General features: G+C 36.0%; 3 protein-coding genes, 1 long non-coding RNA gene and 1 other non-coding gene across 6 annotated transcripts; 3 read left to right on the top strand and 2 right to left on the bottom strand.

Moving 5' to 3' along the window:
• Window positions 1-13,501: 13,501 nt before the first annotated feature.
• On the top strand, window positions 13,502-14,669 carry LOC121726047 (PGC-1 and ERR-induced regulator in muscle protein 1-like). Of its 2 annotated transcripts, XM_042113273.1 has the most exons (3): window positions 13,502-13,633; window positions 13,815-14,354; window positions 14,424-14,669. In XM_042113273.1, the coding sequence occupies exons 1-3, from the start codon at window positions 13,579-13,581 to the stop codon at window positions 14,633-14,635; spliced, it is 807 nt and encodes a 268-aa protein (XP_041969207.1). In that variant the 5' UTR covers window positions 13,502-13,578; the 3' UTR covers window positions 14,636-14,669. The 2 variants fall into 2 exon arrangements, with proteins under 2 accessions (XP_041969207.1, XP_041969201.1); XM_042113267.1 differs by having other exon boundaries at window positions 13,815-14,669.
• Window positions 14,670-94,323: 79,654 nt separating this feature from the next.
• Trnan-guu lies at window positions 94,324-94,397 on the bottom strand. Its single transcript has one exon. It is a non-coding gene; the product is annotated as a tRNA-Asn (tRNA).
• A 4,948-nt stretch (window positions 94,398-99,345) lies between these two features.
• Window positions 99,346-122,375, top strand: LOC121730794. Its single transcript, XR_006036151.1, has 3 exons — window positions 99,346-99,356; window positions 110,459-110,466; window positions 122,275-122,375. It is a non-coding gene; the product is annotated as an uncharacterized LOC121730794 (long non-coding RNA).
• LOC121730786 lies at window positions 121,180-122,785 on the bottom strand. Its single transcript, XM_042119990.1, has 3 exons — window positions 122,642-122,785; window positions 121,688-121,866; window positions 121,180-121,513 (listed from the first exon to the last, which is right to left on the bottom strand). The coding sequence occupies exons 1-3, from the start codon at window positions 122,758-122,760 to the stop codon at window positions 121,200-121,202; spliced, it is 612 nt and encodes a 203-aa protein (XP_041975924.1). The 5' UTR covers window positions 122,761-122,785; the 3' UTR covers window positions 121,180-121,199.
• Window positions 122,786-128,879: 6,094 nt separating this feature from the next.
• Window positions 128,880-130,405, top strand: LOC121730745. The gene has a single exon (XM_042119897.1). The coding sequence runs from the start codon at window positions 129,068-129,070 to the stop codon at window positions 130,166-130,168; it is 1,101 nt and encodes a 366-aa protein (XP_041975831.1). The 5' UTR covers window positions 128,880-129,067; the 3' UTR covers window positions 130,169-130,405.
• The last annotated feature ends 13,774 nt before the right edge of the window (window positions 130,406-144,179 follow it).

Genomic DNA, 144,179 nt, shown 5'->3' with positions numbered 1-144,179 from the left:
GTTCGCGCGTTGGCCAACGTCTAAATACCTACGGCCAACGCGCGAACGCCCGTTCTACACATTGGGCCAACGCGTCTGCAGACGCGTTGGCCAACGCGTTCGCCTATGTCGAGAGCCGCCATTATACCTATAACAAATATCTTCGTGCTAGCTATAGCGCGATGTAGCCGCCAAGTAGCGGCATCTGTTATCAAAATAAAGGAATTAACCTTAATATAATAAAATTAGCGGTATAGATTGAAATGCAACCTAGTTGCCTAGTGAATAAAGTTGCATTTCATTAAAATTTACTTAATTAACGTAGTGACTTAGAGCAAAATTATATCTATTACCGTTATAATAAAGTTTAATTTTACTTGAATTTTTGTTGGCGTGGCGCGGCTTGTGATATAACGCGCCGTGAGAAGGGGTGGCTCGTGCTCGCCTGTGGCTCGTGCTCGCTCGTAATAGCTGACTCGGCGCGGCGCGGCTTGTGATATCACACGCCGTGAGAAGCCAGCCTTAGCGAGCATATCGGCTAGGGTTGAGAATCGGACAATATCTACTTTTTTATATTGATAAGTGCATTTGTTGAATAAATAATAGTAAATTATTACAACTCGAGACTGACGGCGACCATTGTTTGTGCGACGGGATAGCGATGGACGTTGCCATGGTGACATACTAACGAGTATTTACCTCAATGATATTCTATGTTACTTTTTAGAAACTCATTGATTTACCTAGTCACTTCCATAAAATAATATGGGCGAAAATCGAAATACTTTGTACGCCAAATTGCCGGGACAGCTAGTTTGAATGTATAATTGTCACTGCGAAAGAAGATAATATTATATCGGTCACCAAATTCTGCTGTAGCTTACTTACTACATTAAAAAAGCGACAAAAAATTCTCGTGTCACAGTGTTTGTGCGCGAACTCCTCCAAAACGGCTGAACCGATTTTAATGAAATTTTATATGTAATACATTCGTTAGGCCTGAGAATAGGTTTTTATCTACTTTTTATATTGATACTAGAAATAATTTATATGGCTAAACAACGTTTAAGGGTCAGCTAGTATAACGGTAATTAATGTTTATATTTTCCTAGTTCCTACATCTAAAATACAGACTACATAAAATCGAGAGACAAGAGACTTTTAAAACACTCAACGTATGAGATATAAAGTATACTAATCTAATATTGTTATCGTACTCTCTAAAGTTCCTTACATTCTGAGATGCCGATATTTCAGCCTCTAGTCGGTATGTTTATCGGTAAACTTGTTAGTTTGTGCATAGCAAATCATTGTATATCTTTGCATAAAAGAAGAAACATTTTATCAATGCATAATTTTATTTTACTTTTATAATTTATTCATTTACAACAATACTTAATTGTATACCAATATAATACTAATACGTCTAGCTGTCCCTGCAAACGTTGCTTTGCCATAATATAAATCAAGTATTTCGCCCATATTATTTTATTGAATTGACTAAATAAGTATGTTACCATGACAACGTCCATCGCTATCCCGTCACACAAACAATGGTCGCCGTCGGACTCGTGTTGTAATAATTTACTATTATTTATTCAACAAATGCACTTATCAATATAAAAAGTACCCAGTAGCCGATTCTCAGACCCACTGAATATGCATATAAAATTTGGTTAAAATCAGTAAAGACGCTTCGGAGGAGTACGCTGACTAAAATTGTGCCACGAGAATTTTATATATATGAAGAATATTAGCATTGGTAGAGCAGCATGCACTTTGTGTTATGAACGAAAATAAATAAAATTAAAGATATTATCACAATTTAAAAAAAATGATCAGAGCTAACTTACCTCGTAAAAACATCATAAAATATAATAATGTGTTTCTCTTTTATCATTTCTCTAAGGCGCAAAGAAATGTTTTTGTTGTGCGGAGTTTCCTACCGTGCGCGGTGCGACTCTGCTCTACCATACAATATCTCCGTTCTTACCGAATATTTTCACTATCCTGATTCTAAAATATAGCCACTAGCGGTAGACACAAATGCGATGAACACATTTTTCTGACTGGGAATTTAATGAAACCAACTGAAAGTGGAGTTTCATGTAAACATCGCTGTCGGAGCCCCGCGGCGATCGTTCTGGATTAACGGCGAAAGAGACGGATAAAGTTAGAGAGAGAGGCCCCCTTAACGAGAGCTGAATAGCGCCGAACGTGTCCAAATGCTTTAGGCTTAGGATCAGTGATACTGTGTGGAAGCCAGCGCAAAAAAAATTACTCCGCCGTAATGGAAACTTCGATTGGTACTTTTTACACGTGTAAAAAGTAAAACGAAGCTCCGAGCTACGAATACACAGCGCAGTATCGTTTTTGAATGTGGGAAAATTACTTATTCTGGTTATGTATGTGGCTACTATGCAGCTATGGGATATGAGAGTATACCGCATTTTTTAATATTTCTGTCTTACGACTACTTGCGCCAGAAATAATAATATAAAGGATCTTATTTGAAAACGTAACTATAACAGCTTAATAATAGCTCCCACACCAGTTTCGGTGACGGTGGCCGGTTTCATTGAAACCAGGCCAGCTACGCAGGAGTAATTTTATAGTGTCCAAGTGTGTGCGCAGTATACAAGGGCACTCTCTATTCCTTTACCCTCATAACCCAGTGGGACGGACGGCCGACACGACTGGCGAGAGATCAGGCGCAGGACCGACTATTTACATGCCCATCCGACGCATGGATCATCTTACTTGTCGAACAATCAGGTGATCAGCCTGCAGTGTCGTAACCAAAATATAACATGTTTCCAACGCGGGAATCGAACCCACGACCTCCGAGTCAAGAGCCGCGCTCTATACCACTAGACCACGGAGGCGTTAATATAAGTATAACAGCTTAACGAATATTAACGACACCGAAAATCTCATTATAGAAGAATAATGTTTTCAAACGCGGATTTTCAACATTTTTCATCCATAAACTCGTCCGATACAACTGTATTTTTTTTAAGTGAGGTCACAGGCCAGCTTCAACCAGCGAAGTACGCTCAATCGAACTCACCTGGACAAAGTGGGCATACAAATGACAGACCCCATTCAGCTTCTCAATGAAGCACTGCTTTAACAGTTGGCGATCCTCACTCCCTCAGAACTTCGTCCCCAAATGAAATAAGTTTAATAAAATATGACCACCCATTGTGACTTTGTCAACATTTCAATGAGGCGCTCATAACCGTCACCGGTAATGACATGAAAATAATGAGAGGGCAATTTCGCCCGTAAATTGTAGATTTGGGTTGATTATTGAAATTAAAGTCACCTATGTATGAATGGCGACTGTAATTACTATTTACATTATAATTTAAATTTATTTTACACTGGAATTGTTAAGAGTAATTTGTTCGTGGAATTTTAAACGCGATGATTTAATTTTCATTATTTATCGTGTTCCTATGAACTGAATAATTAATGTTTGTTTTGTTAATTAAATATTTTATTTGACTCTCGATTGAATATCTCAGATTCGTTAAAGTTACTCCGTCATTGGACTGCGGACTGCGGAGTGCAGACAGTGTGTGAGTTTCGCGCAAAACGCTGTGCAGCGCGGTGCAGTTGGATTCCAATTGCATAAATTCCAACTGTTGGAATTCATGCAATGGTCTTCTTTTCTTGTATAATTAGTTAACTAGCTGTTTGACCGAGCTTTGCTCGGTATCCGATGACAATGACAATTTCTAGAAATGATTCCTAGCTAGATCGATTTATCGCCCCCGAAACCCCCTATATACTAAATTTCGTGAAAATCGTTGGAGCCGACCAATATGACCTGATGCTGACCGCTGAAATGATTTTGACAGTGTCGAGAGAAATATTGTGTACAATATACAAGTTTAAAGCATTAGTCTATATCGATTTATAATATATCTTTATAATATAGCTCTTTTAATAAACCAAATATTAAAAAACAACTGTAAAGAGTTAAGCTTACTAACAATATTAATACTCGATCGCATTCTCAGAATTGTTTATTGGTCTTTGGTAATCTGAATTCTCATTCCTAGAAAGTTACTTTGTAAAATTTCCTACTCACTAGCAATTTCAGGAAGTAATTCGTTATTCGCGTTACCGTTTCGCTAAGGGTTTTAATAGATTTATTTTTGTGTTCCATGTAGTAGGTATATTCTATTAAGTGATTGTACCTATAGCAAAATAAAAATATTTTAGTGATTAGCTTTTAAATTGGGTATTACAAAATTAATAATGTTTTAATTTTAAGAAGTAAATTAGTAATATGAAACAATACATTGGTATTTTAATAAACGTAACATCGACATAAACTATTGAGTTTTGGACGATCATCACGCGTTAATCATTGGTTTGACTTTTCACGAGAACTCTTTTTTGCAGTTTGACAAAAAAAAAAACTATGTGCTTAAATCAAAGAAGGAAGTTTAAAGCCGCATTAAAATACTGCTAGTAAAAGCGGTTGCTTATGATTTCAGTGTAGACTACTGGTCAAGTCTAGAGTCCGGTTGAAAGGCGTATTGTGATCAATAATGTCGGCTGGAGAGAGCTAATCCAAATTGGCTTAAGTTATTCATTGGGTTTCTCAGCGAACGATTAGTTCTCGACTGATCATGTTTAAAGAAGGTTCACACAAAGGCCTATATAAATCGGAAACTTGCGGGCTAGTACAACTATTAAGACCTGGAGGCAGGGTTGCCACTTGCCAGGCGTCCGACTCAGGCATGCTTTTCCAATGTGTGTCCGGCCAAAAGTAAATAAAGTCAGGTATGAGTAGAGCTGTGAATCTTAAATTTTATATGTAAATCCTACCAATTTAGCACAGGTTTTACACCTAATAGATGTTAAATTTTATCTATTAGATGTTTAACATAGAAATCTCCTTTATTTATTTGAAAGGGCTTATTTGAACGCACTAATCTCAGGAACTACTAGTTCGATTTGAAAAATTCTTTCGGTGAGATAGCTCATTTATTGAAGAAGACTATTATAGGTTATATTAATTTTATCCCGCTTCGCATTCGCATTCTGTCAAGTTTTCCCCTCATTGATAAAGTTATAATTCTAGAAATAAAGTTGTTTAAATAGTAAATAAATATTATTTCATAGCTGCATTCTCTGAGGTGAGTACTCCCCCCACCATCCCCCATCACTGCTACTCACTACGACGTAGATATTAATATATACGTATCACGTGACATGCAGCCCCTTTTGCAGCGTTGGTCCATGATGGACAAATCTCGGCGCTAACAAACCATCAGCATATTCGTGTGATGTCCATGATCGACGTCGCAGATCGATTTTATCGACAGACAGCTGCATCAATCATGGTTATTCATCAAGGCCCAAAGGTGCCTATTTGGCTACTAGAAACTGCTGCTAAACGCCTCCGTGGTCCAGTGGTTTAGAGCGCGGCTCTTGACTCGGAGGTCGTGGATTCGATTCCCGCGTTGGAAACATTTTATTTCCAAGTTAGGTTAGGACAATCTAGGCTAATCATCTGATTGTCTGATAAGTAAGATGATCCATGCGTCGGATGGGCATGTAAAAAGTCGGTCCTGTGCCTGATCTCTCGCCAGTCGTGACGGTCTTAGTAATAATCTTAGCCCAGTGGGACGCCGCTGGGTTATGAGAGTAAAAAGGAATAGAGGGTGCTCTTGTGTACTGCGCACACACTTGGGCACTATAAAATTACTCTACATGACTGGCCCGGTTTCAATCTTGGCCCAGTGTTTCTTGTACGTACCTTTATAAAATGCACTATCTTCATTTATTTGATACAGAGATGACGTGATCTGGAAATAATGAACATCTTGTTAATATAGTTTAATTTTATATTCAAACATTGTATTATTTGGCTATTAATAGTTTTATGTTAGCTGAGCTATAATGCCACAATAGACATAACTACCAATAGTTCGACTGCAAAGAAACGGACAGGTTTCAGTATCTGTTAAATTCGTCGGGTTTCACTAGGATTATGAACGGAATGTGCCTAGCGCTGGCTGATATAAGTAATTTATTTTTAAATATTTAAAATAAAGATTTCAAAATTGGATTCTATCAATTTTAATCGCATGTGCCAAAACACAAACAACAATACGACCACGGAGGAAGAAGTCCATCGAATATGTTATATTTTTAAATTCGTAGGTAACAAGTTAACAACCCTAGCGACGATTTTCGTCATAATACGTCAAATTAAAAAATTTCAACATCAGTTCTAAGTCGACATACTCTATAATTCTGTCTACTCTGATAATGCTATGATAGTTAGGAAATGCTAGAGTCTGGAAAAGTGGAGTTTAGCTGAGTTAATGGAATAAAATAGTCAGTATCTGACAATTTTGATAATTTGTTAACATTTAATGCAATTATTGCAAAGCTGACAGTACATAATTGCTTTAATTCAGCCATCATTGCAGGTTGCAACAGGACGAAATAACATGAAGTTTCATACCGGTATTGATTACAGAGGTCGAGTCGGTGCAGGCGTGTCAAATTATGAATGAAGTTAAAATCAGCGTAATGGCCAGCCCTGTAGGTCAGTGCGGTTGTTACACTTACACCTATAGACTATAGTCTAAGAGCCTGTGACTGTTTATTTTATCAAAATATTTTATTACAAGCTTAAAGTTTAAATGCTATTTATTGTTTCAGATTTTGGATTATCCAATTATTGTTTCAAAATATATCGTTAGCTTCCGAGTCTTATGAAAATAAAACTCTAATTGCTGCTTATTATTTCTAAATAAGAAAAATGCATTGGTAACGTGAAATTCGTCGATGAGTCTTCAGTTTGCGAGCTCTTGCACTCCAGATTATAATTTAAACGTATCGTATATCATGCCTTAAATTCATCTCGACTGGTAATTTACGATTGCTAAATACTACCGATTATATTGAGACACTAACTTTAATTGCGGTGACATTTTATAGTCGATTAAAAAGTTGAAAAAATGTCATTGAGTAACATGAGTGATATGGTGAATGAAAGTAATTTTCGTTTTATAATTGGATATGCGAGCTGACCTTTTCGCAAAATCATATTTCATTGATTTAATAAATCTTAAACTGCAGAGTTTGATGGGCAATAAATTCATTGGGAGTAGAAATAAGGACTCCTTGACTTAACTGACTTCATACAAAACTGCTAACATTCTAAAAGTAAATAAGACAGTAGAAACTAATTTTAAAACATAATCAAAAATTCATTAAAAACTAATTCAATTCACAACAACATTCTAAATCGTATATAGTCCAATTATAGCATCCCACAATTGGTCCAAATTTCCCGGTAATATCGGAGTGATAAATTATAACCAGCTAGGTGCTGAAATTTAGGTATAGACCGAGTGAAGTCCTAACTCTAGCGGCCGAACAATGGGAACTTTACCAACTAATAAGCGAGTCTCGATTCGGCATTAGCTGTTGTTAGTTAGTATTATAATTTGTGGTATCAACTTGTACTACTAAATCTTAAGTCGTGCTTAAACACGATAAGAATAAATCGTATTTACAATAAGTAAAGACGAAGCTGATCTGACAGTTCCTCTGCATTCTGTAGTTATACAAAATCACAAATAATATATTAGTCTAAATCGAAAGCAAAAATTTTAAAGTTCGTTGACACCACATCCTGTCTAATTTAGATTCGATTTAAAATATGAAGACATAAAAACGAATTACAAATAAAATTCCTTTACACCTCGTTACATAAAACTAGATTTAAATCAAAACACAAACCAATCAGATTATGCAATTAAAAAGTCTATTTATTCAGAGGAGGCGCGTGCAGTCGAAACGAAATATTCTAATCGAACGATTCAATGAGATTAAAAATCAATTATCTCCCGCGGGCTCCGCGCCTAGCGCCCCACGGTGAAGTATATTGGAACAACATTGGTAATGCAAGCGGAATTAATTGTCTTTGTATAATATGCTTATCGTGTGCACTGTATTGTCTCCCTCTATCGATTATTATTATCGGCTATATGTGGCTTTTCCAAACCGCTTTTAATAGCGTCTTTAGTCTTGTTTTGGTTTCGAATGAGAAAATGTTTTTACTGAAAAAATAAAAAGGATAAGAAATAGTCTTTTATTTTTCTTTTGGTTTAAAGGAAAAGCGTATGACCTGTTTGAGATTACTTACTACTTGGAGGTTTACTTTATTTTGTACAATAAACATCGGTCGTACGTCTATTTCAGTATGTTTCATGCAAAAGTTTAGTAAACTACCTTGGTGAACGCAAACATCTATAGAGGAAATGTTTTGTTGCTTCACAGTATTGGTACTGTGGTGGGTAAAATAGGCCTTAATCAAAAATTCTACTAGCCTATCTGTCCAATTATGAATTTCCTAGCAGCTCCCCCATAGTTAATGAATTTCGGTAATAATGTTTCAAGCCGTAATATGTTCTATTCCCAATTTAATGGTAACCACAATCGAGCTCTGTTAGTTATTAATATGGGATGCGCTGCAGTTAATGAATCGTTAATCGGTGGAGCAGGTCTATTGATCCCTAAACACTAAACACATCTAGGCTCTGCAGTGTTAGTCTTGATGTAGCGATATACGAGAAGAAGTACTATCAGAGACGAGCACGGCTGTGTTGTGGATTTACGTAATTCGCAGTCGTGTTATGTCGAATATACCACGACTTAGAACAAGTATTACACGAACAACGTTGACTTTGCGTATAATAACCCAACAAAATAACGAAGGTTCTACCAATAAAGCAATTCCTTTGAAAGGTTAGTTTTAAACAAAACTTCTAACTGTTCTTTATTCTCTACTTCCTTGTAACTTAAGCAAATATATGTAGAGTTACAATAAAAACATATTATATTATACTTCTTAGCAATTCACGCATAAGATATTCAACATAAAAGTAAGACATCGAAAAAAACGTTTTATGTTCGGAGTGAGTGATCTCGCGGGAAGGATCGTGACGCACTTAATACTGTGTACCTATTCTACATTTAACTCAGTTTACTGTAAAGTTAGTTGAAATATAAGATGATTGGTGGCAAAGTGGGATGTTCCCAACGAGCGAGGTGGTATATTATGCTCTGCCAGTCTAAGTTGTATTCGGTCAGAGATCTCTGAAAACTTCGATATTGCGATTCAAGATTTTACGCTGGTTGATCCGCAAAGACTTACAAGTTTAATACATGCGTGAGGTTGTTGATATTCGGTGATGACAATTCAATTCGATCTAAGCCTTTTAACATTTGTCCAAGTAATAAATAATAATATACACTTTTCATGCACTTGGACACATGAATTTCCACCAAGAAGTTACGGTACATTCAATATCCTATATTTTAACATTTGTATTAAATATAAAATATAAATCCTAAAACCATTGTGTTACTGTAACGTATGTTAATCTGTATAATATACTGAACGTGTATATTATATTTTTTAGTTGTAAGGGTGAATAGTTATACGTTGAGCTCAGAAAAGTCGTGTTATTTACACAGTTTAATATAATGAAAGTCCGTCGCATCGAGTTAATTCAGTTCGTTTAAATTGTTAGCTGCAGGAGAGCTATTTAAAGCCTATTAATTTGAAACAATTTTGATCAGCCATGACCAGTTTCTTTGTTGCTTTATACAGGATATAAAAAAACTAAGTGATTACTTTAGTATGTGTAGTTTAGTAGGTGTGTATATGTTCCTTGTAGAGAGTTTACTGTGAAAGTAGCAGCGCTGAAAGACTAATTTATTTTTTCACTTTTGTACAGGGAAACTTGTGACGCTGGGTCGCTTGCCTATACAAAAGTGAAAAAAGTACTTTCAGCGCTGCGAAGTACTTTCACAGTGAACTCTCTAGGAACACGTATACACCCTAAAGTATTATCACTTAAAATAAAATAAATAAAATAAAAAATGTTTTATTTCTTAGTAGATTTTAAGAAAATACTTTCAGAATGTTAATATTAGCTACAGTGCCTACCACCGGTTCGGTGGTAGGCACCGTAGCTAATATTAACATTCTGAAAGTATTTTCTTAAAATACTTAGTTTTGTTACACTCTGTATATTGAGAAATGAATACACGATAAATATAACAGCTGGCATAAATATTATTATCTTTACGAATCAAACATTTGTAGCTTAACTCTTAACATAGCAAGAAAAAAAGAGATTTTTCTTTCTTTGAAGAGACAAAGAAAGAAATCAATATATTATACTAAAACGGCAATTAATGTACCAATGTAGCTTATTGAGAAAGTGAAATCAGTATCAAAACCACAATTTAAATACAGTAATTCGGCTGTAACTCACTCTCAGAGAAATCAGACAAGTTTTAAGTCGAATGCTTATTAGGTTATTGCAAATGTATGAACTTACGGTTAGTTTTTTGAAACGGGACCATACCAGGTAATTTGAGATAGTTCGTAGCCGTACGCGACATGATACAGTACGGTTGTGCTCCTTAAAGTGATTCTAAAGCATACATATACGCATACGAATAAAAGCGCGTTTCTATGTTTTAGCTCCGTGGTCCCTCGATTGGAGCGGTCTAATAAGAAGGTGGTGTACTGTGTACATTTGTATTGTGTAAAAACGTTGGAACCACCTCTGCGCTAATTGTCTGTAAACGCCGCTAACCCAATTGGAAAATAATATCCGTGCCCGCGCCGGCAGCTCGGAATATTGTCTGCTCGCTGAGGAAATCTATTTGGCCAGACTAAATTCATCGTTTAATGAACAAATGAGTATGAGGCAGCCTCAATAAACAGTTTATTTACAATGTTCGATCCTACATGACAAAAGATGCTTACCTATAATTTAATTAATAACAATTTTCTTTTGTTAATATTTTATTCGATCTGTACAAAGGGGGCTCAAGTGCAACATGCGTACTTTAACAGATGCTTACAAAGATGTAGGTACCTAGATAAGTTGTTAAATCCATACCTATCAATAATCAATACTAATATTATAAATGCGAAAGTGTGTCTGTCTGGCTGTTACCTTTTCACGCTCAAACCGCTAAACCAATTTTGTTGAGGTATGGTCTATGGATATACTATGGAGTCCCGGGAAGAACGTAGAAAACTTTTTATCCTGAAAAATGTACGTTTCCCGCGATATGCGAATTTTGGCGCAACGGAGTTCCCACTTGATAATAAAACTTGCTGATCATTACTAAATGTTGTTGTATATTTTTATAACCTTTTTTTAGTTAGTAGGTTACAATATAACATGCGGGATTGTAACATGCGGGTAGTAGATAAAAATACAGGAAATGTTTTTCTGAATTTACGTTAAATATCGATTACCTACTTCCTAAGGTACCCATTTCAATTTCTGATGTAAATTGACAACGTTAGGTAATCCTCAGAAGTGGCCTAGTTCAGAATCATCCCGCTATTTCATTGGGAGATGAAAAGTATTTGTTATCATTTTTGTTTTAAAATATTACTCAGTATGATGGTCGTAAGGTCTCGGAGGCACACAACAACATTACAAGAATCAAAGTTAGCATCCCTTTACAAATAAAAAAACATTGTAACATGACGCCATCTTAGCGAGAGACCACAAAACCACATTGTAGTCATCGTAAAGGGAAAATAAATTTCAGCGTCGGCCCATGCATGACATAAGAACGCTTTTAATGGTATAATAACTCGTGGCCCCTTAGCTACATTGTAACGAATCGTCGTTAAAGTCGTCTGATAACATTGTTCGCAACTTTAATGTTAGTGTTGAAAAGTAATTTGTTATTAACACCCTTTTAAAATAGGGCTTCCGTCTTTAAATTGTCATTTTAATTATTCTAATCTAACTTTATGACATACTCGTATTCGTATTTGTCGCTATAAGGGAGATCCATACTAAGTAATATTAATTTAGAGATGTGCCGACTAGTCGGTAAAGCCGACTATCCGGCCACTTTTGTAGTCGACGGCTAGTCGGCGAATAGTCGGCAAAATCCGCCGACTATCCGGCTTTTTTTATATTACTATTATTGAAATTATATTTAAAAAAACCTTGATAACGTTGAAATTGTTTCTGAAATTACTGGCTGGCAAAGAATTATCTATTACCTAATTGGAAAAAACTAAGATATTAAATGAAAATTGTATCTCAAATATCAAACATAACAACATTATAATATCTTCTTCAATGAACATTTAGAACGAAAATCTACTCTTATTTAAAATATTTAAAAAGACTCCGATTTTGTATTAACAATTAAGTAAAAATTAAAGCAAGAGGTAAAAATATAACCTGAAAACCATCAACTGTATCATGATGTGAACATAACCAAAACATGATCCGATACGTTCGCAGGCTGCGTATGCGACTTACCCCCGAATCAGCAGTAAACGAAGCGTTACGAAAACATCCAAAACCATGATTGGTTTGGCCGACTAGTCGGCCGATTAGTCGGCTTCTTTGCAACCGACTAATCGGCTAGTCGGCTAGTCGGCCATAGTCATGATCGGCACATCTCTAAATATTATAAATACGAAAGTGGTGTGTCTCCAAACCGCTCAACGATTTTGCTGAAATTCGGTATGGAAATACTACCAGTCCCGGGAAGGGACATAGGATACATTTTATTTTGGCGCAACCGGGTTGCAGGCATCATCTAGATTCTAGTACTTTACTTATATAGAATTGATATCGCATTTTACAATAATTAATACAAATTATTTATTTCCAAAAAATCTAAGTTATAATATTTTATCGTACGTCACATATTTTCGACCAGGCTTTCGCATAGTCTGGATTCTCTAAGCAATAACAAAGCTAGCCTGCCTTTGATTCAGCACAGACTGATTAGTCACAGTTAGCTGAAGCAAGCCTACGATTTACATACGCATAACTGAGAGATCTCACACCTTTGTGCCAGGCGCCGTAGCGATGCATACGAGTATATCTCAGAAATATAGTAAAATCCTTTACTTTGGCCTAAAATTAAAGCTACATCATCTTATTCTAGGGGTCAAATCACCTTGAAATTTCTTACTGTAAAGAATTGGTTTAACAGAAATGTATTTTTGGCATTCGCAATATGTTGCAAAATTGCAAACGTTAACCATTGCAATGTGACGAGGCGTTGCGAAGCTATACATTTTTAAATACATTTTCCATTTATTCCTTTAAAACTAAACTTTATTTACTGCATAAAATGATACACATTGAATTGACAGACTGCCCGCAGTGTCATGTTGCCTCATTCAATTTTGAATGACTTTACATACATACATACATGCACTCTATAACCCTTCTGACGCAGTCAAGTAAAAAGCAATTTAGTTAAATTATATATTGTTCAAATTATCATCACACGCTATTATAAGGCTAAAGGCTGTAAAATGATTTATAGCTTAAAAATTAAAATTGTATTTTACCATTATAATCAAGCAAATATAAATAGCAAATATTCATTAATATGGTGCCATAAATAGAAACATAAAATCTGTTTATGAGTTTGCAATTATAAATATTATTGTTATCTTAATTAATTTGCATGTATTAAAGTGCAATTAATTTTCATTCATTCGTTTTGATTATATGGTTTTCAGTTCATTTTGCGTCGACAATGTTTCTGGCAATGTTTTTGGCTCTATGTTTTTTCATCGTTCGAAGCAAAGCAGGTAATTAATTAAAAGAATAAGATAAATAAAAATAAGTAAATGCTTACCTCGGTAGCTTCCTATTACTAAAATAATTTAACTAAAAATAATATTTAATTATAATAACATATTGATAGCAGCAACGTAAAAACGTTTTTATTTACTTACTACCTATTTTAGTAAGAAATTATTTTTTGTTTAGTACCCCCAGAAGAATGTTTTGCTAACTTCAGATGGGATGATTGTGGACAAACACCCGAGCCAGTTATTTATTACTGGAAACCTGGGTCCAGGTGTGAAGTAGGTACGTGGCGCGGATGTCTACCAAACCCAAACATGTTCAAAAACGAGGACGAATGTACAAAAACATGCATATTTGATAATATTATCTATAAACGCTTCGATGATGTGACCGGTTTCGAAGAGACATTGCCATTCAATGTCACGGTGGCTGCTGACGAAACGTCGCCATCCAATGTCACAATGGTTCCCGATTATTCCACGACAGTGACGGTTGATGGTGAAACGTTGGTTCCCAACGTTGATAACGAGACTTCTAAGGACAGTAAAGGTGCAAAGTCAAACGATACTACGATTCCCGATAGTAAATTGCCTTCCAACGGAAGTTTACTTTCCAACGAGACAAACACACCAGCTTCAAACGATGCGTTCAAGCCTGATGATCCCGCAGGTTCCAACAAAACACCTGCTGAGGAGAATGAACCTGATGAACAAGAGAAAGATAACAATAAGCCTGACGAAACACCTGCTCAGGCACCGCAAGACGAGTCAGCTAATGAACAAGAGAAAGATAACAATAAGCCTGACGAAACACCTGCTCAGGCACCGCAAGACGAGGCACCTAACGAACAAGAGAAAAATAACAATAAGCCTGACGAAACACCTGCTCAGGCACCGCAGGACGAGGCATTTAATGAACAAGAAAAAGATGATGATAAGCCTGATGAAGAAGAGAAACCAGTAGGGCGTAGTCGATTAGCTAGCTTTTTAAAGGGAAAGTAAATTTTGTGAATTAAAATCTACTTACTCATATTTTTTTTTGTATGATATTATAATTTTTATTTTATACAAAGTTCATTTAATTGTAAAGTCAATGGAATGTAGGTACTCGTTAGTCGTTATACTTTTATAGGCCTTACAAGTTTCCCGGTTCAAAAGCGCGAGCAACGCCATAGGGTTACACTAGGAAAGTAATAAATTCGCAATAAATATTGTGCATTGTGTTCGAGATAGATTAATTTAGCCGTTCGACGCTATCGCACGCAGCAGTGCAAGATTTATGTATAAAGCGTATACGGCCATATTGAAAAATATATAAGGTGGGATAGCCGCTACGAAATTGGCCGCAGGATAGCGTGCGTGACGTACAATTTAACCGTGAGTTATTTATCTATGGTTCCCGTAACCATGCAAGCATTTGGAAAACAGAGTAGTCCTTGCAAGTGCGCCACAGGCATTTGCACTTTTAGAATGTCTTTGTACCTTTAGTAGTTTATGTGAAAGTAATATATTTTGCCATTTACATTCGTATTCTTTATAAGAATGCGCCATCACTTATTCCAACAACAAATATTATGTCTGCTCAGCACGGAAAGAAGAAAATTTATGACTAATCGAATACGGCAGAACGCGTAAAATCTTTTCGCCGCAAATCCCGATTCCCGACTCTATTATTTCGAATTCAACTCCTCACGGAGAGTATTGCTGACACGCTATTCTTCACTTTCGGCGCGTCCCTTTGATATATCGTTATTGTGTCATATTATGCTGGCTTCTAGTTTACATCGATCCCTTAATATCAGAATATACTTTGGCCCCGGCGCTGGGAATTACGACTTCGCAGAGGTCAAAGTAAAATGGCATTCTTGTTAGCTGTATATGGAATTGAAGACATATTTCACGCGGCGAGAACTCCAGGGAACGCGCGAGATGCGCTCAGTGGATATATAAACTTGTTAGTTTATAACATTGTCTTGATCAGGGAAGGTATGCGATAAAACTGTAGAGGAAATATCTTTACGCGTATCCTTTTTTATCTAGTTTTGCTTACGACTTTTTTACATTTTATTTTATCATGGAAATAGATATTTTAACATGTAAAACGATGCTTGTTTATTGAACAGGTGGCTAAATAAACAAGCATTGTTTTACATTTTACAGGTTCCTTTATACATACTATAATATGACTTATTTGTTTTGAAATAATTATAATTGCCCGATGAAATAAAAAAAGGATTCGTTAATTATATTGTATAAGTATTATGAATCGCTTCGCGTAAATTGAAAATTTATTTAATCGAACACATTGCAATATGAAATAGTTAACACTGTGATGATCGGTATGAAACAACAACAGAATGTAAATCGGTGTCCGGAAATTTCTCAAAGCATTTGGAATTTCTGGTCTAGTTTTATACTATCACAAGGAAGTTACCGATAGTTAGAGTATAATTAAACCTACTGCAGGTGCTTTGTTTGATAAATTTGCGGGAGAGTTTCAGCTCTACTTTGCTCAGTGTTAGGAGAGGCTCCGAGTGTCTCCAATCAGTAAACACCAAGATAATTCATTTATTTTCGCCGAAACTGAGGTTGTATCTAAATAATCTGGTGGCACGCGAGTGGCCCCGCCAAGATGAGCCAATTTATATTATTTTTAAATTAGATAAAACCCGCAACTCCGTTGCCTCTAACTTAGATTTAATGGTAGTAATATTGTATCTGAGCAAGTTTATTGGTGTCTCATTATCTAGTTTTTGCGACACAAGCTGTGCTTAGTGCAAAGGTAGCTGCAAACTGTTATCTTATAAAAATCCTAGTCTTAAGTAAATTGTAATATAGAATCGGTATATTATGTGTAAAAAAGTTTTGGCAATAAACATATTATATTATATATTTTTGGGACTCAAAGTATCTTCATATCAAATTTCAACAAAATCGGTTTAGCGGCGTGAAAAGGTAACAGACAGACAGAAACAATTACGCAAATATCATCAGTTTGCTTTGTTACACCCTGTATAAAAAACAGATTTGAGAACCTAATCTTCTGAGGTTAGATACCCCTAGTTTTTATTATTCGTAGGATTCCACCCAGGACTCCACACAGTTAGGTTAGCAAGTTAACTTTTTAGCTAACCCATCAATTCCATTAAGAATTATTCGCAAACATTATGGTTCCGCATACAAAAGATTTCAACGATTTGGGTGTCAAAGATGTTGTCAATTAAAAATAATGTAGTATTAAACAAATTGATTCATAGCTAGTTAGCGGCCCTACGTAATTTTGTCGCGTTATGCTTAACCCATCCAACAGATAAACAGATAACAACATAATTAACGTAATCCGACCAAATGACGTAGGTGGGTCAACTGCCTATTATTCAATTTCTTCGATGGTACATTAACCCATCAAGCCCCATAAGCTCACCGGTGAGCGAGACACAATAGAATAACAATAGATATCCAAGAATCCACGATCGAAGGATTAATAAAATGTAAATTGTAGCACTGTCGTGACTTAGGAAGTGCTGGTCAATTAAAAGTAATACACCCCAATTAGACGTCAGTAATAGTTGTACTGCAACGTGAGATAAGACGCATCTCTATCTTAATGCTATGCTGCGGTTTCGTCAGCCGACGTCGCGTCAGAGATACACATCAGTCAAACGATTCACCAATTACCCCATATTGCAGTGTTTCGACGTAATCATTTCGTAATGATTTTGATGTTTGTGTTGTGAATCAGGCAAAGTATAGCGTCGCCACACCATGGTGATGATGATGAAAAGTGACATAAGACAAAATCACCCAATTTTAGCGTCCAAAATCAGCAAAAATTAGCACCCAGAGTTATCCCCTTAATAATATTATTGGTATTCCTATATAGCACCATCAAGCATAAAATATTTGAGTAACTAATATTATTATAATGATTAAGTACTACCGATGATTGAGTTGCCCTTCAGATTTTATTTAATAAAAAATATAACCTATGTTCTTACGTTTACCTATATTTTGCGTTGAAAGAAAATTATGTAGCAAAAGTCTAAGAAAAAAAAAAAGAAAAAATTCTCAGAAATCCGAAAAACGTTTATAACAGTTTCCAACCCTTCCGAGTCAAAAGCTGCCGTTATCACTTGTCAAGGACAATTTGCTTTAATAAATAAACCCCCTTTAATTCACAGGTGTATTAAGCTACCCTACTCTATTAATTTTGTCAGCACCTAACATAGGTAGTTCCAGTGTAAATAATCCGGAATCACACATCCAAGTTCGCTCAGACTTTGTTAGGTAAATAGGATGACACTCATGTGTGTTGGCGTGTTTGCGCTCACGAGCGTTCACGAACATTTGTGTCAGAACAATCCGGTAGACATTATTGGGCGTTCGAATTGAATTTCTTGTTTTGGGTCGTTTGTCTCCTGTTTGCCGTCAAGCTTTTGTCCTATATCGATGGAAATGTACCCGGTGACTGGGTAGATAATGCTTAATACGACTACATATCGCCGCTTTAAACTATTTGAAGTAGCGTCTAAATTGCTGTCTATAGTGTTACGAAGTTATAGAATGTGTCTTTAAGCTAGATTTTAGTGTTCCAATTATCCTATCAAATAGGGATGTTGACAAAGTCAAAGATTAGCAGATTTTTTGAATAAATTAAAGAACGGTAAAAAATAAGCACTTGCAAAATTTCAGCTTTATCACTTATGTATTTTTTGTTATGCACCTTCAAAATTGGATAGTAGAGTATTTTTTTTAAAACAAACTTCTTAATATTTGTACTTATACCATTTAATAACTTGTGTAAATTAAAGCAACTTTTGTTATGAATCCACTTACATAAATGCAATAATTAATATAGGGATCGAACAAACTTCTCCCGCGATGTCTACATTAAACTACTCTACGGTGACGTCATAATCGAGTAGCAATTTGTATGGAGCATTTCGGGCAGGTCTATTTTATGAGATTTTTGAATTGTTCTATCTTGGAAAGTTTTTTAGCTAACACAGTAATTATTTCACCGATGTTTCTATTTCGGAAAGGTCCTTTAATAACATCAAGAAAAAAATAGTTATCATGCCTATTTGCCCTGATCTGACATCTACCATTTTGGAACATTCAATAATTCTCCCAGTCGACGAGCAGCATCGAAAGTGTTAACATTAACCAAGCACGACGTTTGTGTCATTAAATGAACATTTGAACAGTAAATAACGACGCGACTGTACCAGATCAGATATGAGCATGGGCGGTACAGTCAGAAACAATTAATTACACTAAACAAATTAATTCAGTCGAGATATCTACAGTCCAATCTACATCTCGGCCGGGAAACAGCGTTTGTTACATTTTAATTAAGTTTTAATAAAGAAAATAATTAATTAACCCGTAACCCGTCTACAGCCATGGACCGTATTGGATAACACCCGGCCCGCTGGGCGATTCCAACCCTTATTCCCTGAATATTAAAAACCATCATGAACACTTACTAAGATTTGTTTATTTGTTAAGGAGTTTTGTTTTGTATTCCAATATCGATTTCATTATTTACTGTAGCTCGAATGATATTTGATATCGCTTAATGATTAATTTGTGTTTTACCATTGACATTATACTTTTATGGATATTGTAAATTGAGATTAATCAATCAAGCATAAAATTAATTTGTTGATAAATTAAAAAAATGAAAAGTCTAGTATCTTCATCTAATAAATTTATACAAATGAAGTAACTAATTCGACATTCTAAATAGAGCATTATTGACTTGAAAAGTATTTACAGTAAAAGCGTACCAGTCTATTCAACTTAAGCATTGTAAAAGAATATCGCACTAAAAGCATCTATTGTTGGTGTAAAGTGTAAACTGTGACGCTAATATGGACCAGTTCGATGGCATATAGAAAGCTCTTAAAGATGCCACTGTAGCCAATCTCTTCTGGCAAACAGTCCCTTGTTTACCGGCTTACATGTGTTCGGAGCTTTTAAGAGATACAATATCCAACGAGAACGTAAAACTGTTGGTTTAATGCAGCATTTAATGCTTTTTCGAGCTTGCGAGCTTCCGTTTTCCTTGACCGTTATTTTAATGAAGACGAAAAATTCGTTTACACTTTTCCTTAAATAATGACCGGTTTACATTATTTCAGTCCAGTGATCGAATCCAGCACCCGTTTACATTATTATAGCCGTAATCTGTTTACGTGGTAGAGCAATGCTTCGGCACGAATGGGCCGGCTCGACCGGAGAAATACCATGGGCTCACAGAAAACGGACGTGAAACAAGCGCTTGCGCTGTGTTTCGCCGAGTGAGTGAGTTTACCGGAGGCCCAATCCCCTACCCTATTCCCTTCCCTACCCTTCCCTATTTCCTTCCTTACCCTGCCCTATTCCCTCTTAAAAGGCCGGCTTCTCACCTGCAGCTCTTCTGATGTTGCGAGTGTCCATGGACAACGGTAGTTGCTTTCCATCAGGTGACCCGTTTGATTATTTGCCCCCTTATTTCATTTAAAAAAAACCGGCGCTGGATTCTATCACTGTATTGAAATAAACACGCTATAAATGTCACTGGTCTGTTTACTGATGACTTTTGTTATTTTTATTTGGGCCCTCTTGTTCCCCCTTCCGAAAGGAAGAAACAATTTTGCATTATTTTAGTTTTTTTACATTTTGACATTTTTTAACTGATGATTATTAGGAGTTACCCTTTTTCAAAGGGTACCTCTGTCCTCTAGTAAATATGTTTGAAGGATGAAGGTCTTCAAATTCTTGTGGACAAGAGAAGTCGGTAGGGTTTGAGCTATAGGATTGAAATAACAGGTACACTACGACACTGCAATTATTACTAACAAGTGGCATACTGAAGGATATGAGTGATAACCCCAAAGTTGGTAAAGATGTAAAAACTTGTAAGTTTCCAGCTATCGGAAGTATCGACGTACTTAAAAAACTTTGATAGCGTGATTCAGGATTGTGGAGCTAATTGCGGGGCTAAAATGGTCGCTTTGGAGAATCATAATATGATTCTTTTTTTTTTAATTGCAAAATGCAAGTCTGCTTGCAATTCATGTCTAGTAATTCGTACTAATTTGAAATTTGTCAGTTTGACAGTTTTGACAATTCATTTGCTGAATTGATTGAGAGGAATTGCCAAAATATGTCGACCATTTTAGCCCCGCTGGTCCGTTAAGATAATCTCCACTGTCACCACTGTGATGGTTGCTTGGTTTCGAAACTACAATAATTAGATACGACGCCATAAAATTAATATTATTTTCGATATTGATTTCAATGATAGACATTAACCACCCTACATAGACCTTTATACATTACAAAGTATGTATAGATGTATGTTATGAGGTGTAATAACACTAATAATAAATGTAGAAACACTAATAATCCACCCACTGGTACTGCTAGTATGAGACTTGGCAACTAGGTTATTTACATTGTATTGAATCATTGTTTGTATTGTATTGAAAAATTGTCCTATAACTTTTGGTGGAAATTCTTGTTTCTAAGTAATAAAAATACACTTTTCATGCACTTTAGTTTACTTTTAATAAATTAGATTCTTTACGCTTTCTATACGATAGTGCGTATGAACCCTGTTGTAGTAGCTCTTGGCAAACTTCAGCATGAATGAGTTGTAAAGTTAATATAGACTATAGAGATACTTTGCGTCCCTGGAAAGGACATAGGATACATTTTATCCTGGGAAAATGTACGGTTCCCGCGCGATTAAGTGATTTTGGCGCAACTGGGTTGTGGGCGTGATGCTATAATGTCGAAAGGGGTAAATCTTATCTGTTCTCGACAGTGCCTTCTTTGTTTGTTACAAAAATCTATGTTAAGATCCCTCTTAACATAGATTTTTGTAACAAACAACCCCAAAAATCAAACATCGTCCTTCTCTCTTCATACTCACGCCCGTCTTTCATATGCCAGGTGAAAAAGAACGACGCGGATTCATCGCCAAATTAGTTTTTTCTCAATAACTCGATAAATATACAACATTTCAAAAATCCGCTAGGTCGATCTCCCAATGATAGAATTTTATACAATGTGTTAAAATATTAACTTAGTTCAATGCACGGTTATGGCAATAAATGAAAAATTCGTAAAAATTAGATGCATCTTTGTGATTTTTTTTCTATCGAGACAATTTTAAGATATCGTGTGTTTGCTCAGATCGAATTCTCGGAAATATAATGCAGTATCTCATTTTAGAAAATGTAACAATTTGGGGCTTATTTTCAAGTATAAAAATAAATTATAAAATGGACACTTTAGGGTTAGTCGCCCCCTTAAATGACGAGTCTGTAATACTCCACTGCTGAATTTTAAATCCTGTACTTTAATTAATAATATTAGCTCTGGAAAGGCGGCTCTCAGTAAATTTGATTTGCTGATTCCGTTTACATTTTGATTCTCATGATTTGCTCGATCATAATTGAAGGTAGTTTAAAAAATAGAACAAATACTTGAAGACCTGGCTTAAGCATAAATGAAGAGGAAACGTCGCCGTCTTTTGTCAATTTTGTAAATTGTCGTCTATGATTTCAGAGAATTATTTCTTTTCGTTTACTAAAGGAGTGAGCACACTGAGACGGGCCGTGCCGGGGCTCATCGCAAAGATTCGCCTCCATACAATTTGTATGGAAGCGGATGCGCGTATCGCACACTGTGTCGGGGCGCAGCGGATTTCCGCTTCCATACAAATTGTATGGAGGCGGATTTTTGCGATGAGCCCCGGCACGGCCCGTCTCAGCGTGCTCTCTCCTTAAAGGGGTTTCATAACATTTGAGATTTTACAGGTAACTCCGTAACGTAACAGTAAGATTTAATGATTATTTATTATTTAACTGCAGTTAGGATGTTTACATAAAATTCATACACTATCTGTCAAACTTAACTTGTCCATTAAATTGAAATGTAAGTAACCGTTACACGCATAATTCCTATCTCAAATACATCAATTTTCGACTTGTACAGTCAATTTTATTCTTTAATTTATATTTTATGGTCGATGTAAAAGTATCCAACTATTCATCTGTATATTAATACGAACATAATGGAGGTAAATAGGCGTAAAACAATCCCAAAACGAACGCGACGTCCCGAATACCGAAGGCGTTAAGATGAGAGATAGCGTATGAGTTGTACGGTCTGTATGAGATATCGTATTTCATCTTGACTCTACCACAATATAATTGCAGTAGCTCGTCTTCATACTAGACCAAATTCGGCGTATGCAAACATGCGTGATTTTTGGATACGGCAACTTCTTTTTGTTCCAATTTCCAACGCAAGAGGCAATGAACGCGCGCCGCGGTGCTCAGTGTCAACCAATAGCTATGTCCACACTATGCGCTTTCATCTTTAATTTTCGTCATCTTCATTCATTCAACTTTCGTTTTGGCGCATTCAATAATTGAAGAAGTCAACGAACGCAACGTCAACATTGAAATTTTTGTTTTTTGGATACGGTCAGAGGGCATGCGTCGCGGGCATGCCTCACGTTCGCTGTTGACTGCGCTATAACGCATGCCCATAACAACGGGGTAAGTTTTCGAATTAGTTTAATGGGAATTATTGTACCCCACAATTAGTAGTACAGTGCAGTATCACAATAAACACTTAAAATATCTTGTTTCAGTGCTGCACGGGTTTTTTTTAGTTTTCAGGAACACAAAAGTTAGTCAACTGTATGATGTTTATATTGTGTCTCCACCGAGATCGTGAGGTGAGCTCGTCGTATTTGTTAGCTCGTAACTTTAACAGCCACTTAATGTCAACTACTAGTCGGGAGGAGGCAACTTTTAATTCGGATTTGAAGCACATAATAATATAAAGGGGGTGACAGACACGCGAGTAAGAACGTGGACTTATGGCTCGACGATCTTAATCGCCTGTGTGTCAGGCGTCAGCAAAGAGCCGCGAGCCGCGAGCCTGGGGGTATGGTAATCCAGTGTGAGCGATTCTCGTGTGTCACCGATGCGAGCTGAGTAAGATCGCGAACTTAAAACCTGCGTACCTTAGGCCCGTATAAATAGTCAGTACTTAAGATGCGACCCGGTCTCAAGACGCGGTTAGGCTTTATGATTGGTCCAAATTTTGACAGCCAACCAATCACAGAGCCTGAACCGAGTCTTGAGACCGAGATGCATCTTGAGTACTGACTATTGATACGGGCCTAAGGGCCTTAAGTTCGTACGTCTGTCAGGCACTTCAGATTTTAATAGTTTAATAAATATTTTCAATAAGGAGATCTTAATAATAATGAGACACTAACTATTACAAGAGAATTATAAGCTTATTTACATAGATAAGATACGTTGCATAGTTTTTTTTTTACAATTTGTGCCCGGTATAAAGACTTCTAACAAATAAAGCTCATAAAGCTTTATTTGTCAGAAGTCTTTGTATCAAATTACTGTATCCGCAGAAGGTAGGTATAACTTCCCACAAAAACCTAATAAGCCAGGCATAATAACTCTCACATAACAAGTATAAGTGAAGAGGAAAAACTTAAATTAAACGAGCACATCCACATATTGTATTTATGTCCCAAATGAAATAAGTTTTGTTCATAATTAAATTGCGAATGTCGAGTTAGATAATACGATATCCTTGTCAGAACCATAACGGAAGATAAACCCAACAATTCACCAACTTAGCCAAATACATGCAAGTTGGGCTTTCAAAGGCAGATCTAGTCTTGGGACCTACGGCGCCCGTCGATTCAAACTTTAGCTTCGCAGATTGGGCGGGTGGTGCGCCACGAACGTGTACTACAGCGGAAAATGTTTTGATTTTAATTAGATTATAACTTAAGGGTCAATTCAGATCGCATTGCGACGCGTAGATGCATTTCTAAATTTATATGGATTTGCCAGATTCGCAAGACATCTCACGCAATTGAATCTGTCAAATCCATACAAATTAATGCCGCGCTGCGCCTCTCCTCGCCTCGTTGCGTTGCGGTCTGAATTGACCCTTAGGTCCGCGCCAAACCGGAATGGCAGCGCCGAGGCGAGCGCGATTTCTCAAGCGGTACTATATTGTATTACAATAATGAAGATAAAGTTTAAAATCATATGACACTGAAAGTGCTCGCCTCGCCGCTGCCATTCCGGTGTGGCGCGGCTAGAGTATTCGATCCCGGGATCCCGGGAGCGATGTCAGATGGACAGACGGAGAGATACCGAAGTCTCAGTATTAGGGTCTCGTTCTTACCATTTAGGTACAGAACCCTAAAAATAACAGTGTATTGATGAGTCTTAGTCAATGTAGATCTTCGATTTTTTTTCACCAATATAATCCCGGGTTCCCGGGATATGCTTTAGATAATCCCGGGATTAGAAAAATCGAATCGAATCCCCTAGGCGCGGCCCTTAGGGTCAATTCAGACCGCAACCGCCACGCGAGACGTCTTGCAAATCTGTCAAATCCATATAAATCAAGAAATACATCTACGCGTGTATATAATATACTCTTTTTAACAAAGCTGCTATTTTTTCAATTGTAGTAGCAGTCAAGTTACATTCAACAGTATATCGAATATCGTTCTACAAAGTCAAAGTTTCGAAGCTGAATAAAATATATTCACTTTCGATAGATGGAAAGATACTCTATATCTAAAATTCGTCTGTATTATATGGCACAACTCAATAAAAAAGTTAGTCAAAACTGCAGCATTGCAGACGTTCAAAGGCTTTCTTAAGCTAACAGTATAATTGTAAAGGCGACGCGGAGCGCTCCGGCAACAATCCGGACACAAACTCCGCCAGTTCCCTAACTATCCCAGAGTTGGGAGCGTCGAATGCGTTTGTGCTGTTTATACTGAGACATCTTTATATCCTTAGCATAGACAAACAAATAATTTACAGTTTATTATCATCTAATTTTGCCCGCAGCTCCCCTCGGGTGTGTACAGAATCCGAATGAAACGGCATATTTTTCCAGCGACAAATAGCAGCCTATGGCCCAATTTCACCAACGACTGCTAAAATTAATGCTGGAATTAGTGTCACGTTATCTCTTTCGTTTTACATATATAAATGAAAGAGAAGACATGACATTTTAACAAGCTGTTAACACTAACAGGCGTTGGTGAAATTGGGACTGTCTTTTAACCCGCTGATGACTACTTTCAGAGAATCAAGTTGTTATTTTATGCAATAATCTGGGGGCACGGGAGTGCCCCCGCCAAGATGAGCCAGGCGAAGCGCGCGAGGGTTTCGTCGTATTTTTAGACCCTCGTAACTTTGGTTTGAATAATGCCAGACAGTTGAAATTTTTAAGATATAATGACATGGGTATAGTTATTAAATGAGCAAAGTTTAAATAGCGTAGCTATTATACTTTAGATTTTATAGGTGTCCAAAAATCCACAATTTAGTCACTGACTCACCGATCATCAAAACTGTTAGGGTACTTCCTGAAGTCTTAGAAAGCTGAAATTTGGTTTGTAGCATAATATTAGTACTAAAACAAGAAAAAAATTATCAAACCCAACTTAACCTATATCCGTACCGTTATAGAGCAAAATTAGGCAAACTTTTGTGTTTTTTGTATGGGAGCCCCTCTTAATTTTTTTATTTTAATTTAATATTATTATTAAATATTAAAGTAGACATATAACTAAGGACTTTGAGAAAAAATCAAGTACCTACCTGTTGCCAATATTGATATAGAGCAAAAAAGGCCAAAAAAATCACGTTTGTTGTATGGGAGCCCCCCTTAAATATTAAATTTATTTTGTTTTTAGTATTTGTTGTTACAGTGGCAACACATATACATAATCTATGAAAATTTCAACTCTCTAGCTACTACCGTTCTTGAGTTACAGCCTGGAGACAGACAGATAGACAGACAGATGGACAGACGGAAAGACAACGAAGTCTTAGTATTAGGGTCCTGCGGGGCTAAAATGGTCGCTTTGGAGAATCATATATTGAATCATAATATGAATTATATGATTCTCCAAAGCGACCATTTTAGCCCCGTTGTTTATACCCTTTGGGTAAATAAGTACGTAGGTTCAAAGAGTAGTCGTAGTCTTAGCATTTCTTTGCAAATATTATTTCATTAATTAATTATACTAATAATAATTAGACTATCAATCTATTACAAGTTTACTTGAGCTTCAAACAGATTGATTAGGAATTTTCTAAGGATAATTTGAATATATTTTTTTAAACAATATCCGTTTACGGTTAGTTAAAAACAAAAACATTATTCTCAAAGTTAAACGGCTACACCAAACATCTTCGCGTCATCGATAGTGCGATGTAGGCATAGTAAAAGGAGGATGTAGGTGCCCAACAGTGACATCTCTTGTCGATTAGAATGCATTACAACTATATGAAACCAAAGATATGAAACGGTTCGTGCAAGCTATATCACGATGTAGACGACCAGCAGCGACATCTATTATTATCAAAAGGAAAAAATAGCAAAAAAATCACGTTTGTTGTATGAGAGCCCCCCGAAATATTAAATTTATTTTGTTTTTAGTATTTATTGCTATAGCGGCAACAGAAGTACATAATCGATGAAAATTTCAACTCTCTAGCTTCTACCGTTCTTGAGATACATCCTAGAGACAGATAGACAGACGGACAGACGGACAGCGGACAGACATCGAAGTCTCAGTAATAGGGTCCCGTTTTTACCCCTTGGGTACGGAAACTTAAAAATAAGATGAAAGTTAATCCTACTTATCCTACTAATAAGTCCTACTAATATTATAAAGGCGAAAGTTTGTTTGGATGTATGGATGTTTGTTACTCTTTCACGCAAAAACTACCGAACGGATTTTAATGAAACTTTACAATAACATAGCTTATACATCAGAATAACACATAGGCTACAATTTTAACCGACTTTCAAAATGGGGGAGGTGTTATGTTCGTTATTTTATGTTCAACGATTACTCCGCCGTGTGTAAACCGATTTTCAAAATTTTCTTTTGATATATAGGGTATCATCCCAATTTGGTATTATATTCACAAAAGTAGTGATCTGATGAAGAATCCATAAGTAATCGAGGGAACTCCTCAAAATGTATAGGGAAACATGTGGTGACTTCGGTTTCGTGAAAAGTATTCTTAGCATATGCTACCAAAACGCAAGATTTTGCACCGAGGTATACCTGGTATACCGTGGTTCGGAAGGTGCTGAGAGAACTCCTGGTTCTTTATAGATACAAGTTTGGGAGTTTCGACATTGTTTTAGGAACGGAAAGCATATGCTACTATGCAAATTATATTCATCATCATCATCATCATCATCACTACCATATTACACCATGCATCGTCCCATGGTTATGACTATTATGAGCCTATAATGACCCTGTTATTGGTACTTTAAATAGTATTTTAGATCGAGATTCGAGTTTGTCAAGCGATAATTAAAAAAAATCTATACCTACCTAATATTATAAACCAGAAGAGTATGTTTGCTTGAACGCGTTAATCTCAGGAACTTCAGGTCCGATTTAAAAACTTATGTCTGTGTTAGATAGTTCATTTATCGAGTAAGACTATAGGCTATATATTATTACGCTAAGACTAATATGACCGAAAAAACTCTGGAAAATGTGGGAAAAAACGGGGAAATATTAGGAATTACGAACTACTGGAGCAATTTTTATGGCAATATTTGGCACAGATATAGAGACCAAGTGAAGCGAATAGGGACATAAGCTATTTTTTATGGGAAAATGTACGGTTTCCGTAAAATTCCTAATTTACGCGGGCGAAGCCGCGCGTGACTACTAGTTCTGTGGTATAAAAGTTGACCAATCGTGTTAAGCTATGGGTAATTCAAAGACAAAGACATGATGAATACTGACAATGAACTTTAATTTCTTAGCTTTTGTCATTGCTGAGAAAAATCGATATCGCTACAGGAAAATTATCAAGGCGTCGCCCTAACAGTCCTTCGAGACAATTATTTGCTACTTAGTACTGTGTTAAAAGTTTATCTGATCTTAGGGGCACGGGATTACTATTTTTCTTACATTATAAATTACTTTACTTTAGATTTGTCAGTTTGACAGTTTTGACAATTCATTTGCTGAATTGATTGAGAGGAATTGCTAAATGTGACCATTTTAGCCCCCTGCAACTTACAAAAAGAAATGAAATCCCACCAAAAACATTTTCATGTAAAAATGTTGCCAAGATGAGAACATTTATAGTTTGTCGTGTCAAAAAGTAGTGAGATCTCATGTAGAGCCAAGTTTTTAACCTTACATACTCAGTCCTAAATCTAAAAACCTTAATTTTACACTAAAGCGCGCGCTTTAGTGTAAAATTAAGGTTTTTAGATTTAGGACTGATCACTGAGTATGTAAGGTTAGAAACTTGGCTCTACATGAGATCTCATTACTTTTTGACACGACAAACTATAAATGTTCTCATCTTGGCAACATTTTTGCATGAAAATGTTTTTGGTGGGATGATTAATTCTCTATTTCTCTTTGAATAAAGTCGTTGCTGCGATTCTTTGTATCACGATAGATGTTCAGTAAAAGTAAAAATTAACTTTTTTTTTCTGAACATAACCATATTTTCTTTTTAGAAGCTACTTAAAAATTCAAGTTAATTTCAGCTCATGTCACATTAAATATCACTAATAATTCAAATACAAAAATCCCACTCTCAAATATTCCATTAATTCCCAACTAAATCCAATGCAATGCATACCTCGGAAAATTAATTATTCATTTTTCTTTTCATGAATCTTAATTACATTTACAGATGGGTTTTTTCGTTTTTTCCTGCTATTCTTTCCTGCCCCATGGAGGTGGATACGGGTAATTTTTATCGGTTATTTTAGAGAACAATGGCCGGCCGCGGCGAGGTAATAGCAGGTTCGCCGAGACTGCTAAATAGTTATCTTAAGCCCGGAACCCCGACCAAGTGTTAAGAGCAGGGCTGAAATAATAAAAGTTCATACTATGTTAATTTAATATTTTTACAGAATCTACGCCTTACCGTAACCTTAATTATATGTAACCGACTTAAAAAATTGGAGGAGGTTCTATGTTCCGCTGTGAATTTTTTTGCAATTTTTATTTTCTATCATTTAGTATCATTGATACGTTTAACAAAACTAAATTTGATGATTTGTGAAGGAGAATTTATTTTGTAGCGTGTCAGGACAAGCAAAAAGAAATTGTTCACCATTCTAAATTGACAGCCCTATTAAGCACGAATAAAAGCGTATAATCCATAACAAAAATGAAACCTCTGTGCTATCTGTTCATAAATTGTACCTCCCGGTAATTGTTGCGCGCCTCTGGCCCGGCTACTTCCCGCTCCCATTGTTGGCGAGCCCCGTCTTACTATCAGGGGTCACGATGCGCTCATTGAATATTTACGAACAAACGAACATTACTTATCGATTGTGGTCGATTCAACTATTAAGCAATTATTCGGTATTAAAGGTTTAATAACCATTGTATGCTTTATATGGCTGCTTGATAATAATATAACGGTTTTGATGATGTTTGGTTTGATAAATGAATACCATTTTTGTCGTATATGCTTCTGACCAAAAGTGCGCTATGCAGATGGTCATAGTTTGCCGGGCACCATTCTTTGTCAAATAATAGAGTCGATATGTACAAAATAGTACCCCTGGCCAAGAGTTGGTGTCTAAACACAGGAGCCGAAAAAATGCGGCCGAAGTTCGGCATGGTTACGCCTGCAATGCGCTACGCATGCGATTTAATGCGACGTAATTTTGGCCTGGTGTGTCATCACTCATCAAGTCATCAGTAATTTAAAATACATTGCAGGTGCAATCGTGCCAAACTTCAGCCGCATATTTTCGGCCTAGTGAGTTTAGACACTATAAGAGCGAGCGAGTTCCGTTAAGACTTGCGGTGCAGTGCTGCGCCGCGCACCGTCGGCGCATGTCAACGTTTTGTATCGTGATTTGTGACGCAAAACAAAACAGTACTCCATAGGTTGTTTATCTAAATACGTGGGAGAGCCATGCTTCGGCACGAATGAGCCGGCTCGACCGGAGAAATACCACGTTCTCACAGAAAACCGGCGTGAAACAGCGCTTGCGCTGTGTTTCGCCGAGTGAGTGAGTTTACCGGAGGCCCAATCCCCTACCCTATTCCCTTCCCTACCCTCCCCTATTCCCTTCCCTTCTCTACCCTCCCCTATTCCCTTGCCTTCTCTACCCTCCCCTTTTCCCTTCCCTTTCCTTCCTTACCCTCCCCTATTACCCTGTTCCCTCTTAAAAGGCCGGCAACGCACTTGCAGCTCTTCTGATGCTGCGAGTGTCCATGGGCGACGGAAGTTGCTGCGACGGAAGTTGCTTTCCATCAGGTGACCCGTTTGCTCGTTTGCCCCCTTTATTTCATTAAAAAAAAAAATCTTACGACATCTAGGCAACAGCCTAACAGGTGTTTGATAGCAGATATTGTGCAATATCTGTCTTAAAATTATGCAAGGCAGCCTGCCGTTGCCTGCCAGCCTGCCCGTGCAGTGTCTTCGCTCTGAAGCCGTCTATACTCGACTGCGTCCTTAACCAAACCTAATATTGCCTCACGATTCGCTATTTCCTGCTGTCGGAGTGCTTATTTCGACAGTATACCGATGACTTTCCACTGCACAAAATTGAGTTGTTTCGATTGTCTCGTTGGAAAACTTAATTTTGAAAAGATTTGAACAAATCCCCTAACTGCGCGACGTAAATGAAGTTAAACTTCTGAAATAGTGTTTGATATTTCTGTTCTGGTATCAAGTTAAAATATCAAATTACGTTTGCTCTATTTATTTATGTGTTCAAATTACGAAGCTGGGGAATTTTGGGGAGAATATTTCTGTTTATGCTGGAGATTACTAATTATTATACATGTGGTATGAAAATATAGCGTCTGCAAAATGCGTGGTGCTGTGGTATGAATAAATTGTCAATACCAAAATACTAATCTAAAATACGTTTATATTATTTAAGTTTGCTTTACAATTAGCTCGGGTCGAGCTATTAGAATGTAAGAAAATGATAATAATTGATTAGACATTAGTAGCCCTGCCCTAGTAGACAAGTGGCAAGCGATTATCGTAAACGCTAACAAAATGTATGCGATTTGACATAAGTCTTGGCTTCGCTAGCGAACACTAATGTCAAATCCCATACATTTTGTGATGTTGGCATTAGCGTTTACGATAATCGCTTGCCGCTTGTCTAGGCCCTCTGTTTCTTTAAGAAGCTGTTAAATTCTTAACAGCAAAGAATAGGGATACCTCATCAGCATTATACGTTCTTAAGTTTAATCCAACTTATCCAGAAGCAAGTGTAGCCAACACTTGCTTTGCTCGTAAATTCCCACACCACGAGTGCATTGTCCTTAATGCTACGTAATATAAATAATTTAGTACGCTAATGCCCTATCACATTGATAGCCAATTTAAGGGTGAAATAAACTGTTTCAGCTAACATTTCACGCTATCCAATTATCTCCTCTCCCGTTCGCTCTAATGAGAGTTGCACCACTATCATTTGTTATTCCACGTACACTGCCGCTTTCGTTACACCAGTAACATTTTATTGCTCAATAAACGAAGCGATGTGCTAAAAGTTAAGCTTATCTTCCACACCTAATGCCGTGCGCGAAATACTCATTGTATGCATATTCCGTGCGATGTTATCTTTTGCTATTACCGTAGCTATTTCAGTACCTGGAGGCTAATTCTCGTACCTGGAATGTCACTTCGATCGCAGATCAGTAAGACAGCTCGAGATTGAATTGACATTCGAAGTACATGAATCGGACCCCTGGGGGAGTGACTTCAAACTCTACAATTTTCCTGTGCGGCAACCAATGAACGCTTACCGCGGCTAGCAAAACCACGCGGTAAGCTTACAAATTCGCGTTCAGTTCAATTGTTCTCAATTTTTAATAACACTATACTATATATAACTAAAATACACCCTTTACCTCACATCACATTGATGATAAAACGCTGACTTATTTGCATAGGACATGAAAATGTGCGCAAGCGAGACAACTTAATCGGGCTATATTCGAATTACGAGAATCGGGCATCTGATCCGTTCTTCCACGCGAAAGTTGGGGTTATAGGTGCCAATAGTTTTAGGGAAGTAATTTAGATACCATGTTTAGTTTTCGATGATTTATTTGATGAGTTCGTAATGGCTGCTATTATCAGAGCTCGGTGTTGTACAATTGTAGTTTTGAGATGTATTAATTTACATCTGTTACAACTTTGAAAGTTGGTTACATTAATAATAATAAATCTTTATTTTCTCTCAACAATCTAACTTAACGGCTAATTTACAAATTATTATGCTGTATTCAAGTTAGAAAGTGAGGAGGAACTGCCTAATTCAGACACCAGGTCTGAATTAGGCAGTAGCCTATTTTGCAGTGTAACATTGTGAAGATACAAATCACTTTTAGTGATTTAATGCACTCACTTCTGTGCACGGTTTACTGGGGTCACAGGGGACCGAACTCCTGGAAGATGTAGCTAATTAGCAATTAAGACTTTTATTTCGACATAGGTATTGAGGGTATTACTATTCGTGAACCCCACAAAATCTCGTCATGTGAGCCTGGGACGGCGCCTATTCTTCATTTAAAAAACTTGAACAGGAGAAAAACAGGCATATTATCTAAGAGGTGCAGTTGTAATATTAAAATGAATTAATATGCTAACGACGAGGTGCGGCGACGACGGGCGAGACGGGCCCGACGGGATTAAGACCGGCGTCACACTTTGAATTAAATAGCTGGGGGAAATGGGTTTTCGACGATTTTTGTGATTTTACAGCGCACATTATTTCTGATTCTGAAAATATACTTAATAATTATTATGATTAAATTTTGATTTATCACATGATTGTGTCTACCATGTTCTCTCTGTCTTCCTGTTTCTTTGTCTGTTTGTTACATTTTCACGGTTATACTGAATTTTGTATAGAGATACTTTGTGTCCTGGGAAAGGATATTATAGGTTTTTTTCGAAAAACGGCTACCTGTTAGCTTACCTTTTCTGTATAGGTATATATCTAGTGGCAACATACAATTTTTACAGCGATAACACAAATTCTATGTGCTAAGCCATTTAAAATTATGTATTACAGTAATTGGGCACGAATCTCTTAAAATCTGATAGGAATATGTTGGGATGTATATCACTATAATATAGCGACGGAATTAAGGTGGCTTAGTGGCGTGTATATAGATAAAGTTAGGTGCAGATAAAATATTGTGTAGGAGGAAGGACATAGGCTCCTTTTTTCTGGGAAAATGCGCGGTTTCTGTGAAATTGTGTTTTTTGTATGCGAATTCGCGGGGATCAGACAACAGCTATTATTATAATGCATTCCTTAGTTACATTCCTAGACATGAACAATAATATACTTTGTTAATCCATTGTACCCGATCAGGTCAATATCAACTAAATATGTAATTCATTTTGTTTTCTAAAACCAATTTTCACTATTACAAACGTTGAAGTTTTAGTGTAGTTGTTCAACATTTTGTGTTAAACTCTACATATGAATAGATGATCTCGTTGAACTACAAACAATTTACCAAGTGGCTCCATTCACGGTAAAAATCAGGAAAGTTTTATGTAAACTGAATTCCGAACTCTGTCTTACGTGAATCCTTGAATTGTTCGCTATAAGGTAGCCTATTTTATCATTTTCTATTAGGCAGCTACCTAAAAACCAACAAAAAAGATATTAATAAAGTATACGAACCTTTTATGGCAGGTAACTTTGCAATGACTCAGCAGACTAAGAAAGTGTTCGAAGACCTCTGTGGCTCAGTGGTGAGCGCGTTGGTAGCTCAAGCCGGGGGTCGCGGGTTCGAGTCCCGCCAACGGAACAAAAAGTTTTCAAAGTTCCTGGGTCATGGATGTGTATTAAATATGTGTATCATATAATAAAAATCTTAAATATATGTATAGTATAAAAGTATTAAATATATTTCCGTTGTCTGGTACCTGTAACACAAGTCCTTCAGGTACTTACCACAGGGCCAGACTGACGTGGTGAAGCGTCCATAGATATTATTATATTGTTATTATAAAGTATATGGAGCACCTTCTTGTATTCCTTTGTTAGTTTACTTTCCCCAAATCATTTAATATTTTGATTTGGATTTTGAACGTTGCATTTGGCAATTGGTTTCTAAAGGATCCATAGATTGATCGTGAAGAGGTAACAAACAAACACACTAAAGCATTTAGAACATTAGCATAGGCGTACCGAGGGGGGGGCAGGGGTGGGCAGCTGCCCCGCCCTGGATCATGTTGACGTTCCTACTAAGTATATTATCTAGTACTTTTATCTATAAAAATTAAAAATTAAGAACGATTTTTTGCCATTTGTTTGCAATACAATATTTTTACAACTAAAAATCATAAATTTTTTATTCTTTATAAACACCTAGCTTATGAAAAATCTGATTTGCCGCCCCCCCCCCCCTGGCACCAGAACCTGGGTAATTTGCCCCCCCCCCTGGCCCAGAAGATGGGTACGCCCATGAACATTAGTATTACTTATTATAGATTAATCTTTCATGGATATAATATAATTATTATATCCTCAAAGGGGAAAACGGGTACGATAAAAAAGGTTAGACATTTTGTTTTACAACCTCTTTACTCGAGCACAATACACTCGGCAGTACTGTATCACAACTCCATTGTTTCTCTATTAAATTAGGGCCGTGGGCTTTTTAAGGTCGAAGTTGCTTCTTTATTTAAATTTATAAAACCTATTTCGCTTAGCAGTCGCTTAATTTATTTTCCCAGGTCGGATATAATTATAATGTGAGGTCGTGTTGCTGGGAGCTTTTTGTACTTAACTGTATCACATTATGTGTTCTCTTGAAAAATACGTGGCAAAATACACTTATTCGCTTCTGCGTAACAAGTTATAATTTAGTGTTAGTGTTATAGAGTTTACATATAAGAAACTTAATAGTATTTTATTCCTTTTAAAATATAGTTTTAGTGGTTAGGCTAAACTCTACACCTCTATAAACAGATCTAAAACATTCGTCATATATAAATTTTATCATACGGTTTGCGCCCAACTTCCAACGTAAAGGCTTCGCAGCGTCTTTTACCTTAGCAATAAACATAAAACCTACAATTGAAATAATAAACACACCTTCGGAAGCGCATTTATTTGAACAAAAGTCCATCATTTCCATAACTTACGTCTGCCGAGTGAATTTTTGCAAAACATTATGGTAATACACATCTCGTATGTATTCGAAGATATTCAGGTTACATTTACATGGTGAATGGATTTCGTGTGGTAAACATTCAGCCATTTGTACATCTTGAGCCTCGCTGAGGTGGATTTTACTGAAATTTATGGGATGGCAATGATTTGTGGACCGGTGTTTAGTGTTGGCGACTGTTAATCTCACTTTGGATTGAGCTTGTTAATGATTTCTTAGATTTGTGCGAACACAGCACTTTTGAGGAGCTCTTTTCTTATTTCCGACTTTTTGGGACCACGACCGCTCCAGTATAAAACCGTTGGTGCTCGAAACTTTGAGCTTATTGAGTCAAAGAGATTGTGTTTTATATTGGTGAGATACGACATGTTGAAGAGTCGATTTTTAAAATAGATAAGTTTCACATTTAGATATCGAGGACACTGTCTAGATTCTAGAAGATAGATTCTACTCGATACTCTTAAGAGCCATTTCATGAGTTTGAAAGAAAGAAGAAAGAAACGTTAGTTAAGCTGAAGTTTTCAACGCCTACGCTGTGTGTTGGGGTTGTGAGTGGGGTTTTATGCATATCGTATGAAACTCAATGTATTTAAGATACATTGAGTTTCATACGATACGTCTTAACACCAAACTGCACTGAAATTAGTTAAGCGTTTAAGGGGACGACTAACCCTAAATTGTCAATTTTATAATAATTCATTTTTATACTTGAAAATAAGACCCGAATTGTTTCATTTTCTAAACTTAGATACTACATTATATTTCCAAGAATCCGACCTAGCGAAAACACAATATTTTAAAATTTTCTCGATAGAAAAAAAACACAAAGATGCATCTAATTTTCACGAATTTTTCATATATTGCCATAACCGTGCTAAATTAAACTAAGTTAATATTTTAACACATTGCATAAAATTCTATCTTTGAGAAATGACTGACCTAGCGGATTTTTAAAATGTTGTATATTTATCGAGTTGTTGAGAAAAAACTAATTTGGCGATTAATCCGGGTCGTCCTTTTTCACCTGGCATATGATTTATGAAAGACGGGCGTAAATGTGAAGAGAGAAAGACGATGTTTGATTTATTGCGTTAGTCGCCCTCGGGCCAACCAAAAAGATAGATATTATAGACAAACAGACACAGTTTCACATAATGAGGGCGAGCGGAGCGAGCCCTAGTATATCCTACAATCTGAACATTTTTTGGGTACACTTTACTGACTTTACAAAAAAACTATCACGCCTATTAATTTGTGCTTTAACATAGTAATTTTAATTTATAATTATTTATAGATGTGTTATCATCATTCAGTCAAGGTGTAACGACGCGAGCCCTCACAAAGCTCGGCTTTTAGCTAGTATAATTATAATTCAGGAGTATAGATGTAGGAACTTTATTACTTATGTAAGTTCTATTACGTCCTAGAATATTACGTCTAGCCGTTCTAACGAAAGTCATATTAAGGTTAAATAGTTATAAGTAGGTCAGCTTATACCCTACGCGTCATATATCACGCGCAGCTTGCGTTCGACGAGCCCCGCTCTCCTATATTCTCGAGTAGGTGCAGTCCGTTCTGAATTATACAACTCGGAGATTTTGTGAATTAGTCCTTATGTCGTTCGCATGAAGAACTTAGCAGATGTAAAATAATTCGAGGATAGCTACTGGAGCCACGGATCTGGACGTTGAAAGCGGCAGGTATTTTCATGAAAATAACTCTACCAAAGATTGCGCAATTTTTTTTAAAGTTTAAAAAATCAACTCTGAGTTTGTCAAACTTTGTCATTATTTAATTGTTTAAATAGGCACAAACTACTGGTTCGATTACACGAAACCTTAACAGGCATTTTTTTATTTCACAATGAATAAACAAACTACTAAGGATCTCTATCCTAAGTAGTTTGTTTATTCCTGTGTATGTAAGATTGTAACAAAAGTCACTCTCTAACTGGGTAAAAGTTATTTTTTTTTATCTTGGGTTTAAAGAAATGAAACTTGGCTTAAAGTTGGAAATTAAGATGCTCTCAAACAATTCTAGGGAGTTTTTGACGCCGAGTTTCGTGGCCACACAGTAAAGTACCCGCGTCTATATCCACCTTTTATGATACTACACGCAGACCACGCTACACCTCATGTTTGTGCTATTTTTTAAGTCGGCACGTAATTTCTAAGCACGCGATTTTTGGTATCAATTTAGTTCACTTCTATGTTCTCCTTTTTCATGCGTTTTTTACACGTCTTTACATATTAGTATTATTATAAAACTAAATATATATATATATATATATATATATATATATATATATATATATATATATATATATATATATATATATATATATATATATATATATATATATATATAACTCATTAATAAGAATAATATTATGTAAAGACATTGTATAAAGTAAAGGGCAGTCGAAACTACTTTTCGTGTGCAAAGGTAATGTTTTGACAATGTTCTAGCAGGTATTTCATGAATTTTGTAGGTATGAACATACAAAATTCATGATAATATAGAAATAGACTTCACTAGTTTTTCAGAATTTGGGTTTTAAAGTCGTTGCGAGTCCAAACGCACGAAAAGATTACCATTTATGAAGTCGTCGAAATCAACTTTTTTCCAAAGCCGATTTAATGAACACACTCGACTTATGTTAACATGCAAATTGATCCGAATTCCTGAAGCGCCCTTTATATGAAATAGCCCTTCCGTTATAACTCCTGTCCCTTTGTTTTGTATTTGAAATTATTCTGTCCCTTTTAATCGACGAGTGCTAAGTGGTGTATGTTTTGGTAACGCTGTATAAACACGACGTTAAAACCGCCTGAATATTCACAAGATCGTTTGATAACGGACGTACATATTATTATAATATTATGATAATATTTTACGTTTTAAGAATTTGTTATGCTTCTGTTTACGTTATTTTATTATGTTTGTTTATTAAATAATTCTAATTCTAATTTAATGGCCTATTGCTTGGCATATGAGCGATGTAATTATGCGCGTAAATATCAACCTAACAGGAGCCATGACAGTTGTCCTAAATTAGGACTCCTAATATTTTAATGTAATGATAAGGCCCGAAACCTGTACAGCAGTTTTCCATTATAGTTGGACACTATAATTGCCATACAACAATAAGGGCCTGTTTCACCACTTTCTGATAAAGTGCCTAATAGCTATTCACAACTTTTATGACAGATTCTCCATACTTGATCTGTCAAGTTAATTGGTGGATAGCCTTATTAGGAATTGGTAAAACAGCCCCTTAATCTTGATGATGATGACAAGCAGTCTCTTCATTATCAGCAACACCAGGCAGGTTACAAGTGCCTTCCGGTCTTGATCGAAGTTAATTTACCAAAGATAGTGAGTGAGTCCAAATCCTATGAATATATTATAACGTGGCCATTAGACTCGGGAACTGGACTAATAGCCCGTTTCAATTCATCAATGTTATTATTGGCTAGATCACGCCCCCAACTCTGTTGCGCCAAAATTCGTTTATCACGGGAACCGTAAATTTTTCCGGGATGAAAAGTATCCTTTGTCCTTTTCCGGGACTCAAAGTATCTCCATACAAAATTTCAGCAAAATCAGTTCAGCGGTTTGGGCGTGAAGATGTAACAGACAGACAGACAAACTTTCGCATTTATAATATTAATAATATAATCTACACTACTATTATAAAGAGGAAAGATTTGATTTTTTGTTTCTTTGTTTGTTTGAGTCGAATAGGCTCCGAAACTACTGGACCGATTTGAAAAATTCTTTTACCATTGGAATCCTGCATTATTTCTGCTGAACATAGGCTAATTTTTATTTTGGAAAAATATAAGGTTCCGTAAGATATTTGGGATTTTCGGACGCAAGGTTTAAAAAATCAACCAGAAAAGTTACTTATTTTGCGTACGCTGCCTAAACTATAAAAGATAGGGGCATAAAATGTTCTAAGTAATTATAGATCTTTTAAATATCTACAAAAAAGTCCGCGACACACTATACCTATCTATGTTGAGTGAGGCACAATAACCATTTTTTTATTAAAAAATCTAGAATTTTTTTGGACTATATTTAAATGCGTTTATTTAAATCATGCTATTGACCCTTATAGAAATAAATTATTTCATCACTAAGTACACTTAATTTAGATAATATTTGGTCTTTGAATGATTAAAATTGGACGTTTGGTTTTAATGTTATGGCGAAATTAAAATATTACGATTTCTGCTGCACGTTGCGAATTGGGCGTCGTCAAGGCGCGATGCGCGGGTGTGCGTGCGGTAGGGGAGAGATTTAATTATCAGTGCCACAGACTCGCCCGGAGAGTCCACGTAAATATTACCTCGATCGTGGGAATCGCAGACACAATAGATTTTCAATAGTTATGCGACAGCCGGGTGCTGCTTTATTGATTTGATATAGACTATCGTGCTTCATTATTATAATCCTAATTTCAAAAAAGCTTTAAAAGTTATGACTACGAAAGTAATATTTTTAGAACTTTTTAAAATAAGTTTTGAATGACTATTATTTTTGATTGCTATTATAATTAATTAATTTCTTTAACTATAAATCTCCAATAGCGGCAGCCGGCTGCCAGCATAACAATTGAAGATCTATTGTGTCTGCGATACCCACGATGCCGATGCACGATGGAAGTATTAATGCATATTTTTTAATCCACACTATTTCTGCTGAATATAGGCTATATTTAATGGGAGAAAAAAGGGAACCGTATTAAGTGTTAATAATTGTGTGAAAAATCTACCAAAATATTCCTTCTTGCTTATCCATACTAATATTATAAATGCGAAAGTATCTCTGTCTGTCTGTCTGTCTGTCTGTCTGTCTGTCTGTCTTGCTTTCACGCCAAAACTACTGAACCGATTGCAATGAAATTTTGTATACAGTTATTCTAGAGTCTGAGAAAGGACATAGGCTACATTTTGATGTGGGAAAATATCTTATTTCCATGAAAATTTCGATGAAAATGAATTCGCATTGCGCGTGGCCAGCGCTCATCCCGGGGGTCCTGGGTTCGAGTCCCGCAGGCGGAACAAAAAGTTTTCAATGTTCCTGGGTCTTGGATGTGTATTAAAATAAAATTTCAAAAATCTTAAACATATTTTATGTATAATATTATAAAAAATCCAGAAATATATCGATGGAATGAACATTTTAGTTCTAATACGATTCAACAGATGGCGTTTTATTTTTTACTTTATTGTAACATAGAACTAATCATACTTATTAGTTAGTATGTTTTTGTTTATAGTTTTAAATACGTTAGAATATTATGTTTAATAATATTATCACTTGGTATAATAATAATCAATCTATCTTATCTTATGTAGAACTCCTACTGCATTTCTAATCCATACTATCCATACTAATATTATAAATGCGAAAGTATCTCTGTCTGTCTGTCTGTCTGTCTTGCTTTCACGCCAAAAGTACTGAACCGATTGCAATGAAATTTTGTATACAGTTATTCTAGAGTCTGAGAAAGGACATAGGCTACATTTTGATGTGGGAAAATATCTTATTTCCATGAAAATATCGATGAAAATGAATTCGCATTGCGCGTGGCCAGCGCTCATCCCGGGGGTCCTGGGTTCGAGTCCCGCAGGCGGAACAAAAAGTTTTCAATGTTCCTGGGTCTTGGATGTGTATTAAAATAAAATTTCAAAAATCTTAAACATATTTTATGTATAATACTAGCTGTTGCCCGCGACTTCGTCCGCGTGGACTTTAGTTTATAGCGCGCGGTGTCAACAAAATTTGTGTCAAATTTAAAAACTTTTTAATACCCTGGTAAGTGCTTCCGGTGTAGCGCGGCCCTTAATTAATCAAAATACCCAAAAACAGCTATGCAGTGTGCACATAATCTATACTAATATTATAAATGCGAAAGTATCTCTGTCTGTCTGTCTGTCTGTCAGTCTCGCTTTCACGCCAAACGCCAAAAGTATCTCTGTCTGTCTGTCTGTCTGTCAGTCTCGCTTTCACGCCAAACGCCAAAACTTCCGAACCGATTGTAATGAAATTTTGTATACAGATAGTCTAAAGCCTGAGAAAGGACATAGGCTACTTTTTACTGGAAAAAAGGGTTGTAAGGGGGTGAAAATGCGTAAATTTGTTCAAATTAAGTTAGTTCCAACAATTCATAATAGATGGCGCCGTGCGTCTTCTACATCGCGCTGACGCTTGCTCAAAAGTCTTTCTATAAGACGTGGTATCATCTTTTTAAGTTTCGATTTTTTTCGATTGTTATATCTATTCTACGGTATTAAATAACTCAGTACTTTATCTGCAGTGACGTAACCTTAAATCTATCAATGATAAATAGTTTATGGGTAAAGTTGTGTAATTGGAGGGCTAAATAAGCTTTAAAATTTGGCATAAAGTATAAAGTTTAATATAAAAAAATGAAATACTTATTGTGTGCACACTGCACAGCTGTATTGATTTAAGGGGTACCAGGGTTTTTTTATAAAAGCTTTTGACACCAATTTTATTGACATCGCGCGCTATAAACTGAAGTCCACGCGGACGAAGTCGCGGGCAACAGCTAGTATTATGTAAGTTATATAAATATGGTGCAAACCACGGGACTAGTCAGAAAATTTGAACTTTTGACATTTAAAACGTGGTGTGACTCGGTGCAGGCCATTTAGCCGAAACTTTTTCGTTTTCGCTTCGTCATAGAATCGCCGATCAAAATGTATGGAATTGACATAAGACGCGTCGAACGTCAACGTCATATTAACGAACGCTTATGTCAATTCCATACATTTTCATCGACAATTCTATAACGAAGCGAAAAAGAAAAGATTTTGGCTCACCTCCCTGGTCTGACCAAACAGGATGACATAAATAAGTGATATAATACTTGAGAGTGTGCAATGTGTTGTGTGTATTGTGTATATTGTGTCCCTTATTCACATTCATATTATAAATGCGGAAGTGTGTCTGCCTGTTACCTCTTCATACCCAAACCGCTGAACCGATTTTGGTGAAATTTGGTATGGAGGATACTTTGAGTCCCTGGAAAGGACATAAGATCCCGGAAAAATGTACATGTTTTTGCGGGTTCTGCAAAACGCAGTCCCGCTGCAGTCCATTTGTTTACTATATTAGTCTATATCTTCCACATATCCGGCGATTATATTACGTAGTTATGGTAGTTAAGACGAACTTAGTACCCCAGAACTAAGTCAATCTTAACTTTGTACCAGTCATAATTATTAGATTATCTAAACAGTGTTTGTAGGTCACATCTCGTGTATGTCTGGTCAAGGCTAGCGTTTCTCGAATCTAACAGTATCCCACGATTCACGAAAACAGAACAGTAGGTATAAGCTTTGCTACTAAACACAAACAGAGCACGCAGAAATAACTAAATTTTTAATTATTATTGTTGTGTTATTTGTTAATATTTCAGAAATAAATAATAATAATCATTATAATTTATACAAATTATCTATTGTTTTGTGAACAATACTTTTGTTCGTAATAAAAACACAGCTTTTATCATAATATTTTATTCAGTTCTTTTTAAAAATCGGTCTCAACTCTCAAGTGGATAAAATAAATTTTCTTTTTAAGCCGTCAGTCAAATCAACGGAATGAAATTAGCGAAGCCCTTTTGGGAACGATTCCATAATAAACCTTTTCATGAAGGTAATTTTTCTTTGTAAATATTTTTCGATAAATTTAACAAAAATCCAATCAAATTCTGTAAATTTTTAATAAGAAAGGGAAGCGATCCAGTAGGGTGAACAATGGAGTTATCAGTGCATGTTATTACATTGTTTACTTGCTTAGAACAAAATATATATTTTATAATTTCATTTTACAATTACTTAGGTGTGTACTTAAACGGTTCACGAACAAGCAACAATCTGGCTATTATCAAGAAATCGCGGCCGCCGGCGGCCGTAGAATTTTCAAGCGATACTATGTGTTACAATAATGAAGATAAAGTTTAAAATCATATGACACTGAAAGTGCTCGCCTCGCCGCTGCCGGTTTAGCGCGGCCCTTAGGCTGCGTTTCCACTGAAGCGGAGCGGAGCTTAGCAGTGCCGAATTGACCAATCACCATGCTCGAAATCTTCGCTGTCATTACGCTGGAATAGCACGATTGGTCAATTCGGGCACCGCTAAGCTCCGCTCCGCTCAGCTCCGCTTCAGTGGAAACGCAGCCTTACAGTTTCGAAGGTTTCGGTCTGTCTGTCAGCGAGTTACAATCTATTATTTTATTGACGTATGACAGTTCTATTGCGAGTGTCAGCATGACGAACGGCGACCATATTTTATTTGCGTCGTGCGTCATTTTAACGCGTCGCGTCGACCGCAGGACCGCCACGTCGCTATCAGATACACGTCCATTGCGGGCTGCGGCTCCGGCCTCGGTAAATTATTTATTGAGCATGTTAAACGCCAAAAACAGAGAAACCGAAACGCCAGCGGATATTTTAAAACTGAATATCCCAAAATTTTCTTTTCTGCCAATACCGAGAACTCGTATCAGTTTTTAGCCGCTCCAACTCATTTTTTATGCCTTTAAGTTCGTCTTCATTACAGAAACATCCAATTTAGCGACTGCAGGAAAACAAAGTTATCTAAGAAGCAAACTCGAAAAGAAAACAAACTTGTTATTAATAATTATTTTTGAATACATAACGAAAGCTCACAATATTCGAGTCTAGTTTACAGAGTCTTTGTCTTGCGAGTTGGAAGTTACTTGGCCTCTCCTTTTGTCTTAATATCTATGACATTAATTAAAGCAAGCCAGAATCTACGGAGGCGACTACTTTTAATGGCGAAGAAAATGGATAGCCGACATTAAACACTCCGGATACTCTGAAACAAAAATAATTATTTTTTTAATGCTACTTTCGGTGACTTTCTGTTTACACTGCTAAGACAAAATGTATATAAGATCTTCTTCTTTGTCTTAGATTATATATTATTGAATATTCTATGGAAATTACTAATCAACAGGCTTTAAAAATATATTTTGTAAGTCAATGTAGCACAAAAAATATTGTTTGTTCCTCTGATGATAATGATGATTTGACGAATGAGTCACAGAAAAAGCGTAAAACTGAAACATCCAAAACAATTTCTGCAGAATTGACACGACGCGGCACGATACAAAATCTTTCGCAATAAAATATTGTGCAGCAAGATTTCCATACAGCAAAATAAAACTCGATTGAATCCAAGTATGATAAAGAACAAAAAAGGGACATACAGATTATTCTGCATGAAAAATCACAGATAAATAAAATTGCGAAATGCACAACAGCGCTTGCAGTTTCCAACAAATATGGCCAATAAAATCAGATGCGGTGTTTCAGAAATTATAAGCGGGAATATTGAAAACGGCGGGATGAACGCACTGGAGTGCGGCGGACAATGGGCACAGTTGTGCAAATCCCGTGCATTCTTGTACACGCATCGTGCATGCGATGTTCGATAAACCAGCGCGATGTGCTCATCACTTTGACGGCCGCCAATAATTAATATACCGTGAGAATTAGCGGAAAACATTTAGGGGTTGTTGGCGCGCCTCTATAATTTGACGGTTTTGTATTGTTAAAGTCATTATGCTAGTTACATTTAAACATCCCTATTATTTGGGCGACATTAGGGTTCCGTACCCAAAGGGTGAAAACGGGACCCTATTCATGAGACTTCGATGTCTGTCTGTCCGTCTGTCTGTCCGTCTGTCTGTCCGCCTGTCTGTCCGTCTGTCCGTCTGTCTGTCTCCAGGCTGTATCTCAAGAACCACTATAGCTAGAGTTCTGAAATTTTCACAGATTGTGTAGGTATATCTGTTGCCGCTATAACAACAAATACTAAAAACAAAATAAAATTAATATTTTAAGGGGGCTCCCATACAACAAACTGATTTTTTTTGCTCGATATCAATAATGGCAACAAGTAGGCACTTGATATTTTCACAAATGCCTTAATTATACGAGTATGTCTACTTCAATATTTAAGAATAATATTAAAATAAAATAAAAATAAAATATTTATATTATCTGAAACCATGTTCGTGTGTGCGTGCACCCGATTCGGGTGTCTTTAAGAAGTTTACTGTATTTGTGCTGTAGCAGCCACAGACATAATATTATTTCCAGGAGCGTCACTCTGTATCTCAAGATGACGTAACAGGAACGTGTTGAGATTGAGATTAGCTCGTAGGCGGAGGGTAACCGCTACACCCACCGCGCTGCTCCGCCGCCACTCGTCAGCTTTACGGTTATCAAATTATCCGCTGGGCGCTGATATAAATATTACATACTTTATCTTAATTTTCTTGTTTATTAACAACTTATTTAAAATCCTATTTTAATATGCGGTCTTCCAACAATTATTATTGCAACAGCGTCCGTTAACCGGTTGCACTGACGATGCGATGTGATGCGATTGAGCGTTGTTTTTCAAGATAGGTGTAAATTAATTTTTCATGTATAAATTTTAAGCTGCATAGAGCGGCGTCGGGTGCAGCTATTTACTTGAATAGTAAATAAATTTTAAATTATCATGATCCTAAAAATACAGCATCACGACGTTTCAGTGTATAAAGCTAACTTAAGGGGGCGACTAACCCTAAAGTGTCGATATTATAATTCATTTTTATACTTGAAAATAAGCCCCGAATTGTTTCATTTTCTAAAATTAGATACTACATTATATTTCCGAGAATTCAATCTGAGCAAAACACGATATCTTAAAATTTTCTCGATAGAAAAAATCACAAAGATGCATCTAATTTTCACGAATTTTTCATTTATTGCCATAACCGTGCATTGAACTAAGTTAATATTTTAACACATTGTATAAAATTCTATAATTGAGAGATCGACCTAGCGGACTTTTAAAATGTTGTATATTTATCGAGTTATTGAGAAAAAACTAATTTGGCAATGAATCCGCGTCGTACCTTTTCACCTGGCATATGAAAGACGGGCGTGAGTGTGAAGAGAGGAAGAGAGGACGATGTTTGATTTTTGAGGTTAGTCGCCCTCTTAAGCAAGAAAATCTTTTACCTTATAATATATTGTAGCTTTCCATATTTTATTGATAGATAAATAACAATATTATCATTATTCACAGAATTCAATTAAACCCGTGGCCATTGTCCGATGTGATTGGATAGTTTTCCGAATTGAAACACCAAACAATCTATAACCCATTTGAAGACCGAAGCGGTCATTCCAGTTGGCACCGTCGCTGCGTAACCCAATTATGGCGCCAACACGCCGATGATTGCCCCCTTGAGGGTTATTCCCACTTTCAATACTAAAATTCTATGTTCCCGACCGAATTTTGGTCACAATACAGAGCTATTGGATTTACGTAACAGATTTTGCAACTATGATTTTGTGTACAGTAAAAAGGGGAATATCTTTCGCTAATTCCTACAAATTAATATTATGATATTTTTAACCGACAAAAATAAACCGACGAAATAATACTATAAGTATTAGAAATAAAAGTTTGGAATATGTTACTATAAAGTCACATAAACTTTTATATAAGAAGGGGCGGCTTGCTTATTGATAGTCATAAAATACTCGTCAAGTAAAGCCGACAGGGACGGTAAAATAATGGTTTATGTTATAGGGTTAGTTGGGGTAAGAGGGCACACTTTAATTTTCCTTGCGGGTAGAGTGGCTTTACAATAAAGGAGAGAAAGAAAAGTAGAAGTAGCGCCACTTATTTTTCTTTTTCTTCTTACTAATATTGCTGCAGGTCCAATGACACCATAAGGCTGCGTTTCCACCAGAGATGTGTTGCGAGTACTTGCGAGGAATGTGTTTTTGAGAACCAATCAGGCGCGGTCCGAAGGGGGGGGGGGGGGGGTCACAGGGGGTTGACCCCCCAAAATCTAAGTTCAAATTGAAAAATCTCAAAATCTTACCAAATAATAAAAGGAAATTTCTAGATAACCCCTAACCACCACTGCGTCCTTAGACCTTAGACAGCTGTCAACCCAGAAACGTCCGAGGGCGCAGATAAAAAAATATATTAGTGTAGTGATTAGTGAGTGACCCCCCCAAAATTTCAGGCTGCGACCGCGCCTGGAACCAATAGAATCGCTTCATTGGAGTGACCTCGCTAAGCGCAGTGATTCTGAATCTTAAAAACACATTCTTCGCAACACATCTCTTTTAGAAACGCAGCCTTGTGTCAGTTGGAAAGGTGCAGTGGGCAAAATGTGCCCGTAAAAAGTATAGTTCATATTATTTGGTACGGCAAATAAAAAACTAAAGATTGCCGAAAATCGATTAAGTATATAGCACCATTTGAAATTTGATAGCACTAAAATAATAATAATTATTAATAATAAACTATTATTACAGCTCCCTAAAATTGCCAAGAAAAATATTCACAAAAACTCAATACCTAACTTCAAACATTCTTTGGTTTTGGCCGAAACTTTTCTTTTGAGCAAAACTTTTACTCGTGATCGACGCCTACTTTTCATCAATTGTTTCGTTTATGCCCCTTATTGGGGTATACCCCTTCATCGTAAGAAAAAACAACTTTAAAGGGTTTTTTTAGAGTAATTAAAAATGATCTTTATTGCGTCAGTCATCATAATATTATGAGTTTCTGCTTTGTAAATAAACAATTATTTTGTGTATATTTTGCAAAACATGGATTACAATTATAATTATTATTAAAGGTGACGTGAGCGACGATAGCGAATTAAAGAAGTTTTGATTATACATAATCCGATCACATTGAGCTCAGTACCCTGATTCTATTTAAATTGATACGTGAAATTACTTGACTATATTTTTTTAAGTTTTAACCAACTTCAAAAAAAGGAGATTATTAATTCGACGCATATGTATGTAATATTTCCAGAACTGCCCAGTTTTCGTATATGTTAGTCTATATCAGCGTCTGAAGTCTGAACAAATGTGCCAAATTTCAAAAGTGTATGTATGTATGTTTTTATGTTTGTGTTCGCATATCTCCGAAACTACAAATCCGATTTCAGTGGTTCTTTTTTTGTTGTACTAGATATTGTTCAACTTAGGGAACTGCAAGTTTCATCAAAATCCGTTTAGTAGTTTTTGAGATATGGAATTTCAATTCCTCATTACGTAATTAGGTACAATTTTGAAGTCGGCTTAAATTTCTTTTTAAAATACTATTATTGGAGTATTCGGATTTAGGCCGGCCGCATACACATGTTTTCCATGTTCGATTTCCGAATTCGTATTCCGCATTCGGAAATCTGAATGCAACGAATTAGTAGAAAATACAATATTAACTGGTGCACACCTACGCTTTTTTCCGAACGGAAAACGTAGAAACGTTTCAAGAGCAAGGTGATTCGCGCGTGAAAAAAAAAACAAACGTTAAGCGTTAACGTTTGTTTTTTTCGGTCTCATTCAATTCCGAAAACGGAAAACGAATTCGGAAATCGGATACGGAAAACGTGCGTTTGCGGCCAGCCTTAACCAATGAATGGGTTAGACATTGGTTCGATTGAAACCACGATTTCCTGGGACTGGAACTAGATGAAACTACGAAAGAAGAGAGAATATATTATTGCATTAAAATAGCACAATCAGGGTACAAGCGAGCCTTTGTAATATAATATCGGAAGTTCTTATTGCAATGTCCTTTGTCTCGACTCCAAATGTATCCAATACTCGTAAACTTTGACGAACTTTTCTATAACTTTTTAGTTATTTAGCTTTAGCTCACAAAAGCTTATTAATGGGATGCTTCGGATATTCTGAGCACTTTTTCTAAGTGACTTCTCTGCGCAATCTTTTATCGTAGCTTTAAACTAAAATCCACTTTATATCCGACTACGAAAAAGAAATAAGGGCCAGGCCACAACACTGCGTTGCGGCGTCGCATCGCAAATAATACATTGCTTTTCAAAGGTTGTTTTTGCGATACGACGTCTTATTGCAGTGTTGTGGCCTGGTACTAAGGCTCTATAATATATTGCTGGTCGCAAACACAAATTTTCCGTATTCGATATACAGTGTGTAAAAAAAAGTGATTACGGTGTGTTCCTTATATAATATGCGTTCACAGTGTTTTTATGTGTGCTAATACTTTCACAGTGAACAAACTTTGTTACATCTTAATTATCATCAGTTATTACTTATTATACTTAACATAAAAAGTAACGGTAAGTGTTATTGTTGAATAGAGTTGTAAAATGTTATTTTTAAACATTTTTTAAGTTTCTTCTTATAAGAACAATCCTGCTTGCATTAAAAGATTATAACGTTATTATCAATCACGATACTAATACTATGAAGGTTATATTATTATAATATGATTACGTTTTATACCTGCTTATTACAATTATTATATTTTGTAACAGGCGGATAAATTAGAAGGTAGTAATTGAAATAATGAAAGCCTAATGATTAATGAATTTTCCGAAATCTCAAGTGTTCAGTGTTGTAATACGTACGTCGAGTCCGAAATCCAAGAATCAAGATGCTCTCAACACAACCACACTAGACATAAATACGTAATAGTCACTCAACGTCAGTTGGGCGGTTAGGCGGCGCCCGATCCGTAGGGCGGGCGGCTCCGGACTGAAGGCTATCTGGCGATTGCAATTTGCAACTGTTGCGTTGGAAAACAATGACTGTTTACACAGTTCCGTTTATCTTCCAGTAACAGTAATTTACAGTGAACTTTTGTATGAATATTAAACGGATTTTTAGAATCATTGTGCAGTTTGTATGTTTTTTATTTAACGCCCAACTAAGAACGAGGTATGTTTTAACTCATGCTAGTGTGAGACTGTGGTACCGTAGTTCGCAAAAGATTAAAACGATATTTCTTTGTAATTATAGAAACTCACGTGGTTTCTTAGAAAATATCAGCTTCACTGCTTGAATAAGGCCTTTTAAATAATATTAAAAGTCGACTTGTATTTTATGTAATTCTGTTATTAATAAAGTAACTTTAAAAGTCCGGTATGTGTAAATAACCTGGATAAATTATTGGTTGGAATATCACATGTTTTGCTTGTGACGTGCATGTTAAATTAGTGCTGTTTTTATTTTTGTTGTGTATATATGACGCAAAGCAAATATTTTTATTTTATTTCCCCAAAAAAGAAAACAGTGGTATTTCAAGCGTATTTTGTACTCTCCTATTGGCGTAATATTTTTTTCTTTTTCGCCGACCGTTGTGTACAAAGCCCTGTCGTGAAACTTTGTCAGATAAAACACTTTAAAAGTTATAAAGCTGCAGGCTTTCCGCGTGGCTAAACGTGGTATCTGTATAGTCGGCGATATTTACATTTTTTTCTTGGATTTCATTGTGTATTTTTTTGTTGTCACAATTACTACATCGCCTCATCACTGTTCATCATTTACGAGCTGGACCAAAAGTCTGCGATGGCCAGACCTTCCTTCGTTTCGTAAAGCTGCAAGTTTACCTGTTTGTGACCAATACAGAGTTAAGAACGACCAGCAACTATGGAGTTTCGGTTGCGGTTACTTTAGGAGGTATCCAGTTCTGAAGGTCTACCTGACCTTTGAGAAGGAGTAAAGTCTTAAACTTTCTTAAAGACTTTGAGGGTGTCTAGCAGTGGGAAGCAACTGTCAAAAATGTCCGGCACTGGAAAACAAGATATCTTCACTTACCGCGAAGAATATAAGCTATGAAATTGAACTTTACTCTTTACCTCCTAAATACCTCCTAAAGTAACCGTGACTGAAACTCCATAGTTGCTAGTCGTTATTTACCTCTGTAAAGGTCACAAACAGGTAAACTTTCAGCTTTACGAAACGAAGGAAGTGGAAACGCTCGCGGGCTCTTACTCTAATCATTTTGTAGTGTAAGTATTGTTTTCTAGAAAACAAACCGTTTTCGAGGGTCATTAACGATCTACTTTATATTACTTCATATCAATTTGACATCTGTGCATATTGTATAGTATCATTAGGAATAACTATTTTAATAGGTACCGCAATGAAATATACAAAATGGTCTTCTACCATAAAACTCGACATTTCTATGTGACCAACATTTGTACAAAATACATAACAGTATAAGCCGTAGTCGTTTATCATGATATCATTCATAAAACATATTTCTGAGTGTACAAAACCGCTAATGTGATTTCGCGAACTCACGACTGGGGGAACATGTGACAAAGATAATTTTTATCCTTGATGTTGGAGTCTGTATTGGGGACGACATTAGGAGCTGTAATCATATGTACTTATGTGTGACATATTGACAAGTGTACAAAGTTTGGCGTTAATAGTTTCTGGATGTTCCTCATTACGTAACTTACTTGGAACTTATTCCTAACTTCCATCCATCCATATATACTAGTATAAACACGTGTTTTTATGTGTCTGTCTATACTCTATAACATTTTCAAGCACAAACCAAATTACCGATTTCAAAAAAACTATTATAGTAATATCTAGCTACGAGTACGACTCGAAAAATCGGGTGAATAATTTATGCGTGACCAAGATGACCTACAAACCTTCAAGACGAGAATGAATTCCTTCTTAAAAGGCTGGCAAGTGGCAACGTACCGGCGACTCTTCTGATGTTGCGAGCGTCCATGGGCGACGGTAGTTGCTTTTCATTAGGTGGCCCGTTTGCGCGTTTGCTTCCCTAATTTTGTAAAAAAAAAATATCACCCAACTAATTAAGGTTTTCATTTGATTGAGTAGTTGACCTAACAGGTATTTTATTACAATATAGCAAACAAACTTCTACAAACTCTTTTATTTTAGCCTCTACATGAAAGAATCACACGTTAGAACTCAGAACCTTTCCGATTAAAGGGCTAAAACGCAATCGCGAGCAACAAAAGAACAGAAAGCTCCTTTCAGAGCTATTTCATTTCGTATATGGCAAAGAAATTGAATCTCTTTACAGTGGCTTTCCATTAGTAGGCTGTCACCGGCCAGCACTCAGGATGGAAAGAATGGAAAAGGAGCGGAGAAGTTTGAGCGCCGTCGTTCAACAGCCAATGTAAATATAAAAAGGTTTCGATTATTTACATTTATGGAGCTGGAAGTAAAATGTCGATATTATGAATGGTATATTATTAGCCAGTTCAGATGTGTGATGAATTTACTTATGTTTATAGTCAAACTTTAGTAATTGCCTACTTGTTTTTTTTTCCTAGCTCCTAGATGACCTAGAATCAATTCCTTCATTCTATTCTCTTAACTAGGCTTCGGACAAGCCTGTGCGTCAGTAACGCGGGACGCGAGTCGAGCGGGACGCGGGCGGCAGGACGGGAGTGTCTGCAACTTGGTAATTGTAAAGCTGTTCATACCTTACACAATAGACGGTGATCTTATTATATTTATAGATATTTATGCTTAGAAAATCATAATTTCTATGATTGATCAAAATCCAAGATCATACGTACGTTCGCTTGTATTGGCCCAGCGTAATGGCTTTTCCCCATACAAAATTTAATAAACAGTCACTCTTTCAGCGCTGCTATTTTCACAGGAAACTCTATATTGGGGACTCATACACACCCTAAAGTATTATCACTTAGTTTTGTTACACCCTGTAGAAACGCTTCGACCTAGCGAAGGTCGACGAGTGTCAGTTGGTCATCTGTGTTTAATAGTTGCGAAACTTCTGGATTATTTTCGCCGCCATTCATTCCACGTGCACCCGAACTTCGCAACATGTTGGAGCTACGTTACACGTATTGTACACGTTTACAATTCCTTGATATTCCTTCCAAAACTTAGTAAATGTACTAGAAATTTATTTAGCCTCAAGGCCGCATCTAGAGAGATTAATTGATTACATTTTCTGTATTTTATTCAAGAATGTTTTATTTACCCTCCAAATATTTATAAAATACGTTAAAAAATTGGAATACCTCTATAATTTTAAGAAACATTCATGTAGAGGACTAACCTGCTAGTTTTATAAGAGTTTGAACAGATATGGCTCAGATATGGAGCAGGAATTTAATATCCAACGAGTAACGAAAAGGAATCGATTTTCAATCCAGATTTCGGATGAGTAAGTAATATTCCGGTACGCTGAAATTCATTTTTCAGTCAAGGTATTTTTGTCTGCTTCTATCAAAATTGGGGAATTATATAGAATATTCAGAAGATGCATTTGGCTGGGACCTAATTCTTTAGAATCCTGTGATGGGTTTAAGTCTTTGTCTTTTTCTAGGAAGATTCCCGAGGTATTACCGAAATAAATTGTTACCCATCAGTGGTTCCGAGATAACAACAAAATTGCATCCACCCAAATCGAGTAAAATGCGAGTTTTATTCCAACGATTTCTCTGTCAAATCCATTGGAAGTTTTTCCGTAAACTATTAGCAAATAAGTTTAATCTTCTGGTAATGTATTAAATCTCTCTTATCTCGTTAATACATGCTCCATCCATCATAGTATAGACAGCAACGAAATGGCAATCGAGTTTACCCATCATTATCTTACGTAAACTATAGCAGTTAAAGGGTTACTAAAGTTACATATCTAATATTTCTACGCTGAATGTTTACCTCAATAGGAATTTAAAGTACAGACAACATTAGTATATAATATTTAACCGGCTTATCATCAGGTCTTTACCCCCGCTCATTAGCTGAATGACATGCTCTGGCTGAGTGCCCCGAGGGTTGATAACGTTCTAGGGGCTCACTAGCTAACGTTTAGTTCCCTAGTTTATTCATACTAGCTTTTGCTCGCGGCTTCTATGATGTGCGGAAAATAGAGGCACTAACGTAGGGTAGTAAGTATGATTATGTAGTATGATATAATATCTTATCGATAAGGCGTGTCCACAAATTACGTGAGGTGTTGTTTTATATTTTCTGGCCCTCCCCTCCCCCCCTGGTGAGATGTAATGAGATTTTATTCAACCTCCTCCCCCAAAATAAAATATTCCTATCAAACCAACTAAAAAGTTGTAACGTTGGGAACGAAAAATAGTTGGTCAGTTGCAGTTGGTTAGTTTAGTTGGTCAAAGTGGAAAGACAGAATCCTCAATCTCACGTGAGATTTTTCAAAATGTGGGTTTCTTACGTAAGCGCGTTGGATTGTTTGACAGTCAGTAGATGTATGACGTCAAAGTATGAATGAAATTATTTTTTTTCGAACGAATTAGCGAATGATCTTAATCGTATTACGATTACGCTTACAATTAAATCTTAAGCAATCTGGATGTAATGAACCAAAATAGTATTTTTTTTGTAACAATGAGAAAAATAATTACGTGAGATTTGCCGAGACTCCCCCCCCCCCCCCCCCCTCTCCAACGCAAGGTTACATGAGATTTGACTCGACCCCCTCCCCAGTTAAACACCTCACGTAATTTGTGGACGCCTCCTAATAGTAAACTACGCTCACATAAGCCTGGGATATGCCCAAGGCACCTGCCATATCTATCTGTCATTTACTTAAGACTGTCCTTATCTGGGCTCCGGCTGTTGTAGTGCTGTAACTGAGGCTGGTTTACAGCACTAAGCTATGCTACTAACGGTAAGCAGTTGAAACAGTAGGGTGAATATTATGACTAGTGACTGGACAGTACTAGTCATTGGACAGAGCACAAAACACTATATTTATTAAGATTGCTTTAAAAACTACGTGTTTTTCTTTAAAATCAGGCGTTCTTTTACTTTAAAAACAAGCAGTTTTTAAAGCAACATTAATAAATATGGTGTTTTTGTGCTTTGTCCAATGACTGGTACTGTCCAATCTACTAGTCATTTACTCTACATCAAGTAAAAATATAATAGGTGCAGTTTCAGTGTAATGAATCTACAAAATGGTAATTTCATAAAATGTTAAACCAAACGCATAGTGATTGGTAACAGCTGCAGAAATTAGTCGTTTAATAATTTTAGTTTGCCGTAGAGATTAAAGCCCGCAGTGGAACGAAATTATAGTACTTAATGTTAGATTCAAATAGCAGAAACCTGGTACAGGTGATTAAATTGATCTCAAATCAAGATCTCAAAAATTGGATTCAAGTTTGGGCATGGGCCCACAGACATAGATCTTGACCTGCCTGTGCATGGGCCCTATTTAGAACGTATCAGTAGTATTTTGTCATCAGCGCACAAGCATCAAATACAAAATTATATGTTTACTACTTACTAGCTGTCCCGGCAAATATTTCTTTGCCATAATTATAAAGTATTTCGCCCGTATTATTTTATTGCAGTGACTAAATAATTATGTCACCATGGCAACGTACATCGCTATCCCGTCGCACAAACAATTGTCGCGGTCAGTCTCGAGTTGTAATAATTTACTATTATTTATTCAACAAATGCACATATCAATATAATAAGTACCCAGTAGCCGATTCTCAGACCCACTGAATATGCATATAAAATTTGGTTAAAATCAGTAAAGCCGTTTCGGAGGAGTACGCGGCCTAACATTGTGATTTGTGACACAAAAATTTTATATATAAGAAGATAATATACGTCGTGATGAACCATCGAAGAAATTGATTCATAGGCAGATGACAGACCTACGTCATTTGGTGCATTTATGTCAATTCAATAATATTAGTCAAGTTATATCGACTAGGTTTGACATAACGCCCCCAAATAAGGAAAATCTACCATCTGCCTATGAATTAACTTCTATCATTCTGTCTACTCTGCTGATAGTACCTTAACCAAAGTCAAACTTAGGCCGTTCCCAATATTCAATCTTTCTCTGGTTTGACATACAACCGATCGCAGCTAACCATAAACTTATAATATTATAAGTTTATGCAGCTAACATTGAATTGACATAAAATATGTCTCTAATGTCTAATGTGAGCTATTCCTCTCTCTAGTAGGGCAAAACCAGTGATAGATAAAATATTGGGAACGGCCGTAACTACCTAGATTCTTACTCAGATGCAAGTATTAGAAAATCATTATTATAAATATATTATATCTCGGTCAGTGGAAGAAGCCCTAAGCATCCTCTCGGGAGCTCCCTTGACTTCTGGATGTCGCTCCGGGCGGCTCAGCAGACGCATAAATAACGCCGCCGTATAATTACCCCGTAAATCACTCTGTATATTTTTATCGCAGCCACTTCAAAGCGATATTTATCGCCTTTAACTTATCGCTTGTTGTATGTAATTAGTATTTTATTGTATCTATATAATTCAACTGAAAATCAATTAAATTAATATAAGAGTAACGAGTTAGGCTCGATTTTTATATGCGCGAATAAGCGGTTCGGCCGCTACACAATGAAATCACAAGATATAGGTATACGTTTTAATCAATAATTGGCCAAGTGCGAGTCGGGCTGGTGCACGAAGGTTTTCGTACCATTATGGAGCAAAATTAGGCCAAAAATGGTGTTTTTTGTATAGGAGCCCCCTTAATTATTGTAAAAATATTATTATTAAATATTAAAGTACGCCTTAACTAAGGACTTTGTGAAGAACCCAAGTACTTTTACTACTGTTGCCATTATTGATATGGAGCAAAAACATCTCAAATTTATTTTGTTTAATAGTATCTACCTCTACATCTACCTATTTGTTGTTATAGCGGCAACAGGTGTACATCATCTGTGAAAATTTCAACTCTCTAGAGTCTAGCTATTACCGTTCTTGAGTTACATGCGTTACAGCCTGGAGACACACAGACAGACAGACAGACAGACAACGAAGTCTTAGTAATAGGGTCCCGTTTTTACCCTTTGGGTACGGAACCCTAAAAAGGAGCGCGGATGCATAATATGAATCAAATCCAAAACGTTTATCACTTCTATAAAAGTAATGATTAGATTAATTAAGCAATCTAGTGAGTACGGAGGAATAATAAAAAAAGATAAGCTTTTAAGATAATTGTTAAATTGATAATCCTTAACCCTAAAAAGTATAAGTACTCAAATTGAGGATCTGAATCGGCTTTCGTATTCGAGTGCCCTCTTCATTTAAAAGGTAAATAAAGGATACTTGTGATAAAATTTAACAAGTCGTTAAGAACCCTAATTTGTTCTATTACAGATATTTTTCTGTCTCAAATTTTGTAGTTCGTGGTTTTGTTGTCCACATACAGGTTTCATGCTCGAGCCGATCAACCGATTTTGATGCAATTTAACATTGAAATACTTTGAGCCCCGGTATCCCCTGCATAGAGTTTATTGCGAAAATAGCAGCGGTGAAAGAGCTATTTTTTTTGTGTTTTGTATGGGCAAGCGCCCCAGCGTCACGACTCTGTCCAAGTTAAAAAAAAATACTCTATATAAAAAACTTGAGAGGTGTCAACTGTCAAGGGGCACCCGAATGGAACGAAGGTATTTCTTATGTTCAAAAACCTGTACCCTTAGATTATGCAACTAACCTGTACCTATACATAATATCATACACTCAAAAAATATTTTTAAAAAACGCTATCTATTGACGCCCAGGGATACTAACAACGCGTCACTGTTTGTTCTCAAAAAACGCCATCTAGTTGACGCACAGGAATACTATCAACGCCCTTTGCCCCTACCATGCAAGTACTAATAAAAAAGTGTCGAGGTCAAATATCGTTCTGCCTAGCCTTCTTTACGTCGAACGTGCGATATGGAACTTCGTTCCAATATAAGGGACACATACGCAGCCTAAGGTATCATCACTTTGTTTTGTTACATCCTGTAGAGATTGATTCGCCGCAAATAAGTATCCCGCAGTAAGAATTCTCGATCCTGTTCAATTTCCCCAGTAATTTATACATCGCCGTGGTACAAATGAGCTCTGATTAATTATGCGCGACGAGACGAGGGTCGCAGGTTCGGTTCCGTTTGCGCCGGAACGACAGCTTTATTGTAAGAACTCTTTGTTTCCACCCATTATGGTGTGCGATGTGCGATTGTAGATATATCTAAATTGGGAGGGTTGAATGGTGGTTATCTTATTATGAATTACACTTTAATATAACGATGATTTTGATATCAAAATGCTAACTCTAGTTAGCTACTGAGCTCCATATTTTTAACTCTTTATTAAGTTAAAATTAAGTAATTGTTAAATGTCTCTGAGTGCGGCGCTAAATGCCGTAAGAAAGTAACGTAACGTTAGAAACGTTTGAAGTTTAATCCATAATATTATTATAAACAAGGGTTTATAATTAAGGATTAAATAATGGATAGTAAAGGTACTACCCAAACCCAATGTTATAAAATACAAAGTGAGTCTGTCGATCCTCTACCTCTTCACTCTTGAAAATGAAATTTGGTAAAAAGGGGCATACCTAATTATGATAGTTTTTGTCCCGGAAACTGTACGATTTTCGCACGATAAACATTTTTTTTTGGCAACGGACATAGTTAAGTATTTTATAAAGTTAATAAAGATTAAGTCGGCCGTAAAAAATCTGTAAAGATTACGTTACTTATTAAAAAGGTCACAATATTAATTTAACATTTTATTCAGGGAACTTATTTCTTTGATAAAATATCGATGGTGTTCAATAATTCCTACCTACACGCTAAATAGCTAAGTATTTGTGACCGTGTGATTTGACGCTAAAGTTGTAATTTTAAGTAAAGGAGCCATATGTCGATAGATTTATGAATAAACGACGGGGTGGGATGTCACCGTGGAAATTTAGTGAGCACAAAAATAGTTTTCCAAGTAAAATACCTGAAATATACATTAGTATGCATACTACTGACTGCATAGAGTTTTGTCAATACAACACTAAAGATTTTCAATAACCTATCTCGTGTGCTAAAGTCATATTATCATAATGTAGAGGCTAGAAAGGAGCAAACATATTTATTTCACAAGAAGTATGTAATATGTATGTTATAAGTTATATAAACTAATATTATCACCATCTCTTTCTTTAAGCTTTGCCCTCGGTGCTTTAAATCCAAAACCTTCAGAGAACAACCTAAATCTCATAATCTTAAAAGGGGACACAATCTGTTATAATAACGTACACTATTAATTTCACAGTGGCCGATCTCATATTTTACAAGAATATTGGGCACCGAGGAAAATTAAAATTTTCTCTTAGCATACTAAAGGCTATTTTATTAGGGCAAAAAAAATATGCCGAAAAGTGCTTAGCAGAAGACTACAAGCCCCTGCGGGAGGCTTTTATAAGGCGGACTATAAATCAAGGGCGGGAAAATATTTAAAAGCTTGCGCGCCAAGATTCCCGTGGCTTGTTCCACTTAGCACCGAACATTATAATAATGATATAGAAATAATAAATTGACAATGACAAGTATAATTTAATAGTACTATAATATCAGTGGTATCCATACTAAGGGGGCGTCCACAAATTACGTGAGGTGTTTAAGAGGGGGAGGGGGTCGAGTCAAATCGCAACTAATCTTACGTTGTGGAAAGGGCGGGGTCTCGGCTAATCTCACGTAATTTTTTTTCTCATTTTTACAAAAAAAATGTCACTATTTTGGTCCATTTCATCCAGATTGTATGTATGCTTAAGATTAAAAATCTCACGTGAGATTAGGGGGTGGGGGAGGGGGTAGAATAAAATGTCACGAAATCTCACCAAGTACTCTTCACGCCCAAACCGCTGAACCGATTTTGCTGAAATTTGGTATGGAGATATTTTGAGTCTCGGCAAAGTATCATATACTTTTTATCCCGGAAAATGTACGGTTCAGCGATAAACAAATGTTTGCACAACGAAGTTGCTGGCGTCATCAAGTAATCTCTCTAGTATCTTCTATGACTCATAAGAGTAAGAACAATTATTTTGCAAAAATATGATAGAAACGAAAAGATGGTACAAATTATTGCAATGTGAAAAAGCTTATTGTACTAGTATTATTAATGCCAACTGTCATTGAATATGAGTTTGTAAATTAATTATTTCTGCTTATATCATAGAACCGATTAAAAACAAAATTTAGTAAAGCTTTGGAACCTGGAAAAAAAACATCTGATAGTTTTCGTTATCCATACTATCCATACTTCCATACTAATATTATAAATCCGAAAGTGTGTCTGTCTGTCTGTTACCTCTTCGCGCCCAAACCGCTGAACCGATTTTGCTGAAATTAGGCATTGAGATACTTTGAGTCCCGAGGAAGGACAAAGGATACTTTTTATCCCGGAAAAATGTACGGTTCCTGCGCGATAAACGAATTTTGGCGCAACGGATTTGCGGGCGTCATCTAATAGAAAATATAATTATATTTTCTACGCGATAAACCCGTTTCCGCGAAGAGGCGGGTGTAATAAAAAACTAGATTCAAGTGGAGCATACCCTTTTTGTGGGCGGTCCACAGTATGGAAAGAACACCACTCGTTTCCTGCTGCATAAAATATCTTTGCGGTCTAATATAACCGCGACCGGCGGTGTGAGAACGTACACCGTGTATGTAACACATCTACACTCTACATACATTCATTTAGGTCATTTCTCAAATTCTGACTGTTAAAATTAACTTTCGATTCAAACTAATGCTAAAATTTGCTCTCCAAATTCCAAAAGAAAATTGTGAAAAACTGATTTTACGTAGATTTGAGCGTGACGAATGAAGTCAATAACAATCCATATTACTAATACCTATTAGAAACGCAAAAGTGTGTCTGTCTATTTATTTGTCTGTCTGTCTGTTACCTCGACTTCACGCCCAAATCACTGAACATTTTTTTCTGAAATGTAACATGGAGATTATATTTTGAGTCCCGGAAAAATGTATGTGTGTGACGTGGGAGAGCCATGCTTCGGCACGAATGGGCCGGCTCGGCCGGAGAAATACCACATTCTCACAGAAAAACGGCGTGAAACAGCGCTTGCGCTATGTTTCGCTGAGTGAGTGAGTTTACCGGAGGCCCAATCCCCTACCCTGTTCCCTTCCATAGCCTCCCCTATTCCCTTCCCTTCCTATCCCTACCCTCCCCTATTACCCTATTCCCTCTTAAAAGTCCGGCAACGCACATGCAGCTCTTCTGATGTTGCGAGTGTCCATGGGCGACGGAAGTTGCTTTCCATCAGGTGACCCGTTTGCTCGTTTGCCCCCTTTATTTCATAAAAAAAAACCTATTATAAACGCAAAACTGTGTCTGCTTGTTTACCTGTTTGTCTGTCTGTCTGTTACCTCGACTTCGCACCCAAACCGCTGAACAATTTTTTCGGAAATTTGGTATGGAGATTCTTTGAGTCCCGGAAAAATGTACGGTTCCCGTGCGATAAACGAATTTTGGCGCAACAGAGTTGCCGGCGCGGTGTCATCTAGTCATTAATATATTACACTGGCATATGGTTGCCAGGCGTCAGGATAAAACCGGACACAGTCTGGCTTTTTGGTTGCGTGTCCGGCCAAAATTAGAGTGAGTCCGGCTTTTGTAGAGGTCTGAACCTATTTAAATTTTATTTGACAATCCTAATAATTTTAGACGGTTTGACATTAAATAAGATGTAAAATCTATTAGATGTTAAATAATTTAATAAAACTGAAAATTTGTGCACGCGCTGCCAAACGTATTGCTTTAGTCTTTACAGCAAATTTAGGAATACTGAAAGTTTCAGACTTTTTTACCAAAATGTCCGGCTAAGCCGACTGCTTTGTCCGGCTTTTCGGTTTAGCGACCTGGCAACCCTACACTGGCAGAACTTGCTTTTCTAGACCAATGAAGGCTTCATGAAGGACGACAGAATATAGGTACCAAAGTTTAAATTTTTAACTAAACTCTTGTATTCGGCTCAGTGAAGCAAAAATTAAATCACTAAATTTTTAAGTACGCAATTAAAAGAACATAGTACTATATTACATAAAGATGTCAATCTTATTTTGCCTACATCTCAAAACACGATTAATACTTTAGAATTTAGATATGCACTTTTGTGTTTACAGGAAACAGTTATATCGACAATGATCTGAAAAAACATCCCAAAATAATTAATTAAACATTTTTACATTGATTGTACTCCAAACGACTCGTTCGAATTCCTCTGAATCGATAGCATCAGAACATCGTACAACTCGTACATTTTCGGGATTTAATTAATAATAGAAAAGGCCTGCGGTCGCGGTCGGTGACCGTCATAAAACTCCATTTACGGTAGTTTTAAAAGTTTAAAAGGTAATTGAATTCCACGGCGCTGAAGTTCATTTGTCAATAGCACAATTCGTATGATGGCCGCCGAATTGCTTAATGGGGTTAACGACATAATGGAGGTCTATTTAATGTCGCATCGCTACAATTGAAAACCCCGATGACATCTCGCATGGACCGAATTACATGCTACGAGCACTTGTGGTTGCGTTTTCGAAACGGTTTTTTTTTTTTTTATTTTTTTTTTTTTATCCTATTGCATAGCTTTTACAGCGGTGTTTGAGCGCGGCAACCGAACCAATATATACAACCAAAAACACCTAACTTTGTCTAACGTCATTTCAGTTTGGCAGACCTCGGCTCGGTGTGCCTTTTTTTTCGCCGAGAAAATGCTTTTAAGCATCTTGCGGGGGATGGGGGACCTGCCCGCAAGTATGTGGGTCTCTGCTGCGCCCGAAAGATGGTAGTGGACGTAGCCCCTACCAACTAAAAACTCAGCGGCACTCCACTATTTGCCCTAGGCGGGCCGTGGAACGTGAGCTTCCACCACGGCTACGCCGGCGAGTGCCTGCTGCTGCAGGCTCTTCTCTGTGTGGCCCAAGGGCCTTCCACGGCCGAACAGAGGCCTCAAAAGCCATTGCTTTTAATGTCGCGATACACAGGAGTACATTGTGTATCACAACCAACTCGGGGGCTCGGTACGATTGATGACGGCGTCCCCACACCGCCACCCTGAACTCCACTGCTAAGGCGGGACATTGCGATCGTCGTGATTGATCGCCCGTCTTCGCCTAGGCCTTCTCGAGCGAAGAGAACTGAGGCGCGCCGCCCTTTCCCTCGCGCGCTAGGCCTCTTCTTTGGTGGATATCACTTCATCCGCAAAGTGCTCCATCGCCCGCCATTTGTCTGTGCTCTCCAGCATAGCATACACTAGTGCTGGGAGTGTAGTATCCTGTCCGATAATATTTTTCATTTCAGTTCGTTGATTGTCCCATGCAGGGCATGTCGATATTGTGTGTTGGGTCGTGTCACATGTCTCGTTGCAGTGGTGACAGGCCGATGTCTGCTCCCGTTTTACGACCTCACACAGGTACCGACCAAAACATCCATGTCCAGTCAATATCTGTGTGAGGCGGGCTCGGTGTACCTGTGTGCAAGCGACTAGACGTATGCGAATTATAATTGCATAAGTTGATAAAAAATACTATGCAATAGCTTTACCGCGGCACGTTAAATACGTGTACGTAATTAAATACGTTTTATGAAGTTGTACTCGACTGTCACGCTTTGGAGGCCACAGTTCCACTGTTGTAACTTATAATTTATAATCTAAAAAGCTAAAGTGGTTGCGACTAATACGACCTACAAACCTTTAAGAAGAGAGCGCGTATTCCCTCTTAAAAGGCCGGCAACGCACCTGCAACTTCTTATAACTGTCCATGTGCGACGGTACTTGCTTTCAAACAGGGGACCCGTTAACTAGTTTTTCCCCCAATTTTATAAAAAATCTGGCTTTGACTGTATTAAGATGTGTCTGATTTCAGATTTCTAATGTTTACCTAGACGTCATTATCATCATTTTTCAGGTAGCGAGTGGTCAGCGTAGCAAGAAAAGTAAGGTTTCTTTACTACCACTGCGACACCTTCCATTTAGTTAAATGGTACAACATTTAGCTAGAAAACCAGTTTAAATGTTAACTAAGACACATAAAGCAAAATTGAAAACACGTCCATAAACATTTGTTACGAGAAATATAAAATACTAAACGTTCTTCGAATGATAATCACCTGAACATAACGCCGGACCGTATCGTAAATGCCGTTCCAATGCAATCGTAATCCAATGTTTTAGCCGGACAGAACGCTATAAGCATATTTCCAATCAAACCGCTCTGGATTTTGAAATATACATCCCCGATTCTTAATAAAATGCGTCGGGCGATTTCGTTCTACGACAAATGTACGATGTCCGATTCAGTTGTCGCAAAGTAAATTCTATGTACTGGTATTAAAGTTCATTGTAATTCTTCGATCGTCGTGATATATCGTCGATACTGGCCGTCTGGAAACGAGATCGCATCGTCTAGAAGGGAATTCTGAGGTATAAATAACGCTGCACAATACTCGGGCTAAATCAAGGATATCGTGAAGGGGCCTTGTTAGCTCCGTACGCGACCGCTGATTTTTTATTTGATATCTCAATAAACCTTCGTGTTTGGTGAGGGTTCTAAACGGGTTTATGCCCGCTTTTTATTTTATTCCATAGAGCTCGCGTTTGATTTATAATTCTATTTAGTATTCCGTTGGGTTTTTGTCAATCGAACTTGTCGCATTTACGGTTTTTTTTACTTTGATATTTATTGTCGGGTTCCATTAATGATTTTATTGGATGTAATTTTATTAAGCTATTATGTTTTACGGCTTAAAAGTCGGGGTGGGTAAGGTTTGAATCTGTACGATTCTTAGTCATAAAGTGTTATAACTTGTTTCGAAAGCTATGACTTTTCCTTCGAAATCAAAAGCCATGACTTTTCCTCCGAAATAACGACATAGATATTATGTCACATTTCCCCCCTCATTCGAATTATGTCATATTATTTTCTTTCGAGTTTTGACCTCTAGTCACGACGGGATAAAACCACTATAATACCTACGGAGTGAAGAAAAAATAGTCCCAGGTGTGCCAGATGGTCCATATTTCAGCAGCTACGTGCTGCACTCGCGAGCCGGCGCCGGGATCCGGCGTTATGTACTGCACAATCTTTCTCACCCACTATCACGTACTACGTTCGAGAAACTGCACATCAAAAATCAATATATCTAACGTGTTTCGTATACCTAACGTTTTGTACTTGTACTCTAGTTATTTGTCTACCTTGCAAAGAAAAACATCTATATTGTGTGTCCAGGCGTGAAGGAACAATGTTTGACCAGCATAGCTAGCACGGGGTTTCCCAGTCGATTCTTCGGAAGAAAGTAATGGCAGTTTCTTTCCCATGTCTACATATATTTTTCCCGAGCATGGCACCACCCATCGACTTGAGTTTCAGTGGACAAACACAAGAAACTCTTTCCATAGCAACCAATATAGCAACGGCAATAATTTTTTTTGACATTTAGTTTCCTGGTTCTTTTTTTTTAATTATGGCACCTCGTCTATAAAACCATGGCCAGTGTCGAGTAAATGGCGGCAAATTCAAAAATCGACGTGTAGCAACCTTGTCTATAGCCGGAATTATAGTTTTGATCTACGAAATACGAATAATAAAAACTAAGGAACTTTATTATTCAAAAAATCGATGTATAGCAACCCTGTGCTATACATCGATTTTTTTAATTTTCCGCCATTTACTCGATACTGGCCATGGTTTTATAGCCAAGTGCCATAATAAAAATAAAAACAGAATCAAGAAACTAAATTTCAAAAGCGGATCGTCATGCTTGACATATAGATTTTCAAAAGCGAAAGATATCGAGATACGAAAGAAACTTTTACTCCAATGTTTTTCCGGTAAAACTGTCAAAATTTAGTTTCTTTCGTTTGTCTACGTGCTTGTGCTAGCTATGCTGCAGGCCATGGTCAAAGAAATGGTTATTTTCTACGTAAGTATAGACAAAGCGACAGATAGACAAAATAAATTCGACATTTTGTCACTAAAATCTATCAGCATGTCTATTCTTTTCCGTTTCTTATGCTGTCATGCTATAAAGCTTGCTGGTCGAAAAGACAACGCATATTCAAAAATCGACGTGTAGCAACCTTGTCTATAGCCGGAATTATAGTTTTGATCTACGAAATACGAATAATAAAAACTAAGGAACTTTATTATTCAAAAAATCGATGTATAGCAACCCTGTGCTATACATCGATTTTTAGAATTTTCCGCCATTTACTCGATACTGGCCATGGTTTTATAGCCAAGTGCCATAATAAAAATAAAAACAGAATCAAGAAACTAAATGTCAAAAGCGGATCGTCATGCTTGACATATAGATTTTCAAAAGCGAAAGATATCGAGATACGAAAGAAACTTTTACTCCAATGTTTTTCCGGTAAAACTGTCAAAATTTAGTTTCTTTCGTTTGTCTACGTGCTTGTGCTAGCTATGCTGCAGGCCATGGTCAAAGAAATGGTTTCTTTCTACGTAAGTATAGACAAAGCGACAGATAGACAAAATAAATTCGCCATTTTGTCACTAAAATCTATCAGCATGTCTATTCTTTTCCGTTTCTTATGCTGTCATGCTATAAAGCTTGCTGGTCGAAAAGACAACGCATATTATAATATAGCGTTCTTTGTAATGGTTAGAGTATAATTAATAATTATTAAATATTATAGATTCCAACAATTTATTTAAAATATGTCATAGCTCTTATTGGAGCCAAGACTCTACATTTCATAATTTTACACTCCTTCGTAACCGGTCAGTTCAATACATAATAACACCCCTCTTTTTGGTCGGGGGTTAAAAAGCTACTTCATTATAATAATATTATGCCGTAGTTGACATTAACCTAAAGTGTAAACTTTGACCTCTGCAGTGTACAATATTTCACTTTTTAATGCGTATTAAATAAAGATTTTTGTTATTAATATTTCAATTTCGATTTATTTTAATATTGATTATCGGATTATACATTTCGTGTACCACGTCGGAGGGGATTTTAATCCGTTGTAATAAAACATGAAAACAAATTGGACACCAATTAAGAGAATGAAAATTCGACCGCGACACCAATTAGTAAATAAAGTTTTCGCATATCGAAAAAAAATTAAAACTTGCAACGGAATTATTGCCCAGTCAAAGGCGATAAATTCGAAAAATAATTTGTAAGCATCAATCAAGATTAAAAACTGAAATGCCCATTAAATTCGGAAGGAAAAGTTGTGCAACTTTAATTATTCGAATTTGGATATAATATTATTATTAAATTAAAGTTCAGCAATTGGTTTAACGCGTTTTTTTTGGGATAGGTAAAACAATTCTACTATGAGCTCAAAATATCTTCATACCTAAATTCACGAAATACCTATAGTTTAGGAATTTGAGCATGACAAGTAACTTACGGAGAAGCACAGTATTATGGGATTCAAAGTCAACTTATAAAGTCAGTTAATTGAACGAATTCTGAAAATAAAATCCATTGTTATATTTTAAATTCGCATTATACAATCTGGAATCTAATCAATCAAACATTATAAAAATAACTAGCTGACTCTTTCTGTCGTATTAAAACAAAGATTAAGCCGGTGTCACGCGTGTATAACATAAATCACACCCCGCCGTGAATTATTTTAATACCGTAATGACTAGCACTGCGAGTAGAAGTATGCCCTCATAATGCCATAACTCTGCCTAACATACGACCACTAAACACACAGGAAAATTATAATAATGACTATTATTATTATAAGAAATATTTAAAAAAGGGTTTTGCGTATTATTTCTCGTACTAATATTTGTTTAGCTTATTATGAATTTACGAAATGTGTAGTGTATACACATTTCGTAAAAACTAAATTTTCATATTTTACAAAGTTTCGATTTCAGGAAGATTATTATTTTTATAAAGCTCACACACACACAAATGTTTTGTGGTTGAACAAGAAAAATTAAAAGAAATATATTACTATGTCGCGCGTCTTAAAAAAGCGATTACCCTTGCCGTATACCCTTGCTCGATGAATCCTCTGTTCGGTTATTCAGTCCCGTGTCGAGGGAGGATCGTGTATTATCACACCGGACCCACGGATTATGGGGTTCCGTTAATAAATGCGAATCGGCCCCCGCTGCCGCCCGCCGGGTGCCATGTTCATTTTTCATCAGAGTCATTTATTCAAAATTTTATTCAATATTATGATAACTATTTATGGTGTTTATAATGCAAACGTCAGTGAGCAATGTTAATCTCATTGTAATTCTTGCGATGAAATAATAACGTCTTTATGTTACTCGTAACTTTTTATTTATTGTTTATTTGCCCACATTATTATAGCATTGACTGACAAAGTGCTATTAATCCTAAAATAAAAAATGTGCCCACAAGGGCACAAGTTATACAAATAACAGGCATTCAGCACACTAGTAAACTCAACATTGTACCAGCTCCCAAATATAAAGAAAGTAAATACTCCTCTGCAGACTACATAACAATTATTATGTACGTCTGTCATTTGTGTATTTGTTCGTGAGCCATAAACAATAAATTACTTTTTTCCTACAATGTGTTTGACAAGTTGGTAATGCATGAGCATGAGCATGAGCATGAGCATGAGCATGAGCATGAGCATGAGCATGAGCATGAGCATGAGCATGAGCATGAGCATGAGCATGAGCATGAGCATGAGCATGAGCATGAGCATGAGCATGAGCATGAGCATGAGCATGAGCATGAGCATGAGCATGAGCATGAGCATGAGCATGAGCATGAGCATGAGCATGAGCATGAGCATGAGCATGAGCATGAGCATGAGCATGAGCATGAGCATGAGCATGAGCATGAGCATGAGCATGAGCATGAGCATGAGCATGAGCATGAGCATGAGCATGAGCATGAGCATGAGCATGAGCATGAGCATGAGCATGAGCATGAGCATGAGCATGAGCATGAGCATGAGCATGAGCATGAGCATGAGCAATAGCATGAGCATGAGCATGAGCAATAGCATGAGCATGAGCATGAGCATGAGCATGAGCATGAGCATGAGCATGAGCATGAGCATGAGCATGAGCATGAGCATGAGCATGAGCATGAGCATGAGCATGAGCATGAGCATGAGCATGAGCATGAGCATGAGCATGAGCATGAGCATGAGCATGAGCATGAGCATGAGCATGAGCATGAGCATGAGCATGAGCATGAGCATGAGCATGAGCATGAGCATGAGCATGAGCATGAGCATGAGCATGAGCATGAGCATGAGCATGAGCATGAGCATGAGCATGAGCATGAGCATGAGCATGAGCATGAGCATGAGCATGAGCATGAGCAATAGCATGAGCATGAGCATGAGCATGAGCAATAGCATGAGCATGAGCATGAGCATGAGCAATAGCATGAGCATGAGCATGAGCATGAGCATGAGCATGAGCATGAGCATGAGCATGAGCATGAGCATGAGCATGAGCATGAGCATGAGCATGAGCATGAGCATGAGCATGAGCATGAGCATGAGCATGAGCATGAGCATGAGCATGAGCATGAGCATGAGCATGAGCATGAGCATGAGCATGAGCATGAGCATGAGCATGAGCATGAGCATGAGCATGAGCATGAGCATGAGCTGGAGCATGAGCATGAGCATGAGCATGAGTATGAGTAGGACTCCCGCCCTACGAATACGACCTTTCGAAAAAAAACTAAGTACTTTAACATTTTTCTGTATACGGATCCGAAAACATGGCTTTTTACCGCAAAAAATATTTAAAAAATATTATACTATTCATTGGCGTTCTCGTGAGGCATTCTCTATCTCAACCATCCATCTATACACTTTTATCATGAAAAATGATCTCGCAAGTTAGTAAAGAGATAACGTATTGGAATATTCTCGTATGACCCAGGAGGGTTGTGCGGGGATTGGATGAACTAACGGGATGTATAAAACCATTTAGAATCAAATTCCGTTGAGGACACCTCCGTTTGCCGAGACCTCGACAGGTTTATTGTATGTGATATTTTACTACCTCACATTAAGCGTTATGCGATTGTAACCCGTCCTACCTACTGAGCAGTGACAGAAAATATTAAGTGTTAAAGCACAAACCTAACAAAAATATTTTCTTGTTATTATTAGGCTGAATCTGAAGGGTTTAGGTGTAAAATCAAAAGGTAGAGTCAGATAGCCGCTTATAATAATTTGCAATACGCATACATAAACCAATTTGTATGAGTGTTGCGAATTATTATTTAAGATGTGCATTTAGAGTTATTTTTCTTGTTTGGATCTAATAGATTACGAAACTATTGGAATTTGGAGCGATTTGCCTGGATGGGCAGTGGGCACACATATTATTTATTATAAAGTGGGCTCACGATCCACGGCGAATTAGTGCTTTAACCATGCCATGTCTTAGGAAGTTGAGTTTCGGTCAAAACAGAAGGTCGATTAAATCTGTATCTTAAAACCGATTCAAATTGAATTTACTTGAATAATGCAAATGTATTTGGGAACATTTTTTGCGACCGCGACAGATGGCTGGCGAAGAAATTCAAAATTAAAATTTGCATCACATGTCGACGCTTAAAGGACGCGGCCTGCAGTTTCCTTTATTCTTGCATAGACTTTAATAAAATTAATTCTGTCTTTGGTTTTTTTATGCAAAACTTAAGAGATAAATGCACAAGCTAATTAACAAAGTAAAGATAATATTTGTAACTACATAAATATGACAAAAAACATAACCAGAATGTTTTAATAACTAAGCTTTTACAAAACTGGCAATTATATCAACACTCGCGCAAGAGGGAGGCAGCACTCTTTTCATAATATTTTTAATTCTGTGCCTCAAAAATTGCTCCCTATTTAATCTTTTCATGTAACGTCGAGGCGATGAAAGTGTGATTAAAATTAAAAGAAGCCAGCGTTTTAGACGGCTACAAGAGCCCATACTCTTTATCTACACTAATAGCTTGCCACGGGGTGTAAAGCGAAGGGATGAACCTCTAGTTTCTATGGAGTAACAACATTTCATCATCCCTTATAGCGATCAGCGAGGGAGTTTACTACCTACGAAGGAATAAAGAAAACTGGATAATTTTATAACAATTATGCTAAAATAATTTCTAGTAGTGGTATATATAATTATATTTTGTTATTATAACAACATTTTTGTAAGCGCAAGGCAATTGAACACAAATATGCTTTAAAGAGAATATATTTTTACTTTCAACAAAAATGCACGTCTACCGCTAAAAATATAATTTCATCTAATTGGGGTTCCTTAAACCAAGCTCGCCACCAACAATTAATTGTGGGGTCAAAGGGACCCTCGACAATTAAATGGCCGTCTCAAAAAAATGGAAGACAGGATACGTCTGTCTGTGGTCGCGGTGCCTTAATTTATTTAATTACCACATCGCTTAATGTAAGCATTTCATTCCTTGTCCGCGACGTTTGAAACGTTTGAGTAAAAGAATAAAGCAGGATTCCTTTAGTTAAATACCAATGGAAATGATACTAAGGGCCTGTTTCACCACTTCCTGATAAGGCAATCCGCCAATTAACTTGACAGATCAAGTATGGAGAATTTGTCAAAGAAGTTGTGAATAGCCTATTTGGCACTTTATCAGAAAGTGGTGAAACAGGCCCTAAACCTAGCGCTGAAAGGGCAATTTTTTTTGTGATTTGTATGGCCAAGCCCCACAGCGTTAGGAGCCCATACAAAATACTAAAAAAGTTACCCTTTCAGCGCTGCTACTTTCACAGTGAACTCAATATAAGGGATACATACACACCCTAAAGTAATATCCATTAGTTTTGTTACACCTTGTATGTTGATACCGTTTTTCCAGCTTTCCAAGAAAGAAATAAGTAAGATTCTCAAGCAGAACGGAAAAATTGCATTTTATTTTGTTCTGGAGTTAGCAAGTGTCTGAAGGAAAACACAAAAAGTTTAATTGATTTGTGTGGGAGTGACAATTACACAGTGAGGTTCAATTTTCCCTTTAGAGTGTATGGTGGTGTAGGTACACTTATACCATCCTGGCGAGACTACTTTATTTGGTCGGGCTATGGCCTATGTCACATAGAAAATTATTCGTGATCTGTCGGCTGGGTTCGACATAACCCGACCAAAATCAAATAACTACGTTTGCCTCACTGGAGTCGATGATAATTTTGTTTTCTCGTGGCTTCGGCGAGGTGACCTTGCAGTTTGCACTAGCATAGGGTGGAGTGGAGTACCGCCGAATACATTATCCACAAACGCATTGCAAATTAAAAATGAAAGAAATACCATCGTAATATTTTTAAGAAAATGAAACATTCCCTGCAGACTAATTACAAAGGTACATTCGCACCGCCATGGGACTTGTGCTCGTAATTTTATTCATGAGGAGTTTTAATTAATTTATAATATCGCATGCAGGGAGTGTATTTAACGTGGCAATTCCGTGGCAATGAACGTGGAACGTGGCACTGACAGCCGGGCGCCGGCACACGGATGGATGAACATGGCAGTCGGTAGTCCCCTTAAAATGTTAAGACTTCTGTTTATTTTGTCCGTAATTCGTAAAGCAGTATTTAATCCATACTTAGATACTAATGTTTTTATTAATGTAAAAATGTGTCTGTATATCTGTCCTCTTCACGCCCAAACCGCTGAACTGCAGAATGTATTTTTGTAAATTCAAAGTGAAAACAGTTTCGACTTTAACAATAATAATAAACAGTCAACTATATAATTATAACTCCAACTTCTCTTGTTTAGAAAAAAGACGCAAGAAAAATAAAAAATACTCACGTACCTATCGAATACCAATTACCTTAAATTAATTAATTATATTACAATAATGGAAACTCTTAATTCCATGCTCAGATAATTGTATTTTTAATGAGAAGGGAGATTATGTTTTCATTATGATTTTGTTTATTGTTCCGTCCATAATCCGCGTACGATCGTGTCGTGTGCTCAAATTAATTAATTGTATTATTTACTGAAGTATTGCAAGATAAATTTTTAATTTCGACTTTCTTTTTCGTGACATGTACCTACACAGATACCTGAGGGGTGAGCCAAAATCTTTTCGTTTTCGCTTCGTTATAGAATCGCCGATAAAAATGTATGGAATTGACATAAGCGTTCGTTAATATTATTATGACGTTGACGTTCAACTCGTCTAATGTCAATTCCATACATTTTGATCGGCGATTCTATAACGAAGCGAAAACGAAAAAGTTTCGGCTAAATCACCTATAAGGATAACTTAAGTATTATTATTAATTACTTTCGACAACTTTATAGGTAAGATTTTGCGACATTATTTTGAGTTGCTACAATTTTAAATAAAACCGTAATAATAATTAGATGGCGCTACATAGAGAATTTCATAAAACATGATAAAGCAATTACAATACCCGCTGGAATTCGCGCGTTATTGGAACAGAAGCCGCAGTTATCAGGAGAGTAGTATTAAAATTCAACGAAGTCACGTCTCCTAGTTGGTTGCTAGAATTTTAATTTTATAACCCGCCATAATTTATGTCACATAAGATTGTACGCTCCGCGACCTTTTTCTTGGGTTCCGAATTTTTATGGATATTTAAAAACAATAGCTTATTTATTTACTCAAATCGACTCCACAGAGGTGGCATCTGGACATTTTTTGGTGCTCGATTAACAAACTTTCGCCTTTTATACAGGGTGTAACAAAACTATTATCACTTAGTTTTGGTACATTCTGTATAAGTGCTTACCTACTTCAAAACCTTGCAAATTTTTGTGAGACAAAGACATGTCTAGTTTTTAAAGTGTTAACATAATATTAAGTCAGTATAATATTATATTGCGTAATAATCCATGATGCCACACCAAATTTAGGTGACGTCACACGATCGGTGTATATTATAATTATTGTGTATGGTTTATATTTGTTCGGGGAGGGCACACAAACGCAGCGTACCCCAGAGAGCCATCCGTTACGTGCGGAATGCCACGCGGTTAACACTGGCCTGGGACGAACAGATTGTATAATGTCTTTGATGACATTAATCTTAGTTAAAATTTGGGTATTAATAGGAAATTCGGCCTACTATAGCTTGTCTATTTAACTAGCGCATGGTATTAGGTGCTCACATGACTGTTAATACCTCGATCGTGGGAAAACCAGACACAATGCTATTCAATTTTTATCGCGGTCGCCGGTGACCACTTGGATACGACTACCAATATTTTCGTGTGGGAATGAAAGAGACTATAGTACCTAATTTGAGTACCTACTTTTTTTTCCTCTATTTGACGAACGGATTTAATCACTAACTTATACTTCTACATGTGGTCACGCCTCACTAAAAGCTGCACTTTATTATCACAGTTTCATGAAAAACTACTTCCTAGCTCTTTGAGACAATTATTTAGTTATCTAGCAAATTGCACCTCAGCATATTTTAAGCTATCCTTTTATCACAAGGGTTTTAAATACAATAGCCGAAACATCGCAAAAGTATGTAGAAGTTTGAGTACACAAACATTAAACAATGCTCAATGTTTTCATCTGCTGGAAATTCCGATGGTCGCTGTTCAAGCATTACATTTTAATTCGCTTTGCAACAAAACGTTCAACTTCTTGCCACTAAAGTTTCGCGTTTAAGCTTTTATTAATTGAAAACAAAATAGGTATATTTATATAATAGTACTTAATATTTATAAAATACTAAATGATGCCCGCAACTCCATTGCGCCAAAACTCGTTTATCGTGCAGGAACCGAACATTTTTCCGGAGTAAAAAGTATCATATTATGTCCTTTCTCGGGACCCAAAGTATCTCCACGACAAGTTTTAGTAAAATCGGCTCAGCGGTTTGGGCGTGAAGAGGTAACAGACAGACAGATAGACACATTTTCGCATTTATAATATTAGTATGGAATATGGATATTAATGTTCGACGTAATATTATACTTAAAAACTTTTTCAAAAAGAAAACAATATTCTTAGGACAATTCACCAAAAACATTATTGTATTGACTCATAAAATTAACGACAGTTATAGCTATTAAATAAATGTATAAGTACCATCTAAGGTAATTATTATCATTAAAATAATATAAAAGTATGTCGCAAGAGTTGCCACAACAAATTGTGTGGTCAATTATTATCGAATGATTAATTCTTATTGAATATTATGATTATTAAGCTCACAAGATGCTTTTTCACACACAACTTAAACAACTTGGCAGGTTTTTGTGCTATACGTAACACTTGATTAATTCTATAATTAGACTAGACGTTCCGCGCGGCTTCGGCCGCGTAAATTAGATATTTCATAGACAAATTAGCCCACAAATCCTTCCTTCACGTGGTCTAATTCTTATCTGAGCCAAATAATATATAAACCAGTACTGTACAGTACAGTCCTCCAGTACTTCGTGAGCTGATAAGCTCTTTCAAATAATTTCCCCCGTTCTTACCACATTTTCCTCTATTTCTTCGCTCCTATTAGTCTTAGCGTAATAAAATAAATGGCATATCTAACACTGAAAGAATTTTTAAAATCGGACCAGTACCTAGTTCCTGAGATTAGAGCTTTCAAACAAACAAACAAACTCTTCCGCTTTATAATATTAGTATAGATAATAGATTTTTATTAACCTGCCAAATTCAAATTAGAATTATTATGGATCAGGATTTTGATGAAAGATGATTATGATCGATGAAGTACATCTGAACTTGGCATTTCATTGGATTTCAACTCTTTTTTTTTTTAGGCCAAAAATTTGCCGATAGGAACTAGGTCCCGTTTTAAAATGTATGTTTTTGGTGGGATCATTTTTATATTATCAACAATTATTATGATCGATGATTATTACGAGTATATCAACTCTATACAATTCTTCGGAAATTGGTCACGCATTAAAAACTCATCTTGTCGCTGGCGCGGCGCTTCCTAATACATTCAGAGATATGCATCTGGAAGCCGATCGGGCGGTGGACGCCATGTTTTAATACTTTTATGATTCCAAATTTAAATGGGGCTATAAGATGTTATTCCTGTTTGATAACATAGGTTATTTTGGGATTATCTGGTATTATTATTTGTTTATATTAGTAGGATATTATAACATATGATTGATTAGCTTGTTTGGTAGAGTTTTTTAAGTAATCTATACATATTATAAAACAAAGTCGCTTTTTTTCTCTCATGTCCCTTTGTTCCCTTTGATCTTTAAAACTACGCAACGGGTTTTGATGATTCTTTCAGTTTTAAATAGCCCATTTATCGAGGAAGGCTATATTTATAAGGCTATATTTTATTACGCTAAGACTAATAGGAGCGAAGAAATAGAGGAAAATGTGGAAAAAACGGGGGAAATTATTTGAAAGGGCTTATCTCGCGAACTACTGGAGCAATTTTTATGTTATTTGGCACAGATAAGAAGTAGACCATGTGAAGGATCATAGGCTATCGATTTTAATCATTTTTTCAGTAGCTATATATTTAATACCCATGCGACATCGGGGCGGGCCGCTAGTCACAAGTAAGTAATTTTGTTACAGAGCTTAATGTTTGTTTCATAAATTGTTGATATAATACATTTTGTCTGGTTCGTCTTCAGAGGAAATATTTGGGTTCAAAGTCTTTAAAATTTATCTAATATAGTTCTTACTCTATCAGCGACAAGCGGACTTTCGTCATTTTATAAAATAAGAAAGTTTTCCTGTACTATATGCCGATCAATTTTGTCGAAGTTTAGGTAGACCTTCATAACTGGAAACCTAAAGTAACCACGACCGAAATTTCGTAGTTGCCGGTCGTTCTTAACTCTATTAGGGGTCATCTACAGGAAAACTTTTAGCTTTTAAAAATGACGAATGTCTGGCTGTCGCTTGGCTCCTTGGGCCATAAGAGGTATTTTTTTTTTTTTTTTTTTTTTTATTATTATAAAATTGGGGCCGTCTATAGACTGTTCGTCCATATCCTTTTTTTGTTATTTTATTATTTAGATTTTTCGCACCAAGGATAATTAAAATAATATTATGAATTTTAATTAATTGTGGTCCATCACGCCATGGACATTTTTTTTTTTTTTTTTTTTTTTTTTTTTTTTTTTTTTATATATATGTGTGTATATGTATATTTAATAGAATAGAGTATAATATGTTATACATATAATAAATAAATATATACATTGCATAATAATAATATTAATGTTTTGAACGGTGAGGTCCCAGTCGGTGTGGCGGCCAGTAGATCCGACATTTTCCGATTTCCTTAGATTTTATGCTGCTCCACCCTTTGCCTTTAGATGTTGTGACATTGGCTTGGTGGAGAGGGGTCACTCAAGCTGGGTGGAGTTTCTAGGTTGTTAAAACTCCTAAGAGGTATTTGTAAAGCCTATAGATATGTGTATATATATATATATATATATATATATATATATATATATATATATATATATATATATATAGATATGTACGGTTCTAGCGTACCGTTCTCCTGTGGTACTATAAATATAATAAGTAAATAAGCGTCATCCGTTGTGTAATAAATCTCTGGGCAGTTAATTTAAATGAGTGTTCACGGTAGGACGTCTCACGTCTCACGGTTCCTGTCGAAGACAGATATGAATTATTTGAAGAGCTGAGTGCACACATGCGGGACGCAGTCGCAGCAATTGATCCAACTTGATCGTTATATTGGGGGCTTGAATGTAATTCTTGAAACTATTGAGCTATTCACTATTGCAATGAGACGCATAATTGTAATAGATATTATAGTATTATGTTACATATTAATTAATGCGGTTGTAGCTCGCAAGGGTTGATTTCCTCGGAAAGTAAAGATAGCTAATTTTCTTTAAGCTATTGCAGAGCTTTTATCGCGGACTTTGAACGCAGTGACTGAATTAGAAAATTTCGTAACGAAAGTAAACCTAACACTATCCACTCCGACCGGTCGGATCATTAATCTAAGGTATAATCATTGTGTATGAATTGTATAATGTAACATAATCTAATAACCTACCGGTATTAACCGGTAACCGACAAAATTAATTTCAAGTTCAATAATGATTAGTTCTAATTAACACAACTAATTAAAAACTATTTTTAATTAGCTGTGTACCCTCCGCCTTAATTAGGTGTACAATTGGGCTCTATTATTTGTCGGCTTCTCATTTGACACCGAACTACCGAACTTGATCGGGTACACTAACTAGGGACTTCTATTAAGCTGACATAATATTTTGTATGTTTGTAATATGGAATTTATGAGTATTTATAGCAGGTTTTAATAAACGAAGACAATAGCCAGAAGTGAATAACCAACTATTTGTAAATAGTCAGTTTGGCGGTTGTTTTTTCAAATTATACGGAAAAAAATTAGTAATTGCCAGCATGTTATAAAATGTTAGCTATCGACTTCATCTACTCAATACGTCTTCAAATGTGCTGTCATTTATGCCAAGTATTTTTTAAATAACTAAACTGAATTTATTAAAACTAAGTTTTTTAAATAAATTTACTATAACATTCTACTCAGTATCTACCTATTCTCAAAAAAATATGAAATGCGGGTGCGTTCGGGCTACTTTGACATTTACCTGACAATTTTGCGTCAGTTTTTTTATTACCTTCTCCAACTTCTCAAAAACATATAAACAATTTTAGCGCCAGTCCGTAGTTTTTGGGGTATCGCCATCGCCGCCTAATTAACACCACGTGTTAACAGAGACGAGGTATGGGCGGACAAAATTATTATCAGCGTTATAGATGATATTGTATTTACATATTGATAAATTATTAGAATACGAAGATTTACGAGTTATTTTCAACAGAGTCGTGACTGTTTTAAAATGACTTATATTGTTTGGGACACTAGGGACATTAATGCTTTTATTCATTAATAATGTTATACAATACTGGTGTTGGGAATACATTTTATTTTATTTTTTTGATATGTTCTACCACTGCTCCTATAGTTTCAGCACCTTCTCTTTCCTCAAACTACTTAAGGTTACTACTTAACTTATTCTACTGCGTTAGGCGGGTTGACAACCAGGCGCGTTCGCAGCCTGAAGTTTTGGAGGGGGTCACACAAAAAAATCGCTGTTATAGGATAACTAGAAATTTCATTTTATTATTTGGCAATATTTTGAGATTTTTCAATTTGACTGTAGATTTTGTTGGGGGTCATGTCCCCTGTGACCCTCCTTCGGACCGCGCCTGGTAGACACGAATAACCACATCGCCAAAAACTAAGGAGCTTTCACGTGGTTGAAAAGTCGTTCCAACAAATCAGCATCTTTATGCGCCACAAGTAGACTTTAATCTGGTGTTCTTTTTAACCGAAATCAAAAACATCATTAATTAAACGCGTCCTAAAAATACCAAAGACGGTTAAAAGTAAACATCCGATTAATTCCAATGGAAAATAAAAGTGTTTTTATACATTTTTACATAAGTAGTATAGTGCCATTTACATTGGAACGCGTCCCAAGGGATCTCAGCGGGGCGCGGTGGGGTTTTTTATTCATAAATAGGCTTATTACGAATGTCCGAGCCTACTACACGCCAGCTGTGAATTAAATTGATCCCACGTGGAGGGGTAATGAATTTGTGGTCCAAGCTTAGCTTGATCGCATACGATTCCTTTACTTCTCTTTTTAAACTGCCAGTTAATTTCAACTGAATAAACAATAAATAAAGTTCAAATTCCACTGCCATATCATTCAGGAACTTCATCTCCTTCCAGAAAAAGCAGTCGCAAATATGAACTCTAATACCACTGCCGACTGCGGAGGATTCGATTATGTTTGAATTATTTTCGATCGCCTCGTCTCGTGTGATCGCTTCATAAGTATTATGGTATTTTAAACTCTTTTAAGCGTCTAATAACATTTAATAGTCCTAATCACGATTTGATTTCATTTCTGGTATGTTTTTATTTATTGTTATTTGTTGGTCCTGATAGCATCGTAAAATATGGGAAATGTTATTTAGGATTTGTATATACTTTGTTAGCATTTACTCTACGAGTTATATATTACTGCCGCAAAGTGTAAAAAGTAGCGAACATATTTTACAGTCCTTAGGACTTCAATTGTAAATCACAAGCACAGTATTACAATATTCCATACCACAAGGTAAATGGAAATTTTACAACTACAACTTAAGAACTTACTTTTGGATTAAAGTAATTTCTGTCAAAACAAGTTACTTCAATATGTACTTCTAGAGGCGACTAAGACAGAGGCACATTAAAATACCATGTTTTTTTTTATGCGCAGGGGAATACCATGTTACCTCCGTGCCAGTTTATTAGTTATAGTATAGTCTGTCAAGAAAGTCATGACAGGCGGGAAAATTTTTAAATGAAATAAAAAATAAGAGAACCTTATTCATTCGAGATAAAAATGTGCAAGGTATAGATATTTAAAATGTAATAAGCATTTTGTGTGAAAATACAAAGAAAAAAAAATACACGTTTTAAGCGTGATTAGTGATTGCGTTTAGAAAATTTTCCCGCCTGTCATGAGTCATGACTTCCTTGACGCACTATAGATGTTATAAGAGTGAGTGATAGAGAGGTGTTTTTTAACACAAGTATATGTACAGAGTCAAAATTTTAAAGGTTTCCTTAAACCAAATAAAGTCCCAAAAGATCCAAGCGCTACAATTATTATGGTCCAGTTTCATTCAGCGTGTAGAGTCACGTAGTCCGCGCGTATCTATCACCAACATCTGCCCAGGATAGGGTTACGCTACGTGCAGCGGCAACAGATTAAATGGAACAGGTATATATGTCACTCAAAAACAATTTATTAGCCCACATATTTTGAGGAAGCGTAGCGGTGTATTCTGTTACATAAAGGTCGCAATGTTTGTTGTTCTTTAGGTGTTTCTTCCTATTCGGGACGAAATAGTACATTACGCACCTATGGCAGGGTAATAAAAATTGTCTCAGATCACATGTAATTGTTGGCTGAGGCGAAGCCGAGATCCGAGGCTTTCTTATTTACTGCCCATGGTGCCTATACTATTTTTCTCATCGACAGAGGCGAAAAACGATAACATCGGTAAGCGCAGCGGGAAGAAAGTTGACGTTTTCCGCCCGGAGGTGATTTTTTGTGATAATAATATAGAAACTTTTACCTAGTTTTCAACTAGTCGACTCCACTTTTTATACTGAGTACACACTACAATGAAAATATTAAACCACTGTATCGTATTTGGTAGATTATATTAAACATCTAAATTGAGGTATCTACACTTCAATTCAGCACTATAGTAATCACCTCTATTATACCCCAACCTGTAGTATCTACAGAGGGATATGCTAATACGGCAATAAACATAGATCCACTTTACATAGAGCAATTAAGCTAGAACAATTCGAACCTGAAGCATTTCATATTTCAAGTCGCTGTGAATTCCAAGGAGAGGCAACAACGCGGCCAATTCCGTGGCAATATCCGTTGGAAATGGATTGTCGTGGTAAAAGGTCAAAATACCGGCTCTGTTTGCCGACCCGGCTGACCCGGGTGATCCCGCATTATACGGGTCCCATTCAATAACCAAAGAAAACACTATTATAAAACACTTAGGGAGTGGAATTATAGATGATTCTTATGATGTGGTAAATATATCCACGGGAATAGGTCAAATTTTAGGAAAAAATAAAATTTCGTATCAAAAACTTAATCATCGTGTGTAAATGACTCTACATAAACTGCAAACTCGCTTATGAAGTACCTAATCGTAAGAAAATGTTACGGATAGAGTACGTCTACTATTGTGATTTGTGACTAAGCAAGAAATTTAATTTCGTTGTACAGGTATTTCAATTAATGGATTCTACATTTGTTTGCTTAGGTGCTTTGATATAAAAGATGATTTGATGACTTTCGGACGGTTTTAAATCCATACGATTGAAACTGTCTATCTTACTGTCTGTGTATTTGCCTGTCAATCTATTTGTTATACTACTTTTACTATTACTATTACAGATATTCTCGGTTAAATCACTGAACCGATTTTGATGTGTTTGGAAATTTGGTACTATAAATCCCGGGAAAAGATATGGGATATACCATATCGCGAAAAAGTGTACGGTTCTGTCATGATATCATTTCCACGGTTATCCTATTCAAGGTGAAAAGCTGAGCATGCGGTCTCACGCTTGTGCAATATTTCATAGAATCATCATTTTTCGTTTCCTTTCTTTCATTTTGCAATAAATTAATTAGAGTAGCTTTGAACCTCGGCGCGACAACACATTTTTGTGTAATTTCAATTTAAATAAATTTTCAGCTGTAAAAAAATATTTTTTTTAAAAACTTCTCCCTGACCCACTCCGTAATAGTTCCCTTACGATAAGCGATAAATTTATACAAAAAATAAGTATAAAAGGAAACACGACATTCGACAATAAACTGATAACATTAGTATGTAGTTGATGCGATGAATTTTAATATCACATCTTTTGTCGTGTCTTTCTCTATGAAGTTGGAGCTTCCTCAGTCCTCAGTCCTCACCCGATAAGTTGGTGCCCTCAGGGCTGAGCCCTTCTTCGAACTTCTTACGAAATTATTTGAACTAGGCGGCTGAGTTTACCCTCTAGAGTGGCGAAACTATGTTACCGAACACACGAAAACGGTCCCTACGGCTATTGTAATTCAACAATACGGACAATTTGTTCATTATGAAAATTGTTTTTGCGACGGAATATTGTTTAAGTTATGATTTATGAACACGTCAGTTGATGGATTTACTTTTTGTATGCGTTTAAGAATGTTCTGCAATAAACTCTACAGTCCAAACCGCTAGACTAATCAATATCATACTTTTAACTTTAATTCGGAGTTTCCTGTATAGCCTCCTCGTTTGGTACACATTTGTTTTATCTTATTCTGATGATTTCCCCCTTTTCTCGTTCACTCTTAATTGCATTGAGGTTATCACTGTCATCAATCGCTTCCTTTAATTGTATTTCATTAATGTCTATAAATTCTGCGGTCTACGCGCGCAAGGATGCCTCAAACGATGCTCCGATATTATTGTGCGGCGGTCAAATGCAAATGAATCTTCAATACAACCTGCAGAGCGAACGTGTGCTCGGATTAACGCTCGTGCGATTTTAGCCCCTATCATTTCGTTTTTAAAGTCATTTTCATGTGACGCTCCAGTTGAGAATATTTTCTGTCGTGAGAATGAGATCTTGCCTACTGTTCCCACGCATTTCGGTTTAACCCTAACTTAACCCCGTGGCGCGAAAATAGTCAGCGGACCTATCGACCCGAGATGATTCGGTAGTCTTCATGCTTGTTCGCCGACTTAAATGGTACTTTGAATGTTCCGTATTCGAAACTACCGAGCTCAGATGCTCATTTCAATAATCTGCGGCAGTAAAAGTTTCGAATGGAAAAGTTACATCTTAGTTCTATACTTGATGTTCATTAGTATTAGTACTTATTTAAAGTAAAGAAAATTTTGTTCTTTTCATTCATATCCATACTAATATTATAAATGCGAAAGTGTGTCTGTCTGTCTGTTACCTCTTCACGCCCAAACCGCTGAACCGATTTGGCTGAAATTTGGCATGGAGATACTTTAAGTCCCGGGAAAGGACATAGGATACTTTTTGTCCCAGAAAAATACACGGTTCCTGCGCGATATAAACGAGTTTTGGCGCAACGGAGTTGCGGGCGTCATCTAGTTATCAATAATTATTTGTTCTCAATTATTACAATTTTATCATAATTTTCATTGTAATACTATATAGAAAAGTTAAAAGTACACAAGATAAAACAGCAACTCATGGCACATGGCGAAAACTAAACTTGTTACGCAGCTCGCAGCGACATCAATAAAAGGCCCGTAAGCGCCTCGCCGAGATTGTGCACTTTGTTCTGAGCAAAAAAAATATAGTTTTTTTCACTGTTTTTAATCTACGTGCCTTCACAACTTCGCTCCTTTTCAGCTCCGGGCCATTTTAATCTGTTTTTCCGTTGTGTACAGACAAATAAACAAAAACTGCGCTCACTGCTGCAGTTACAAAGTTATTTAGTAAAAAATTAACTTTACCGGTGCCATTGTTCATATTTTGAACTCAATTATACATGATATTGTATTAATTCATATTATATTAATATTGTTAGCTCACTTTATTATATCTAATATATAAAATTCTCGTGTCACAGTGTTTATGCGCGAACTCCTCCAAAACGGTTCAACCAATTTGACTGAAATGTTGTATACTACATTCGTTAGGCCTGAGAATAGGTTTTTATCTACTTAGTCTTTGCCACTCACTCTGACATTGGCAACTCACCAAGCAGACATTATTAAAAAGAAGAAGAAGATCTACTTTTTATATAGATACTGGAAATCTTATCTTCATACGTGGGAGAGCCACGCTTCGGCACGAATGGGCCGGCTCGACCGGATAAATACCACGTTCTCACAGAAAACCGGCGTGAAACAGCGCTTGCGCTGTGTTACGCCGAGTGAGTGAGTTTACCGGAGGCCCAATCCCCTAACCTAGGGGTTGGAGGATAGGCAGGCCCTATTCCCTTCCCTACCCTCAACTATTCCCTTCCCTTCCCTACCCTACCCTCCCCTGTTACCCTATTCCCTCTTAAAAGGCCGGCAACGCACTTGCAGCTCTTCTGATGCTGCGAGTGTCCATGGGCGACGGAAGTTGCTTTCCATCAGGTGACCCGTTTGCTCGTTTGCCCCCTTATTTCATTAAAAAAAAAAACTTCATTGGCCTAGCCTAAACTGGTGTATCCCATCGGGCTTAGAACAAATTAGTTTGGACTAGGCTATACTAGTTAATCCTATTGCGTACAGGAAGAACTAGTTGAGCCTAGGCAAAACTGGTTTGTCCTGAAATCAGGTTTGGCCGGTAACATATATATAAAACTCAAAGGTGACTGACATGGTGATCTATCAACGCACAGCCCAAACCACTGGACCGATCGGGCTGAAATTTGGCATGCAGGTAGATGATATGACGTAGGCATCCGCTAAGAAAGGATTTTGATCAATTCTACCTCCAAGGGGTTAAAATAGGGGATGAAAGTTTGTATATAATAATACTTCTTAACGCGAGTGAAGCCGCGGGCAAAAGCTCGTATTTATGTGGCAAAACAATATTTGCTGGGTCAGCTAGTTTTGCTACAACATTAGCTACCTGTCGAAATATTTTGTTCTATATTCTGAGATATTGAGGTTAACTGTACTTATATAATTAATCAACAATATCTCAAAATATGTTAGGTTAGTTGGGATATAACTATTAATTAATAATTAATGCTTACATCCAACATTAACTAGATATATTAAAATATTATATTATGGGGGTTATTTATAATATACTAATTAGTAAGAATAATCTATTAAATATTAAGCTAATCCTTTTATCACAATATATTATTTATGCACAAGAATTAATAAATAACCAATGACACTGGTAGATTTTTATCGTACTAACTGGTCACATAAACCTATTTAATATTATGTCTAAAGGGGACATAATAAATAAAATAGTTCGTTTTCATCCATTATCCTGTTTCATTTACTATTTTTTTCCAAGTGACGCGTCAGAGCACAAAATTAATAAGGACAAAGAAAACCGAAGCATTAATTCGTTGAAGAATCCCTCGAATGAAGCTGATATCAGCTCTAACGCTACCAGATAGAGAATTACCATAAAAAGATTAAGAGAGTGTAACTAGAACAATAATATGTACCCCATCCAATCTAATACCTGCATGAATATTCCGCGGGAAACACAACATTAGTCAAACAATATCGTTAATTTCGCGCAAAGCCTCAGAAATATCCCCCTTTATTAAGAATCTCGTGCCAAGAGAGCAGTAATATTTATGCCTGGTCCTTCAACAAAGAGTAATAAATTGTTGGAGAAACGTGGAATGAATCATTTCGCTAACCCTAATACCTATACGTTATATTTCGTAACCTTTATTAGATTCCAAAAGAAATTACGAACATAATATGTTATTAATAGCCGCAAATATTACAAACGCTGATGCTTCGTGTTTAGAATAATGTTACGATAGGTTGTAATACGTAGTATAAAATATAGTTTTAGTTTCATAAAATCTCACCAATTTTTTTAAGTCTAGAGAAAGTTTTACGTAGGAAAAGCGATATGATAAAATGTTAGCTCTACATTTGTTCAAAGGTCTACTTTTATGAAGTGTCATATCTACTCGCTCCCGTAGTCTTAGGCCAGCATACTGTATTTTCTTTCTGTCTTCAAAATGTCGCACAATGCGACTTAAGCGCTTGATGCCATATAATTCCAGTTGAAAGAGGCGGCTTTAGTGTGTGCTGCTCTTTATTTTATTTGACATTGTACTCTGAATAGGGGAATTTCTAAATAGTTTATTTATTTTATTTCTATAGTGCCTCCATCGCTTTAAGCCTAGCTCGGAGTGTGATATTATTATCAAGCTTTTTTCTCTTAATAATAGTTCAGCCACATCTTGGAAATCTTAATGTTAGACAGAAAATTAATAAAATATTAGTTAATAGTTGCACGTGCTTATTTCAAAATTATATAGAGTGATTGAGAGTTCTTTTCATTGATACTATGGTATCTTTTATCTTGTATATCTTGCTATATTTTAACTCGCCTCTAACAAATCATACATTTTATAGTTGGCGGATCGCCAAAGGCTGCCGGTTCACAATATTTTACTGCTACCATCAAATTCCTGATATTTTATAACATCATTATGTCATTCGATAAGGAGGGCTCATACGTAATATACTTTTGTCATAACCACTAAAAAACCTAAAGCAGTACAGTGACACAATGTTATCATATTGCAAACACAAAGTTGTGATATAACCGGTACATGATAGGTCTCATGTAGACGTTCTAAAATCGTTAATTTTTAACAAATGAAATCATTTGTTAATTTCATTTCAATTTTTAAAAATTGAAATAAAAATGTGAAAAAGTTTATTTTCTATAAACTTTTTCACATTTTTATTTCATATAGGACCTATCATAAGACACGTCACCAGGGTATTACTATATTACCACTTACGTCAGCAGAGTTTTAAAAAGATATCATAATTGACACTTATTTCATTGCTAATCTGGTAAGTATTTTTATGAACTTTTTGTAACATTACAATATGACATTTGAAATAGAATTGACAGAATGCATTTTTTTGCCACGGGATAGCGATGGACGATGCCATGGTGCAATACTTATTTACTTAGTCACTTCAATAAAATAATATGGGCGAAATCGGCAATGCTTTATATGGCAAAACAATGTTTGCCGGGACAGCTAGTTATAGATAAAAATTGTCAAAAACGTCTCCGGCAACTGCAGATCTAAGCATTAGTGGCATTAGTAGGTATAGATAAGTGAATAAATAGTGAATAATAGTAATAGTTCCAGTAGCATTTAAAGTGACTCATAGAAGCATTAATTAACATTTTTGTAAAATTGTGTCAAATCATTCATTGGATAGAACAGGAGGATGTGGGCCCGCCTGGGGTCTATCGGAAGATAAATCTAAACGATACGCCGTTTAGGGGAATTTTACAATGGGGAATAAAATTTGGATGTGCCAAGTGTGTGTGTTGTCGGTCAGAAATGGAGTAAGTAATTATTATTGAAATATAGTCACATACTATCAAAATATAAAAACAAGCAAAATATGAAAGTTGATTAAGGTAGATTTCTTAGTTTGTTAGGTATAAAGGTAGGAAAATTTAAAAAATATTATTGAAAGTACATCCCATCTTAAAACAAAATAAATTATATAGCACACACGTTTCAATATTTTACTGACCATCTAATAAGTTAAGCGATGTTTCGCTTACGAATCTATCCAAAAATTTAAAATTAGACCTGTACAATTACATATTTTTATTGCCTTATAATATTTTGTACAACCCGCAGAGTGATTTCGCGTCTTACGGCAATCAAGCAGCAGGCGTTTGACAATTTTTTGGCAAAAATTTTGTACTTATCCAAAATATATTTTGACAGCAGATTTTGGTATTAAATATTGTAGACCTCATTTGTTTATTTCATAACGATGGAATTGAGTCTCTATTTATTTTGACGGGGTTCGCATCCTAAACTTAGTAACCCAACGACAAATTCTAACTACTGTCCGATAGTATACAGTAGACTAATGAAAATGTAATGATGTAGCGGAATTATTTAATTGCGATCCTTACTTTACCATTTTTGGAGTCCTCTTTACGGTTCCGTATGGAATAAATTACATTTAAAAAGGGGATTTAACTGCAGTGAAAAAACATTAAAGTAGACGCTTCTAAACATTTAAATGTAGTATTGTGACTTGTGTCCCACCTATCTAAAATACTTGAGTTAAATTTAATAATAATTTTCATTGTATAATGATAATAATATAATAATTATAGGCTGACAAGGTCTAGAAATAAGAATAGATAAACATTATAATATGATAGGTATAATAGAAACGACGAGCATCAATGTTTTCAAATCAATATTTAAAAAATCAATGTATAAAGACTTTATTATTTGAAAGTAAAAATTTATTAATTTGATAAACAGAACCCTGATCAAGTAGAAGTCGTTAAACATCCCTAAAACATCAGACACGGATGACTTTCATAATATTAATAAATTATTTCATCGAATTAATGTGACGGGGTTGACAGCAGGACGTCCGCCATACTTGCATCTGAAATATCTCCCTCTGATGATGTTCACTTTTTAACCAACTTTTATAAAGGAGGAGGACGTTTCTCAATTCGACCGTAATATAATATTTCTTTTTAAATATAACGATTAGCGGGTAGAGTATATAGGCATACAATAAGTAGGTGTCTGCGTATGAGCTGCACTAATCCTTTCGATCGCGGAAAAACGAGACACAATAGCTTATCTATTGTTATCGCGGCTGGATGTGGCCGCTTGGGGCTTCATGAATTTCATGAAGGCCCAAGCGGCCTCTATTTATTTTTTATTTGCACCATAAATGCACTTTATTTATTTTTTAAATAATTTTATGTTACAGTTATGTTTTATAGACTTTGTCAAATGCTTAGGCACAATGTTTAATATTTTTATTATCTTAATGGTGCTTACTGAAAAACAGCGTTGCGAACTGTGTTTTGCAACATAACAATATTATGCTGAGTAGGCGCCGATTTGGTAAGACTTGTATTTGCAATGTTTTTGGTTATTTTGTATTGTACATTGTTTTACTAAATAAAGTTTCTTTCTTTCTAATATTTTTGAAGCGAATACTTTTTTAGCGTTTTGCATATTTTGAGTAAAAATGTTAGACGCGTTTTGCCCGTAGGACATGTAAGTTGTGACCCAATCAAAAATTTGTAAAATGAAGAATAATATTAGGCCGCTGACGCGTTATAGGATAGAAAGTTAAAAGGATAGAAAGAAAAGTAACTGCTTTTAATTCTATCACTTATAGCATATTCAAATGATAGTTAAATTGGGGAAATAATATATACGCTAGATAATCTTGACAATGAATGTAAATAATTCAAACCCAATAAAACAGAAACGAAAGCATGCAACTGACTTAAAAATGTTATAGAAATATTCAAACTTCTAAGAGCACAAAGGAGGTCCACACAATGAGTATCTATACCTGACCGCAGTCAATTAAGAGTATTCTTTATCGATGAAGCGGCAAAATAAATACAGGCTAAATGAAAAAAATAAAAATATATTACGGCCCGGTTGAAGGCAATCCTACGTTATGACAGGTGACGCGGCGATCAAAGGCAAAAATGGCCAGTCATCCACAAATGATTATGGGCCTTCTTCGTGGATCCATTTTGGACTTTATTGAGCGTGATAAACGACGGAATGCCAATATCAGCTATTATGAAAACTGTCTCATAAGCATTTTTGTTTACATATTATTTTATGAGCCGACCTCCGAGCTAAGTCCCGAATCGCTAGTACGACGGGTCACAAAAGCATTTTATACCTAACTGACATGGGGTCTATTTCTACCCCAGTCGCACAAACGAGAACATTTTTTTCTTAACGACTACTAATTATATTGTTCAATTCAAATTCAAACTTTAGCAAGCTGTCAGATGTAAAAAAAAACCGTGTTAGCAAGGATAAATAGCGAGCTTGATTTAGACGCCGTTAAGAAGTTATTAAGTCTGTTTCTTGTCTCTAAGTTTGAGATAAGTCGCCCATTGTTATCGCCCGCCCCGGAGCTACCCCTAATAGAAAATATTGAAAGTAAATTAACTCACTTTGTTACGTTTTCCAGAATAAAACATTTCGCTGAAATTTAAATAAATTACGCGCAATTTATGATGTCTTGTGCCTGGGTCGTTTTAGATAAAGCAGGGGAAATTTATTTAATGATATGCCAACATTGTTCGCCGTTTTAAAATATGTGTTGGCAATGTTAAAGGGGAGAAAATTAATAGCACATGTCGTCGAGAAGTGGGGCGAAACCTACATCTGAGGACGTAACTTTGACTGAAAAGAAAAGGGTAAGAAATTAATAAAATAAAACTGTTAATTATTTACGTACTTACACAAAACATGACTGGCACAAAATATATTTACAAATATTAAAATTTTCTTGGCCAATTCCACAAAGACCGCACGTTTGATGTGCTCAACAACAATTCATGACATTCTAGAGAATTCGAGCACCAATTCCGAGGAGTCGCGTCCTCTGAAGATTCAAAAGAAACGTTTGGTCATGAAAGAACGGTGAATTCTCCCGTTCAATTCGTGACGACCCTTATTGGAAAACTTTTCAATTCTGGTAGAACTCGCCGTTCAGATATAATAGTACTATCGCTTGTTCCGACTGCTGTAATGATAACGAAATTCGTATACTTTTTCTTGGCTCTCATAATTTGATGTTTCATTTTTAGTTTCTTTTAATACTTTCTTTAGTTAGTGACTTTAGTGAGCATTTTTGGGAGCTTTTCTCATATTTTCCTACAGTAAGCAAATATTTTCTGATGCGGGATGCCTATAGTTGCATAGTTGAAAAACTTAAAAACTTGAACCAAAACAAATATAATGAATAATTTTACCACACTAAAATAATTTCTAGCGGCCATCGCAGACTGTAGTGTTCTAACTTAATTCAGAATATGATTTGAAATCTCAAATCTCATAATTATATTATTCACCTATTCCGCAGTAGGTCAATGGTATAGCTGCACCATTTTTTGTTATGTTTTAATTAAAAACGAGCCGTATTCAGAATTAGCACTCAAGTATGCAGCTCCGGCTAGGAAAATTCGGACTGACTTTCCAGATTTATTGCAGCCTAATTTCATATATTTTTTAAAATCAAGAAATGCGAATTAGGTAAGTACTAAATTCTTCTAATGTATGAGAATATCGTGATTTCTTAATTCATCAAGCTCCATACGATCACCGGTGAACGACACACAATTGAATATCCATTGTGTCTCGTTTTCCCACGATCGACGAGTATATGATAATATAGGAATATGATAATATTTGTGCATAATATTATAACTGAGACGTTATAATATGAAAAACCGGCCAAGTGCGAGTTGGACTCGCCCATGAAGGGTTCCGCAGCAGCAACTTATTAGATCTCATTCAAACCAATTTTCTTTGGTAGTTTTTATAGTAATGTACATCATATATATTTTTTAGACTAATCATACTCCTACTTTAAAAGTTGGAGGGGGGGAGGGGGGGGGCATACATTTTACCACTTTGGAAGAGCCTCTCTCGCAAACTAAAGACCTATCCATATATGTATATTCCACACTCATAGGTTAGATGTTTTTTTTTTTGTTTCAGTTGTACCTATGGGGACCCCTAAAATTTTTTATAATTTTTCCATTTTTCTATCAAAATCTTATTGCGGTTCACAGATCACAGACTACATCTACTTACCAAGATTCAATAGTATAGCTCGTATAGTTTCGGAGAAAAGTGGCTGTGACATACGGACAGACCGACAGACAGACACAGACATGACGAATCTATAAGGGTTCCGTTTTTTGCCATTTGGCTACAGAACCCTAACAAACAAAAGATGTGTAGTTAATGAAATTGTCTATCTATTATTGTCGTGTGTTTCATATAAACGTAATTTGTAAATACTAGGGAGATGCTGAAAGTATGCTTCAATTTCAATGAATTGGTATTGCTTTAAATCATGAAGCCCCAAGCGGCCACATCCGGCCGCAATAACAATAGATAAGCTATTGTGTCTCGTTTTTCCGCGATCGAAATGATCGCTATGAGTGTAATAGACAAAAATAGGAAATCAATAATGGGAAAAGGAATATACTGCAGATTATTGCTCTATTTTTATTATAACTTTGTATAGCTTCCAAATTAGCTCTAAATACGGTAAATTACGGCATCTCCGTAGGGGGAGCGCCTTAACACGTTCGCTGCGTTATAAGGCTTAAACGCCCGATGCATGTACGTGAGCTTTGTGCGGAGGCGAGAAACGGCGAACTTCCCCTGGTGCGGGGGCTGTATAATGAGTATTTTTGTATGTTAAAAGGAGGCAAGTATAGGTTTGAGTTTAGGACTTTAAGGGCTACTTGATAAAGCATTAAAATCATGCTAAGGTCTTTCGACCTGATAACGCACTGATTGATATTTTTTTCCATTCCTTGCGGGTAACGGGTCGAAAGACCCGTTATAGATCCACCCCTTTCCGCACTGGTATAGGTAATTGAATTGTTTACTTCATATTAGTGTTGTGACGTAATTATCGGGAGTGGTATGGTAGTGCATTTACCTTTTGATTCATTTGTTTACGTTTTGAGATATTTTATTGGTCTTGAATCATTAATAATACCTCGGCCAAATAAATAATGTAGAAAAATACTTGAATAATTGTTTCAGCAAGGAAGAAATCGTGAAAGTGAACGTCTGATATAGATTATTTGAAAAATGACAAAAAAATAAGTCACAGCAAAATCTTTACTGGCCTGTTATTTTTTTCAAAATAACAGGCCAGATATTTTTGTTTCTTCAATAAATGATATTAAAAATAATATGTCGAAATAAGTTATATTTCCCATCACTAAAACTCCCTTAAATAAACCTACAATTCAGTGCGGTATCGGGTTACAAGACCTTATATATATTTTTGCATGTATCTCTCAAGTAAATAGTAGGAATCCAGGGCGAAGTCAGCACCATGAACACTAACTCTTCTACGATCGATATTGATTGGTGGTTTTCCAAATTTTTAAGTTTTCGCATAGTTACAGTTATTTTTATCGGTCGATACCTTACTGGGTCAATAAGCCCTATACCGCAGCAGCGGAGAGTTTAAGTAAATATAAGGCGAATCGGCTTGATAACGCACCATATAAAAAAACCATAAAAAACTATATAAAAAACCGTCTCTTTTAGTCCCGCAGCGAAAGGAAAGAGACTTTTTTGATTCGTGTATTTATAAATTATAATTAGTTGCTGTAAGAGAGAAATTAAAAACATAAAATATTAACTAATTTTTACAAAATTTCATCTGCCTAAGTAAATGAATTAACCACAGAAATGTGATATTATCATAATATTACTGACTCATCGCAGTTTTACTGTTCCTTCGATCGCAGTTTCTTTGAAATCTATTCTTATCGCGGCCCACTTCTTTGCCGTCATAGTTTGGGAGTTGATAAATTATAATTGAGTTTAAAAGTTCAATTTAAAATATTCGCCCCCGGGTGGGCTCGAACCACCAACCTTTCGGTTAACAGCCGAACGCGCTAGCCAATTGCGCCACGGAGGCGTTGAGGATCAAGGTCAAATTATGAAATACTAAACAAAACACTTCATTGACCTTGATTTCTTAAGTGTTAATCATAATTAATTATATTCATTAATAAATACCAATAATAATCTTATTAGTAAGAGTAGGTTCACACGGCACCATCCTGCACGTTTTTTGCAGTATACGTATTAACATTCATGCGCCGATTGTACTGTAACAAATCGTGCAGTACAATCGATTATCGACGTGTTTCTTTATACATTGTATGCGCCACTATTTATTCGTTAAGACGTATACTGCAAAAATGTGCAGGAAACGTGCAGGATTATTCCGTGTGAACCTGGCCTAAGGCTGGATTGATTTGCAGCGGTGCGAACGCGCGGTTTGGCGGTTATAATGACAGCACTACCACGCCGCTATTGAAATAATCATTACAAACATCTATCTATATATTAATACGTGAGCCAAAAACTTTGTATCCCTTTTGACGAAAAATGGGGAAACGTAGGTGAATGAAATTTTGCACAGTTATAGTTTATATGGTGAAGGAGTGCATCAAGCTAATATTATTTTGAAATTATGCTTTTATCATACATTTTTTTAACAAAATATAAAACATTACACACACTACAACACACTACAAGGAAAAATGACAGATTTTTGATTGACAAGACTATGCATACGAATTATACTCTTTTATTTATGGTTGAAGTCTGTTGACAACAAGGTGACAAATTGAAAATGGATTATAGTTTTTTTTTTATTAAATCTTAGATACTATTAGACTATGCTTACACGGCCAGTCTGAGATCAGCTGAGTCCCAGAGACAGAGAGAATATTTTTTTACAAAATATAGGTAGTAGTCCTAATGTCGTTGAAATTAAGGTCGAATTAAGGTGAAACCATTGGGCGATCTCTAGTAATATAAAATGCTTGTGATCTCCCGGTGTTGTGGAAAAACCACGCGTTCGTGCGGATGCAAAATATACTCGTAAATCCACTCAAACTGACATTATTATATGATCAGCAGTCACGGATGTGACGGACGGACGGAGTGACGGATTAAGACTACTTGATGCCCTAAGCAATCCATGCCTGTGGGTACACAGGCATGGATTGCTTAGAGCATCAATCCCCTGCCCCCATCCGTATGGAAACTAGTTTTTAAACTTTTACCACCTAAAAACAGGTTTTTGGATACGTGAGACGTGATGCCCTAAGGACTAGGGTTGTTGAAGAAGTGATTATGAGGAAGAGGAGGAAGAAGAGGAATTGTCACGCGCAAATTTAGAGGATGCGGATGAGGAAGAGGATATTTTTTGAGGAAGAGGATGCGGATGAGGAAGCAGATGAGGAATGGGATGATAGGAAATTGTAAATACTAGCGGACCCAAGCCAAAAGCATTTGTCCAGTCTATTCATAAATAGGTACATTACATTGCACAAAAAAATAATTAAAAAGGCATTTTCCAATGTACCAAACTATGATAGATTCATACCATTCTCAAAACACACACAATAAAGAATCATCAAAATCGGTCCAGCAGTAAGGACTTCTTCTTACTGCTGCTGCTCAGTAATATACACAACACACGCACACAAAAATAAACGGCCAAGTGCGAGTTGGACTCGCGCACGAAGTGTTCCGTACCGTTATAGATTAATTTAATTTTTTTTTAGTATTTGTTGTTATAGCAACAACAACAATACACAATCTTTCTTGAGATACAGCCTGGAGACAGACAGATGGACAGACAGACATCGAAGTCTCAGTAATAGGGTCCCGTTTTTACCCTTTCGGTACGGAAAGACATCGAAGTCTCAGTAATAGGGTCCCGTTTTTACCCTTTCGGTACGGAACCCTAAAAAGATGAGTGAATGATACTATTTTCGCGCTCTGGCGTGTGCTTTGCCATGATTGGATACGCGACGTGCATGCGCAGTGAAATTCCTCATAAATTCCTCTAAAATTTTGAGGAAGCGATAGCGGAAGAGGATTTTTTTATTTTTATTTATGAGGATGCGGAAACGGTTGAGGAACCCAAAATATTGCGGAACTTCCTCATTATGAGGAAGCGGAAGAGGAATCCTCAGCAACCCTACTAAGGACGAATGATTTTTGTCCTTCTTCTGGGGCACCCTCAGTTGGTCAGACGTGAGAGTGAGACGTGATGCCTAAGGACGGATGTTTTTTTGTCTTTCTTCTGGTGCCGCCTCAGAAGTGATGCCCTAGGCAATTGCTTAATTTGATTAATGGTTAATCCGTGACTCAGCAGTAAGTATTATGAAAGCAACTGATGGTTAACTGAGAGAAACACTTACGTTATATTTTCAAAATATACAGGCAAACTATTGAAAAGGTTCTAACATGTCACACTTACTTACTTGTCTTACACTACAAAACTATCCAAAGAAACATCACTGAACCAAAACTCTACGTATACGTAATTGCATCCTCATTTATTTCACATCGCAATAAGTTGTATTCCATGGTATAACGATCCTATAAACCTTTTCAATGGTTCATCAGCGCTATACACTGAATGTAGGTCTCGTCCTGAATCTAGGTAGGAATGTAGGAAGTGGAAAATTCCGCAGAACGAGATGAGAACTTATGTTTTACTCAACAGTAAGTATGGTATATTTGGGTTAATGCAGAGAGCATTTTATGTTTTACCTGCCAGGATTGATTGAAAGGTGCATTAAAATCCTTTTTGTTGTTGTACGAAAAATCGGGTAAGTAGTTATAATTTTTTATAAAAGTTGAGAACCGTTCTAAAAGTTTTTTTCATATAATTAATTGCCTATTTATTGAGTTATATTTTCTTTGATTGTCATATATTCTAATCTGGTATGAGTTGTGATTGAAATGACAATATTTTTAAGACATCTACGCTATAGAGTGCGTGCGTTATCATTGATTTGTGTTTACACAAGTGTTCTGAATTGGCTTTAAAATTAGTATTTACGTTGTTATAATTGATGAGGTGTTCCTTGTTAGTTGTTGCTACTTGACTTATGCCTGATTATCCTCCTGTGTACCTACCCTTTGAAACTTTACCAAATTTTATAAATCAATAAATAAAATATATAAAAATTAAATATTTTTATTTCTTATCAGTAAAATAATCTTAAATCTATCAATGTTTATTCACTCTACTATTTTGTTTATTTAACTTCTACTGTAAGAACCTCCACAGGCGATGGTCTCCTCCAAAGACATCTTGATTTCGCTGTTTCCAGCTGTCTTTATAATTTCATCAAAAGAAATTATGATGTTAAGGCTGCCTTTCCGCCAGAGCTGAGCGGAGCTGTGTTGCAAGGAATGTGTTTTTGAGAACCAATAGCATCGCCGCGCTGAGCGATGTCATGGCAAAGTCACGTCATTGAAGCGATTCTATTGGTTTTCAAAAACACATTGCTCGCAACACAGCTCCGCTCAGCTCTGGTGGAAAGGCAGCCTTAACATCAAAATTTCGTCTAAGCGTAAACATTAGACATTTCCATTAGTTACTTTCGCTATCCCCGGCAAGGAGGCCGCCATCTGCCGGCGACAGAGCAGAGATTTATTATTCCCGTCCGCAACCGCCCGCAAACGCGCTGTTGCACTAACAATATATCATTATACATTAATATATTTTAGGTCACGACTTTTGACCTCTGCATCTGTAGCCTTTACAAGCGTTCGTAATAAGAAAGAAGCTTTAAACGAGCTAGCGATGTTTACGAATAGCGGAATAGCTTTAAACGCGCCAGCGATGTGCAAAATAAGAAGCGCAGAAAATAAGCCATAAGTAGGATGTAATGTAGGCCACGGGTTACTTGGTTCTGTTGTTAAAAACCCTGCAATTTATAAGTCGTGCTAATAATTTTTGCGGAGTGCCATAATATTCAATATTATGACATTTTGGATAGTTAGAGAATTGAAAGCCATTTTTCAGATTCTGTATATCATAATATCAACAAGTGTTCAATAAAAAAGTAAAAAATAAATAAAAAGCGGAAAGGATAAGGCGGCTGTCACCTTTAAAGTTTAGCCCTTATTAATGTGCGTTTTAGAAGGATTTATGCCGGCCATGTGCACTACGGCTCCGCTATTAGCGGTCCACTCTATTTTAAAACGTAATCTATGTTCAATAACTTAACTATATTTTATTATTAGTGCGCAAACATCGTAGTTTCCTTTCCGCTGAAAAATATCAAGCCTCAAAAAGCGCGTAGTAGCAATGTATCTCTACTAATGTTATAAATGCGAGAGTGAGTCTGTCCGTCTCTTACCTCTTCATGCCCAAGCCGCTGAACCGATTTTGCTGAAATTTGGTATGGAGATACTTTGAGAACCGGGAAACGACAATCGACATAGAATACTTTTTATCCCGAAAAAATGTACAGTTCCCACGCTATAAACGAATTTTTGCGAAACGGAGTCGCGGGCGTCATCTAGTTATAGTATATTTTTTTCGTTATTGGCGCACTCTTCTCTGAATTCACTGCCTACTTTCTTAGAATTTAAATAATTATACTTTTTGTTTTCTTGCTAGACGCAACCAAGTGTATATTCAATTGTTTTCTTAAAATAAAATGGTGAATACTTACAGAAACGTCGTTGTTTCCCAGGAAACTTTTTCCGATTTTGTCAACTGTATTTTTTCCATTTAGAGATTTATTTTCCATTGGTGGTTTTCGCGTACAGGTGGATTTTAATTATTGAGAGCACCACTCTAGTGTAAAACCGTAGAGTGGCGCGACGGTCTTTGCCTCGCGCACACTCTTCCGTTGTTTTCGTTATTCCATACAAAATTTAGCTACAACTGATACTTTATTATTAGAAATGTATTTCTCAGATTTATAAAGTTAATATATCTAGCGGAAAAGAGAAACAAAGGCCTGAGCAAGAGAGATGTCACTATCAGTAATACTGCGTGGTAAAAAGAGACGTGTGATACATGATAGCAGCAATCTTTTTTTGACGTTCAGTTGGCACGTGCCGCACGTTCATATTCCGCTAGGTATATTAATTTTATGCTCAGATTAGGCTCTATAATATGACTTTGGAACACACGTAATTTAAAATAATAGATTTTTCCTGTTCTGAGGATTTTTCACACCTAAAATTATTCAATTAAAATAAATATTCCAACATTTATGTTTAATATTTAACCAAACTGACACTTACTATGAATAGGGCGTTAAAAATGTTTCATCTAAAAAATTGCTGTTAATATTTCAGTGCTAAAACGGAGGCAGTCTCAAAGGGTACGAACAAAATCTTGTTAAACTTAATGAACAAACTTAGAGAGTCTCACTTAAATTGGACACTCCCAACCTCCGCGAGCAACGTTAAGTAATTTAATTTTATTACAATATTGACAAGTTCTACTTCCATATTATGAATTCAAGAGATTTCATAAAATATTCCCGGCATAGAATCGGTTTTGGCCTAGGGAGGGAAGTTGCCATAAAAATTATTATTACTTACTAAAAGTTAAAAGTCAAAGAATACAAAAATGTTGGATCGCTGAGGACTAGCGATCCAACATTTTTGTATCCGTCCATACGTATATATAATATATTATATTATTCCTATACATCTGATTTATCCGATTATACTACTGCCTGTTTGAATTAAAGCTGCCAACTGCTATTTCGCAAATCGCCGTCCGCCGTCGCCCATGGACACTCGTAGCATCAGAGGAACTGCAGGTGCGTTGTCGGCCTTTTAAGTAGGGTAATAGGAGAGGGTAGGGATGGGAAGGGAAGGGAATAGGGGAGGGTAGGGATGGGAATAGGGTAGGGGATTGGGCCTCCGGTAAACTCACTCACTCGGCGAAACACAGCGCAAGCGCTGTTTCACGCCAGTTTTCTGTGAGAACGTGGTATTTCTCTGGTCGAGCCGGCCCATTCGTACTGAAGCATGGCTCACACACACGTTGTGAGGCTAGCAAAAACAAACTAGAATTACCTAAGTATCTTCTTAGGTGTTACCAAATGTGCGGAATCCAGGTGCTACCTTCATCAGGTGCAGTGCATAAGTGATATAATAGACTTCTTAAGTGACTTCGGACGTGTTTCCCCATTTTTCCTCACTCACATAAAACTCGCGTGAAATATGAAATAAGTTTAAACATAAAACATAACTTCGCTGGAAGTTCGCGCAGAAAAGACTCTGTACTTCGCAGTGGCGTGGTTAAATCTTACATCTGTGATTTCCCTGTGGGGAGACTGATTCCTTAACAATATCACAACAAACTTTATTGTTCCAGCGCAATTTGATTATTTTCGATACTCCTAGGATATCTTGTAACGTATTTTACACCAATTGAAAGAGCTGAATTAGGCTGATTCAAGATTATTTTTGTTTCCTTATACTCGGATATATGAATCTTGGTAACTGGTCAGTAAGTAATGAAAATAAGAAATGTTTATTCAAAACGATCGTCACAAAAAGCTGTTCTAGAGAGGTACCTGCAATTTAATTTATTTTTTGTTGACTTATTTTTATTTTGAATCGTTAAAACTACACAAGTTATTTTTATATCTGGTTGCCTACATACGATATGAATAGGAGTTGAAATTCAACCGTCAGCTGTGCTAGTAGTATTTATTCAGATTAGTAGTGTTTATATCTGTAAAAGTAATCGCAATGCAGTTATTACAATAGTTACAAAATTGTCATTCACTAATTCTAACCAGAATCGGCTCGTAATCCTCTCAAACAGCTAATAAGCTCTGGCCTAAACGTGTTGGGCTTTAAAGTGGAAACTTGAAAGCTGCGAGTTGTGAAAGCTGCAATTTAAAAGTTCCAAATGCAACGTTACTAGCTTCTTAATTGAAATAGTTGACCTCTGAAGCGGAAGAAATCTTTTTTAAAGTTTTCAGTTTATCCCGGTTAAGTTGTAAGACTCATTTGTTACGTGGTGTAACTTCATTACTAACTCTTCTGTTGTACGATATTTTTATCCAATGAAAATATCGTAACAAACGTTAAAAATAGTGGTATCTTCTTATAATGTTTGGCTATAAAAATAAGGGTTACAATTACTTTATGTTACAGTATTATATTTCTATCCTTTATATTACACTGATCCGGCAAACGTTATTTTGCTTTACACATTGCGGTAATGTTCCTGACGATGTATAATTTAAAATAAAGAAAAGGGTCTAAAAAAATTGCATTGTTAATCCACCTTTTATCTAATAAGCACTTATTTTTTTACTATTTTTTTCGCTATTAAAATATATTTTCCGTGACTGTACAAACTGTGTAATTTTTAATATCAGCACTTGTAAAGGGCCAACGTTTAATTGCTCATAACTTTATATATTCGGCCCCTAAAATCCGGACTTATAGCTGTGCAACGAAATGTCGCTGTAATAAAATTTGTGGCTACTTTGAGCAAACGTAATACAAAAAGTTTGATGTCCGACATGTTTTGGCAATAAAGCTCTTTCATCATAGAATGTTCTAAAGCCGCTTCAATACCTAGATGTTAGTTCTAGAGATATCGCACTCCTGTTATATCAGCGGGTCCTAACTCTGAAACATTTAAGATAATGGAACCCTAAAAAGTACCAAACTTTTGGCAAAGGACTGAAAACTAGAGATCCATATAACCAACACTGCCATGCACCATGGAAGATGATTGATGCTGGTTCGTGAAGCTTCAGATCAAGATTTTTCTAAAATAAAGAATGTAAAACTTTGAGAATTAAAGTCTTTTTACTTTTTGTCAACGATTGATTGTATCATTTTGTACATCAATGCAACATCCTCGTGGAGTCCGTCGATGTTGTAATGCAATAAAAGTTTCACAGGAATGACGAGACAAGCCGAGGAATGGCGAAGACGGCCGAGCACTCACGACGCTAACTCGCATTTCATTTGTCCTCAGCCCATTGTCTGATGTTCGCAACTCGAGCTGTTCTGTTTCAGAACAATGATTTAGTGCTTTCTGTTTGAAGCGAATTGCAAGAATCGAATCTTGTTTTTGTCTAGAAACATATTTTATACTAGTAACTTGAATTTCAGACGCAAGGCGTTTTGAATTTATTTTGCATATTGTTGACATAAATTGTTTTTCAGAACGATTAATGTTTCAAACTCAAGTCTACTCGAGTCGAATCGGTATACAATAATTCGGTAAAGTAATTGTTAAATAATTTTTGGATAAGCATGGCACCACAGCTTTGGGAATTGTCTTGCGCTTTTCAATGAATTTATTCTATGTTTATACATAGAGTTATAGACACACATACCTGTACATAATATATTTTGTATTAAGCAAATAATAAACGTACAGGATAATTTAAAAAATAATATGGCAATTGGCAAGGATGAAACGTAGATATATCATTTCATTTTCCTCGACTGTACATCAGTAACTCATACAAAAAAATCTTTCAGGAGTTTTAAGTCCTTTCCTTGATTTAATGTCACAACAAAAAAACAAGATGGCTACGTAAGTGCTCCAAATATTTACGCGTCATCACAACGGCTTGTGAAGGTAAAAGTTTTATTTATGCGGAAAGTTGTTTCATTTATCTTTCTCAAGGCATTCCGAAGTCCGCTGTAGAGCTGTAGAGCTCATAGCATAAATAACACTCCATTAAAAGTGTATGAGCGAGACTATGAATTTCATTTAGAAGTATCAACAAATAACTATTTTTTGGGAGGAAAAAGTATGCGAGTCAAAAGTAGGTGTACACTCATGTACATGGTATGGCATAAATTTTGGAAGAACACTTAATTATTATGTATTAGAGTACATAAGCTATCAGGCATAATAATATTATAATTGGAAATTGGAAAACAATTATTTAAATATTAATTTCATGGCAGTAGCAAGGTCATAAAAACAAAGATTAATAAGTTAAAAGTATTTTCGTAGGAAAAAACATATTATTTAGAACCCTTATTAAGTTTAGGTGGCCATAACGTAAGCGATTCTGCGTCATAACAAAAACAACTACCTACTACTACCTACTACTACCTACCGTCAATACAATATTCCTGAACATAAATAATTTAACTTATATTTTTATGGCAAGTGTATTTTACCACACTTTTTGAGGACAGTTTCCTACATTTTTTCTGGGTCTATAGATTATCTCTATTACTATTTTTTTAAATCGATTCGGCGGTTTAAGCGTGAAAAGGTAAGTGACCGGCTGACGGAAATTCAGATATACACTTTCGCATTTCAGAACTTATTCGTAAGTATTTATATAGGTTCTGATGGCAAATTTCGATGGCAGATTTTCAAAAAACATCCTTGATCATTGGATAAATTTTTACATAATTTTCATGTTTCACACACAGAATAAGCCGTTATGAGGAAAAAAAGGATCAAAATGTTTTATTCCAATTACCCCGGTATTGCTAGAGTCATTTATTTATTTTCTCACTTTTTGCCATCAGATTCTGGTAGACCTATAGCAAACGCTATTTCGTATGAGACAATATATTATTAAAGTAAAAAATGTAGACTGGAGTTAACGAAAGTGTGTTAGTGGCCCCACAACAGTGACCTCCCGCAATGACTAATAAAAGTTTGTTCATTAGTGTATCCGCTAAGAAGTTTCAGATGCGACTTTTAATTTTGTTTTTGCTTAATTTCAGGAGGTGAATGAAAAAAGTTACTCGGAAATGACTTGCTTTACGGCGCTAAAATGATAAATTTTTCATAACTTTAACAATAGCTTTTAAATTAACTATAAAGTTGTATTTTTAACGTTTGAATTTGACGTCAACACGTCAATAACGATCGACGTACTCATACGTACTCATTGCTTGTGTACACACTCAGGCAAGACCGACAGAAGGACAGACAGGTTCACGCCTGTCTTTCTGTTGGTCACAACAGTTTTTTTTTTATGAAATTAGGGGGGCAAACGCGCAAACGGGTCACCTGATGGAAAGCGACTACCATCGCCCACGGACACTGGCAACATCAGAAGAGCTGCAGGTGCGTTGCCGGCCTTTTAAGAGGGAATACGGTCACTTCTTGAAGGAAGTTTAAATGATTTTGCTAGGAATGGATAATGGATATACTTCGAGTTCCGACAAAAAACTTGTACTTAATAGATTTCATCCCGAAAAATATCGGTGCAACGAAGTTATGGTCAGCATCTATTGGTTTTAACCACAGAAATAAATCAAGAGAAATAAATCAAATAATCTTGATTTATTTCTGTGGTTTTAACATATTTTTAAGAAGTGGTCTAAAATCTTGCCATGTCATATTTAAAATTATACAAAAGCAAGTTGCCAGAACGAGGTCACAAACGAGTCAATATAAGGAAAATATTACCCGTGTAGTGTTGTCCAAATTAAACTGATTAAAGCCGGAGATGCGAGCAGGTGCCAAGTCCGCGTGCCAAGTGGCCGAGTGTCCGAGATCTGCCAACTCCTTAATATTCGCGATCATATTTCATACGAATAGGAAAAGTTGAGCGACGTTGATGACGATACGGGGCCTACGCGATGATTTATGTTACATTCGTTTTTATACGCAAATAAAATGTTATGGGTATTGCATGGCAAATAGTTTGGTCTTTTTTTGACGTCATTCCGTGACCAAGCGTAAGGATCACAGATAATGTAAAGTACGCTGCACTGTACGCGCTTAGTTTTTTTCATGCTGTAACTTAAGCCCGACCCAATGTTGCCAACGCCTGAAAGAATTAATTTTTTCTAGCATTTTTAGGCTTTTCTAGCATACGAAGATCGAAGGAGAAACAAGTTATTTAAGAAGCTATTACCTTTGAAAGGCCATGGCGAAATAAGAACCAAGCTTTGTATGTTACATTCCATACATAAGAAGCCCTATATCCTGAAAATATTCGTCATCAATTTTAGAAAAATGTTATACAAGGTGAATATTAAAAGAATATTATAGGAGCAGCCAAAACATCATGGAAGTCAAGTCCAAGTTTTAAGTCAAGGCGAGATTGTTTTAGTTGAGAAATATAGCTGCATCAATAGAGTTTAATTACTAACTCCATATATACTTTTAGATTTCGCCTATCATGCCCTTTTTAAAAAGCCGATATTCCATAAAACTACTGTAAGTTGTGACGTAAAGCTGATGAGCATAACAGTATAATTAAGCTGTATCCTTAAACAGCGCTGTTATTTTTAGCTGGAAGTTAGCTAAGTAAATTTTAGCTTAAGATCTGCATTAACCGAGGCGTCAGTCCCGTTTTCGTCTGGAACAACTTTGTGTTTAAATGAATTAAAAGCTTCGGCTGCGTATCTTACTAACGAATCTACACGTATGTGCCTATTATGTATGCTAATGGCGACCGGTATCTATACATCGCATAAATACAACTTGTTTGCATCAAGATCTCTGATACTGTTTACTTGTCTACGAATAAACAGTGGTGCATTTACTTAGTTCTATAATTATGCAAATTCTGTTCGTTTTAATTAAAATTGAGTATTGTAAGGTACACCAAGCTATTTTGTTTTTCTTTGTTAACAAGAATAATTTATAACTGTTTTAATGTAACAAGTTAATGATTTTATTGTCTTTTAATCTTCATTTTACTAATATTTCATCTTGTAGAAAATATTAAACTTTTAGTTACAAATCTTTTTGTACCCCTCAGCAATAGTGGGTTACTAAAAATTAAAAACTTATTATTCTTATTAATTAATGAAGAAGACGTTATTTATTTAGATTTAGGTTCCATGCGACGTATTAGACGAGAAAGTTGTGCGACAAGCCTGTTCGGAAAGTTGGTCTGTTTTACATTCCACTCTTAAACTCCGCGCTAAGTTGTTGCGATACAAACATTAGACATGTAAAGGCTCTCAATCAATGGTGACACTTGTTATAAATACATATTTTATACAGCCTTTCATTACTACACCATAATTCTTGTTTGTAAGTTTTCTATAACAAAGAAAATTGCTATAAGGAGAGCTATGGCCCACGACTCAAAAGTCATGGGTTTGATTCCGCGTTAGCTTAAAATATTTTTAAAAAAGATCATCTTATAATGTGATAAGAAAGATGATCCATTGAGAAAATTATGATTATGTTAAACATAATCATAATTTTCTTACGAAATAATATTATTACGCGAACGAAAAACTTTGTAACCCTTTTTACGAAAAATGGGGAAACGTTTATTTATTATGGTGAAGGAGTGCATCGAACTAATATAATATTATTTTGAAATGTGCTTTTATCATACATTTTTTAACGAATAAAACATTACACACACTACAACACACACACACACACATGAGAAATTTTAGATTTTTGAGTGATAAGCCTAAACATACGAATTATACTCTTTTAGTTATGGTTGAAGTCTGTTGACAAAATAGACTTATAATATATAATGGTTGACAACAAGTTGACAAATAGAAAATGGATTATAGTTTTTTTATTGAATCTAAGATACTATTACACAATGCTTACACGGCCAGTCTGAGATCAGCTAAGTCCCAGAGACGAGACAAGAGTTGAAAAAAAAAAGATAAAGTCAATATTTTTTACAAAATATAGGTAGTATTCCTAATGTCGTTGAAACTAAGGTCGAATTTCGACCATTGGGTGATGTCTAGTACATATAAAAACTACAGTTATGACACAAAATTTCCCGTATATTTTTATAACATTTGATAAAGCATAATATAATGAGAAGATAGTACTTATAATATTAACAAGCAAAATTATTAACTTTTTAAAATAAAAAAAAAATAACAAATAGCCAATTAAAATATTCTTGCTCCGTATTCATAATAGTTAAAAAGGAACAAATGCGCAAAACGCTGGTATTATAGTGGTATAATGGTTGAGTACGGAACCACCAACATGATTCGCACTAACGAACCGCCCCCGGCTCCTGCTGTCTCACTGCGATAATTAAATATTGAAACGAAATGCAGGAAGCCTTTTGTATCTGGTGAATGTCGCAACGTTTTTGTTGTCTTTTATTTTCATTATATTCTGTTGCTAGTTGCTACAAATTGTATGCATTTTAATAGATTATTTTATTTAAGTTAATATTTTTTAAGTCATTATAATTATTCTGACTTTATTTTTGTTAATATAAGTAATTTATATATTGTTATACTATCAAAGAACTTGATTCTAGTCCAGCTGACAGATCGTGATCTATAAGCTGGGCTGGAATCAATTTTTTCAATCAATTTCTAAACTAACGATGGCACGCAAAAACCGACAAAATAACGTGGATCCGTCACCTAGCTATAAATTTATTTCCCACAGAGTACACGTTAGTTAATTTACAATGTCATTTTTTGCTCCTAGATGAAACAGTCCACTAATCGTACTTATTATTCCTCGGACAGCAGCAGGGTCAAAAACAATACAAATTATCGGGAATAAATTTGGTCCCATAGATAAGAACTGTCCCATTTCACGCTACCCTCGGCCCGGCATGATGAACGTCACGTGATCGCCTCATATAAAAGAGGAAATTACGAGCGCGGGCCAGCGTTTCGGGTCAGATGTCGCCAACATTGCTGATAGACACATTTTTTTAAAATAAAATGTGGTAGTGGTGACTGAGATGCCGTTTTAGCATTATTATTTCAAATTAAGCTTCTTTATCTAGTAAAAATAACTACTGATGATTTCAGATATCAGAAAAGTAAGAAGTGTGAAAAAGTCCAATTACAAAAATAAGATAAAAAAATATTGTATATTGTAGTGAAAGTGTTAGACTTTAGTGTAACGTGCGTGCTACGTGCTACGCTGGGTCTACGCGACGTAGCATCGCTTCGTAGCCTGAATATAATTTATATTATGTATTTTTAATGTCGCGTAGTCATTACAATAATAATATTAAATTAAATGAAACAGTTTAAAAGCACTTAAAATTAAAGTATGTCGTATGTACTTATATTAAAAATATTGTGCCATTATAAAATATTATAAAACCATATTGGAAGTCAAATTGATTACACCAGTAACTATGCATCGTTTTAATACAATTTGTTGCGCTTATGAAATTGAAAATGTTCACTACACCTGAACCAATCGAAAATTAATAATGTCGCTTGTTGTTTATTGGACGAGCTAATCGGATGATCGGCTGGCGTCGGCTTTCGTCGGCTTTCGACGGATCAGCGCTGTTTCCATTGTTTTGTATGTGTAGCCAATATTTCATAATTCGAATAACGAATGTCCAATTAGTTTGAATCTTTTCCAAATACAAATCGACAGAATTGATTAGGTAATAAAGTGAAATATTCAGCGTATGGGATGCAGAGGTTTTTTGACAGAAGATTATTAATTCAGCAGCATTGATTGGTTAATTTAATTTAACGTTAGCTAAACAAAGGGCTACTAAAAATCAGCAGACACAATATTATGTCCTCATAAAATACAATTGATAGCTTAATCAATGCCTGAAAAAAATATTTTAAGCAGTTTCTTTGAAACTTGAAATTAAATAATTAAAAGAGTTCTGTATTTTGTACAAAACCAAAAACATTAAAGAACTTTTTACAATTCTCTCAACATGGTTTGTTAAACCGATAAAGAACGCCATATTATATTTACGAGTGAACCCGGGTTTCTGCACAATGCTGCCAGTATTTTTTAATCTGATACATTGTTAGGTTCAACAAACAGTTGCCGTCTTGATAGAACTTTCGATTGTCGAGTGCCCTATAGAATAAATACGGGTCCTCTTTGTAGCTCTTATAAATAGTGGTTTGTTACAATATTTGCTGTTCAGTAAATGAGCTCGCAGCCCTCCAACTATCCTAGAACTGCGAAACTAAATGGATGTTTAAGTATTTGCTAGTAAAGGGAAAAGTTGTTTTTTTATGTATTATTTAATATATTTTATTCAAGGAATGGTAACAATATGTAAGCTTAGGTGAATTAAATTTATTTCAATGTAGGGTTTTAAGAAAATTTAAACGTACTAAAATTTTATACACTTTTGCTTCTCCATTTAGTACGACTTAACCAAACTGATGACATAGATTCAATTACAGTGCGATCAATATATCCGGGTACAAACATTCAATTAACCTATATGTTAGATCGATAGATCATATTATAATTACAGATCGGTAATTAAATCAGGCGGCCCCGGGCGGCGAGCTAGTTCATTAATCCAGTACATTTGACTTGGACTAATCTTTCGGGACACTGGCTGTGTAATCTTCGGTATGGAACTGTGTCAATGATTTTACGATCTACGCCCAAATGTTATCGCTCTATCTCTCCCAATTTCAGAGTGCAGATCCAAATGAGCTTTATCGAGCTAATATTGGTAGTAGCTAGTAGCAGCATTTTTTGCAATAAACACTAATTCTAAAAATGAATAGGCAAATTGTGTAAATGTTTGAATATACAGGCAGAGATTGCGTAGATAGATTTTATTTTTAAGGTTTTCCGTGGGCGACGAAAAAATTCAGAACACATTTTTATAAAAACAACCATCGCCGCTACGTAAAGATCCATCCAGTAAACCAATTTACAGGATCCCGGCGCTGAACAAAAACTATTTTAGCGTCGGGAATACGACGCTGCATCGCTTCAATTAATCAATTATACAGACGACGTCGGGAGGAAAAGTTGTATACGAAATACAGTTCATCTCGCTCTTTTAGATTAAGAAAAACAAGGAAGGAGCAGCGCTATAAAGATCTTTAGAAAACAGACAATTGAATAATGCAGCGCCTTCTGATTGCTTTACCGAGAACGCAAATGAAGTGTTTCTAAGTCACGACTTAAATATCAAAGGTATAATCGATTCGAGTAAACTGCTGAATAGCGGTGTTTTATATCCCACATAGCAGAAATAAATAAAATTGTAGGTGACTACAAAAAAGTTGAATATAGTAGCCTATTTATTAGAGACGAGAGCACAAAATATTACTACTCCGCTAATTGCTCTACTGTAACTATACTACTTCTATCTAATAACAAAAACAAAACAAACTTTACGATAAACTTATGCACAATTTCGTAGTAATATAAATGCAATTTACTAAGACGACTATTTCTAGAAGAAACTTACCTACTTAAGGATTTCTTTGTAACAAAACTATTATAATATTGCAAGAAAAAAAATTAAGCAGATTTTGTATAAACAGAAGAAGCAGTTCTTAGACAAGTAGAGCAGTTGAAATGAGATTGAAAACGGAAACAAAGTTAACTCCTCGACGTCTCTAAGAAAAAGGAGATTCGTTTGCAGCAAGATTGTACAGCTGTTAATAGATTTAAGTCTAGGGCTGAAATTTAGCATATCACTTAAGAAATAGGTAACTTATAAAATGGCACATATAATATCTTTCTAGCCAACCCGCAATGAACAAAGAGCGAATGGAAAGAAGCTGAAAATTATATTTACCTTTTGTCTTTTCACATTGCTTACTTGAGTTTGTTTTCATTTAAAAAAATAAGCTTCACAATCAATGTGGTTTTCATTAATCAAAAAACAAAAAAAATATTAAAAACTTTTCACGTAAAACGGTGAAATTTCCCGAAAAGTCGGTAAATTAAATTTCGAAATAGTGACAACCCTGGAAGAAAACGAGTTGGGCTAACGGCATTGTGATTCTAAATTAATTTGCAACAAGTTTATAGTTTAACATGAGATTGAAGAGCGATTCTCCGGTAATGGTATCTCTTTGAGTTTAATTGAAAAATTAATTACCACTTCGTAATACTTTCGTTCAATTTGCAGTTTTTATGTGTATTAAAAACGGGAAGAGGAATTTTTTTTAATATTCTGTATTATTATTTTGAACGAAGCTCATTAATTTTTGTTAAATAAAGTTAAACAATAATTACATGATCCTATCAAATATCATAGAAAAACATGTAATGTAGTTGTAAAATATACAATTACATTGTATTTAAAAAAAATATATCCACAGCCGAACATATTATAACCTCCTCGTCTTTTGGAAGTCGGTTAACAAAGAAGGAAATTAACCTTACATAAAATAGCAGTTAGGAATCCAAAAAGAGTGTAATAAATGTGTTAGCCGTTATCAGTATGTTTTTATGTTTTGTTTGACAAATACCATCAAAAAACAGAATAACATTAAACATGGCTACAATTTAACCCGCCGGTACCTCGGGTCATTTAGGCAGATATCTCCCAGATTTATGTTCAGTGATTTTTAACACTGTATCACTCGATAGCTAACCGAGCATTGTGATAAACGATACATTTTGCGACCTAAATTTGAATGGTTGCAACGATATAAAATAAAATATTTTGCGGTTAACTGAAGTTTTAGATATTAATAATAGCTAAAAAGATAAGAAGTAGGTACGAAATTGTGCCAATGAAGGTAAGTCTTAACGATTGCAACATCTAGTTGAAAGATCGAAACAATTATTTTTATACAAGAGAATGGGTTTATGTGTAGTTAATAGATGCGACGTAGCTCAGAGCTACAATGGGAATTTAGGCAGTAGTTAATTTTTGCGGCATACTGCCTAAAGGAAGGCCTATTATTTAAGAGATTCCGTAAGTGCTTTCCATCATTCCTTTGCAAGAATTTAGTATCATACAAGATGACGCTGACGGAGTTGCCGTTGCATCAAAATTCGTTTATAGCGCGGAAATCATTAAATTTTCCGGGATAAAGTATCCTACGTCCCTTTCCCGGGACTCAAATTATTTCCATACCAAATTTCAGCAAAATCGATTCAGCACTTTGGGCGTGAAGACAACTCTTCAGACAAACAGATAAACACACATTTATAATATGGGTTTTTAGGTAAATAAAAAATTAATACGTCCCTTTTATTGTATCCTGAATAATTGTGTATCTATCGAACACCGTCGATGTGGGAGCATCAGTTTTTATTCCGCTTTTTGTTCTGCGGCACGATTGTTCGGGTTCCGTGATTGATGAACGCTTATCGTGTTTACGGTGTCATATTGTGTTTGTTGCGGTTCCTTTATTAATTGAACAAATAAACCCGGTTTATCAACACGAACGGCGGACAGGTAAAAATTATATCAGTAAATTATTAGAGAAAACTTTTGAAAAGCATGTTTGTACCATCGAAAAAATTCAAAGGCAGGCACACCTACGTTATTTGATTGGGTTAAGGGGGCGACTAACCCTAAAATGTCGATTTTATAATTCATTTTTATACTTGAAAATAAGCCCCAAATTGTTTCATTTTCTAAAATTAGATACTACATTATATTTCCGAGAATTCGATCTGAGCAAAAACACGATATCTTAAAATTCTCACGATAGAAAAAAATCACAAAGATACATCTAATTTTCACCAATTTTTCATTTATTGCCATAACTGTGCATTGACCTGGCGGATTTTTAAAATGTTGTATATTTATCGAGTTATTGAGAAAAAACTAATTTGGCGATGGATCCGCGTCGTTCTTTTTCACCTAGCATATGAAAGACGGGCGTGAGTGTGAAGAGAGAAGGACGATGTTTGATTTTTGGGGTTAGTCGCTCTCTTAAGACAATCCAATGTGTTGATACGTCGGTTAGGTTGGACGTAACGCAACCAAATTAAGTGAACATCGATCTGCCTATGAATGAATTTCTCTGATAGTACAATGTCAGTTTGACTTTTTCTTTAAACGTTTTCTTTAAACGCGCATTGGCCCAATACAATTCCACTGTAGCACTTTCGATGTACTCCGTATCACCTAACCTAAAAAAAACTTACTAGCGCTTCACGACTCTTAAAAACACGAATAGTATTTTGGGTCTACTGTACATAACAGAAGACAAGGAAAAATGCTGAATGGAGATGCCAACTTGATTTTGAAAATAAATATATTATTAATTTTCCTTTCCGGGGATCTAACCAATTCATTTTCAAAATAATCCATGGAGCAAGCATTCGTTTTTTTAATGACTGCAAAAAGAAAAATATAAAAAAGTTGCAAAATAAACTAAAAAAATATATACTAGAGTCTTTAGAAATGTTTATACAGTAAACCTCGCCACCACTGGCCTATGAAAATCTTAGCTTTTCGACGAAAATAATATTGTTATTTCTGTAAAAAAGGGTATGAATGAATTTCTTTGTATGAATTACAAGGGAACCCGTAAAACGACGATCGCCAAAAACTTCAGTCGTTGCATACGTATCGTGCCCGTACCCTGTCAATATAGTATTATTTACCTAAATACAAAGTTCAATGAAGCATGTAAAGGGTAAGGTACAATAAAGCTGTCCCGTTTATCGTTCCCGCGGGATCGGTTCTCACCCTAGGGCGCAGGGCTTACGGCACGCAACCTACAACCGTTCTGATTAGAAAATCTCGCATGACTCATGCACTAAAATTGGTTACGGTAACATCAACCACGAAAGAAGGAGTCTCGTTTTCAAAATAAATGTGGCAATAGTGAAAACCCCGCCGAAACAGCATCTGCTGGTTTTGAAAAAACGCGGAGGTTCAAACCATAAAGTTAATATACCTAGCGGAATAGAGCTCTCGAGCTGTCAAACGAAACCGAAATTATTGGTTTACATCTGTGTGTAAAAACGGAATATTAACTTTATGGTACGTATACACTTACACAGGCATGATTGAACATAAATTCTATGAAATTAAATTGTCAACGTGCCGATAAGTGCCGACTGGAAAAAAAAGAGTTCTGCTGTCACGTATCACACCTCTCTTTTTACTACGCAGTGTTACTGATAGTGACATCTCGCTTGCTCCAGGCCTTTGTTTCTCTATTTCGCTAGGTATGTATATTAACTTTATGGTTCAAACAAAAAACAAAAAATTAAACACACGACTTAATTTACGCAAAAACTCGTTTGCGCACCTGTCCTTTCTAGATACTGAAAGGATCTACCCGTCCAAATCGGTTTAGCAGTTAAAGCGTGTAAAAGTAGCAGACAGACAAAATTACGGATTTCGGTGAACAGAATACAAGTTCCTTTAACTACAATTCATAGGTTGTTTTCTATGTCGTTTATTTTAAAATTTACATTATTATGGGCTCTCCCACGTATATTCATACGTGGGAGAGTCATGCTTCGGCACGAATGGGCTGGCTCGATCGGAGAAATACCACGTTTTCACAGAAAACCGGTGTGAAACAGCGCTTGCGCTGTGTTTCGCCGAGTGAGTGAGTTTACCGGAGGCCCTTTATTATATATATATATATATATATATATATATATATATATATATATATATATATATATATCGTGTAACAAGAGTCTGCTCTTCGAATGAAAAATCAACGCTATATAACATCCCGCCCCTGCAATTTATTTAATTAATAATTTTCCTACTTTTTTAAAAGGATTTGTTCCATTTTTTTTCCCAGGAGAGGTCTTCCCTAATTTTAATCCTCCTCAGCATCCTTTTTTGAAAAATCGAACACATCATCAATTAAATTACTCACTTCCATCTAAAAGTACAAAGCGCCATCGAATCGTGGCTATCGTCGCGCAAAAATGAACTTTATTCGGATGTAACAGTGAATATTATGTAGGAATTTATATTTTGCAAAGGGGTTTCGACAAGACTATGAAAATTTCCCCTAAATTTCTTACGAAGGGAAGCTCTTAGGGGGTTCCCCAGGGAGTCGCCTTGTATGCAACTGGTCTTGCATTTTCGCCGTCTGTGTTTGTTTTCTCGTAAAGGGGATAAGAATTTCATTTCCATAGATACATTTCAGATGATGGTAATGAATTAATGCTATTGAAAGTGAAATATGAATAGAAGTTAATGGAATATTTTAAGAATGATAAACAGTTTCTGAAAGGGGCACCAGGATAGTGGATACCTGCATTCTTCTGGTGTATTGGTATTATTATTTTTGAATAAATTGATTTCGTTTGAAAACATACTCGTAATATATAGAAATAAGAACGCAGTCAATGATCGATTCGATCGATCGATTCGACGACCTCTGTGGCTCAGTTAGTATCTTAAATAATATGTGTATAGTATAAAAGTATTAAATATGATATTTCCGTTGTCTGGTACCCGTAACACAAGTCCTTCAGGTACTTACCACGGGGCCAGACTGACGTGGTGTGAAGCGTCCATAGATATTATTATTATTATTATTATTATAGATATTATAATGATCAAAGTATCAAAGAATCTACTCCAAAACATTTACTCTGTTCAATTAGTATTTCCAATAAATAATTATTACGGCACAATTAAATTTTTAACCCATGAATAAAACTAAATTGCATTAATTTAATAACAATTAGTTGGAAATTACAACACAAGCGATTGTTCATGCGATAAATCAAACTGAATAGCAGTAAATCGTTAAAATTGTTGAACAACTGTCAATTTGTAAATCCCCTGATTGATCCACTGTGAATGATGTTCAAATTCTCCCAGCTGGCTCTATCAAGTGCCCGCCTGTGTTGATGGTTTTTAGAAATGATGGCCCAGTCCTTTCGTCTAGGGTGATTCATAGTTATTTACGTTTTAGGGACTGACCTTAAAATATATCCGAAAAGTGTGCCGTTTGTCAGTTGGAGAAATACGAGGTAGCTGTACTGTCGGAGGATGAATCCTTCAACAGTACAGTTACCTCTGCAGATTTTATTATCTTATCACTTAAAACACCCGATTTTCCAATTGTTAGTATTATAAACCATTGCAATTTCGATAAAATCCTAGTAAAATACCTATACATATTTTATCTACTATGTTTGAAACTAGCACGATTCTGTGATCCTACTATTTATTTAATACCAATGCAGCCATTGTTCATTTAAATGAGTCCTTTTCCTATCTATAAAATGGTATTGTCGAAAATATCAAACCAGCGTTTTGTTTCACGTTTATATGAGAATACTATTTTGTAGTTTGGTAGGAGGAATAATTCGAACAAAGAACGTTGATATTGCACAAGTTAGCAGAATCGGTGTGCAGGTATTTTGTGTTGGCAGTTTGCTGGAGCGCGAACGGCGTCACGCGTGTGAAGCCTCGTCATTGGCCTCATATTTCAGCAGCTGCCCTTCCGCAACGCAGGAGCCGTCAGCGAATTGGATGCGAAATGATATATTCGCCCGCAATCCGCACCATTTTTCAACGATTTAAAAATACATTCAGCAGTCTTGCCTCCGAAACTGATACGATTTTGATTTACGAGTCTGATTAGTTTCAAATTGAGCCGCAGCACGATCGTGCGCTAGTGTAGCTATCAGGAGTGGGAAAGCCGTTGGGATCGAATTAGTTCCAAATTGAGCCGCAGGCCAATTGGCGCTAATATTTTTGTCGGAAGTAGCAAAAGCTTTGAGATCGATCTGATTCGATTCTCGATTTGATTCTGATTCTGTCGGAAATAAGGCAGCAGGATGTTACAACAGGAACTTAAAATAATTGAGTCATAAATTAAAAGTTATTATGAACCATAGTAAATAAAATAAAAACAATAAAGGACGTAAAAAGAAATGAATATAAACAATAGTTTTCGCCAAAATATAATATAATTATTTTGTCACATATCATGTGACAGAAAAATATGCTCAAAAGACATCTGCAAAGAAGCATTGAAAGAAAGGCACTCGTCCCAAAGCCATAGACTTCTTGAAGCGGCATCGTACGCACATGGGCCGAGTAATCCCTCAACATAAAATCTGAATATTGAATCATCAGGATTTATGACGAATATTTAAATAATATTTTTTTGCTTACTTATTGAAAGAGGCCTGCAGATTCTCTACATAGCTCAAATACTTCCGATTTTTGCTGACAAAGTTTATTTGGTCATAAAATAAAATGTTATTTTGCATGATTTTTATCAAAACCAGGTAATCATATAATATACTATATATTATTGTTAGAAAATATTTGTGAAATACATCGTTTATTTCATCAATGTTTTTACACAACCAAATTTACAAAAAACCCTTAAAAAACTTTAATGAATATTAGTCATTATTTTAACCTTTTACACCACTGAGGAATAATAATGTTTACCCCAAACGCGTTATTATCTGGTATAATGGCAGTAGGGGTCCATGATGAATGATACTTATGTTCAACTCCAATAATTGTATACAATTCCGGTAGAGTTTGTTTCTTCGCCCCGGGCACTAACGAAACGATAAATTGTGAACTGAAAATTATACGGAGTTAGAAAATGATGAATGGTAACAATTCATAATTATCTTCTTCATTAGTGTTTACTTCGTTTCAGAAAATATAGTCATAAAACTCTATTAAAATAAGCTTCCGAAAATAATGTGTTTGATTTGTATAATATGTAGTAGGTACTCATGGTATTACAATTAAAATATTATTTTTAAGTAGTACTTTTCACGACTCGGATTGTTTTTTTTTTTAATTTTATTTTTAGCATTTTTAGTCACATTTTTTCATTTGGAGCTAACTAATCTCTTTCGTTCTTCCTTGATTATTTTTTCAAACCAAACTTAAACTTAATTAAAATTTTAAATTTTCTATATACAATAACAATTACAACACCAAAACAACTTAATGATAAAATTATACAAATATGATCAGAATTCACGTTATCGATCAAAATTCACATACGGCGACGACAAACGGTGTTGACCAACACATCAAAGACCCTTCATAAAATATATTAAAGCGTTTTGATCTACAAAAATGTATGATTTAAACGTGATAACCCCTGATTTAGCTGGAAATACTTTTGGTATTAATTCAAACGTAGCCAATTAGGAAAATTGTTTGAATTATGGCAATTTACCCTCTACGGGTTAGATAATTTACGACAATAAATAACCGATCCCCGAATATCTTGTATGAAAATTGCTTTAATTCATTCTCTAATATTAAGAAGCGATAAATTTATCGAAATCACCTACTGAGGAATATTTTAATTATTGTTCGCCGTGAGATAAATCCTATTCAAATTTTATTCAAAATTTCCGCATTGTTCATCAGTATTGCGTACTAGAATAAATAATAGCTAACTTAGCTGATTTTCAGGTTTGCTAAACATGTTCAACACAAGCAAATACCTCGACTAGTTTCATTTTTTCGGGATGAAAAGTATCCTATGTATCTCCATAACAAAGAGCAAAATCGGTTGAGTGGTTTGGGCGGGAAGAGATAACACAGAGACATACACGTTTTTGCATTCATAATATTAGTATGGAAGTATGGATGTGTGCGTGTACACAATTCAACAGCGTTGTAACACATATTACATCGTTGATCTTACGTTTGATTGAGTATAGTGTATACTAACTTAGGCGATAGTAACATTATACATTGACACATAATTCCAGGTAGACCGAATTTCCTTTAACTTAGCGGGTGATTCGATATTAATACCATCTCCGAGGCATTACAAAGTTCTGTTCACATAAACTCTTAACCAATATAGCCTAGCCGAGATATCGTTCTCAAAATTACTCAAACATGTTCATGCCCCCGAGGTGGCTATTAAGAAATACAGCATTTGAAGTTCCCCTAGTACTGCGCAACTTCTCCAGTGCATCCGAATTACCCCCGGGAGTTCTGGGTGTAACAAAGATGTTTGCGTCTGGCTGTCTTCTTCTTCTGGGAAATGGCACGTGACGTAATTTTTAACCATGATAAGAACGAGTAAGAACAGATTTTGCATGAAAAAAATGCTGGGTTTTTTTTTCCATTTCCGATAGTAAGCTGTTATTGACTTATATACGAATGCGAGAGCCAGCCGCTCTGCGCGCAACAGATTCGCATGGATAAGCCTCATTTTAGATTTCTTATTTAACAACAAAAAATAATACGAATCGTTTTAAAATTGGAACAATACTAAAAACAAAGATAATGTTATCCATTCAAAAGTATTGCTCCAGCTAAAAAGGATTTTAAATACCTTATTTGTTACTTCAACTTCAAAATAAAACCTGAACACTCGTAACGCGTTCAAGTTATTTTTACAAGTTAAAGTTTGTGCAGTAATTACATCAATTTCTACGCTGATCCTCGGTTCGTTTTTGCTCGCCATTTAACTGAACGTATTAGAGGAAGGGTGAAGCAGATCGAGTGTAAATATCTAATGTCTTTATTTGCGCCGTTTGGGCGGGGGTCGCTTCTCGCATGCAATTAATTACGGTAGATTAACGTTTCGGTGCACCCGTGTCAGCTGCAGCGTTTCATTCTATGAATGAATTATTACTTAAAACACTATTATGACGACATACGTGTGGCACTCGGGAACTGCCGCGGTAAAGCCGTTGCATAGAATTTTTTATCAACTTATGCAATTATAATACGTCTAGTAGTAGTAGTCACCGACCGGCATAGCGGACAAAGCTATAAAACACGAACAGTTTTATTACGGTTGGGTAATGGGTACATATTTACATAGTGAGTATGCTCCGAGTAGGATTTTCCTATAGTGAAGCGCGGCCTTGCACCTGCACGGTCCTCAGCCCCTGATTCTTTAGAGCACGGCGGAAAATACAGGCACATAATGTTACCTAAAAATGTATAGATTATAATATTTTAAAAGTCATACGGTATGATTCTAAGAAAAGCTCAAACATTTTTTTAAATATGAACGATTCCTAAAACTTTTATTTTCTAGAAAAGATTTTTAGGAATAGACGGTAAAAAATCATAAAAATATTTGTAAACTTCAAATTAGCATTTAAGTACTGTCTGGGACTTCTATATAAATATCAATAATAGCTGCTGTGCAGTTCACGTGCAATCGGGCATAGTTATGCTCCGATGAGCGATCGGTATGAACCCGCCCTTATGGGAATCTCGAGAGTATGAAAATTAAAAAGTAAAATTTATGATTCCGTTTCTTGTTAACTAGATACATTTGGAATTTTAAAAAATGCAAGCAATTACTTAAAAACGCAAGTCGGGCAGTCAAGTTGAATGCAAACATATAAAAAGATTCCAGCCCCGGTATTCTCCCTTGGGTAAAGAAAGAGGGTAGGATTAAAATTATAACGAATGAAATATTCGCGGCCAGACGTGCGCGGGGGCGCGGCGGCGCGCGAGCAGAGGGTCGGGCGCTTTGAGACGCTGCATTTCACACTTTTCACGTTTTACAATTACATTTTTCAATACTTGTAAAGGTTGTGTAAAATAACATTTAAATGTCTGATAACCGTATCTTTTTAAGGTACAAAAGCAATTAACAAAATGCACCGACTTAACATTTCATTATAGTTATTTTCGGAACGTAGGTTTTCGTTGAGTTCTACACATATTAACATAATGTAATCTCTGAAAAAATAACTAAATCTTCACCATATACAAAACAATATCACAGTATTTATAAAACGCTTCTTTTATACCAAAAAACTGTTATAAAACACAAATCAAACCTCCCATCGGTCATCGTAGAATTGAATATCAAGAGGCACCGGGAACGTTTCATCTCGCCGCGCGTCAATTTTCCGACCCACAGCTCCACGGTTCGGTACTAATTTAAAAGTTTCCAGTATTTTAGACGGACCATTACCCCGTACTTGGGGCAAGTGAAGCTAATGTTCGAATTTATTGCTTGCTGTGCATTCCGTTTTGAGCAAACGAAATAAAAACTCGAGGCGGAAGTCTCCCTTTTTCTTTCGGAGTTCACCCCGCTAGTTATAATAACTTGCGAGCGGTCTGGAAACTCGAATGTATACCAATAACAGCTACAGAGATACTTTTCGAAGTCATATTTTTAGAAATCATTGTGTCGTATTTTGAGGGAGCATAATAAACTTTTCTTCATAAGTAATTAATTATGTTTAAAATATCGTTATATATTATACCACACTTTCTCAAATATACCGAAACTAAATAATAGCTGCTAACATGGAGTACTTTAAAGATAATTTGTATGTAATAATCTAACTAAGATGAAGTTAAACAAACATTTAAAAAAGTACAGTTTATTACACAGCCTGTATAAACCCTAATTTCTTATAGAATATCAACTCCCAAGTTTTCAGCTTTGCAATCGGACCACTTGTATCTAGATTTTTCGTCCTCTTACATTTCTTGAAGAAGTCCCCATCCACCTTTATTCTTTTATCACAATTTGTTTGAGAATCTCGAACATCTTCGGGTTTTTTCACCGTGTCTTTAGGTCTCGGATAAAAGAGCCAGTGCTTTGAACCTAAGCCGTCCCTTTTGAGGAATTCCTGGATACGATCTTGCTTCTTTTTTATCACTAAATATTTTGACGTGTTGTTCTTAGATTTACTTCCTGCAATGTAAGTAAAAGTCTTAACATTATTGAATGTTTAAGGAAACAGCCAAGTGCCTTCTGTGACGGTTCGGGGTCCATGGTCAGTGGTCACTAGTATTTTTTTAAATAATCTCTACTATCATTACCAAAATAAATAATAATGTATTAGAGAATGAGATTAGAAAAACTTACTCGTCAAATATAATACACGAAAAGTATCTGTAAACTTTAGCTTCGACCCGAGTTCGACTCGATCACGGCGGGAAGACGAGGTACTCGATCGTGATCGGGTTTTGCTTCTCGATCGTGATCGCGACGCACTTCTGCTTCTGGATTCCACATCATACTTTTTCTTTTCATCTCTATAATACCTGAAAATTCGTATTTATGAGTATTTTGTGGACGCCTTACTATATGTAACAAACATAACAGTCTATGGCTGAAATACTGAAGCGAGACAAATCAGCATTATAAATCATCTAACTACAGCAATAGTATTGTAATGACAATGCAAACAAGATGCAAGGGTTGAAAAGATAGCAAGGCTCTTCCCATTTTATTGTGGTGATCGGCGATCGCACATTTACCTATCAGCACGCACACGCCGAACGCGCCGCATTTTAGAATTCGTTATAATTATATGAAATGATGTGAGACCTCACACATTCGTCCGCAGACGATAGCCGCGTCTGCGGACGAATGTGTGAGCTGTACACGAAATGTGTGCGAAGCAGCACATTTCGTGTACAGCTGCGGGCTCTACACTAGCGGCGCGAAAGCCCGCGAAGGCCGCGAACCGCGAGTGTGGAGGGTTTCGCAGCTTCGTGTTTGCGCTTCGCGGCTTCGTATTTAGGACGCATCGTGTTCACGGCGCGTAGCATCCGTGAATCGCAGCCGCAATTCGTACCAGTCTCGGCCAGTTTTATAAGGCTGGTACCGCCGAGATTTTGTTGTGTGCCGTACGTGGCGACGCATTGATACTATGGCGCACACATACAAGCCGCGCGCGGTGCCTTTGTATGAATATAACTTACTTCCCCTCCTTTTACTATGCCGCGAGTGTAGAGCCCGCATACTAAGTAAATGGCGCGTACGGTGCTGACAAATGTGCGATCAGCTTTAATGAAATTTCAGCTATCCAGTTACCTGTTGTCACCCCTGGAGGTAGAAGGCATGTCATAATACTGGTCTACTCTTCCATGGCCCTGATAGTCACCATCTCCGCAGGGAAATGATGAAGCATACGGAAAAGTGTAGTGGCTCATAACGAATTAATTTATTTTACTGACACTCAAAATTTTCAATAGCTATGACAAATGTATGCCATAAGACATTAATTGTTTTTTTTTAACGACCATTAAATTTTATTGGCACTAAAATAATAACTGTCGTAGCTTTCATTGTAATAAAGAAATAATTATTATTTAAAAAGAGATTACGCTTATGTTGCGACGATACAATGTTTACAATAACTAATAATATAAATAGTAGAAAGAGACACTTTTCTGACGTTCATATTTAAAATTTTAGGTAATTCTGTGTATCCCGTTGTATAATGAAAACCAGTTAAAACTTTAGCAACACTGATCCCCTTTTAGGACAAAGATTTATTAACGAAATACATTTGAAACCTTTTCAGAAGTTTATGTGACTGTTAGCAATTAACGCTGAATCGAATTTGGAAAAAATGAGGTTAACTTTTCGATTGAAATTGAAGAAAAAAGTAAGATAAATTAGAATTCGATGAATGCTTAATGGTTTTCTCCATTAGAGGGTTTTGAGTTTATGGAACACTTTTCAAAAAGAAAAATTTTAACCGTTCCCGATTCAAGTTTGTGAAGATGTCGCAGACATAGAGAAGTCTGCAACTGCAAGAAGTGACTTGCATTATATGCATTGTGAGACAAACATGAGACAAACAATATTTTATGAAAAATTCTTTAAATAAAATTATTGATCTAAACAAATATTTTCTTATTTCTTCGTCAGGACATTCAATGAAAGAAAAATAAACCTTCACACTTTATTTTAGCTTAGTCTCTTAAGTTTCTTCGGAACGCGCCTGATTCCCTTAATGGATATTTCAATGTATAATTTACATTTCATTATGATGCAGATGCAGTCACAGGCCTCAAGATTTGAAAGTCTTTCTACGAAAATTATTATAAGCAATTGTAGGGATTAGGGACGCGTAGAGTTTATATTTTATTATAAGCTAGAATACGTGAAAAATATAAGGCGAAATGAGATAAGGTGGGAGAGAAAAAATACGAGTACTATTACGTAATACCACAGAATACATATTAGTGGTAATACTTAAATTATTGTTCTTTGGAAAACGACGCATCCAGTCAACGTAACTCTACGTCGCTCAAGCACCATTTCCAAACTTTCCGTGCACTGGTCTCTATTCTTTGAGTTTTAGCTTTCCGCAGGTTTTCAAGTTCCAACTAATTGATATTTTCACTGTTAGAAACCTTATATTGAACGATTTGAGTATTTCCATAACTTTACCTTGTATATTAAGCTATCTGACAAAGTCGCGTATTGTTCAGGCCTACAATGCCTGACCTGATTTTGAGAACATTGAAAATCCGCAAGATTGCTATTTAATTTTACCAGGCGTTTTAATTTTTATTCGTAGTGTCCTTTTTCAATGTCATTCTTTTATACACTCTGTTAAATACACGCAAGTTTATACTACGGGCTTTCATTTTGCTCCCCAAAAGTAGAAAAAGCTCCAGTCCAGTCCTAAAACTGAACATTTGGTGGCCCATGAGGGGAACTATTTGGGAATTTAAGAAGAATAATCGCAAATTACCAGCCAAAGGATAATTGGATTATTGGAAATTGGACAATCAGTGGATGCAGCCAAAGTACCACATTGTTCCGGCGTGCTTCGACAAAGTTAAGTGCCCTGATATTTCCTATACCTAATCTAAATTCCCAATTGATCCCTTATTCCTAATAAGTGTTTGCTAAAATCCATTTGTGCAAATTAACAACTTGTAATAGGTAATTAGCACGTGTTGAGGTTAAATTCTATTGTCCGACATCTTGTTCTAAGTTGTTTTCTTCAATCATTTAGTTATTTTTCATACAGTTTACCAAAATTCATTGTGGTATTAGTGCCTACAGCGTAAATATTTGATTTTAAGATAGTTTTGCCGACTAATTTCAGGCGCCACGCACCGGTAAGTGGTAGGTGCTTACCAGCCATCAGGAAGTCACAAAATATTGGAGAAGCTGATATTCCATAAGTACCTGCTGGTCTGGGGTGGTAGATGTCACCGTCATGAGGAGCGTGAGCCATTTTTTTTCTTTATTTTCCGCAAATTTACCTATCTTAAAGTAACAAATTCATAGTTTTCATTTGGTTATTATAAATCGATACTTACAATGTCTAAAGAAATGGATAGGAAGCAGCATATCAAAGATTTGATTACTAGGCGTTCGTCCGCTAAGGGACAAATAACAAAATTTGGTAATTATCTAAATAGCATTTCTGAGTTGAAAGAATTAACAAACATACAACTCACAGAGTTAAATCTTAAATTAGCTAAGTTTGAGGCATTGTCAGTCCGTGTTGATGATTTGCAAAATGAGATAGAAGTTTTATGTCCGGATAACATAGCTAATGAGATAGAAGAGCGTGACAAAATCGAGCGCGATATTATCATCAATATGGCCACAGCCAAAACCTTATTAGATCAATTTAATAAGAAAATAGAATCTGAGATTAGGCGTGCTTCTGTATTTGAGAATTCAATGCAAGTCGAAAATCAGGAAAGTTTAAGTATTAAACTTCCTCAAATACAGATTGCCAAATTTGACGGTGCATATTTCCGTTGGTTGGAATTTCGGGATACCTTTGAAAATTTAATACACAATAATGCACGCATCTTGCCCATACACAAATTTCACTATTTAATTTCATATTTAGAGGGTGATGCATCGCGAATAATTTCAAACCTCGAAGTGTCCTCGGCCAACTACGCCGAAGCTTGGAAGTTATTATGTGGTCGTTACAATAATAAGAGAATTCTCATTAACCATCACTTAAATTCATTATTTAATATTAAGCCGCTTTCACGTGAGTCTGAACGATCCTTAAGATTTTTAGTAGATCACGTTACTAAAAATTTACGTGCCCTGCACAGTCTTGGTCAGCCGACAGACAAGTGGGATGTTTTAGTTATTTTTATGTTGTCATCTAAATTAGACAGTATCACCCTTTCAAAATGGGAAGAACACAGAAGCTCTTTAGATAGTGATACTGCTACTTTGGAACAATTTAACAAGTTTATGGTCGATCGTGCGGATGTTTTGGAATCCTTAAATAGGAATAAATCCCACGAAAGTGTCAATAACAATTCTAATTCAAGGGGTGCCCTTGGTAACTCACGTGGCGCGCAAATACCTAACTCCAATAGGCAGTATTCCCATACTAAATCATTTGCAACTTACCATTCACCTATTAAACAAACAAAATTACAAGCTAATAATAATATTTCATGCGTAATATGTGATAATAAACATAAAATTTATGATTGTCCTACCTTTAAGGCGATGTCCATAGATCAGCGTCTAAAAAAGGTTCAAAAATACAAACTTTGTGCTAATTGTTTGAGGCAGGGTCATTCTATAGATCAATGCCGCATGGGATCGTGTCGAGATTGCAACAAGAGGCATAACTCGTTGCTCCACGAGCCAGTTTCGTCTGCCAGTGAGCATGGTGCTCTGGAGGCTGAAATCCCGGAACAGATTCAGGTACCAAACCAATCATCTGTATATTTTGCAAAACAATACTCAAATGAGATATTGCTCTCAACTGCTGTAATACTAGCCGAGAATCCAGTGACTAAGCAAAGGGTCAAGGTTCGCGCATTATTAGACTGCGGGAGCCAATCCTCTTTTATATCTAAATCCCTTAAGGATAAAATATCATTGAAATCTATCTCCATCAACTGTCTAAAGGTTGTAGGGATAGGTAATACGAGTTTTATGAATGTACTCGAAAGCTGTAACGTTGAAATAAAATCTCTAACTAGCAATTTTAGTTTGACAGCTTCATGTCTAGTATTAAAGGAATTAACAGGAAACATTCCAAAACAATTGATTGATACTAAAACAATTAAATTACCAAAAGACATAATATTAGCTGACCCACAGTTTTATGAACCGGCTCCTATCGACCTATTGATAGGTGCTGACTTGTTTTGGGACATCCTTGGTGACGAGCAACGTTCCCTCGGTCCCCTAAATCCCAAGTTAAGAAGCTCCAAGCTTGGCTGGATCATATCGGGTCCAGTTCATTCAAAATTGATCACTTATAAAACTACTACATGTAATCACTTAACTATTAATTCAGGTACAAACATAAACGAAAATATAAACAAATATCTAACTAAATTTTGGGAGATCGAAGAAGTTCCCACAAAACTCTTACTAAGTACTAAAGAAAAGGCATGTGAGAGACATTTTGTTACTCACACACGTAGAGATAGTAACGGTAGATTTTGTGTTAAGTTACCTTTGCTAGATAGTCCAGATTGTCTTGGAGATACTTACAATTTAGCGAAAAAGAGGTTAATATCTTTAGAGAAACGGTTTAAGCGTAATCCAATCTTAAAACAAGAATATACTAATTTCATAAACGAGTATAAATCATTAGGACACCTCTCACCAGCTTCAAACTCCTCGAATAATCATTGTTATTATTTATGCCATCACGCAGTACTGAAACAGGAGAGTGAGTCAACAAAGCTGCGAGTGGTGTTCGATGCTTCTGCTCCGTCTTCCTCGGGCTATTCATTGAACGATATTCTTATGGTTGGTCCTAGCATTCAGCCGTCTCTCTTCTCCATTTTAATTCGTGCTAGGCAGTACCGGTTTCTTCTCACGGCGGATATTGAGAAGATGTATCGCATGATATCCGTTTATGAAGAGGATCGTGATCTGCAGCGGGTGTTGTGGAGAGATGACGATTCCCAGCCTATTAAAGTATACAATTTAAATACTATTACTTACGGGACCGCGAGTGCTAGTTATTTGAGTACGCGATGCTTGTGGCAGCTAGGTGAGGATTGCGGCGACGAGCTAACTAAATCTATTATACAAAATGATTTTTACGTTGACGACTTGATCACCGGCGCAAACACAAAGGAAGAATTGTGTCTAATACAAAGGTCAGTAGCAAAGGTACTTAAATCTGGATGTTTCAATCTAAGAAAATACAAAAGTAATCAACCAACAATATTCGAAAATATTGAAATGAATACTAATGATAATTTAACTATAAGTACGTCTACAAGTACCCTAGGTATTGGTTGGACGCCCTCTACTGATACTTTATTCTTTCCAATTAAGGATTTTACAAATGACTCGACAACTGTAACAAAACGCATAATTTTATCGAAATCTTTTAGAATATTTGACCCCTTAGGCATACTAAGCCCAATTATCATTAAACCTAAAATATTGTTACAGAAACTCTGGCAACAAAAGCTGGATTGGGATCAGCCTGTCCCGTTAGAACTAAAACATGAGTGGCTGAAGTTATCTGAAAGTTTGGATTTCATTAAAAATTTACAAGTCCCTAGATTAGTTTTATGTAATTCACCGATTTTCATAGAATTGCATTCTTTCAGTGACGCATCTCAAAGGGCTTACGGTGCATGTATTTATCTAAAATCTATATCACCACAAGGTGAATCTATGGTGAAACTATTATGCGCTAAGTCAAAGGTTGCGCCGCTAAAGCCGACCACAATACCTAGACTTGAGTTGTGCGCTGCCTTACTATCTGTTAGGTTATGTAAATCGGTGTTAGAATCGCTCAGATATAAACCTGATAATGTTGTACATTGGTGCGATTCAAGTGTCGTATTAAGTTGGATAAATAGTGACATAACAAAATTAAAATTATTTGTAGCTAATCGGATAGCTGAAATCCTAGAGTTATCTGAGCCTTCCTCTTGGCGGTACGTACCCACTCATGATAATCCATCTGATTTAATCTCACGAAGCGTAAACGCTAAGGATTTAATATCTCTAAATAAATGGTGGTGCGGCCCAAGCTTCCTTATTAAAGATAAGTCTGAATGGCCTAAGCTAAATCCTAATCCTGTAAAAGAAATACCTGAAATAAAAGTACACACATTAATACATAATAATTTTACAATAATAGAATTTGATAGATTTTCTTCTTTAACTAAACTTCAACGTTCATATGCATATGTTACTAGGTTCATATATAATTTAAAAAATAAGAATAATAAGCGTAAAGGTATACTTACCGTTGCAGAACTTCGCGACTCATTTCATTCATTATGTGTCATGGCTCAAAGAGAATCATTTGATTTGGAATATAGTTTACTACTTGATTCAAAACCTTTGAATAATAAAAGTAAAATAATTTCTCTTTCCCCTTTTCTAGATGAGAATAATCTAATTCGTGTTGGAGGTCGACTCGACGCATCTATTTGTTCCTATGAAAAAAGACATCCTATCCTACTTCATGCTAATCATAAATTATCTAAATTAATATTTTACAGGGAACATATAAATAATATGCACGCAGGCCCTCAGTTGTTGTTAGCTATTGTGAGGGAGTTTATATGGCCCGTTAATGGTAGGCATCTCGCTAGAAGTACTGTTAATAATTGTGTAATATGCAGACGCATGCGTGGTAAAACTATACAACCTAAAATGGGTAACTTACCTGCTCAGCGCGTTAATCCAGACTTCCCCTTCTTGTCCGTTGGCATTGACTTCGGGGGTCCGTTTTTTATACTTAATCGAAAGGGCCGCGGAAGTCGCTTAATTAAATGTTACCTCTGTCTTTTTGTATGTTTAAGATATAAATGTATTCACCTAGAAGCTGTCAGTGATATGAGTAAGGATGCATTCATTATGACACTTAGGCGTTTTATTGCGCGTAGAGGAAAGCCAACGGAGATATTCAGCGATAACGGTCGTAATTTTGTAGCTGCTGCAAAAGAAATAGGACAGTTTCTTAAACAAAATGAGGAATACTTGTCTCAGTTTGCAAGTCATCAAGGTATTACATTTAATTTTATACCAACTTACGCTCCTCATTTCGGCGGCATCTGGGAGGCTGGAATAAAGTCGGCTAAATTTCATATCAAACGCGTTATGGCTAATAGCAAATTAACTTTTGAAGAGATATCTACACTATTTGCACAAGTGGAGGCAATACTTAATAGCCGTCCCTTGTGTCCTCTATCCTCTTCTCCAAATGACCTCCTACCCTTGTCCCCAGGGCACTTTCTTATCGGCCGGCCGCTTACGGCACTACCACCAGCGCCATCTTTGGACGACGCCGGGAACAACAATGAAGAAAAACGCTACAAACATCTACAGAGATTGCGGCAACATTTCTGGCAGAGGTGGCAGAAAGAATACTTAAGCGAATTGCAGCAGAGAAGCAAATGGCGTCAAAACACCGATCGCCTTGCTATTGGTGACATGGTGTTGTTAGCTGAAGACAATTTACCACCGCTTTGCTGGCGACTGGGACGCGTGGTGCGTCTCTTTCCAGGACCGGATGCTATATCAAGAGTAGCAGAGGTTACTACCGCACGTGGCTGCGTACGGCGAGCTCTCACCCGACTCTGCCCTTTGCCTAAAGCTGAGGATTTAAATAGTTGAAAGTGGACCTTTCAACGGCCGGGAGGATGTTCAGGCCTACAATGCCTGACCTGATTTTGAGAACATTGAAAATCCGCAAGATTGCTATTTAATTTTACCAGGCGTTTTAATTTTTATTCGTAGTGTCCTTTTTCAATGTCATTCTTTTATACACTCTGTTAAATACACGCAAGTTTATACTACGGGCTTTCATTTTGCTCCCCAAAAGTAGAAAAAGCTCCAGTCCAGTCCTAAAACTGAACACGTATATATATATTCTATACTAATATTATAAATGCGAAAGTATCTCTGTCTGTCTGTCTGTCTGTCTGTCTCGCTTTCACGCCAAAACTACTACTTTTGTATACAGACAGTCTAAAGCCTGAGAAAGGACATAGGCTACTTTTTTACTGAAAAAAGCGTTGTAAGGAGGTGAAAATGCGTAAATTTGTTCAAATTAAGTTAGTTCCAAAAATCTATAATAGATGGCGCCGTGCGTCTTCTACATCGCGCTAACGCTTGCCCAAAAGTATTTCTATAAGAGGTGGTATTATCTTACATTTATTTTTCGATTTTTTTGATTGTTATTTCTATATAACGTTATTTAATAAATCAGTATTTTATCTATGCAGTGACGTAACCTTAAACCTATCATTGATAAATAGTTTATGAGTAAAGTTGTGTAATTGGGGGGCTAAATAAGCTTAAAAATTTGGCATAAAATATAAAGTTTAATTTTAAAAATTTAAATATTATGTGCACACTGCACAGCTGTTTTGATTTAAGGGGTACCAGGGTTTTTTTATAAAAGCTTTTGACACCAATTTGACACCAATTTTGTTGACATCGCGCGCTATAAACTGAAGTCCACGCGGACGAAGTCGCGGGCAACAGCTAGTATATATAATTATATATGCTGTATGAAGTAAACTATAAATATATATATTTATAGTTTACTTCATACAGCATAAATTAATCAGACTAACATTCAGTCGTAACCGCAATTCGAAATTACAGGTTTTAAAAAGTTTACAGTTCCATATTAATTTACAAGTAGTGGCGTAGTTAACTCCGGCTCGTTGATATCATGTGGCTGTTGAGAACAGTTTCATTACGTTTTTCTCCTGCCTCTTATAGTAAAGCCATCGATGGGACGAAAAGGAACTGTAAACACGGCACGTAAGGTTCAAATTACCTTGACGTTTTATGAGGTCATGTTTATGTTGTTGTAACCGGTCGAGCTTATGCCAGGTAAATTTTTAGTTAATTAGTACAATTTTAAAATTTTCTGCTTTTAAAACTCAGTTTGAATATGAATGTTTATTTTCTGGAATAGCTCACAAACATAAGTTGTGGGAAATCTAGGCTAGGAAGTAAATGAAAACTGAAGAACTCTATGCATTTTTACAATCGGGAAGCGATCCTGAAATTTTAAGATTATCTCAAACTAGAATATGGTCGTAAATATAGCTAAAAGTTATACTTAGATATAATGCTAAGTACTGACATACGGTTTTGCTCGATAGTTTTACTCCGAATCGAAGGAAATGACATATTTGACATAATATTTAATTCCATCGAGCCTTCGCCTTCGAGCTGTCAGTTTTGCGGTCCACACGGTGCAGTTGTTATTGCTCGATTTGGAGTAAAACTATCGAGCAAAACCGTATGTGAGTACTTAGCTTAAAGTACAAAAAAGTACTCGTACTTCTCCAGTTATGTGTACCAATATTTTAGCAAATTCCCCAACTGGAGTGTTTTATATACCTACAGAGTACAGTGGTGTTCACAAATGATTTATTCCAAAGCAATAAATACCCGTCAAACCCTTTTAAAAAACTTCCCCGGGAATAAAATATCACCACAAAAGTCCCGTCTAAGTAATACCGTCTCGATAGCAAATCACTTGTTTTTGAGTACAAAACGGAACTTACACTTTTAACTTCAGTGTACTCGCGAGCGAGACGTACTTATTACCCCTGTGCGGCTTTGCACTTCAATAACATATTGCTTTACATAACTCTATACTTTGTAGAGTGAGTAGTACGACAAGTTTCCTAACGTGATTTCAGTTTGTTGTGTTTTTAATTGTGATAATTGAATGGTTTGATGGAGATACAATACTAGCTGTCTAGCATATTATGTGATATGAGGAATAAAAGTAAAACGTAAAAATATAATATGAATTATTATTATATGGTACAATAATAATACTCCCCACACCGGTTTCGATGACGGTGGCCGGTTTCATTGAAACCGGGCCAGGTACGCAGGAGTAATTTTATAGTGCCCAAGTGTGTGCGCAGTATACAAGAGCACTCTCTATTCCTTTTACTCTCATAACCCAGTGGGACGGAAGACCGACACGACTGGCGAGAGATCAGGCGCAGGACCGACTTTTTACATGCCCATCCGATGCACAAAATATATGGTACAAAATAATATGTCGAATGTACTTAACTATCGCTATTGTTTCTCCTCGTGTCAAAAGTCTGGACGTGCTGAAATTTTGCTTCGTAAAAGGTGTAGACAAGTGCATTGACCTAATTTAATTCCAAAATTGATTTCCAAATAAAATCACTGAAATCTTGTTACGAGTACGAAGATTCAATTAGAGAGAAGTTCTTTATACGCCTGGTGAATTGAGATTTTTAAAGGCGAAATTCGTGTTGAAAATAAATTAAATACAAATACAGATCCGACCAATCGCGAGAGGTGCCTCCGAGGCCCGAGAATATTTTAATACGAGGCGCTAAGGTAGAAAATAGATTGTTTTCGCGGGGGAGAGTGATTTTAAATTGGCGGGTTAGTCGGAAAAGCCGAGCTCCACAAAGACTCCATACTCACGTAAGTCCGGATGAAAAAGTTGGTACAATACGGGGCGTCATTAGAGAGTCGAGAGCGGCTAAGTGGCAAGTTGTAGGGTTACAAGGAGTACCGCGTTTTAGAAGGGACCGTCCCTCGTTTACTGATGTTTCAAACGATGTTTCAATAGAACCGTGTGTTGACGAAGGTACAACTTTACTTATAGCATCTAAAGTTGTGTTCCTTGATGTTTTCTGTTTAATACATATTTTATACTATCTCCAACTAAAGCACTTACAAAATAAGGATTTATATAACATTTATAAATTCAAAGATTCTGACCTAAATTCGAAACATAATATTATAGTAGAATAACATATCCTGCATCGATTGACGCCAAAAAATTAATACTTTACCGACAAGTTCTGTGAAAGAATTCATTTTAAAAATTATCATTTATCAAACGTAATTATTGCCGGAAGTGTTACAATTTTTGAGAAGACAGACGAATTGGGAAATTTATATCAAAGTAATACGGCTAAAAAACTGCTTATCAATTTCTTTGTACGATTAGCGAATTTTTGAACCCAGAAAAAAGGGTTCACCGGTAATTCTGCGGAAATATTTCAAATTGAAATTGATGAAAACTATCTTTCGAAGGGTAATGAGGGTAATGGCGGTACAACTGTTAGATTAGTCATATTCGTTTCATTTTTCACGTTTCATGTGCAGCTTTCGCGCATAGGACATGTAAACCTATGAACCACTCCAATCAGCAACTCTTAAAACGGATTTAAAATTCGTTAAATAATTTCTAAGATTATTGATATACGTTATACTTATAACAATAATTATTCTACTACAGGGATTACAAGCCAACAATTTAGAGGACAGACCTTCGGCTTCTTTGCAATAAAATAATGAAGCTCTACACTGCAGTCAACATACTGACCACATGTAGCTCATATCACAATAACATACGAAATTTTCATATCAAAATACCGTCGCATCAACCTTATTTTCATAAATCGTGACAAACGCAAAGAATTTAACTTTAGGATGATATTTTTGTACAAAATGATCCTCCATCAGGACCCGTGTCACACGTTTAACGAGAGACCACTGTGACAAATGCCCAACATCCTTTATTCAATACTATAACATTTTGCAACCTCCAATTTTGGTTTCAATTTTCCGAGAAATTTTCCATATTTTTGGTAAAAGATAGCCTGGTGGGAGTTCGTTTTGTGGGTACTTCTCGCTGGGTTAATTTCCGATTCGGTGAGAGGCATCATGGTTAAAAATATTCTTTATATAATTAAAAATATATAAATATTCTGTTACAATTTATTCTAAATAAAAATAACGATGGTTTCACAAGTTGAAAGCAACGAGGTCCGATTTTAATTAAAATACTACAAAATTGTATTATTCTTTAATCAGAAAATGAAAAATTGGGTACCTACCAATATTAGATTTTATAACTAAGTAGGTATGCGCAAAACTTATGGATGCGAAAATATGATATTATCATAATAAATATTACTTATTTTGCTCATAAATATTTTCATATTTTATCTTACCATTTACTACTTAATTACAAATGGAAAGTAATTTGGCGGAGAGCACTTGTTTCCGAGTGAGTAATAACTAATTTGGTATCACGAAAAAATATACTCCATCTTGGCTACGTCGTTCGGAGGAAAAACATTATTATTACAGAAAGATTAATAAGTATATTATTATGATGAAAATAAAATATTGCCGACTATGTAAACTAAAGCCAAAAATATTAAAATAATCCAGCTAAAAATCTACATTAATACATCATTAGTAAGTACTCTAAGTAACAACTAACAAGTCATTAAAGGCATACTACATCTTTTCCTCATTTCCCCAAATGTAGTTGTTATTAGCAGCTAAGAGCTACTTTGAATTAAACTTAAATTAAGCTATTAGACTAAGTGGCTACTATTTTAGCCATTTGCATTAGTTGCCTAGTCCATTTAAAATCGGAGTTGTAATCAAAGGGAATTTCGAGTCCATCGCCAATATCTATTCATCCATTTCGTCTGCCGTCCATGGCTCGACCGATAGGCTTTAACATTATTTAATTCGATTACAATTTAAATAATTTACAACGCAAATTGTATTGAAATAGCGGATATAACAGTACTAACCAACTGTTTAGTACCTGCTAGCAGCTAGATGTTATATTATGAATCTTAGTTTACGCAGAACTTCGTCTATCACACCGTAAACGTATATCATATCCCATCGTTTTATTTTATCCAAATTGGTGAAGACGTACATAGTATACTTTAACTTACACTTTTACTTTTTATTATAATATAAAGTAAAATATTAAAATGTGTATAAAAATATGAATTTCACGTTAACTATAATAATTTTAGCAGCATCTAAAACCTATACGATTAGTACCTATATTTCAGAACTTTATCATAAAATAAAGAATATTTGTCGCAAGTACATTAATATGCCAAAGGTCAACAGGCTGATGATGTTTGCAAAATTAAGGCCGCAATATATCATAGGATATAAATCACAAGATATAGAATATATTGTGGTCACACATTGCTGATGGATAGCAACAGACGCATTAGGGCGCACCGCATTAATCATTGTAGCGGGAGCAGGCCGCCGTAAAGAAAGTAATTTCGCCCTTCTTCTTCCCTCCTTTTTTACGATTAGGAGGGAATTAATTAACAAACGCGCAACAAGTCGAAAGTTGGATATTTTTCCCGGATTAGGGCGAAAAATGTTTATTAAACTTGAGGCCGATGTGCTCCGGTTACATTTTGTTCTAACTTCTAAGCTGGGTAATAAAGTCTGCGGCGGGCGCGGCTGAATCTTTTGTCGGTTTGCACTTTGGAGGTATGTACTTCATTTCTGATAATAATAATTAATTATTTCGACTCCATGCAAATTATAATAAGCTAGTCACATAATGATCGTAGTATGTGGCCCTTTTTTCGATTTTTTCAAATCAAAAGTTGCAAGAACATAATATTTTGAACTCTGCGCATAAACAGTAGAGTACACACTACACTCTAGTATCTAATTTTGTTTACTAGAGATCGCCCAATGATCGAAATTCGACCTTAGTTTCAGCGACATTAGGACTACTACACTCCTTCACCATGTAAACTATAACTGTGCAAAATTTCATTCACCTGGGCATTAATATATAGATGAAATTGGTCTTGACGTTTGATTTTTAACTGTATTAAAGGTCATAATATAATATTAGAGCCATGGATATAGTAGATATTATAACAGCAGAATTTTATGTAATTTCAATGCGTTATTTTTCCCGAAAATCATGTAAAGTCCCAGCCTTGCAGAGATCATTGTATTTGTAAATTGAATTAAAAACTAAAAAAAAATGTTAATTTTTAATTGAACATCCATATTTGTATATTCAGTTTGCAAATTGCAATGTCAGCAGTCATAATAAGTTACAAGTAATGTCAATATCATAAATATGTATACGGCCTGCTGTAGAGCGAAATGTCGGCCGTAAAACGTGAAATTACTCCGAATTTGATTTAAACCGTAAATTATTTTAATAAAGCTGATAACGCTGATTTATATACAAAGATACGTTATAAGAATAATAATTTAATATTTACTTTTCGAATTTATTTTTAATAAAAATATAATTAATTAATGTAAGTAATAACTATTGGTTATAATTAGATAGACCTCGAAATTATTAATCACTACATGACGCCCCCAAAAGTCGTTTATCGCGCGGTAACCGTACATTTTTCCGGAATAAAAAGTATCCTATATCCTTTCCCGGGACTCAAATTATCTTCATGCGAAATTTCAGCAAAATCAGTTCAGCGGTTTGGGCGTGAAGAGGTAATTACAGACAGACACACTTTCGCATTTATTATATTAGTACTTATGGATTGTGATATAAAAAATATTTTGTAACAAGACTCATAATGTAATGGTTCGTAATAACAAGTAGGTTTAGGAGTTGAAAATATTTGAATGAGTATTCGCTAAGGCACAATAATAAATTATTATTAGGCTCATATAAAATCGCTCCTAAAAATCTCTAAAAGAAAATTCTTACTTTAAAGATAAGTTACTTGAACTTTTTAATTTGACTAAAAGGTCCATAGAAAAACAAACAGCGTTTTCTGAATGTGACCTCATCTACATTCCTTCATCCGAACTTGCTACTTTAGCATCGGGGCGAGCAATCCTAAGAACGAAATCTGGAGGCTCGATAGAAATTTGAATAAAATCAATTTATTTTTAAGTTGTTCGCATTTATCTCGCTCAGAAAATTGCTCCTGAAAAGATATCGTATGACCTTTAAGGCGCAAATTAAAAAATGTTTCACTTTATCCAATAAATTACGGGTCTTATTCGCTTCTTAAATACATTGTTCAGATTAAGATACAGGATTTTTGAAGTTAAAATAAAATGAGGATTGTGTAGCCAGACAAGATATTATATTGTTCTTGATGACGCTGTAATATCATGGTAACATCTACAGGTTGTAACAAAACTAGGTGATAATACTTTAGGGTGTGTATATGTCACTAGTTTCCCCATACAAAAGTGAAAAAAATTGGTCTTTCAGCGCTGCTACTTTCACAGTGAAATCTCTACAAGGAACACGTACACACCCTAAAGTATTATCACTTAGTTTTGTTACACCCTGTAGATGTTTTGTTACACCCTGTATATTTTTGCAATACCCTACCATAAGGGTACCTACGTACTGAAACTCACTTGTCTACGATGCACGAAAGTCAGAATACACTAGTCATGTTTGTTTACAAAAAACCCAAAATAACATTTTTAGTCCGTAGGAAGAAGTAGTATCTACTACAAACAAAATTTGAGCATTAGGGAGAGTTTTAGAATTTTGATTATAAACTACATACATGATATTTGTGCGAATAAAATATTAACACAATAATCACAACGAGCAGAGCAGCAAGTGTATACGGAATAAGTTGAATGCTGACATGTACATACTAATTTCGTAAGGTCAACAAAATAATGCTCTTAGCTACATATAAATTACACCAGATGGTCCTCTCCCACGACAGTTCCCTCAATAGTTGACCCTAATCGCGTTCTGACGGCTATTTATTTATATAAACGATTATCTTAATTGCGTTAACAACATCTGCCACTTTTCACACTTAGCTCCTAGACTATTTAGGCCATTGAAAATGTCCTAGAGCGGTGGATAAAATAGAAGTGCCATTTTCAATAATATATTTTTACAGACGATAGATATAAGTTACTCAGCTTGCGTTTTCTTGAAATCCGTCAGGAATAAAACATGACACTTGAAGTATGTATTAAGATATTTTAACACAAGCTTATGGTTTCACTTGTTCTAAAGGTGGACTTAAAAGTCTTTGATGAATCATAAAAATCGGCCAAGTGCGACCGGCCAAGTCGGATCCGCGCACGAAGCTCGAAGGTTATCTAAGAGCAAAAATAGGCCAAAATTTTGTTTTTTGTATGGGAGCCCCCTTAAATATTTATTTTATTTTAATATTATTATTAAATATTAAAGTACACAATTTAATATAAGTAAGAATTATACTTACCAAAATTCTTACTTACCTGTTGCTAATTGCTGTTATTGATATAGAGCAAAAAACGTGTGTATCGGAGCCCCCCTTAAATATTCATTTTATTTTGTTTTTAGTATTTATTGTTATAACGGCACTAGATATACATGATAATCTGTGAAAATTTCAAATCTCTAGCTATTACGGTTCTTGAGTTACAGCCTGGAGACAGACAGACAGACGGACAGACAACGAAGTCTTAGTAAAAGGGTCCCGTTTTTAACCCTACGTTTTTAACCCTAAATAATGACAACTTACAATAATTTATGAGTACACACTTTTGCAAAAACTCTGTCTAAAAGTTTCTAGTCTACAATAAGTAATATAGACAGAGAGTGATCGTGAAATTGTTCTGTGAGTGAGCGAGCATTTTGCGCCGTACGAGAAATATTCGGGGCAACTCACCCCATAAGTGTTATGAGTTACGGCCACGGAGAGCCTTTACGATCCTAGGTCACCGTATTTTAATAGTTTATTTGTCAGCGGTTATTTGTTTCTAAGATACTGTCATACATATTTATGATTTCTTGTGTGATAGGATAGAAAAAAGGAGTCCATACGTGATCTTTATACGAAGATCCTTCTCTGTAAATGGAGTATCACTATATTCCTTCGGCAGTCGTTATTAATTTAAATATATTTTATTAAAAACTAGCTGACCCGACAGACGTTGTCATGTCTTAACGATGATTATTTAATTCGAATTGGTATAATTAAGAAAACAGTAGATTAAAATTTGAATCTACATGCCAAAATTTATCAAAATAGATTAAATAGTTTAAGCGAAAATCATAAAAGTTTATTGTGCAGGAACTGTGCATTTTCCGGGACAAAAAGTAGGTATCCTTTGTCCTTTCCCGATACTCAAAGTATCTCCATACCAAAATTCATCAAAATCAATTGAATAGTTTACGCGCAAATCAAAAAAGAATATTGTGCAGTAACCGTACATTTTTCCGGGACAAAATGTATCTAATGTTCATCTTCGGGGCTCAAAGTATGTCTAATCTCTATGCGAAATTTCAGCAAAATTGGTCCAGCCGTGATGTCGTGACCACGCGAATATGGATTCATTTTTAAAAGCTTTTTTATATATATAAGATAGATATAGCAAAAGCGACTGTCATTACGTTATAAAACTGGTACGGCGGGTACTTACGACGGCCATAAAATTCGAGATATCTATCAATTCCCGCAAAGTGCAGTCTGGCTTCGCTTAATACACCTCCACCTCCGCATGAAAATATTTCAAATTCATCTCAAACATACGTCCTTACATTTGAGGAAATTTAAGTGAATATTCCGTACACGAATATTACTTATGTGGCGGACTTTATGAGGAAGCGAATGGCTGAAGCGAGCAGACGAAATGATAGATGGTAGAAATATTATGTGCTCACAGCAAACTTGTACTCATCTCAATAAAAGCCTTCCAAAATACTCGCACATTACATCTTCTTACTCTATTATGATGTCTTCAGAAGGGTGAGCATGAGTTTCTGTAGACAGCTGCGTCAAATGTTTTGTCGGACGTATTGGATTATGCAAAAATATTTGATAGTCCTACACAGTAAACGTTTGGAATTTTATTATGGTTAAGATTGTGTAATCTTTACCTCATGTGTTCCTGTTAACCGCTGTGTAGCTGTCTACAGGAACTCATGCCTACGTTTTTTTTTTACATTTATCGTCGACCATAAAACTAAACAATCTATTTCAAATCCTTTAATACTACTTAAACTATCATCAAAGTAGCTTTATCATCTTCTCCGACTACGAATAGAGGAAAATTGAGATATAATAAGGAGTGGAAATTTATGCCCCAAAATGGGGAGCCGAAGATATTACCTATAATGGAATACACATATAACTATTTCAGTTATTTGTCCCGGGGAGATGGGACGATCACGTGCCATTTTTATTGCATCGCTAGTCGCTACAACTAAATTGAAATTGTGGGCCGCACAAGTACAGTGTAACTTACTGCTCGAACAGGGCGTGAACTGCCGGGAAACGAGGAATTTTATACAGGGTTTACCTTTTGAAAAAAAGATGATCTTTAGAAATTTGTTGGTGGGAGAAAATACTTTCATTTTGATGAGAGAAAAATTTGTGCGACTGTACCTAAAGTTTGAACCAACTCTACAAATATTTCAATGTGTTTAGAGTAAACAAGCTCTAACTTAAACTGTTTGCAGAACTTACAACATGCTGCATGCTTTCTATGTTTTTCATAAACTTACCAGTTACCCCAAATTGCCTACATATTAATTCTAGTTTTTCTTTTTTCTCTAGTTCCTAAAATTAGTAGCTATTTAGCTAAACCTTAGGTACAAACGTTAATATAATATTATAATATAAAGACTATTTTCAAATATAATTATAATTTAACAATCACTTAGTACTTAATTTAGAACAAGCGTAATCTGTAATAACAATAAATAAATAATAACTGTATAGAGAGTAATGTAGGCTTTCCCTAATAGTTGTGATGCGATGTTGGCGGCGCGCCAGGCCCGACGCCCGACGCGACGTGTTCAGGTGTTGCAAATCCCGCACCTTATCAGATCGCAATTACATACAACATTAAACGGTTACTTTATATCTTGTGGGAAATTTATCTCTAGATTCTAGAATGTTCTACAATTTTAGGTTGGTTTTATTTTGATTTACCTAAGTACCTATCTTTTACTACATGGTTGTTTAAATGTCACGTTTCCACTGTGCAATAATATTATAATTAGATAATACGAGCTTTTGCCCGCGGCTTCGCTCGCGTTAAGAAGTATTTTTAACCGACTTCCAAAAAACCATGTTCGGCTGTGGATATTTTTATATACAAACTTTCATCCCCTATTTTAACCCCTTGGAGGTAGAACTGATCACAATAATTTCTTAGCGGATGCCTACGTCATAATATCTACCTGCATGCCAAATTTCAGCCCGATCGGTCCAGTAATTTAGGCTGTGCGTTGATAGATCACCATGTCAGTCAGTCACCTTTAAGTTTTATACGAGGGCTGCCTTTTAAGTTTTGTCGTTTGGAATAAATACAGACAATCTAATCTAAGATTATCACCATTTATTGTTTTTTTAAGAATTCTTCGCAATATTTAAAATGCTTTTGCATGCGTTCAAACCAGTTTTTAAAACATTTATTCCAGTCCAAAGTTGGGTAGTCAAAATGGCCGAATTTTACGCGTAAACAGCTTATTCAGGTGAGCTTAAACGTTGGTCGCAAAGACTTTGCTCAATTTTGTGGAACTTATTAAAATCCTTAGGGCTCAAGCCAGAGCTGTAAGGCGGATGATCTAAAATTTCAACGTTTTGGGTTCACAAATACGTCATCTTTGTTTTACCGGCGATGTGCGAACATGCGTTGTCATGGCCAGGAACATAGTACGAAGTCTTGAATCGTTTTTTTTCGAAATTCGGCGATGACTTTTGGCAAACAAGCTGTGGTATACTAGTCAGCGGTAACCGTCTTGCAATCCTCGAGTACAATAGTGGCGATGTGACCACCCTTTGTCACAATGGAGGCAAACATTTTTTTTAAAGGGCTCTGTGAGTTTTAAAAATTTAATGTGAAAAGGCTTTATATGTGCACAAAAAGCTGTTTCTATTTAGTTAGTAACTAAGCTTTCCGTGTTTATTTAGAAGGATCTACTAACAAAGATAACAGCGTTATTGTTACTTTGCACCGGTGGACAGAATTACTTAACAGTAAATAGTAATTCGCGCCGAGAAGGAAATAAAATGGAGAACTTATGTTATTCGTTTACACAGTGTTATTCCTGAACTGGACCTAATGGCTAATACTCACAGATGTAAGTAAAATTAGTTAGTATGGATGGGTTTTAGATATGTTTCTTTTTAACCTCTTGTAATTAGCTTTAGTAGAGAAACAAATTTTTGCTTTCGGTAACGTTTTGTTATAATTTATTAAGTACTAGATGATGCCCGCAACTCTGTTGCGCCAAAATTCATTTATTGCGCGGGAACCGTACATTTTCCGGGATAAAAAGTATCCTATGTCCTTTTCCGGGACTCAAAGTAACTCCATGCCAAATTTCAGCCAAATCGGTTCAGCGGTTTGGGCGTGAAGAGGTAACAGACAGACAGACAGACAGACAGACAGACGGACAGACAGACAGACGGACAGACAGACAGACAGACAGACGGACACACTTTCGCATTTATAATATTAGTATGGATATGGAAGTATGGATTAAGTTTTTTACAAAGGAATGCTTTATGGTGACAAAAATAAACTTGAACGAAATATATCTAGGTCCCATGATTGCAAAGCTGCCTATTACTCTATGTGGGCAGTCATAAGCGACTACTTCACTTGGGCCAATGTTAGACACTGTCGATTTACATCGTGTTGACTGTAGAAGTGCATAAGATTAAGAAAAAGAGGTGCATATTCATTTATGATTGCCAAATATTCATACATGCTTTAGAAAAGTTCGTGATCATACAGGTGTCACTTAGCAATCATAGTCAATAGGGCCCCTAAAATATGGCTCTCTACACGTACGTAATTGCTCGTATTGGTCCATCATGGACAAACGAAGAGTCCACATAACCGACATTCAGTTGCAGATTGCACTTACGAGAGCTACATTAATTTCAAATAGCCGCGACAGGCGAGACAATAGGAGTAATATCCCCAAACAGAAATCATTTCTGAGTTAAGGCTTAGGCATATTGCGGGAAAATTTATTCACCCTGCCCGTCGCCAAATTGTGGTTTAATTTGGCTTTAAGTTTCTGGCGGCTAGAGGGTTATTTATGTGAAATTCACACCCCAAGTGGCTATGGGGTTCCGATGTCGATACGCTAAGCTCCATTGTTTACATCTCTCAATCATTTGGACAACTTAACAGCATTATTATTCTGTTTTATTTGTTCCCATAAAATAGGTGTGTGTTAAAATTAATTACGTTTTTGGCATATTATTATTTAGTAAAGTCTAACGCCTCCGGTCCAGTGGTTCAGAGCATGGCTCTTGACTCGGAGGTCGTGGGTTCGATTTCCGTGTTGGAAACATGTTATTTCCAAGTTTGGTTAGGACAATGCAGGCTGATCACCTGAATTTTCTGACAAGTAAGATGATCCATGCGTCGGATGGGCATGTAAAAAATCGGTCCTGCGCCTGACCTCTCGCCAGTCGTGTTGGTCTTCCGTCCCACTGGGTTATGAGAGTAAAAGGAATAGAGAGTGCTCTTGTGTATTGCGCACACACTTGGGCACTATAAAATTACTCATGCGTAACTGGCCTGGTTTCAATAAAACCGGCCACCGTCACCGAAACCGGTGTGGGAGTTATTATTATTATTTAGTAAAGTGTAGTTCCCTTTATTATAGACTATCTGTGCCCGCAGTGTTTTATAGTAAAAGCAAATTCCGTTTAACAGTCGAAAAATTTTCGCGAATTTATTTTCATTGATTTTCCCATAGGAATAAGACAATTTCCCAAGTAAAATGTTGCCTATGTGGTAATCAAGGATGTCAGCTAACTCCATCGCGTTGTTAATATTAGTATGAAGTATGATTGTCCGATATACTAATAATAAGTTATTTAAT

The sequence above is a fragment of the Aricia agestis genome, chromosome 1, assembly GCF_905147365.1.
Source record: "Aricia agestis chromosome 1, ilAriAges1.1, whole genome shotgun sequence".
In the NCBI taxonomy this organism is placed as follows: domain Eukaryota; kingdom Metazoa; phylum Arthropoda; class Insecta; order Lepidoptera; family Lycaenidae; genus Aricia; species Aricia agestis.
Note: the sequence above shows the minus strand (reverse complement) of the source record. Positions and strands in the feature narration are given on the sequence as shown.

What these genes read in the sequence shown, in the direction of transcription:
- LOC121726047 (XM_042113267.1), top strand. Translation starts at nt 13,579, where the DNA reads ATGTTTCTGGCAATGTTTTTGGCTCTATGTTTTTTCATCGTTCGAAGC. An exon ending in CATCGTTCGAAGCAAAGCAG is followed by an intron (nt 13,634 to 13,814) that starts GTAATTAATTAA and finishes TTTTTTGTTTAG; the next exon opens with TACCCCCAGAAGAATGTTTT.
- LOC121730786 (XM_042119990.1), bottom strand. Translation starts at nt 122,760, where the DNA reads ATGAGCCACTACACTTTTCCGTATGCTTCATCATTTCCCTGCGGAGAT. An exon ending in ACCTCCAGGGGTGACAACAG is followed by an intron (nt 121,867 to 122,641) that starts GTAACTGGATAG and finishes ACGAATTTTCAG; the next exon opens with GTATTATAGAGATGAAAAGA. An exon ending in TCGTGTATTATATTTGACGA is followed by an intron (nt 121,514 to 121,687) that starts GTAAGTTTTTCT and finishes CTTACATTGCAG; the next exon opens with GAAGTAAATCTAAGAACAAC.
- LOC121730745 (XM_042119897.1), top strand. Translation starts at nt 129,068, where the DNA reads ATGCACGCAGGCCCTCAGTTGTTGTTAGCTATTGTGAGGGAGTTTATA.